Source organism: Triticum urartu, chromosome 6 (assembly GCF_003073215.2).
Source record: "Triticum urartu cultivar G1812 chromosome 6, Tu2.1, whole genome shotgun sequence".
Taxonomy (NCBI): Eukaryota; Viridiplantae; Streptophyta; class Magnoliopsida; order Poales; family Poaceae; genus Triticum; species Triticum urartu.
In genome coordinates, this window is record NC_053027.1 from 298,233,483 (window position 1) to 298,377,661 (window position 144,179).

Genomic DNA, 144,179 nt, shown 5'->3' on the forward strand with positions numbered 1-144,179 from the left:
GGCCCATTTCGAGAATGTTTTTCTCCCGCTCACAAAACCAGAACTGGAAGGTGCAACTGGTGCATATGAGAGTGTAGGATTCCAAAACGGACAACAGAGAAAGTGACCGGATGCAAGAGACGAACATGAATGCAATGAGATGCACATGATGACATGGCAACAAGGACGAATAACTGGAAGACACCTGGCGCATCAGACTCGGGGCGTCACAGGCTCACCCCTCTCGGCCCCACTGCCCATCTCCCTTCAGGAGCATGACATGTGGACCAGCCACCTGTCGAGTCCATTAAAGCTCACTCCCGCGGGCCCCGGGAGGGAAATGTAACTCCTGCGCCAGGCCTTGTGGTGCTACCGCTGCGTGGACTCATGCTAAACTCGAGATTGGTTTCTTACTAGCAAGATTCTCGTGCGTTGCATGGACCATCAAGATGCATTGTATGAGTAGTTTATCTTGTGGGAGAAAAGGATGAATGATGGAAGGATTTATTTGCAAATGTGGAGAGGGGTGTGGGTATCTTTTTACAAAATTGGCATAGTTTCCTTACATGGACATCTATACGTCTTATAACTCCCCGATGTCCAGCTGTGGCACCCTCGCCATGGCCAGGCCACCACCGGTCGGTTCAACTCGAATGAGTGAGTCACGAATGCCGCCGCGACAACGCCTAGCTAGGCATCTCAAACCACACCGATGCCGCTTCCCCGAAGCCGACCTATGCTGGAACATGGCCGCATGCCGTTGAGCCGCGCGTCAACGTACGACGGCAGGAACGCCTCCAGGCTCACTGGCTCGACTACGTCAAGTACATCACGTTTGCAAACCGGTATTAGGGGTCCTCGGGCGTCCAGGCTATTTGACATGGGCCGGACTAACGGGCCGTGTAGATACAAGATGGAAGGCTTTTTCCCGTGTCCGGATGGGACTCTCCTTGGCGTGGAAGGCAAGCTTAGCGTGCGGATATGTATATTCCTTTCTCTGTAAACCGACTCTGTACAACCCTAGCCCCCTCCGGTGTCTATATGAACCAGAGGGTTTAGTCCGTAGAGGCAATCATAATCATATAGGCTAGACATCTAGGGTTTAGCCGTTATGATCTCGTGGTAGATCAACTCTTGTAACCACTATACTCATCAAAGTCAATCAAGCAGGACGTAGGGTATTACCTCCGTCGAGAGGGCCCGAACCTGCGTAAACATCGTGTCCCCTATCTCCTATTACCATCGATCCTTAGACGCACAGTTCGGGACCCCCTACCCGATATCTACCGGTTTTGACACCGACATTGGTGTTTTCATTGAGAGTTCCTCTGTGGCGTCAACTGAAGGACCGATGGTTCGCCCTATCATCAATGGGAATATTACTTCTGAAGGAGCTCTAACTCCAGGGCAAACCCTCCGGCTCGGCGATTTCACTATGGGTGCCCGTCCGACCATTAAGCCAAAAGCAATCCCCCAAGTCGCCGAAAATCCCCTCTGTGTCAGCCCTGAATATTCCGACAAGATGTATCCAGCAGATCTATCGTATTTGAACAAACTGCTAGATCGCATCGCCGACCTGGGAGTCTCAACTGACTATGATCGGATCGGGCTTAAATCCGATCAGAGAGAAATTAAATCTCTGCCGATCACCCATCAGATAGCAGTTATGGAGGAACAAGCTGACAATAACTTCTCTCCTACGTTGAGAACCAACTATGTTCGGATTTCCGAATCGGGAGAACCGGATACCCACCCTCGAGAGGACACTCCCTATCCTCCGAACACACAATCAGACGTTAAGCCTAAGAATTCCCTCGACAGTCCGGAGCCTGGGCTGGTAACCTCGGAAATCCTTCAAACTCTGGATTCCACGGTAGGTCAAGGTGCGAATTTGAGCCCACCCACCCACCACAAGCAATATTATCCAAGCAACTCCAACTCCTCTGACATATGCGACCTAATGTATGTGCGGTAGCAGCCTCGGGAAACCGTCCATCACTTTTGGGCCATATTCCTCCTTGTTAAAAACAAGATAAAGGACTACTACGACCACGACGCAATTTCAGTATTTCGCAACAACTGTATGGATGAGGGAATCCTTCATGCCCACAATCGCCGTCGTGTCCTGCAATTCGCAGATTTGGCACGCATGGTACAGAAGTACTATGCAATGGAAAGCACCTGGAAAATTCAGACAGCCCACTAGGAACCGCAGGGCTTTAAGCCATCTCCCGGATGGGAAAAACGGTACGCCCTCACGGGGCACCTAATAATCATCCCATAGACAAGAAATTCAAGCCCTTTATGGGACATAGAACTGTCTTCGAAGAATGGCTCGACAGGCCCTGTCAAATAAACATGATGACGAATACCGTACCAATGCACTACCTACTGGCATGTTGCATACTCCGGCACCAATACTACACCAGCAAAGTACTCTTCGGAACACGATCCCGAAGTACTCACAGTCTTCAATACCTTCTCATCAAATAATCGGCGCAAACGGGCGCTTCGCGACCTTGTCGAAGCTGCCATGTAGCAGCAATAAACCCTTGGAATGATACGGCAATTACTTTCAATGCCGATGACGAACCAAGATCACGCTTAGTCTGGCACGAGCAGCTCTGGTCCTCAACCCAATTGTGGACGGTTTTCAGCTCACTAAAGTGCTAATGGACGATGGAAGCAGACTGAGCCTCATCTACAAGGACACGCTCAATAAAATCCAAATGGACAGAAGTCACGTTGAACAGAGCAATACATCCTTTAGGGGAATCATTCCTAGCAGGGAAGCAAGATGCTCGGGAAAAATTAAGCTGGATGTGGTATTCGGCACAATAGAAAACTATAGGTCCGAAGAGATAATCTTCGAGGTGGCTCCTTTTAATAGTGGATATCATGCCCTGTTAGGGCGAGATGCATTCACACGCTTTCTAGCTATACCTACTTACGGGTATATGATGCTCAAAATGACCGGGCCCAATGCTGTTATCACTATCTCCAGTGATCCGGACATAGCACTCCGCACCGAAAATAAAACTGCATCCCTGGCCCTTGAGGCATTGTCTGAAGCCCTAGCGGCCGAGGAACTCACAGCACTACGTTCCAAAGTGGATAGGGATGATGTAATTCTTGACAAAAGGCCCAAATCCACATCTTTCAAGCCAGCGGACGAGATAGTAAAATTTCAAGTACACCAGATGGATCCCAAGAAAACAGCTTCCATTGGGGCGCAGCTAGACCCGACGGTCGACGCCGCATTACGCGCATTCCTGCATGAGAATTGGGACATCTTCTCCTGGCACCCCTCGGATATGCCAGGAATCCCACATGCCCTGGCCGAACATAGTCTCAATATAGTGAAGGGGTACAAGCCGGTCAAGCAAACGCTCCGGCAATTTTCCGAACCCAAACGACAGGCTATGGGGAGGAGCTCGCCAAGCTACTCGAAGCCAGGTTTATCAAAGAGATCAAACATCTGGACTGGCTAGCAAACCTGGCCATGGTACCAAAGAAGGATAAATCATGGCGCATGTGTGTCGTTTTCAAAGACCTTAACAAGGCATGCCCTAAGGACCCCTTCCCACCACCTCACATCGACCAGATTATCGATGCAACCGCGAGACACGATTCACTGTGTTTCTTTGACGCATACTCCAGATACCATCAAATTAAGATGTAAGAATCCGACCAAGCCGCAACTGCCGGCGTTCTGGGAACGGGGGTCCCCAGACTTGCCTGCCTGCGGCCCATGGCGTGGTTCTGCTGGCAGGTCTGTATGGCCCATCATCATCAACAAGGCATTCAAGACCCTCGCGAGGGGCCAAGCCTCGCGAGGCAGACGATGCAAGACCTCCTCAAGAGCGGCCTCACCAGGCTGCCTCGCAAGGAGCGGAGATATCAAGGCGGTGTGAACCTCGCGAGGCTCTCGTGACGTGAGCCATGACGATCAACACTAGGCGGGCGCTAGCGCGCGCAGCGTCCTTGTTTCCTCTTTGGTGCTAAGGAGGCAAGTGCAGGCGCGGAGTACCAAGGCATCAGGCAAAGGTTTCCATATTGGTGCAACAAGAACAAGACCAGAAGGACGGCGGGACGAAGGTCACCATGGATCCCAGGACGGCGTCACCACCAGAACCTTTGGCAGGCGAAGACCACCTTTTGTCAGGATAGCATGTACTAGCTGTCCCCTTTCAAATTGGCTGCCGTTGTAGGCTCCCTTAACGCTCAATATTTGGGGAGAGGACCAGGGGCTATATAAGTAGGACTAGCCACTACCGAAAGGGGGGGTCCGATCTGATCTAAGGCCAACCCTTAGCACACCAAGCACAAGAACACCTCAACCTCAGGAGGTTGTTCTTCCCCTTGTATTGTTCATCATCAGCCTAAGAGGCAATCCACCACCATCACACTGGAGTAGGGTATTACACCACATCGGTGGCCGAACCAGTATAAACCTTGTGTCTTTGTGTTGCGAGTCCGTCGAGTTCATCCGCGAGACCTTAGCGAGCTAGGGCATAGATCGGAAGGAGGGAAAGAACTTCGCGCGCACCCCAGAGTTCGAACCTCAAGGGTTTGCCGGAACCCGTGATCCGATAGCAACGGCATTCATCACCCCGTATGGGCCTTTTTGCTTCAATACTACGCCTTTCTTGCACAAAAACGCCGGCGCCACTTACGAAGGCATGATTCAAACATGCCTGAAAAAACAAATCGGCAAGACCATGGAGGCATATGTAGATGACGTAGTCATCAAAACCAAGCATGTTGAATCATTGGTGGATGACTTACGCCTCACATTCGACAACCTCCGAACATATGACCTAAGGCTCAATTCGGAAAAGTGCATTTTCGGCGTTCCCGCCGGCAAATTACTCGGGTTTATTGTCTCCAATAGGGGAATCGAAGCAAACCCAACCGAAATTCGAGCCTTGTCACAATTGGCAACACCAACCGACCTCAAGCAAGTCCAAAAACTAGCCGGGTGCGTGGCAGCCTTGAGCCACTTTATCTCCAGATTAGGAGAAAAGGCGTTGCCAGTGTATCGCCTGCTCCGACGCACCAACAACTTTGTGTGGACGGATGCTGCAACAGCCGGGCTGGAGGAAATAAAAACTTTTCTAGCAAGCAACCCCATCCTGGCCGCACAAAACATCGGTGACCCAATGTTGCTTTACATATCGGCAAGTCACCAGGTGGTGAGTGCGGTGCTCGTCGTTGAACCAGAAGAGGAAGGACATAAATTCCCACTCCAGAAACCAGTATATTATGTATCGACGGTCCTTACACCATGCAAATCCCGATACCCACATTATCAGAAGATAGCATATGCGGTCTTTATGGCATCCCGCAAGCTAGGGCACTACTTCCAAGAGTGCTCAATCACAGTGGCTTCCGAAGTACCACTCAATGATATTATAAACAACCGAGAGGCCACCGACATGATTGCCAAATGGTCCATTGAGCTCCTACCATTTGAAATAACGTACAAACCACGACGAGCAGTAAATCTCAAGTGTTGGCTGACTTCGTCGCCGAATGAACAGAGGCCAAACTCCCTAAAGAGTATGACACGTAGTCCAACTAGGTGATGCACTTTGAGGGATCTAAAATGTTAGCCGGACAGGGGGATGGTGTCGTCTTGACATCCCCCTTAGGAGACACAGTTCGTTACTTGCTCCAAATACTGTATACATACTCTAACAATGGAGCCAAATACGAGGCCCTATTGCATGGTCTCTGGATGGCTGTCTCCATGGGCATACAACGCCTTGAGGTGCGTGGGGATTCCAACCTCGCAATATCCTAAATAAACGGAGACTTCGACGCAAAAGATCCTAAGATGGTGGCTTACCGCAACGCCGTACTCCAAATATCAGCTCGGTTCAATGGTCTCGAGTTTCATCATATAGCTCGAGAGAGTAATCAGGCCACAGACATCCTTGCTCGCATGGACGCTAATTGTGACCCCATCCCGCCTAACACCTTTGTGGAAAGGCTCTTCAAGCCATCCGTATTGTGGCAGGACGAGAACGGGAGCACCGACTTGGGGCTGATCATACCCCCCGATTACAGTCCCGATATCATCGGGGCTCAGGCACCGAAATAACACCATTGGCCCACGAAATAATGGTTGTAATTGCCCCAAGGACCGAGCATTTCCTTGCCTATCTCACTAGGAATGAGCTCCTTGAGGATCAGACTGAGGCCCGTCGCATCATTTGATGTTTGAAAGCCTACAAAGTTCATGATGGAGAACTGTACAAGAAAAGTACCACCGGGGTCCTTCAATGATGTATTTCCGAAGATGAGGGATGGCATCTCTTGGCCGAAATACACGCTGGTCTTGGCGGCCATCATGCCGCAACCCAAGCCCTTGTAAGCAAAGCCTTCCGCACAGGTTTCTTTTGGCCCACAGCCCGGGCAGATGCACAGGACCTCATGCAGCGCTGCATTGGATGCCAGCTTTTTCGCTAACCAAAGCCATATTCCGCCCACTGCCCTACGAACAATCCCCATTACTTGGCCCTTTGCGGTCTGGGGGCTCGATATGGTCGGACCTCTTAAAGGGGTAAGCCATAAGAAGAGATACTTGTTGGTAATGGTCGCCAAGTTCACTATAACACCCTCGATGCGACTATAGCTCCCACGTGTCGAGGCACGACTTAGAGACATAATCGCATTGAAGGCATATGTCGCAAGTTAGGCAATCTTCACAACATCCCATGTAATATGAATAATAAAGGGGAGAACATAGTTGGCTTACACTCGCCACGTCAATCAAGAACATAAATAACATTATATCACCCAAACACTCATGGCCCGACTACGGCGCCAAAATAAAAGAGAACCCAACATGCGACACGGTCCCAATCACCCCCAACTGGGCACCACGACTGATCATCGGGAAAGGAAACGTAGTTACGTTGAGAGTCTTCGTCGAACTCCCACTTGAGCTCGTACGCGTCTCCTGGAGCGGCATCATCGAGCCCTGCATCTGGTGATATAGTAATCTGTGAGCCACAGGGGCTCAGCAATCTCACACCCTCGCGATCAAAACTATTTGAGCTTAAGGGTAAGGCAAGGTAAAATATGAGTGGAGCTGCAGCAAGCGACTAGCAAGTATGGTGGCTAACTTATTCGCAAAGGAGAGCGAGAAGAGGAAGCAAAGCACGAGCGAGAAACTAGAGTGCAACCTGCGCAAACATTACTCCAATACCGTGTCCACTTCCCGGACTCCGCCGAGAAGAGGCCATCACGGCAACACACTCAGTTGATTCATTTTAATTTAATTAAGGTTCAAGTTATCTACAACCGGACATTAAAAAATTCCCATCTGCCCATAACCGTGGGCACGGCTTTCGAAAGTTCAATCCCTGCAGGGGAGTCCCAACTTAGCCCATGACAAGCTCTCACGGTCAACGAAGGAATAGACCTCCTCCCAAGACGTTCCGATCAGACTCGGTATCTCGGTAACTCAAGACACTTCGACAGGTTAAAACAAGACCAGCAACACCGCCCGAATGTGCTGACAAATCCCGATAGGAGCTGCACATATCTCTTTCTCAGGGCACACTCAGATGAGCCAGACGTCGGGTAGGCCAGCCCAGAGTTGCCCCTGGTAGCCCCGGACATCGCTCAGTTGGACCAACACTCAGAGGAGCACTGGCCCGGGGGATTAAAATAAGATGACCCTTGAGTCTGCAGAACCCAAGGGAAAGAAAAGGCTAGGTGGCAAATGGTAAAACCAAGGTTGGGCATTGCTGGAAAAGCTTTAATCAAGGCGAACTATCAAGGGGTTCCCATTATAACCCAACCGCGTAAGGAACGCAAAATCTGGGAACATAATACCGATATGACGGAAACTAGGCGGCAAGAGTGGGACAAAACACTAGGCGAGAGGCCAAGCCTTCCACCCTTTACCAGGTATATAGATGCATTAAGATAACATGGCAATATAATGATATCCCAAGAAGTAAATAAAAGACGTTCCAACAAGGAACGGCCTCCAATCTTCACCTGCAACTAGCAACGCTATAAGAGGGGCTGAGCAAAGCGGTAACATAGCCAATCAACGGTTTGCTAGGACAATGGTGGGTTAGAGGTTTGACATGGCAATTTGGGAGGCTTGCAAGCAAGTGGTAGGCATCGTAGCAATGGCATAGCAAAAGAGCGAGCAAACTAGCATAGCAAAGATAGTAGTGATTTCGAGGGTATGATCATCTTGCCTGCACAGTTGTCAGAGTTGACTGGAACCTGAAAAGCAAACTCAACGGGCTCCTCGGTAGCGAACTCGTCTCCCGGCTCTACCCAAACAAGACAAACAAGCAATAAGGATACAATCAACCACGTGCAAGACCAAGCAATATAATGAAATGATGATATGCTATGCGGGATGCGATGCAGGATGCAAAATGCAAGATATGACAGGAAATGCATGAACCTGGCCTCAACTTGGAATTCCAATGGTTTCACTGGAAATATGAGATGAAATCGCTTGAAAACGATATAAAGAACGCCGGAATCGGAGTTACGGTTTGGAAATGGCAAGCGATTCAAAAATGACACCGGTCTGCGATTTAGAGCAAGTAGGCATCTAAATGCAATGAAATGAACATGATACAGAACCCAAACATGACAAAAAAATACATGTCATGGATGCACACAAGATGCTTAACAAAAGTCTAGCACTGAGCTACGGCCAATTCATCCATTAGGAGGTTCAAACAAGCATGGCAAAAACGCAAATGGTAAAACAGATCTCAGACTTAGTGAAATTAACACTTGTCTGGAATTTCAGATCATATAGCCCTCTTTGGAGCAACAAAACAACATGCTACAGGACCTGAACATGACAAAGAAAGACATGGCATGGAGCTTCTCAACAAGCTTAACAAAAGTCCCTTAGTGACCTTGAGCCAAAAGGGATCAGAAAATATACTAACAAGCACACGAACATAGCAAAAACATAATCAGTTTTCAGACTTAGTGAAAACTGGGACATGCTGAAACATAACTCACGAAGGCATGTTTACGAGCTCGATGCACTCACTACGGTGCAAGTCATGGCAAGACAAGCATACATCCATAAATAAGGCACAAAATACAAGCTATACATGGCAAGAAAAATGGCATAGCATGCACGGATCAACTACAATAACATCGGCAAAATCGCAAACAAGTTGACCATCTGCCCAGATTCACAACGAAGCAAAAGTAGAGCTCGATTGACTCAAGCTAGGGTGCTCCATAATTGCAAACAAAGACATGGATGGATAAAGCACTTCATGGTTGACAAAACTCCCTTACTGATCATCCTCAAAAGAGGCACGGATCACTAGGAAACAACAAGAATATATGGCATCATGAACTAAATAATCCCAGACTCAGTGAAAACTACCAAGTCCCTGAAAACAGATTTACCGGTGCCTCACTTTGCAAGCTTGCACAAGTCACCACAAACATCACAAAAATGCATGGGTTGCACCTCTGGAAAGATAACAAAATCCTTAACAAAACATATGAAGGACTCATAGGCATATCATGCACACAACAATCATGGCAAAAATGACAAAAGTCCAAGATGAACTAGCAGATCTGACAATTACCTCACGAAGCCTCCTTCTAACAGCATTTTGGGCATCGAGACGAGCTCAAATGAAAATGATGCAATGGAATGAAATGATGTACTCTCTGAGATAAACATTTTGCTATGCTATATGCCCAAATCGGAGCTACGGATGCAAAGTTACGGAGACGCGAACATGTGCATATGAGCTAAAATCCTGAGGACTTAGACGAAAAATGACATAGGGTTAGGATTTCAGATCTGAGATCTGCGCGGATTACGAGGCCGCCGGAGTTACTGTTCACCGCCGGAATGTCGAGGGCGGCGGCGGCCGGGGTTGGGGACGCCGGATCCGGCGAGGTCGCGATGGCCGGGCCGGAGCTGGGGCCGGCCGGGGCGAGGGGCGGCGCGGCACGGCGTCCCGGCCGCGGCAGAGCGGGCGGAGGCGGCGGCGGCTGCGGGCGGCGGCGGCGGCGGCTGCGGGCGGCGGCTCGGGGCGCGGCCCGAGAGGCGGCGGGGGAGGGCCGGCCTCGGGCCTCTGCGGGGCGGCTGGGGCGGCGAGTGGCGCGGCACCACGTGGCAGCGGCGGGGCTGGCCGGACGTGTCCGGCGCCGTCCGGACGTGTCCGGCGGCGGCGGATCTGAGATTTTAGGGTTTCGCGGGAGGAGACCCGGGATTTGGAATGGGGGGGTCTATTTATAGGCATAGAGGGAGCTAGGAGAGTCCAAATGAGGTGCGGTTTTTGGCCACGCGATCGTGATCAAACGCTCTAGATGATGGAGCAGAGTTTGGTGGGTTTTGGGCCAAATTGGAGGGGTGTTGGGCTGCAACACACACGAGGCCTTTTCGGTCCCTCGGTTAACCGTTGGAGTATCAAACGAAGTCTAAATGATACGAAACTTGACAGGCGGTCTACCGATAGTAAACCAAGGCCGCTTGGCAAGTCTCGGTCCAATCCGGAAATGTTTAATCCCCACACACGAAAGAAAGCTAGAAATGACCACCGGAGGAGAACGAAGCGCCGGAATGCAAAACGGACAACGGGGAAAATGCTCGAATGCATGAGATGAACACGTATGCAAATGCAATGCACATGATGACATGATATGAGATGCATGACAACGACAACAACACACGGAGACAAAAAAAAACCCGAACACGAGGAAATAAATATAACTTAACGCCGGAAACGACAAGAGTTGGAGTACAAATAGGGAAAGTTACATCCGGGGTGTTACATTCAGTAAGTGGATAGAAGCCAAAGCAGTTAAAACGGCTGAAGCCGTACCGGTGATAGACTTCATATCCAGCATCGTACACCGTTTCGGTGTCCCGCATAGTATTATTACTAACAACGTCTCTAACTTTATAGCCGACGAGGTGATAACTTGGTGTGCCAACTTGGGAATCAAGCTTGATTACGCCTCCGTATACCACCCTCAGACAAACGGTCAGGTCGAATGGGCTAACGACATGATAATGAGCGGCATCAAACCTAGACTAGTGTGATCCCTACAAGAATCAGACAACCACTGGGTCAAGGAACTCGATTCCGTACTCTAGGGACTGCAGACCACGTCCAATCGCACGACCGGGTATACACCCTTTTTCATGGTATACGGTGCAGAGGCAGTCTTGCCTTGCGACATTATTCATGACTCACCTCCAGTGCGCATGTATGAAGAGAGAGAAGCCGAGATCGATCGGCAGAATGACCTGGACGGCCTGGAGGAGGAGCGCGATGTTGCGAAGGCCCGTTCCGCATTCTATCAACAGCAGCCTCGGTGATACCAAAGCAGAGAAGTATGGGCAAAGACCAACAATCTCGGTGAACTAGTTTTATGCCTACCAGAAAAGAAAAAGGACAAGCACAAGCCCAAATGGGAGGGTCCCTTCATTATAGATGAAGTTCTCACTGGAGGAGCCTATCGTCTTTGCAATGCTTCGGACAATCGCTTGGACCCAAACCCATGGAATGCAGCAAGGCTCCGAAGATTCCACGCCTAAGTCCGCACATATACTTTTTTTCTCGTTATGTCTTTTCTCCTTTTTACAGTTTTCTCTTTTTTGCCTCGTTTCTATATGACTTCTAGTTCGTGTTCGGATAAACCATACACCTAAAGGGTATACATCCTCAAATGTACTTACCCACAATGCCTGGGGGCTTCTTTTCACAAGAAGCTTATTCTGGTTCTTATTTTTCGAGCATCAAGATCACCATATATATGTGTCATCTAACCATATATGTCTTTTCTTCATCATCATATGCACCTTTATGACTTAAGTCTTTGCCAAGCTGGGTTGCCTGGCTCCTGTGCTTATGCCCTACGTTCCCGCTTGTTCGGCTAGGGCATAAAGAGAGCACCTCTATGATTGTTACTGGCGGGTCATCTAGACATGTACCTCAGACGGGTGAAGTCGAAAGCTAGCGTTCTTAAGGGAATGATTGGTCTGTGAGTAAAAGACGAATTGCCCTCGCGGCACTACAAAACCCTAGAGTATAAATGCATACTCTGACTTTTCAGTATCAAAGCTTCGGTATGCAGAAAGAACCGCATACTAGCCCAGGGAAAGGAACCTTTAACGGAACTATTCTCTCTGGAAGATGTTTCATACAGTCAAATGTAATATAACATAACTCCCTAAATACAACTTGTCTGTTCAAGCAATGATGACCGGACTACGTGGTTTTCGAACATACTTTGGTGTTTACCTATGGTATAGTATTTAGAAACACTCCTAACCTTGGGTTTTCGGAGGTCAAAGCAGAAAGTCTACCATGACAATCGTTTTACAAATTCGGCTGGAGAAAAGTTTGTTGACAAAACTACATTGCTACTTAGACTCAAAAACTTCTTCCTCTAGACCCTCTAACAGGCTGGGAGAACTTGGCAGCCACTTTCACTTGGTTGTACACTAGGCTAACCGGAATTTCCTGTCCGTCGGATCCTCAAGGTCTGACGTGAGCCATATGATTGGGATCAAGTCCAGTGTACCATGTTTTTACCATGGCCCAGGCTTCCCGAGCACCTTCTCGGCATGTTGATATCTTCCATAGCCCAAAATGGTGCCGAGCTACCTTGAATAAATTCACAAGGTCCTCCATACTTCCTGGAGGAGAATCGGCTGGCCATAAAGCCTTAGCAATGATTCTCATCGCCTTCCATGCTCGCTCATGCACCTTGGATAGCTCTTGTAGTAGGTCGCCTTGGAATCCAGACACCTCTTCTTCAGGCCTCCCAATCAACACACCTACAGACATAAAACTAGTTAGGATTCGCATCAGCGAACTATACGACAATAAGTTAAAAGGCATACTGAATATGCCGCCTCTCAGCTTTTTGTTCTCCTTTAAGGCGTCTGCTAGTTGGGCTCGCACATCTTTTAGCTCTTCGCTAAGCTGGGTGTGGGCGTCCTACAGCTTGTTCTTCTCGTCCCTGGTCTGTGTCAATACACGTTGACCGGTGGCCTCTTGCCTTTGAGCATGTTCTTTGTCCGCATGCATGGCCTTCAGTTCATCTTCTAGCTGTGCCGCCGATCCTGCCATTGTAAAACGAAACTGTGCTCATTTGAAACACATGACCGGACAGAAGGGAACATTAGCAATCGGTGCCACCTTGGACTTCTCCAGTTCGACAGTAGCAGCAGTTAGCTGGGTTCAACACTGCTCCAGCTCCCGAGATAGCATGCTATTCTTCTCCGTGAGTACCTTATTACACATCGATCCTTAAAATCAGTTGCTTCAATTGTTTTCAAGTCTCGGGGGCTACTTGTATATGGCTATTAAATCTACATGAAATGATCTTACCCGCATATCCTTTGAAAGCTGGCAAGTGGCCCCAGCAAGGCCATCCATAGCAGTTCGGATGTATGCGTCCGCCGAACTAAAGGCATTAAATGCCTCTTCAGTAAAGGTAGGGGCGCACATAGAGGCCCTTCGGCGCCGATGGTTCGTGGCACTCTCCACCTCGGAGTTGGTGACAGATACGTTACCTGAATCATCGGAGAGAGGACAGTCCGGCATGGCGCTCATTCTCGGTGTCTTGGGAACGGGGGTCCCCAGACTTGCCTGCCTGTGGCCCACGGCGTGGCTCCTCTAGCGGCCTGGTACGGCCCATCTTCACCAGGAAACAATCAAGACCCTCGCAAGGGGCCAAGCCTCGCGAGGCACATGACACAGGACCTCCTTAGGGGCAGCCTCGCTAGGCTGGCTCTCGAGGAGCGGAGAGATCAAGGTGAGGGGCACCTCGTGAGGTTTCCATGACGTGAGACATGACGACCAAGGCCAGGCAGGTGCCAGCAGGCACAGAGCACCGGTTGCCTCTTTCGTGCTAAAGGAGCAGCCGCATGCGAGGAGTCCCGAGGCATCAGGCAAAGGTTACCACATCGGTGCAACAAGACCAAGACCAACAGGACGCAGGACGGAGGTCATCACGGAGCCCACGATGGTGTCACCACCAGAGCCTTTGGCAGGCGAAGACCACCTTTTGTTAGGATAGCTTGTACTAGTTGTCCCCCTGAAAAGTTGTAACACCCACAATGCGGCTATATCTCCCACGTGTCGGGGCACGACTTAGAGGAATAGCCGCATGGTAGGCATGTCGCAAGGGGGGTAATCCTTACACATCCCATGTACTAAATAAGAAAGGGATAAAGAGTCGGCTTACAATCGCCACTTCACACAATACATAAATAGTCATACATCATGCAGAATACAATCAAGGTCCGACAATGGAACCAAAATAAAGAAAGACCACCCCAAATGCTAGATCCCCAATCGTCCCAACTGCGCTCCTCTACTGAAAATCCAGAAAAGAAACATAGTAACGGCCCGAATCCTCGTCGAACTCCCACTTGAGTTCAGTAGCGTCCCCTGCACTAGCATTATCGACACTTGCATCTGTTTGGAAGTAACCGTGAGTCACGAGGACTCAGCAATCTCACACCAGCGAGATCAAGACTATTTAAGCTTAAGGGTAGGAAAGGGTAGTGAGGTGGAGCTGCAGCAAGCACTAAGCATATATGGTGGCTCACTTATGCAAAAAAAACGACAAGAGAAGCAATGCACGGTCGAGAATATAAAAGTGATCAAGAAGTGATCCTGAAGCTACTTACTCTCAAGCATAACACAAGGCTGTGTTCACTTCCCGGACTTTGCCGAAAAGAGACCATCACGGCTACACATGCAGTTGATTCATTTTAATTAAATTAAGTGTCAAGTTCTCTACAACCGGATATTAACAAGTTCCCATCTGCCCATAACCATGGGAAAGGCTTTTGAAAGTTCAAACCCTGCAGGGGTGTCCCAACTTAGACCATCACAAGCTCTTACGGTCAACGAAGGATATTCCTTCTCCCAGGAAGACCCGATCAGACTCGGAATCCCGGTTACAAGACATTTCAACATTGGTAAAACAAGACCAGCAAAGCCACCCGATATGCCAACAAATCCCGATAGGAGTCGCACGTATCTCATTCTCAGGGCACACTGGATAGCTCAAGCTACGAGCAAAACCAACCCTCAAGTTGCTCCGAGGTGGCCCCGCAGGTTGCCCGTTTGGGACCAACACTCAGAGGAGCACTGGCCCGGGGGGGGGGGTTAAAATAAAGATGACCCTTGAGTATGGAGAACCCAAGGGAAGGTATATGGTGGTAGGTAGGCAAATGGTAAAACCAAGGTTGGGCCTTGCTGGAGGAGTTTTATTCAAAGAGAACTGTCAAGGGGTTCCCATAACACCGAACCGCGTAAGGAACGCCAAATCAAAGAACATAACACTGGTATGACGGAAACTAGGGCGGCAAGAGTGGAACAAAACACCAGGCATAAGGCCGAGCCTTCCTCCCTTTACCAAGTATATAGATGCATTAAAGTAAATAAGAGATAATAATGATATCCCAACAAAATCTATGTTCCAACATGGAACAAACATCTTCTTCACCTGCAACTAGCAACGCTATAAGAGGGGCTGAGCAAAAGCGGTAACATAGCCAAACAACGGTTTGCTAGGAAAGGTGGGTTAGACGCTTGACATGGCAATATGGGAGGCATGATATAGCACGTGGTAGGTAGCGTGGCATAGCAATAGAGCGAACAACTAGCAAAGCAAAGATAGAGGTGATTTCGAGGGTATGGTCATCTTGCCTGCAAAGTTCTCAGAGTTGATGAAAACTTGATCCTCGTTAGCGTACTCAACAGGTTCCTCGATCATGTACTCATCTCCCGGCTCTACCCAAAGCAAGAACACAATCAAAGGACCAACAATCATGCATATGCGTGCTTCGGAAGGGAAAGCAAGAACAAGGCATCAACTTCGAAAACCAAGTGTGCCACTGGAGAGATGAGATGATTTTGGTCGAAATTGATATAAAGATCACCGGAAACGGACACACGGTTTGCAAATGGCAAGCAAAACAAGAATGGCACAATTCTGCGATTAACAGCACGATGCCATCTAGAATGCGACAAGAAACTAAGCTACTGCACTCCAACATAGCAACAAATCACATGGCAGTGACGTACAAAATATGCTTGACAAAACATGAACATTGAGCTACGGCTAAAACACACAAGATCAGGTTCAAACAAGCATGGAAAAAGTGCAAAAGATATTAGCTTCACAGACTTGGAGAAATTACTAACATACCAGAAATAACATCAGGAAGCCATGTTTAGAGCAAGCAAACAACATGCTACGGGAACATATCATAGTAACCAAAGGCATGACATGATTCTACTAAATGCATAGAACAAAAGCCTCGTATTGATCATGAGCCAAAAAGGCACAGAAGATATGATGGCACCCATGTAAACATAGCAAGTTTTATTAGCAGTTTCAGACTTAGCAGAAATCGGAGCATGGCATAAACAGAATTATGAAGGCATATTTGCGATCTCAAATCACTCACCATAAAGCCTTCCATGACAAAACAAGCATAGCATCAGGAAGATGACATGTTCATGAAGCTAACAATGGCAAGATCAAGTTCGTATCATGCGTGGATCACTAGCAACAACCATGGCAAAATTGATTAACATGTAAACAATCCGCCAGGAACATTTTATAGCAAAAGTAGAGCAGGAATAAGACATACTAGCGCACTCCATAATTGCAAACAGGGGCATGGATGGATAGATCATAACCATATGTTCAAAACACCCTTAGTGAAGATACTCAAAACAAGCATGGATCTAACTGTAGCATCATTTTTACATGGCATCAAAATAACAGCAGGCACAATCTGCCAAGAACATCCTAAGTCTTTGAGAACAACAATATCACGAAGGCTAGTTTGCATGCTTGTGGTATTAACCACATAGATCACAAAAATGCATGGCAAGCACCCCTATAAAGAAGGCATGGCATAGTTCAAAACACATGTAGAGCTCATGCCCATATGAAGCACACATCAAATGAGACAAAAATGACAAATCATCATAATCTGATAAGTAACGGCAGGAAACATTTTATAGCACTCTTGCATCAATGATTAGGGCATCAATATGAACTCAAACAAGCATCCCGCAATGGAATGAAATCAAGAGCATATCACAATGAACACTTTGATATATCATATGCATGAAATGGAGCTACGGTCACCGAGATATGGCATGATGAACAGGGGCATAAAACCATCACAGAAAAGGACTTAGAGAAAGACAACCTCCCAGAAACTGGACGTAGTGGTACGGGATGGAGAGATCCGGGGGAGGAGCTGCGCCGTTTGGTTCAGGGAACGGGTGGATCTCATCCACCTTCCCCGGATCCAGCGACGAGGAGCTCCGGTGAGCTCCGGCGGCGGCGCTTCATGGCGAGGTGGCGCGAGGCGACCAAAGGAGCGGTGGAGGCGGCGGGATCCGGCGATGAAGTGGGCGCGGTCGCCGGTGGGGAGGAGCGGCGCGGTTGTGGGCGAGGAGCTCCGATCAGCGGTGGTGCTCAGCGCCCTTGGGCGCGGAAGGCGGCGGCCGGTGATGGAGGTGGCGGGGCGCGGGACGGGCAGCGGCGCACACGGGCCGGGATGGCCCGTCGCAGGCTCTGCGGACCGCGGCTACTGGCGGCTGGCGGGGAGCCACGTGGCACGCGTGGATTGGGCGAGGAGGAGGCGGTGGACGTGTCCGGCACCGACGGACGCGTCCGGTGGCGGTGGGATAGGCTAGGCTACGGTTTGGACATAGATTTGGACGGGGAGAGCACATATTTAATGGGCCACACGATCGTGATGTGTAGTTTTCGCCCACACGGTCGTGATCCAACGACGGAGGACATGAAAGTGGTTTGGATGTGTTATTGGGACGTTTTGGAGGGGTGATGGGCTGCAACACGCAAGAGGCCTTTGCGGTTCCCCGGTTAACCGTTGGAGCATCAAACGGACTCCAAATGGAACGAAATTGGACAGGCGGTCTACTGGTGGTGTACCAAAGCCGCTTTGCAAATCTCGGTCCATTCCGAGAATGTTTAACACCCACTCACAAAAAGAGACGAAAGGGGTACGCCGGCGCACGTAGGAGTGTCGGATTGCAAAATGGACAACGGGGAAAATGCTCGGATGTATGATATGAACACGATGCAAATGCGATGCACATGATGACATGATATGAAATGCATGACATGAACAAAATGCAAACCGAAGAAAAAACCGAACCACGAAGGGAATCTCATAACTTAAAGCCGAAAATGGCAAGAGTTGAGTTACAAATATGGCAAGTTACATCCGGGGTGTTGCAACACTCCACCACTACGAGAGGATCTCGTCCCGAGATCTAGGACTGAAAGAACTCTAGATATTCGGAACAGAGGTGGTCCTCGTGTTCCCAGGTGGCTTCTCAGTCGGAATGGTGTGACCACTTCACTTTCAGGAATTTGATAGACTTGTTGCGAGTCTTGCATTCGGTTTCTTCAAGAATAGCAACGGGATGCTCATGATAAGACAGGCCTTCTCAGAGATCAATCTCTTCGAAGTTGATGGTGCTCTCAGGAGTCTTGAAGCACTTGCGAAGCTGTGACACGTGAAACACATCATGCACATTTGCGAAGTTGGACGGAAGCTCAAGTTGATAGGCGAGATCGCCCCTTTTGCCAATGATCTTGAAAGGACCAACGTATCTAGGGGCAAGCTTCCCTTTGATATCGAAGTGACGAGTGCCTTTCATTGGAGAGACGTGGAGGTAGACATGGTCTCCGATCTGGAAAGCCAAGTCACGGTGCTTTCTATCATAGTAACTCTTCTAGCGTGATTGCGCGGCTTTGAGATTTTCATGGACGACTTTGCGCATTTCGTCAGCTTCTGTGATTAAGTCATTGCCAAGAAGTTGGCGTTCACCAGTCTCTGACCAATTGAGAGGAGTACGACACTTTCTTCCATAGAGAATTTTGAATGGGGCCTTGCCTGAACTCGCTTGGAAACTGTTGTTGTAGGAGAACTCGGCATATGGAAGACAATCTTCCCAGTTCATACCGAAGGAAATGACACAAGCCCTGAGCATATCTTCAAGGATTTGATTGACTCGCTCGACTTGGCCACTAGTTTGAGGATGGAAGGTTGTGCTGAAGCGAATGTTGGTGCCCATGTCCTTTTGAAAGGAGTCCCAGAACTTAGAAGTGAAGATGCTTCCACGATCTGAAGATATCAACTGCGGAATGCCGTGCAAGGAGACAATCCTGGAGGTATATAGCTCTGCCAGCTGAGCTGCTGTGATAGATTCTTTGATTGGAAGGAAATGACCCACTTTAGTAAGCTTGTCGATGACAACGAAGATAGCATCATTTCCACGCTTGGACTTGGGAAATCCAGTGACGAAGTCCATCTCAATATGGTCAAACTTCCATTCTGGAATAGCAAGAGGTTGGAGCAGACCAGCTGGTCGTTGGTGTTCTACTTTTACTCTTCTGCAGACATCACATTCATTCACGAATTGAGCAATTTCTCGCTTCATTCGAGTCCACCAATACGACTGCTTGGGGTCATGGTACATCTTCGTACTTCTAGGATGAATGGATAGAAGGGAATTGTGCGCCTCATTCATAATGACTTTCCTTAGATCACCTTTAGGAACCACAATTCGATCCTCAAAGAATAGAGTGTCTTTGTCATCAATCCGATAGCACTTGTACTTGGGTTAGCTCTTGGCAATCCCATTTTTCACCTTCTTCACCATGGAATCCAGGAGTTGTGCCTCACGAATTTGATCTTCCAAAGTAGGAGAGACTTGGAGGTTGGCAAGAAAGCCTTGAGGAACAACTTGGAGATTCAGTTTGCAAAAAGCTTCACAAAGGTCCGGTTGGAAGGGCTTGAGAATTAGGTTGTTGCAGTAAGCCTTTCTGCTCAAAGCATCTGCAATGACATTGGCCTCTCCTGGAGTATATTCAATACTCGGATTGTATTCTTGAATCATTTCTACACAACGAGTCTGCCTGAGGTTGAGGTTGGGTTGAGTGAAGATGTACTTGAGGCTCTTATGATTAGTGAAGATGTCCACTTTCCTTCCGAACAAGAGATGTCTCCACGTTAATAATGCATGGAAAACTGCCGCCTGCTCAAGATCATGAGTGGGGTAGTTCCTTTCGTTGGTCTTCAACGGATGAGAGGTATAAGACACAACTTTCTTCTCTTGCATTAACACAGCACCGAGACCTTGCGGGGAGGCATCACAGAATACTTCGAATGGTTTGGATTCATCAGGAGGAGTCAAGACAGGAGCTATGACCAGCTTCTCTTTGAGGGTGTTGAAAGCGAAGTCACATTCAGGCGTCCAGACATACTTGACATGCTTCTGGAGGAGGTTGGAAAGAGGCTTTGCAATCTTAGAGAAATTCTCAACGAATCTTCGACAATAGCTTGCAAGCCCAAGAAAACTGTGGAGCTGCTTGACATTCTAAGGAGGTTCCCAAATCACAATTGCAGACACCTTCTCGAGATTAACAGTGATGCCCTTGGTGGAGATGATATGACCAAGGTAAAGAGCTTCGTCAAGCCAGAACTCACAGTTGGAAAACTTCGCGTAGAATTGATGCTCTCTGAGTTTGTCGAGTACCAATCTCCAATGCTTGGCATGATCCTCCTTATTCTTGGAAAAGACCAAAATATCATCGAGATACACCAGGACGAAATCATTTGTGTAAGGGTTGAAGATGAAGTTCATCATGCGAGAGAATGTTGGACGAGCATTGACAAGGCTGAAAGACATGATAGTATATTCATAAGAACCATAGCTTGTTCTGAATGTTGTCTTGGGGATATCTTGTTCACGAATGCGAATCTGATGATAACCCATACAGAGGTCAAGCTTGGAGAATACTTGGACACCTTTACGTTGCTCAAAAAGCTCATTGATGTTGGTAAGTGGGTACTTGTTCTTTATTTTTTTTCTTGTTCAATGGACGGTAGTCGACGCAGAGTCGTTCCGTTCCATCGTTCTTCTTGACAAAAAGAACACCACAACCCCGTGAAGACGAACTTGGTCTGATCAGACCCATATGCTCTTGTTCATCGAGTTGTTTCTTCAACTCCTCTGGTCCAAGGTTGTAAGGACATTTGCAAACAGGTTTCATGCCAGGCTTAAGATCGATAACGAATTCAACTGGCCGCTGAGGAGGCATTCTCGAAAGCTCTTCTGGAAAGACATCTTGATATTCACAAACGACTGGAATCTGAGAGATGGCATTCAACTCACACTTCTCATTGAGAGAAAACAGTCGAATGGTATCATCACGAGCGGCATAGATGATCACATCCTCAGAACAAGAGATGGGATTATGCTTGACCACTACATTGCTGGCAGATCTCACAGGAGGAAAAGGTGGAAGGCGCCTTTGGTTGAAGCATTTGTTTGCATAGTGCCCTTTCTGCTGACACTTGTTGCAAGTAACCTCTGAGAGCGGGCGGTGATAAGGAGCACTTGACCTTGGAGTATGAGACTGAGCTTTGTTCTGATAGACTGGGTTGGACATGTGGGAAGATCCATTGCCACCTTTGCTCTTTTGCTGGTAAGGCTGACGAAACGGAGGAGGAGGAGGGAACCAGAACTTCTGTTGCTTAGCTGCCACTTGCGAGGAAGAAGAAGATTGAACTACATCCCCGACTCTCTTCTTAGATGCCTCACGCTTGAGCTGAGCAGCTTCTTGCTTTAGTGCCATGTTGTAGAATTGATCAAACTCAGTCGGTTCAAGAAGCACGAGAGCTAATTGCAGATCTTCTCTGAGACCACCTCTGAATTGATAAATCATGCTCTTTTCATCAGGGACATCTTGTTTAGCGAAGCGAGCGAGTTTTCGAAACTGGATATTGTATTGATACACAAACATGCTGCCTTGCTTGAGATTGCGGAACTCCTCACGCTTGCTCTCAGCAACACTTTGTGGAATGTGATGAGCTTTGAAGTCTTGGCGGAAATCATTCCAGGTAATCACATGGCCTCCTCTGGAATCTCTGTATTGTTGATACCACTCAGCAGCTTGGTCTTTGAGTTGAAATGAAGCAAACTTGACAAAGTCCTCATGCCTGACATTGCTACACTCAAAATGTTCGCAGATATCCACGAGCCAATCGTCGGCATTTGTGGCCTCGACACAGTTGCTGAAGGACTTCGGCTGGTTTGCGAGGAACTGGTTGAGGGTAGCAAACTGAGGCTGATTGTTGCCTTGGCCTTGATTTCCTTGGTTTCCTTGCCATTGGTTGCGCTCTTGCAAGAGTTGCAAAAGCATCTGAGTGTTGGCATTGGTGGCTGCCATAACAGCTTGCCATGCCTCCGGAGGTGGAGGTGGTGGTGGATGGTCCGGATTCTGATGCGTTGGAGGAGCCATCCTGAAGAGGTTGACATCCGTTAACATCTTGAAAGACATATATTCAAGTTGAATCAATGGATCAAAATTGCAACATAAATTCTTCACAATAAACACTCGAACAAGGATGAACGAATGAATTCCAAAGTAAGTCATCACACTTCCCTAAAGTTGAGAAGCCACTTACATAAAGGTAGATGAAATAAAGCAACAAGGCACGGATATGAACAAATAAGTGGTAAGGATTACCCAATCACAAACCAAATATATGCGGGAAGAAATACTAAAGCTACATGAATTCCCACCTATAAAACTCTCGAAACTTTCTGGTTATGCAATCAGGTGTTGGGGATACAGGGAAAGCATAATATCTCACCCAAAACTAGCAATTCCTACATCTAGCTGTATCCATCCTTCAACACATAACCAAGAAACCTTCAGAAATCATTTACCTCAACCTTCCAAAGGCATTCGTTATACGAGTTATGGCAATAATCCCGAACTCCTGCCCCAGTACTGGGTGGCGTCGAGGTTATCTCACGAACAACTGCATAAAAGAGATTTTCGATGTCGGCGAACTCAGGTATTCCAGAACTGTAACGATGAAATTGTGACGACAACACCTTGGAGCTCAACTCCCTGGGACACTGCCACAACCCCTAAATGTCAGGAGGCACTAAGAACAATGTTCTCATCACAAAACCATCGGAACGATTCCAAGATACCCGCGTGATCCTAATTTTTTTTTGAAATTTGAGGAGAGAAGAGTCAAAACTCTACGTCAGGAGGCCTCACCCGAGCGACGAAGGGACTGAGGAGTAAAAAGAATCCTACTCTCCGATATGTATAATCCTAAGACTCAAAACATTTTGTTCTAGACTCAACAATGTCAGCGATTCGATCAAGCAGGAGGCTCCTAAGTCGAGGAAGGCTCTCATTAGCAACTTGTAACACCCACAATGCGGCTATATCTCCCACGTGTCGAGGAAACAACTTAGAGGCATAGCCGCATGGTAGGCATGTCGCAAGGGGGGTAATCTTTACACATCCCATGTACTGAATAAGAAAGGGATATAGAGTCGGCTTATAATCGCCACTTCACACAATACATAAATAGTCATACATCATCCAGAATACAATCAAGGTTCGACTATGGAACCAAAATAAAGAAACACCACCCCAAATGCTAGATCCCTGATCATCCCAACTGGGCTCCTCTACTGATCATCCGGAAAAGAAACATAGTAACGGCCCGAATCTTTATCGAACTCCCACTTAAGTTCGGTAGCATCCCCTACACTGGCATCATCGGCACCTGCTTCTATTTGGAAGTAACCGTGAGTCCCGAGGACTCAGCAATCTCACACCCGCGAGATCAAGACTATTTAAGCTTAAGGGTAGGAAAGGGTAGTGAGGTGGAGCTGCAGCCAGCACTAAGCATATATGGTGGCCAACTTACGTGAAAGAGAGTGAGAAGAGAAGCAACGCACGGTCGAGAAGCTAAAAGTGATCAAGAAGTGATCCTGAAGGTACTTACGCTCAAGCATGACACAAGGCCGTGTTGACTTCCCGGACTCCGCCGAAAAGAGACCATCACGGCTAGACACGCGGTTGATTCATTTTAATTAAATTAAGTGTCAAGTTCTCTACAACCAGATATTAACAAATTCCCATCTGCCCATAACCGCGGGCACGGCTTTCGAAAGTTCAAACCCTACAGGGGTGTCCCAACTTAGCCCATCAAAAGCTCTCACGGTCAACCAAGGATATTCCTTCTCCCAGGAAGACCCGATCAGACTCGGAATCCCGGTTACAAGACATTTCGACAATGGTAAAACAAGAACAGCAAAGCCGCCCGATGTGCCGACAAATCCCGATAGGAGTCGCACCTATCTCGTTCTCAGGGCACACCGGATAGGTCAAGCTACGGGTAAAACCAACCCTCAAGTTTCCCCGAGGTGGCCCCGCATGTTGCCCGTTTCGGACCAACACTCAGAGGAGCACTGGCCGGGGGGGTTTAACATAAAGATGACCCTTGAGTCTGCATAACCCAAGGGAAGGTATATGGTGGTAGGTAGGCAAATGGTAAAACCAAGGTTCGGCCTTCCTGGATGAGTGTCGGTGTCAAAACCGGCGGATCTCGGGTAGGTGGTCCCGAACTGTGTGTCTAGGTGGATGGTAACAGGAGACAAGGGACACGATGTTTTTACCAAGGTTCGAGTCCTCTCGATGGAGGTAAAACCCTACTCCTGCTTGATTAATATTGATGATATGGGTAGTACAAGAGTAGATCTACCACGAGATCAAGGAGGCTAAACCCTAGAAGCTAGCCTATGGTATGATTGTTGTTCGTCCTACGGACTAAGACCCTCCGGTTTATATAGACACCGGAGAGGGCTAGGGTTACACAGAGTTGGTTACAATGGTAGGAGATCTACATATCCGTATCGCCAAGCTTGCCTTCCACGCCAAGGAAAGTCCCTTCCGGACATGGGACGAAGTCTTCAATCTTGTATCTTCATAGTCCAAGAGTTCGGTCGAAGGTATAGTTCGGCCATCTGGACACTCCCTAATCCAGGACTCCCTCAGTAGCCCCTAAACTAGGCTTCAATGACGACGAGTCCGGCGCGCAGATTGTCTTCGGCATTGCAAGGTGGGTTCCTCCTCCAAGTACTTCATAGAAGATTTTGAACACAAAGGTAGTGTCCAGCTCTGCAAAATAAGCTTGCTAATATCGCCATAGAGAGAATAATATTTACACAAATCTAATCTGCTGACGTATTCTGTAGCGTGACATCACACCATGGCCAAGTCTTTATTCGAATCGCTTTACTGTCCCACCTCAACGCGTTTAGCGAGGCGGTTCCCTTGGCACGTCTTGTCAAAGCAGAGATCGTGTACACTTATTCCGGGATTCTCATCAATACGGGCGTGGGTAACCCAACCGCACCATTGATTACAACGCTTGAGAGATAAGCGAGTTTTACCAGGCTAGTGGGGACGCATAGTCGCGTCCACCCATATAAGGGGATAAGGATCCACCTTTTCATCCATGCCTTCTTCCTCCTTTGCCTATCCATTTCCGCGCACTCGAGCTCCAGCGCCCGAGTGCGCACACCCCACCTCTACCTTCCCCAGCCATGTCTAGAGCGGGAGGCAAGTGGATGGTCTCCTCCATCACGGAGGGACACATCAAAAAACTGAGGAAGGCCGGATACTTGTCTAACGACATTGCGCACCGGCTTCCCGAAGAGGGGCAGCTCATCCCCACCCTAGGCCCCACGAGAGGGTGGTGTTCCTCCCCCATTTCCTCCGCGGACTGGGCTTCCCTCTCCACCCATTTGTCCGGGGGCTCATGTTCTACTATGGCCTCAACTTCTCGGTGTTTATTGTCGTGTGCAAGGCTTTCTTCTGCATCAACCCCCATTTCGGCCTATGGCTCAAGACTTTCAATGTCAAGCCGAAGGTGGTGCGCGGCACCCAGGCGGAGTGCGGCGGCGCCATGGTGGGCAAGATGCCCAAGGTCCTATGGCTCGAGGGCTCCTTCGTGGAGACCCTAAAGGGGTGGCAATTGGGGTGGTTTTACATCACCGAGCCGCGCGACCCTGAATGGGTCGCAGCCACCGAGTTCTGATCCGGACCCCCTACGCGGCTCACCTCCTGGAAAGAGACGGGCCTGTCGTGGGGTAAAAAAGGAGAGCTAACCAGACTCCAAACATGCGTCCAAACCCTGGTGGACAAGAAGCTCAAACTTGTCAACGTAGTCCAGGTTATGCTCATCTGCCAGATCCTCCCGTGTCAACAACGGGCTTTCAACCTGTGGGAGTTCGACCTGGCGCAGCACCGAACTCTGAGCAGGCTCTTCGACACGATGTACGAAGATGCCTAGAAGGTGCTTTTCAAGGGTGCCGAGGCCCCCGCATCCGCTACCGAGGATCGCGGATTCAGCATGCAGCGTCACGCTAGTGCGGTAAGATATTTTTACCTTTTACAGGGTATTAGTTTTTCGTAGTTTGACTCCATGCGGGATCTAAGCTCCCTTACCTTTGACAGGATTGGCAGGAGACGTCCGGACAGATCAACTGTCTGGATCCTTTGCCCGAAGGCCCAGCGGACGCTCGCTTGGCGAAGCTGTTGGTTCCGGCACCCTATGTGGTGCCCGAGAAGAAGGCCAAGAAGAAGGCCACGGGGACTTGAAAGAGTGCCTGGCGCCTGGAGGCGTCGGATTCATCATCCGACGACTCCAAGACGCACTCCTCCCGTGAAGACAACGAGGAGGAAGAAGAGATCTCTCCCCCTCCAGCAGGGGGAGGGAAGAAAAGGAAGGCCGCCCCAACTGGGGAGGCCGAAGTGTCCAAGAAGGGGAAGACCCTTCCTCCGGACTACTCCACCAACGCCGATGACGGCGAAGAGGAGTGGCCGCACAGGGCCAAGCCCCTGGCGAGATCGTAAGTATTCGGACACCAGAGAAATTCATAGTGTTCCTTTCTTGCATAGCTCCTCCTTACGCCAAATATTACTATGCAGTCCGCCCAAGGCCGGGCTCGACGAGTCATCGAGCGGCTCCCTGAATTCATCGGACATGAATTCACTTCTGCCCGCTACCTCCCCCACCCTACAGACGACGCCGAGGTGCTGTCCCAACAAGTTCCAAGCCAGGAGGAGGTGGTCCCGGAGGCGCCGCAAGGCGACCTCCCGGACTCCAGGCGCAAAGGGGATAAAACACCCAAGGGCTCCGAGTCCGGCCTTGAGCCGGACACCGTGCCGGAACCTTCGACGGTTCCGGACTCCAGTAGGCAGCCTCTTTCCAAGAGGAGCAAGCCTACCGAGCCGGTGACCTCTATCCAACTGGAGGCACCGGACAATTTTCTGGAGGTGCTTAACGGCGCCTCCATCGACAAGGAGCACCGCACTATTATGAGTGTGGTGATCCAGAAGGTTCAGTCCGCCAAGAGCGGACTGACTGAAGCCTGTGCCAGCCTTCTAACAGGCTTTGAGGTAAGTAAAGAATATGTAAAAAATATTACCGCATAGACAGTAGCCCGTGATGCTCTGTTCGGTGTTCGGAAAGAAAAGCCAAATAGAGGATCTAATAACATTCGTAGGAGTTTAACATAATCAAGTCAATATGCGTATGCAGGCTTCGCTGCTGGCCTCCGCTGAACTGACTCAGAGGTGGATACGCTGAAGCAAAACCTCGCGCGGTCCGAGAACGAGCTTGGCCATGCCAAGAGGCAACTCGAGGAGAAGGAAGGTAAGTAATACCTTGCACAGGTATATAGAGAAGATGTGGTTGCAAAAAATGACAGGATCAACGTGCTATTATAGGGGCCACGACCGAGGTGGCAACCCTTAAGAAAGCGTTGTCCGAGGCCGAAAATGGAGCGGCCGCGGAGCGCACAGAGAGAGGAAAGCAGGAGGTGCGGGTGGAGGAGTTGCAGAAAGAGCTCCAGGCTCTCGTGAAAAAACATGAGAGTTTGGAGCTTAACTCAAAGACGCAAGCGTCCGAGCTTGCGGCTGCCCTCCAAAGCGCGAAGTCTGCCAAGGCCGAAGCCCAGAAAGCCCTCCAAGAAATTGAAGCGGTGAAGAAGATAGCGGCGGGTAAGGCATTCATTATGCAAAGCAAGCACGTGAAAGTGAATTACTTGTTACTTAACCGAGTCCGGAGCTCTCCAGGAGCATTCGCAGATTTGCCCCGTAGTGCGTCTGATTCCGCCGCCTACTACCGATCCGAGGAGGGGAGCTCGACGGAGAAGGTGTTCTGGTCTCAGTATGCTGAGCCGGACACCTGGTGCCTTTGAGCGACCAGCTGAAGAAAATGGTCGAGCTCCACAAGGTGGCCGAACAGGCCATAAAGGGCCTCATAGTTCGGCTTTGGCCTGGAGAGGCTCTGCCTAGGAGCTACTTCAGGCTGGTGAGGCGGCTGGTGGATGCCTGTCCACGACTTGAAGTAATCAAGCGCTCCGTCTGCATCGAAGGTGCCCGTAGGGCGCTTGCCCGTGCTAAAGTGCACTGGGGCAAGATGGATGTGGAGAAGCTGGTGAAGGACAGGCCGCCGCCGGGTAAGGAGCATCGCGTCCCGGAAGCGTATTATGAGGGCGCCCTAAAGGGTGCCCGCCTTATAGCAGATGAATGCTCCAAAGATGTAATTTTTGAGTAAACTCGCATTTGTGATCCTCTACGCTGAAAACTTGTTCATATGCGCTAAGCAACACTTTTGAATTTAAAATATTACCTTCTGTGTGGTCGTTTATCAAATTTGAGAGATGGCAAGTCGTCGGCTTCTGCCCCCATGCCACGAGTGCTGGGGTGTTCGGGATAAACATGAGCACTCTTTTCCCATTCTTGGGTCCTTCGAGGGAGGCGCGCAACACAACGAACAAGGCAATCGGACTATAATGCTTGAACACTCTCACTTAGCCATAGAATTCTATAATTTTAAATTTTGGCAAAGCCCCTAGTGTTCGGAAGACCGAGTTCGGGGCGCTATCCACGCCTAGGCCGGACAAAGCCGACTCCTCACTCTAAGCGGCATAAGTCTTTAGGGACTCGAAAACCTCTCGAACAGTGACCAGCTCTCGCCTCATCATGACGGTCATTTTTAGCTTTCTCTACTGAGCTGCTTAGCCCAGCTCAACTGGGGCACAATCGCAGTAGTTCTCCTAGTGCTACCTTAGCCGATATAACGGAACGTAAGGTACCAAAACATAGGAGCCGGGCAAACCCAACTATTGACCCAAGACATGATTCGGAGCTGATGCATATAATGCTATAAGTTCGGGGTGCCGCACTTGCGGAAGTGTTCGGACTTATCACACCATATTGTGGGGTACTTAAGCCCCTGGCGTATTGGCCGTACCAAAGTGTACGGGTCCAACATGTCATTAATGAACATATATTCATAAGAAAGAGTAATGCAATAATAGACGGAAGCTATGCATTGTTTATTTTAGAAAAGCTGCGATCAAAGCAGAACAATACAAATAGTGCAATAAGCAAAAGATGGGACTATTTAACATGTCCTTTCCAGGGGCGAGCTGCGGAATGGTATGTGAAACAGGTATACTGCTTGTTATAGAGACCACCTTAGAGTTCCATAGTGCGGAGTAGCTTTCTGCTTCCCTGGTTGTATCGTTTGTGTGGCAATTGTACTGCCGGACAAGCCTTCCGAAGAATGGAGTCCTGAAAATAAGAGAAAATTAAGAAATCGGTAGCCCCTAGTGCGGTTTAAGCCGCATTCGGGCGTGCCGTGATGGTGCCCCTCCCCCTGTGCCCATGGTATTTCCAGAGTGTAGTTATGTACGCGCAACACTGGTTTCGCAAGTTCGCGAGGGCTGGGGTTGGGGCCGCATTGCTACGCTTGCTCGGAAGGTGCCACGCGGTCTTGTTGTAGGTTACTCCGGGCGTGCTTAACAGTGTCCAGACGTTTAATGGCCGGACTGGAGAATTTCCTTGAGAGGTTGTTTTGTACTTCCGCTGCGATAGCCGCCATATGCTCCTCCGTTGGGAGAGAGCGTCTGGTGTTTACATTGACCGTGATAACTCCTCGAGGGCCTGGCATTTTGATCTTGAGGTATGCGTACTGCGGCACCGCATTGAACTTGGCAAATGCGGTTCGCCCGAGCAGTGCATGATAGCCACTGCGGAATGGGGCTATGTCGAAGATTAACTCCTCGCTTCAGAAATTATCCGGAGATCCGAAGACCACTTCAAGTGTAACTGAGCCTGTACAGTTGGCCTCTACACCTGGTATGGCGCCTTTAAAGGTCGTTTTAGTGTGTTTAATCCTTGAGGGATCGATGCCCATTTTCCGCACTGTATCCTGGTAAAGCTGGTTCAGGCTGCTGCCGCCGTCCATAAGGACTGTAGTGAGGTGAAATCCATCTAGAACCAATGCGGCGAATCCACCATGATGGATGCTAGTGGGGTGGTCCCTTCGATCAAAAGTGATCGGGCAGGAAGACCATGGGTTGAACTTTGGGGCGACTGGCTCCATCGCGTATACGTCCCTTAGCGCACACTTCCGCTCCCTCTTGGGGACGTGGGTTGCGTATATCATGTTCAGCGTCCGCACTTGTGGGGGAAAACCTTTCTATCCACTGTTGTTCGGCGGCCGGGGCTCCTCCTCGTCATCGCTATGTAGCCCCTTGTCTCTGCTTTCGGCATTTAACTTGCCTGCCTGCTTGAACATCCAACAATCCCTGTTGGTGTGATTGGCTGGTTTTTCGGGGGTGCCATGTATCTGGCATGAGCGGTTGAGTAGTCGGTCCAAACTGGACGGGCCCGGAGTATTTCTTTTGAATGGCTTTTTCCGCTGACCGGGTTTAGAGCCTCTGAATCCGGCATTAACTGCCGTATCCTCGGCATTGTCGCCGTTAATGCGGCACTTTTGCTTGTTGCGACGTGACCTGCCACCACTGTCCTTGGTATCCGAATTACCAGGGTTCTTGGTCATGTTATTGCTGTGAGCTAGCCAGCTGTCTTCTCCCGCACAAAAGCGGGTCATAAGTGTCATGAGGGCTGCAATAGATTTCGGTTTTTCCTGTCCTAGGTGCCGTGCAAGCCACTCGTCGCGGATGTTATGCTTGAAGGCTGCTAGGGCCTCTGCGTCCGGACTCGTCTGGTGGTCGCACATAAGTGCCCTGGAAATTGTCGAGGGATGCGGTTTCCAGGTCCTCCCAACAACCAATTGATTCTGCTGGCAAGCTGTTAAGCCAATGCCGAGCTGGTCCTTTAAGCTTGAGTGGGAGGTATTTGATGGCGTGTAGGTCATCACCGCGGCCCATGTGGATACAAAGGAGATAGTCCTCGATCCATATCGCAGGATCAGTTGTGCCATCGTATGATTCGATGTTCACGGGTTTGAAACCCTTGGGGATTTGATGATCCATTACTTCATCTGTGAAGCATAGTGGGTGTGCGGCGCCTCTGTATTGAGCTATATCACGACACAACTCAAACGAGCTTTGTCTACTGTGTTCGGCCCGGCCGAATTGACTGTATCCGGAGTGACGATTACCATCTCGTGCCGTGGGGTGCCCACGCGATCCGTAGATCGATCTTGTTTGCCTTGCATTATCCTCCAATATATCTCGCAGGTCTGGCGCATTTTCTCGTGCCTTGTTATTTTTTGAGCGGCGCCGGGGTGCGGCTTGAGTGGAGGGCCGAGAGGCCTCTTTGTTGCGGCCACGGGGTGGCCGGTCGGCCGCATCATGCGCTGGTGATGTAGGTTTAGGTGCTTCCTCCTCTAATCGGGGTAGCAACCTGCGCTTTGGGTAGCTCTTGGAGGGGCGTTCGAGTTCATACTCTTTGGCCGCAAGGACTTCAGTCCATCTGTCGGCTAGCAAATCTTGATCAGCTCTAAGTTGTTGCTGTTTGTTCTTGAGGCTGCTCGCCGTGGCCATAAGCCTGCATTTGAAACGCTCTTGTTCGACGGGATCCTCCGGCACGACAAATTCGTCGTCGTCGAGGCTTGCCTCGTCTTCGGAGGGAGGCATATAATTATCGTCCTCGACCTCTCTGTCTGCCGCTCTCTCATGAGGGCTGGCTTCTCCATCCTCCTGTGCTGAATCTTGCTAGAGGTGGTTGTCTTCGGCACTGTCCGGGGTGTTATTATCTCCCGTGCCGGAATCACCGTTTTTGCTTTGGCGGGATTTAGAGCGGCGCCGCTGACGCCAGCGCTTAGGCTGTTTCTTGGAGGGGTCATCCTCCACTGTTCCATCGCCATTGCCTTCTTTTGGGGTGTCCACCATGTATATATCATATGACGAGGTGGCTTTCCAATGCCCTATAGGCGCTGGTTCTTGATCGTCTCCTACATCGGCGTCCATACCGTCGATGTTTTCGGAGTCGAAGTCGTGCATGTCGGTCAAATCATCGAAACTGGCTACGAAGTGGGTGGTGGGTGGGCTTTGAATTTCTTCATCATTCGCATCCCAACCTTGCTGACCATAGTCCGGCCAGGGCTCTCCTAATAAAGAGAGAGACTTTAGTGAATTCAGAATATCGCCGAAGGGCGAGTGCTGAAAGATGTCCGCGGTAGTGAACTCCATGACTGGTGCCCAATCGGGTTCGATCGGTAGGGGCGCGGAGGGCTCGGAGTCTGGAGTGGAGTCCGGCTCCTTGGAGTCACGGGCTTCGCAGATAATAGGGCTGGTGTTCGGCTCGATCGCCGTAGAGATTGCAGCCCCTGAGGTGGTGTCCAACCACCCATCCTCGATTGGCGCAGTTGGCTCCGAATTAAGGGTCGGAGCTGATGCGGGTGCGGCCTCCAGGGCACTGTTCGGCGGTAGAGCTAGATCATGCCCATCGTGACAGTGCGGCGTGCTCGGCTGCGGCTCGAATCCGTCGAAGATCAAGTCTCCGCGGAGGTCGGCCGTGTAGCTCAAACTTCCAAATCTAACCTGATGGCCAGGGGCGTAGCTTTCGATCTGCTCCAGATGGCCAAGCGAATTGGCCCGTAGTGCAAAGCCGCCAAATACGAAGATCTGTCTGGGGAGAAAAGTCTCACCCTGGATCGCATCGTCATTGATGATCGGAGGAGCCATCGGGCCTAAAAGTGACGATACAGAGGAACTCTCAATGAAAGCACCAATGTCGGTGTCAAAACCGGCGGATCTCGGGTAGGGCGTCCCGAACTGTGCGTCTAGGCGGATGGTAACAGGAGACAAGGGACACGATGTTTTTACCCAGGTTCGGGCCCTCTCGATGGAGGTAAAACCCTACTCCTACTTGATTAATATTGATGATATGGGTAGTACAAGAGTAGATCTACCACGAGATCAAGGAGGCTAAACCCTAGAAGCTAGCCTATGGTATGATTGTTGTTCGTCCTACGGACTAAAACCCTCCGGTTTATATAGACACCGGAGAGGGCTAGGGTTACACATAGTCAGTTACAATGGTACGAGATCTACATATCCGTATCGCCAAGCTTGCCTTCCATGCCAAGGAAAGTCCCTTTCGGACATGGGACGAAGTCTTCAATCTTGTATCTTCATAGTCCAGGAGTCCGGCCGAAGGTATAGTCCGGCTATCCCGACACCCCCTAATCCCAGACTCCCTCAAGGAGTTTTATTCAAAGCGAATTTTCAAGGGGTTCCCATAACACCCAACCGCGTAAGGAACGCCAAATCAAGGAACATAACACCGGTATGACGGAAACTAGGGCGGCAAGAGTGGAACAAAACACCAGGCATAAGGCCGAACCTTCCACCCTTTACCAAGTATATAGATGCATTAAAGTAAATAAGAGATAATAATGATATCCTAACAAAATCCATGTTCCAACCTAGAACAAACTTCATCTTCACCTCCAACTAGCAACGCTATAAGAGGGGCTGGGCAAAAGCGGTAACATAGCCAAACAACTGTTTGCTAGGAATGGTGGGGTAGAGGCTTGACATGGAAATATGGGAGGCATGATATAGCACGTGGTAGGTAGCGAGCATAGTAACAGAGCGAACGACTAGCAAATTAAAGATAGAAGTGATTTCGAGGGTATGGTCATCTTGCCTGCAAAGTTCTCAGAGTTGATGAAAGCTTGATCCTCGTTAGCATACTCAACAGGTTCCTAGATCACGTACGTGTCTCCCGGCTCTACCCAAAGCAAGAACACAAGCAAAGGACCAACAATCAATCAGGGTGCAATGCACAAGCAACATGATGCAAAACATGGCATGATATGCAAGACATGATATGCAATGCATATGCGTGCTTCAGAAGGGAAATAAAGAACAAGGCATGAACTTGGAAAACCAAGTGTGCCTCTGGAAAGATGAGATGTTTTCAGTCGAAATCGTTATAAAGATCACCGGAAACGGACGAACGGTTTGCAAATGGCAAGCAAAACAAGAATGGCACAATTTTGCGATTAATAGTACGATGCCATTTAGAATGCAACAAGAAACTAAGCTACTGCACTCCAACATAGAAACAAATCACATGGCAGCAATGTACACATGATTCTCGACAAAACATGAACACTGAGCTACGGCTAAAACACACAAGAGCAGGTTCAAACAAGCATGGCAAAAGTGCAAAAGATATCAGCTTCACAGACTTAGAGAAATTACTAACATGCCAGAAATAACATCAGGAAGCCATGTTTAGAGAAAGCAAACAACATGCTACATGAACATATCATAGTAAGCAAAGGCATGGAATGATTCTACTAAATGCATAGAACAAAAGTCTCTTACTGATAATAAGCCAAAAAGGCAAAGAAGATATGATGGCACCCATGTAAACATAGCAAGTTTTATTAACAGTTTCAGACTTAGCAGAAATCATAGCATGGCATAAACAGAATTATGAAGGTATCTTTGCGAGCTCAAATCACTAACGACAAAGCCTTGCATGACAAAACAAGCATAGCATCATCAAGATGACATGTTCATGAAGCTAACCATGGCAAGATTGAGTTCATATCATGCATAGATCACTAGCAACAACCATGGCAAAATTGATTAACATGTAAACAATCTTCCAAGAACATTTTATAGCAAAAGTAGAGCAAGAATAAGACATGCTAGGGCACACCATAATTGCAAACAGGGGCATGGATGGATATAGCATAACCATATGTTCAAAACACCCTTACTGAAGATACTCAAAACAAGCATGGATCTCACTGTAGCATCATGTTTACATGGCATCAAAATAACAGCAGGCACAATCTGCCAGGAACATCCTATGTCTCTGAGAACATCAATATCACAAAGGCTAGTTTGCATGCTTGTGCTAGTCAACACATAGATCACAAAAACACATGGCAGCACCCCTGTAAAGAAGGCATGGCATATTTCAGAACACATGAAGAGCTCATGCCCATATGAAACACACATCAAATGAGACAAAAATGACAAATCATCATAATCTGATAAGTAACATCAGGAAACATTTTATAGCACTCTTGCATCAATGATTAGGGCATCAAGACGAACTCAAACAAGCATGCCACAATGGAATGAAATGAAGAGCATCTCACATTGAACATTTTGATATATCATATGCATGAAACGGAGCTATGGTCACCGAGATATGGCATGATGAGCAGGGGCATACAATCATCACAGAAAAGGACTTGGAGAAAAAAACCTCCCAGAAACTGAACGTAGTAGTACTCCGCTTGGATCGGGGAACAGGTGGATCTCATCCACCTTCCCCGGATCCGGCGACGAGGAACTCCGGTGAGCTCCAGCGGCGGCGCTCCGTGGCGAGGTGGCGCGAGGCGACCGGAGGAGCGGTGGAGGCGGCGGGATCCGGCGACGAAGTGGGCGCGGTCACCGGCGGGGAGGAGCGGCGCGGTTGCCGGTGATGAGCTCTGGTCGACGGCGGTGCTCGGCGCACTCGGGCGCGGGAAGTGGTGGCCGGTGACCGAGGCGACGGGGCGCGGGACGGGCAGTGGCGGCTGGCGGGGAGCCATGTGGCACACGTGGATTGGGCGAGGCGGAGGCGGCGAACGCGTCGGGCGCCGACGGACGCGTCCGGTGGCGGCGGGATAGGCTAGGCTAGGGGTTGGACCCGGATTTGGATGGGGAGAGCACATATTTATAGCTAGGAGGAGGTGGGAGTGTCCAAATGAGGTGTAGTTTTCACCCACACGATCGTGATTCGACGACGGAGGACATGGAAGTGGTTTGGATGGGTTATTGGGTCATTTTGGAGGGGTGTTGGGCTGCAACACTCAAGAGGCCTTTGCAGTTCCCCGGTTAACCTTTGGAGCATCAAACGGACTCCAAATGGAACGAAATTTGACAGGCGGTCTACCGGTGGTGTGCCAAGGCCGCTTGGAAAAGCTTGGTCCATTCCGAGAATGTTTAATACCCGCTCACGAAAAGATACGATAGGGGTACGCCGGTGCACATAGGAGTATCGGATTGCAAAACGGACAACGGGGAAAATGCTTAGATGCATGAGACGAACACGTATGCAAATGTGATGCACATGTTGACATGATATGAAATGCATGACATGAACAAAATGCAAAGCAAAGACAAAACCCAACCACGAACGGAATCTCATAACTTAAAGCCGAAAATGGCAAGAGTCGGTGTTACGAATATGGCAAGTTACATCCGGGGTGTTTCAAAAGTAGCCGTTGTGGGATCCCTTCCCACCTGATATTTGGGAAGGGGGCCAGGGCCTCTATAAATAGGACTAGCCACCACCATAGGCAGGGACAGTGAGGGAGTCCTGGATTAGGGGGGTCTCCGGACAGCCAGACTATATCCTTTGGCTGGACTGTTGGACTATGAAGGTACAAGATTGAAGACTTCGTCCCATGTCCGGATGGGACTCTCTTTGGCATGGAACGCAAGCTAGGCAATACGGATATGTAGATCTCCTCCCTTGTAACTGACTTTGTGTAACCCTAGCCCCCTCCGGTGTCTATATGAACCGGAGGGGTTAGTCCATAGGAGAACATACAATCATAGCATAGGCTAGTTTCTAGGGTTAGCCTCTACGATCTTGTGGTTGATAAACTCTTGTAATACTCATATCATCAAGAACAATCAAGCAGGAAGTAGGGCATTACCTCCATCTAGAGGGCCCGAACCTGGGTAAACATCTTGTCCCCGCCTCATGTTACCATCCGCCTTAGACGCACAGTTCGGGACCCCCTACCCGACATCCGCCGGTTTTGACACAGACATTGGTGCTTTCATTGAGAGTTCCATTGTGCCGTCACCGTAAGGCTCGATGGCTCCTTCGATCATCGGTAATGATGCGGTCCAGGGTGAGGTTTTCCTCCCCGGACAGATCTTTGTATTCGGCGGCTTCAAACTGCGGGCCAATTTGCTTGGCCATCTAGAGCAGATCGAGAGCTACGCCCCTGGCCATCGGGTTAGGTTCGGAAACTTAAACTACGCCGCCGACATCCGCGGAGACTTGATCTTCGATGGATTCGAGCCCATGTCAGGTGCGCCGCACAGTCATGACGACCATGACGTAACTCTGCCGTCGGACAATATTCGGGAAATCGCATCTGCAACTCCTCCAGCCGTCAATCTGGAGCAAATCGCGCCATCAGAGAGCGGAGGGATAGACCCCGCCATGGAGGCTGCACTCTCAGTGGTGACAGAGCCGGATACTGACTTCACCCCCTACGAGAGGCATGTCGCCGAACCACTAGATTCACCTCCGGCCACAGACTCCGAGCCGCTTACATCCATGCCCGTCGAATCCGACTGGGCGCCGATCATGGAGTTCACCTCCGCGGATACCTTTCAGCACTCACCCTTCGGTGATGTGCTAAATTCATTAAGGTCTCTCTCCCTGTCAGGAGAGCCTTGGCCGAACTATGTCCGGCTAGAATGGGATGCGGGCGACGAAGAAATTCACTGCCCACCCACCACCCACTTAGTAGCCACTGTCGACGATTTAACCGACATGCTCTACTTCGACTCCAAAGATATCGACGGTATGGACGAAGATGCAGGAGACGAGTAGGAACCATCGCCCATAGGGTGCTGGACCGCTACCTCATCATACGACATATACATGGTGGACACCCCTAAAGAAGGTAAAGGCGACGAGACAGCGGAGGATGACCCCTCCAAGAAGCAACCCAAGCACCGACGTCAGCGGCGCCGCTCTAAGTTCTGCCCAGCAAAAGTAGTGATACCGGCACAGGAGATAATAACACTCCACATAGTGCCGAAGACAACTACAATCCCCTCCAGTATGATGTAGAGCCGGAGGATGAACAAGCTAGCCCTCCAGAGTAGGCAGCAGATGGAGAACAGGAGGAGGACAATTACATGCCTCCCTCCGAAGACGAGGCGAGCCTCGGCGACGACGAATTCATCGTGCCTGAGGATCCCATCGAGCAGGAGCGCTTCAAGCGCCGGCTTATGGCCACAGCAAATAGCCTAAAGAAAAAGGAACAACAGCTTCAAGCTGATCAAGACTTGCTAGCAGACAGATGGACCGAAGTCCTTGCGGCCGAAGAGTACGAACTCGAGCGCCCCTCCAAGAGTTACCCAAAACGCAGGTTGCTACCTCAGCTCGACGAGGAAGCATTAAAGCCTCATTCACCAGTGTACGATGCGGCTGACCGGCCACTGCGTGGCCGAGCCATAGAGGCTTTTCAGCCTAAAGTTCAGCCTGCACCCCGCCGCCACTCAATCAAAAATACCAAGGCCTGGGGAAACACACGGGACCTGTGAGACATATTGGATAGTAAGGCAAAACTTGCAAGGTCAATCTATGGGTCACGGGCACGCGCGCCAACACGGGACGATGATCATCGCGCCGGATACACCAAAAGCAAATCCGGCCGGGCCGAATACAGCAGACAAGACTCATATGAACTGCGTCGTGATATAGCCCGTCACAGAGGCGCCGCACACCCCCTATGCTTCACTGATGAGGTTATGGATCACGAATTCCCGGAGGGTTTCAAACCCGTAAATATCGAATCATATATGGTACAACAGATCCCGCTGCATGGATTGAGGATTTCCTCCTTCACATCCACATGGCTCGCAGTGATGATCTACATGCCATCAAGTACCTCCCACTAAAACTCAAAGGACTGGCTCGGCATTGGCTGAATAGCTTGCCAGCAGACTCCGTCGGCAGTTGGGAGGATCTGGAAGATGCATTCCTCGACAACTTCCAGGGCACTTATGTGCAACCACCGGATGCTGATGACTTGAGCCATATAACTCAGCAGCTAGGGGAATCGGCCAGACAATTCTGGACTCGGTTCCTTACTAAGAAAACCAAATTGTTGACTGTCCGGATGCAGAGGCCCTCGCGGCATTCAAGCACAACATCCGTGATGAGTGGCTTGCCCGCCACCTTGGCCAGGAGAAGCCGAATTCTATGGCAGCCCTCACGACACTCGTGACCCGCTTTTGCGCGGGCGAGGATAGCTGGCTGGCTCGCAGAAATAACACATCGAGGAATTCGGGCACTTCGGATACCAAAGATGCCAACGGCAGACAACGTCGTAATAGACCAAAGCGCCGCAATAACGGTGATAATACTGAGGATACGACAGTTAATGCCGGATTCAGAGGCTCTAGATCCAGTCAGCGGAAAACTCCATTTAAAAGAAGTACTCCGGCTCCGTCCAGCTTGGATCGCATACTGGATCGCTCGTGTCAAATCCACGGCACCCTCGACAAGCCAGCCAATCACACCAATAGAGAATGCTGGGTGTTCAAGCAGGCCGGCAAGTTAAATGCTAAAAACAAGGAGAAGGGGATGCATAGTGATGACGAGGAGGAGCCCGGCCGCCGAACACGGGAGGACAGAAGGGGTTCCTCCCACAAGTGAAGTCGGTGAACATGATATACGCAACCCACATTCCAAAGAGGGAGCAGAAGCATGCACTAAGGAACGTCTATGCAATGGAGCCCATCTCCCTAAAGTTCAACCCATGGTCTACTTTCCCGATCACCTTTGATCGCAGGGACCACCCAACTAGTATCCGTCATGGCGGATCCGCCGCACTGGTCCTAGACCCCATCATCGACGGATTTCACCTCACTCGAGTCCTTATGGACGGCGGCAGCAGCTTGAACCTGCTCTATCAGGATACAATGTGAAAAATGGGCATCGATCCCTTGAGGATCAAATCCACCAAAACCACCTTTAAGGGCGTCATCCCAGGTGTAGAGGCCCATTGCACGGGCTCAATCACACTGGAAGTGGTCTTCGGATCACCGAACAACTTCTGAAGTGAGGAGTTAATCTTCGACATCGTCCCGTTCCGCAGTGGCTATCATGCACTGCTCGGACGGACTGCATTTGCAAAATTCAATGCAGTACCGCATTACGCATACCTCAAGCTCAAGATGCAAGGACCTCGGGGGGTCATAACAGTGAATGGAAACACAGAACACTCGCTCCGCACGGAAGAGCACACTGTGGCCCTCGCAGTAGAAGCAGAAAGCAGCCTTTCAAGGAAAACCACTAATTCGGCGATACAGCCCCCGAACACCTTCAAGCGTGTCCGGAGTAAACTGCAACAGGATCGCCTAGCACGTTCAGAGCTCGCCTAGCAATTCGGCGTCCGTCCTAGTCCCAGTCAAGCGATGAAATCCGTGCCACGCATACATAATTACGCACTGAAAATACCATGGACATAGGCGGGGGCACGATCAGGGCACGTCCCGCAATGCGGCTTAACCGCCCTAGGGGCTGTATATCTTTATCATTTCTTTTCTCTTTCAAGGCCTAACTCTCTGGAAGCCCTTTCCGGCAGTATGATTGTCGGACACATTACGGGAAGGAACAACCAAGGCGGCAAGAAGCTAAGATGTAGATGGGAACCCCCAGGTGGTCTCTAATAATAATACCCACTTTCTACTATCCATACATAGCTTGCCCTTGGATAGGACATTTCGAATAGTCCTACTTTCTGCTTATTGCACTACCTGTACCAGTACGCTTCGACGTATTATTCAAATAACAATGCATAACATTAGTCTATTATTGCCTAATTCATTCTTTTTTTCCTTTATGTCCATTTATGACAATCCGCACCCATAAATTTGGGTACGGTTAGTACGCCAGGGGCTTTCGTTTACCCCATAATATGGCGCGAGAAGTCCGAACACTTTTGATAGTGCGGCACCTCGAACTTATAGCATTATATCCATCAGCTCCGAATCATGTCTTGGGTCTATAGTTGGGTTTGCCCGGCTCCCATGCTTTGGTACCTTACGTTCCGCTATATCGGCTAAGGTAGCGGTGGGAGAACTACTGCGATTGTGTCCCGGTTCTTCCGGACGAGCACCTCAGTAGAGAAAGCCGAAAACTGACTGTCATGATAAGGCGAGAGACTGGTCGCTGTTCGAGAGGTCTCAAGTCCTTAAAGACTTTTTCCGCTTCGGGCGAGGAGTCGGCTTGTCCGGCTTAGGCGTGTATAGCGCCCCAAATTCGGCCTTCCGAATACCAGGGGCTTCGCCAAAATTTAAAATTGTAGACTTCTATGGCTAAGTAAGAGTGATAAAGCATTATAGTCCGATTGCCTGGTTCGTTGCGCTGAACACCTCCCTTGAAGGACCCAAAATTGGGGTAAAGAGTGCTCAAGTTTATCCCAAACACCCCAGTACTAGTTACATGGGGGCAGAAGCTGATGACTGGCCAACTCTCAGATTTTGTAAACGGTCGCACAGAAGGTAATATTTTAAATTCAAAAAGCGTTGCATAGTGCAGATGAACTTGTTTCACAGTACAAGATCACACGAGCATGTTCATTCCAAAATTACATCCCTGGCACATTCATCTGCCGCAAGGCGGGAATCCTTCAGGACACTCTGAAAGTGCAAACTATCCCTAGGTGGTTTTGGTAATTATAACAACATATAGCTCATTGAGCTAATGCTATTCCAAGATGATTATTTCAGGAAAGCTCAATGATTGGCATGGCATGGATGTGAAAGTGGAACCCTCAAAATGCTAAGGACAAAGGATTGGCTCAAGCTCAAAAGCTCAAGACTCTTCATTTTATATTTTAGTGATCCAAGATCACATTGAGTCTTTAGGAAAAGCCAATACTATCAAGGAGGGATGAGGTGTTGCTTAATGAGCCTCTTGCTTCATGTGCTTAGTGATATGCTCCAAAACCCTCAACTACTTTCCCATATCCACATATGACCTAAACCCTAAGCCAAACTCGGTCCTACCGATTCTTTCTATCCGGCGCCACCGAGTTTCACTTGTCATAAGCCACTGCCAAACCCTAGCAATTCGGTTCTACCGATAGGGATCTCGGTCTCACCGAGATGGGATTGCAAACTCTCTGTTTCCCTTTCGTAACTTTTCGGTCTCACCGAAAGAGCGAATCGGTCCCACCGAGATTGCAATGTAAACTCTCTGTTTCCTTTTGTAACTTTTCGGTCTCACCGAAAGAGCAAATCGGTCCCACCGAGTTTACCTGACCAACTCTCTGGTTAGCTTATTACCAAACTCGGTCTCACCGAGTTTGTGTAATCGGTCTCACCGAGATTACGTTATGCCCAAACCCTAACCATATCGGTCCTACCAAGTTGCATGTCAGTCGCATGTCAGTCCCACCGAAAATATCTAACGGTCACTAGGTTTACCTTTTCGGTCCGACCAAGTTTGTTGATTCGGTCCCACCGAGATTGGAAAACTGTGTGTAACGGTTGGATTTTGTGTGGAGGCTATATATACCCCTCCACCTCCTCTTCATTTGTGGAGAGAGCCATCAGAACACATACACAATTCCAACTCATATGTTCTGAGAGAGAACCACCTACTCATGTGTTGAGACCAAGATATTCCATTCCTACCATATGAATCTTGATCTCTATCCTTCCCCAAGTTGCTTTCCACTCAAATCTTCTTTCCACAAAATCCAAATCCTATGAGAGAGAGTTGAGTGTTGGGGAGACTATCATTTGAAGCACAAGAGCAAGGAGTTCATCATCAACACACCATTTGTTGCTTCTTGGAGAGTGGTGTCTCCTAGATTGGCTAGGCGTCACTTGGGAGCCTCCGACAAGATTGTGGAGTTGAACCAAGGAGTTTGTAAGGGCAAGGAGATCGCCTACTTCGTGAAGATCTACCGCTAGTGAGGCAAGTCCTTCGTGGGCGATGGCCATGGTGGGATAGACAAGGTTGCTACTTCGTGGACCCTTCGTGGGTGGAGCCCACCGTGGACTCGCGCGACCGTTACCCTTCGTGGGTTGAAGTCTCCATCAACGTGGATGTAGGATAGCACCACCTATCCGAACCATGGGAAAAACATCCGTGTCTCCAATTGCATTTGAATTCTCCAAACCCTTCCCTTTACATTCTTGCAAGTTGCATGCTTTACTTTCCGCTGCCAATATACTCTTTGCATGCTTGCTTGAATTGTGTGATGATTGCTTGACTTGTCCTACAATAGCTAAAATCTGCCAAGAACTAAAATTGGGAAAAGGTTAAGTTTTTATTTGGTCAAGTAGTCTAATCACCCCCCCTCTAGACATAATTTCGATCCTACAAGTGGTATCAGAGCTGTGGTCTCCATTTGCTTTGATCTCCATAGCTTTTGGTGGTCATAGCCTTGGTTTCACAACCTAGGAGAGTATGGCGTCTAGCGAGGGAAATTATCACCGTAGAGGTCCTTACTTTGATGGTACTAATTTTGCTAGTTGGAAGCATAAAATGAAAATGCATATTCTTGGACATAACCCCGCCGTTTGGGCTATTGTGTGTGTTGGTTTGCAAGGTGACTTCTTTGATGGGAAAGAACCAAACCGTGAAGCTACCGCGGATGAGTTGAAGATGTTGCAATACAATGCTCAAGCTTGTGATATTCTCTTCAACGGATTGTGCCCCGAAGAATTCAACAAAATCAGCCGTCTTGAGAATGCAAAGGAAATTTGGGACACTTTGATTGATATGCGCGAAGGTACCAACTCCGTCAAGGAATCCAAGTTGGATGTGCTTCAAAGTCAACTTGACAAGTTCAAAATGAAGGATGGTGAAGGTGTCGCTGAAATGTACTCTAGGCTTGCTCTCATCACAAATGAGATTGCCGGCTTAGGAAGTGAAGAGATGACCGATAGATTCATCATCAAGAAGATTCTAAGAGCCTTGGATGGAAAATATGATACCGTGTGCACATTGATCCAAATGATGCCCAATTACAAAGATCTCAAGCCAACAGAGGTGATTGGAAGAATTGTTGCTCATGAGATGTCACTTAAGGATAAAGAGGAACTTCACAACAAATCAAGTGGTGCCTACAAAGCCTCATGTGAAGCCCCTACATCATCAAGTGAGAAACAAAACTTCAATGAAGAATTGAGCTTAATGGTGAAGAACTTCAACAAGTTCTACAAGAGTAGAAGCAAAGATAGAAGCTTCAAGTCAAGGTCCTACAATGACAAAAGATCTTCTAGTCGAGAGCGAAACTGCTACAGTTGTGGAAGACCCGGACACTATTCCAATGAGTGTACGGCTCCCTACAAGAGAAGAGAAGATTCTCCAAAAAGAATAAGCAAAGAATCACCACCAAGAGATAGAAGGAGTATAGATGATCATTATGAACGAAGATACTCACGGAGAAGCAAGGATTCGGAAAGGAAGGAAAAATCATCAAGGAGCTACACAAAACGAAGACATCAAGCTCATGTTGGTGAATGGGTATCCGGCTCCGACTCCGACAGCCACTCCGAGAGAAGTTATCATTCCGACTCCAAAGATACTCAAGATGAAGGTGTTGCCGGTCTAGCACTTGTGTCAACCAACTCCTACGACATATTTGACTCACCAAATGAAGGAATTGGAAGATGCTTCATGGCCAAAGGTCCTAAGGTAACACACCCCGAGTATGTTGATTTCAATAGTGATGAAGATGACTTGTTAGGTGATGATTTGCTTGTTGACAACTCTAGTGATGAATACTATGATGAAACGTCAATTAATCATGCTAATCAAGATAAAACGAATGACAATGATAATGAGAAGATTGAGGCTCTAACTAAAGAACTAAACACTCTTAAGTTAGCTCATGAAACTATCTTCGAAGATCATCGAGAACTTTTAAGAGCTCATGAGAAATTACGCTTTGAAAAGCTCAATCTTGAGCAAGAGCATGAGTTCTTAAAAGCAATCAATGATGATCTCCGCAAGAAAAGTTCTTCTTACATTGCCAAGCATTTACTCTTATCCACTTACATGCCTCAAGTGAAGTCTAGTAACAAGAACAAGAAAGATTCTTCCTCTAGCAGTAACAATGATCATGCTAAATCCAATATTGTTGCTTCTAGTAGTTCTCTTGATTCCACTAATGATTCTATTAGCCAAGTTACACTTGAGCAAGAAAATAGCTTATTGAAGGGAATTATAGAGAAAGGAGTGTACAAAAGCCTTGCCGGGAGTAAGCAATTCAAGGAAATTGTGCGCAAGCAAGGAATGCAATGGAAGAATCAAGGTGTTGGTTTTGAACGAAAGTTCAATGCAAATGGAGTTGAGTGGGAAGAAGATCAATACCCCAAGACAAAGTTTGTTCCTCAACAAGAGAAGTATGATACTTCTTTCAAGGGGACACAAGCTCAAGATGATCTTCCACCACAAGACTACAAGCAAAAAGGCAAGGACAAGCTTCAAGAGGAAATTGATGCATTTGAAGAAGCTCCTAAGACCTTAGTCAAGTGGATTCCCAAGACTACTTCAAGTTCCACTTGATCAAGTACGACTACAACTCCAAGGATTCCCATCAAGATGGTGTGGATCCAAAAGAAGAACTAGAGAGTTCTTGAGGGTGACTCCGCCAACATACTTCACTCTTATCATTTTGGCAAGAACAAGTGCAATCAACTTCCACATCTTGCACTAGTTTAAGGAGTCACAAACCCTCTTGTTGGTAAGACAAGGGACAAGGTAACCTAAAAGTTTTCATGGACATCATCTTGTGTGTGCATCACTCTATGTCTATGGATATCCTTGTTTGTTCCTTGTGGGACTAACCCATGTAGGTATTGAAAGTGCAATTCACTCAAATGGATAGCTCCAAGTGATCTACATCAACATTGAGCATCCACATCTTCAACATCTACATGAAGTCATCATCGACAAAACCCGAGGTTAGTTCATCCCTCTAAGGGGGGATATCACATCTAGGGGGAGCTTTACTCTAAGACTTGAGCTAAAGCAACTCTAAAGATGTGAACACAACAATGCTTTATGTAAAAGTGGTAACCCCACTTGAGCTTAAACGATGAGTATGACCTATGATCAAGTGTTCTCACTTGACTCCTAAGTCAATATACTCATATATAGATGACCTTGTCATCGCAAATTGCTTGATAGATGCTAGAATTGGTTGTGCATGCCTTGTCACATATTTCATTTGCCATCTTATTGTGTGAGTATGCTGGTTGCATATGTTACTCATTCGAGGACATCCACTTGTTGTTTTGATTGTTTGGTTTTATTTCCTTTTGCCAAGTGGATGGACAAGAATGCCTAAGAACCTCCTCTAGCTATCTATGTTTTTCTCGTCTCAAACTCTATTCATGCTACATCACAAAATTTGATCAAGTCAGATTCGAACCACTCTGTGTGAGGAGCGCTCGGAGTCCCCGATTCGTCATAGACTTAAACTTCCAAAACCTCTTTATGATTCTTGTTCTGACTGATACCCCACTTTCAGTCCTACCGAGATCATTAAGTTGATCTAGGTTTTCAATCTCGGTGCAACCGATTTGAACCATTCGGTCACACCGAGTTGCAACAACTGTATACAGTTTTGCATCTCGGTGCCACCGAGTTGCTCCACTCGGTCACACCGACAAGGTCGGGCTATATATAGTCACGGGCAAAAATTTGGAAATTTCTCCGAACCCCTTTGCCCGCGCGATAGCCTGCTCTACCAACTTGGTCTCCGGATCGTCTCCTCGCCGCCAGCCGCCTCCAGTCGCTGGTCTCCGTCGCCGTCAACGGAAATTCAACCCCGCCGTTGCCGCCGTAGCGAGTCTCCGTCGAACTAGGGTATGGACTCGATCTTTGTGCTATTCCCCAATCCGATTCTTAGCACATTGTGATCATCATGATTCTTGCCACGTTTGTTAAACTTCTATCCAGTCAATGAACTCGTAGATTAGGTTTAATTCGAAAATTTTAGGGTTAGGTTTCCGCCGAAACCATCTAGGACCCACCGAGTTGAAAAACTCGGTCCCACCGATTTGGCTTATGCCATTGCACAAGTGAGACTCGGTCTGACCGACAATTACTTATCGGTGTGACCGATTTTGGAACTCTGTGAAACCCTAGCAGTCTCGGTGCCACCGAACTGTGACTCGGTCTGACCGAGTTCACTAGTTTAGGTGCCAAAACTGCTTCGGTACCACCGAGTTTAGAAATCGGTAGATCCGAGATGCTTTCAGTGGGAAACTAAATCTAAGTTTTTGAATTATTCTTTTGCAAAAATCTCTGCATTTTGTGATGCTTATCCACTCTATCTCATCTATAACCTATTCACAGGGTCAGCAGTCAGAGTTTGCATCATGTCAGACCAAAGTGATAGCCAGAACTTGTCAGAGCAGCAAGTGCAGATGAGTGAGGGCCCTAGTCCCTCAAGTTCCTCAAATGATGGCAGCAGGAGCACCCCTAGCAATCTGCCTAAAGCTGCCACAAGACAGAGAAAGAAGAGAACCTCAGACTCAGAAGATGAGGATTATGTGGCAGAAGAGGAAGCAACTTCCAAGAGAGTTGAGCCAGCACAGGGCATAAAACCAGGGATGAAGATCAAAAGGCCAGCTGGCAGGCAGCCTATGTCAAAGGCCAGAGCTTCAACTGAGAAGCCCACTCCCATTGAGCTAGTTGCTGCTGAAGGTAAGAAGAGGAAAGAAAGGGTGAAGAAAATTGTAGCCAGAGTGCTTGGCAAGGCTTCCATCATGGAAGATGAGGAGGAAGAAGAAGAGGTAGCTGCACCAGCACCTAAGGCACCCAAGCTGATGGGTGATGCCATAACAACAGGGGCAGCTGCTTCCAAGGCCAAGCCAGCTCCAAAGCCAAAGACAAAGAGGAACACAAGAAGCATCCCAGCTACTGAGAAGAACAAGGCCCCAGTGCCTGAAGCTGCAGAAGAAGAAGAAGAGAATGTTCTTAGATACCTCAAGCCCAAGATCCCAGACCACAATGATGCTCATCCTGTGGCTGAGGATATGAAACTCGGGAGAGATTCAGGGCTCCGGAAGTGGAGAGAAGCAGACCCGTATGCTTCAAGGAGAAGGACTGCAGTTGACTACAGGTTTCACACCAAGGAGCAGCAAGACTTTTATGAGACAGTGCTGCTAGACAAGAAGCCAATTGTCTGTGATATGAGATGGGTTGATTGGCAATACATCAAGGACAACAAAGAGTACTACCCTAGAGTGCAGGACAACTTCAAGGCATCTGGAGTAGAGGACTTTGTTGGGCAGAAGCTCACAAAGTGGAACAAGGAACTCATCATGCAGTTCTACTCCACAGCCCATTTCTATCTAGATGGCAGGATTGTATGGATGTCAGAGGGTACGAGGTACCAGTCTATAGTTGCTGAATGGGCTCAGCTGATTAATGCCCCAGAAGAGCATGACGATGACTTGGACATTTATGCCAAGAAGAAGATGGACCACAACTCAATGTCAAACATGTACAAGGAGATTCCAAATGAAGCACTTGATACGTTCAAGTTTGGCTCAGTACACTATCTTCTATCAGGGCTGCCAACCATCAACTGGATTTTTAGGCACACCCTATTGCCCAAGTCTGGAGATCACAAGATGATTAGGGGCCACGCGATCAACTTGCTTCATATCTTTGACGTGCCACAGAAATTCAAAGTCATGAGCCTTATGATTGAAACAATCAAGAGGACAGCAGCAGACCAGAAGAGGAGCTGTGGATATGCCCCACAGATTCAGGAGCTCATCAACTCTAAGATGGGCACGGGCATATACTTATTGGACAAGGAACACCTGCCCATCCATCCAGACTTTGAAGATAATCAAGTGGTCATGACTGAGAATGAGCCATCATCTGTCCAAGCACAAGCCTAGAAGGAGAAGGCGAGGAAGGAGAAAGCTGCCAAGATGCCTACTCAAGAGGAGGCATCTGAATATTTCCTGAAAACCAAACAAGAGCAGCTTGGTTACTTGATTGCATCCACCCTGCGGATTGAGTAAGGACTAGACACCCTAACTCAGAACCAGGCAAGCTTAGAGAGGATCTTGGAACAAAAGTTCTATGACTTGGATGTCAAAGTGACAGAGATTCAGACTGCAGTGGAGCAGCTCCAGGATGACATGCAGGAGAGGAGAGGCAAGACTACAACTGATGCCTTTGCTAGAGTGCCACGAGGTCCGAGGTCATCTGCAGTGCCAGTTGCTGACCTCAGATCCACCACGTCTGCACCAGCTACAACCTCAGTTCCACTAGCTCCAGCGTCCACTTCAGCCTCGACTCCGACCACGTCTACAGAAGGCTTCGTCCTTGGAGTGCTCCAGACTCCACCACCACCTAAAGATCAAGCCTGAGTGTCGACTTAGCACTATGCATTTTCTAGGAACTTTTTGGTAACTTGTTGCCAAAGGGGGAGAAAATGTATAGATCATAGGCTTCGAGAGAGAGTGTTGCTTTTATTCTCTCTTGTTTTATTTGGTGGTTTTTCGAACTTTGTTTGCTTTTGTGTGAGATACTATGTCATTGCTCGTGAGACATTGATGATCATGTGTTTGATCATAAGCTACATTTAATGTTTGGTTAATATTATCATCTTATCTATCTTATGTGATCATTCACTATTCGTGGTGATGAGTGCATGTATTTCATTCTTATCATTTTAAGCGCTCCACCAAGATGTATGTGACATGGAAGAGTAACCCATGACTCTAACTCTTTGTGCATTTGCAGTCCAAAGCAAATTTTAAATATGCACAAATTTAGGGGGAGCTCTTACTTGTCACATACTTCTCAAAGCGACGATATATTTCATGCTTATTATCATTTGTCGAAGCTTTGATCTATATGTTGTCATCAATTACCAAAAAGGGGGAGATTGAAAGTGAAACTATCCCTAGGTGGTTTTGGTAATTCATAACAACATATAGCTCATTGAGCTAATGCTATTCCAAGATGACTATTTCAGGAAAGCTCAATGATTGGCATGGCATGGATGTGATATGCTCCAAAACCCTCAACTACTTTCCCATATCCACATATGACCTAAACCCTAAGCCAAACTCGGTCCTACCGATTCTTTCTATCCCGCGCCACCGAGTTTCACTTGTCATAAGCCACTGCCAAACCCTAGCAATTCGGTTCTACCGATAGGGATCTCGGTCTCACCGAGATGGGATTGCAAACTCTCTGTTTCCCTTTCGTAACTTTTCGGTCTCACCGAAAGAGCGAATCGGTCCCACCGAGATTGAAGTGTAAACTCTCTGTTTCCTTTTTGTAACTTTTTGGTCTCACCGAAAGAGCAAATCGGTCCCATCGAGTTTACCTGACCAACTCTCTGGTTAGCTTATTACCAAACTCGGTCTCACCGAGTTTGTGTACTCGGTCTCACCGAGATTACGTTATGCCCAAACCCTAACCATATCGGTCCTACCAAGTTGCATGTCAGTCCCACCGAAAATATCTAACGGTCACTAGGTTTACCTTTTCGGTCCGACCAAGTTTGTTGATTCGGTCCCACCGAGATTGGAAAACTGTGTGTAACGGTTGGATTTTGTGTGGAGGCTATATATACCCCTCCACCTCCTCTTCATTTGTGGAGAGAGCCATCAGAACACATACACAATTCCAACTCATATGTTCTGAGAGAGAACCACCTACTCATGTGTTGAGACCAAGATATTCCATTCCTACCATATGAATCTTGATCTCTAGCCTTCCCCAAGTTGCTTTCCACTCAAATCTTCTTTCCACAAAATCCAAATCCTATGAGAGAGAGTTGAGTGTTGGGGAGACTATCATTTGAAGCACAAGAGCAAGGAGTTCATCATCAACACACCATTTGTTACTTCTTGGAGAGTGGTGTCTCCTAGATTGGCTAGGTGTCACTTGGGAGCCTCCGACAAGATTGTGGAGTTGAACCAAGGAGTTTGTAAGGGAAAGGAGATCGCCTACTTCGTGAAGATCTACCGCTAGTGAGGCAAGTCCTTCGTGGGCGATGGCCCTGCTGGGATAGACAAGGTTGCTACTTCGTGGACCCTTTGTGGGTGGAGCCCTCTGTGGACTCGCGCGACCGTTACCCTTCGTGGGTTGAAGTCTCCATCAACGTGGATGTAGGATAGCACCACCTATCCAAACCACGGGAAAAACATCCGTGTCTCCAATTGCGTTTGAATTCTTCAAACCCTTCCCTTTACATTCTTGCAAGTTGCATGCTTTACTTTCCGCTGCCAATATACTCTTTGCATGCTTGCTTGAATTGTGTGATGATTGCTTGACTTGTCCTACAATAGCTAAAATCTGCCAAGAACTAAAATTGGGAAAAGGTTAAGTTTTTATTTGGTCAAGTAGTCTAATCACCCCCCCCTCTAGAGATACTTTCGATCCTACACACTGCCATTATACATCTCGGGGCAGCGATGCTCCTTGCCCTCCGGCGGCCCCTCCCTCACCAGCTTCACGGCGTCCAGCTTTGCCCAGTGCACCTTCGCCCGGGCAAAAGCCCTGCGCGCTCCGTCGATGCAGGTGGACCGCTTTATGACTTCAAGCCGTGGGCAGGCGTCGACGAGCCGCCTCACCAGACCGAAGTAGCTGCCGGACAGGGGCTCGCCAGGCCACATCCGGACTATATGGCCCCTCATGGCTTGTTTGGCCGGCTTGTGAAGCTCGACCAACTGCTTCAGCTGGTCACTCAAGGGCACGTGGTGTTCGGTCCCAGTATACTGAGACCAGAACAACTTCTCCGTCGAGCTCCCCTCCTCATCTCGGTAAAACTCTGCGACATCCAGTACACTGCGGGAAAGATCTGCAAACGCTCCTGGAGAGCTCCGAACTTGGCAAAGAAAAAGGAAAGTTTCCTTCACATGCTTGCTTTGCATAATGAATGCCTTACCCGCGGCTATCTTCTTCACCGCATCAATCTCCTGGAGGGCCTTGCGGGCTTCAGCCTTGGTGCTCCGGGCGCTTTCGAGCGCCTTCTCAAGCTCGGACTCTCGCGTCTTAGAGTCAAGCTCCAAGGACTCATGTTTCTTGGCGAGAGCCTCGAGCTCTTGCTGCACCTCGCCCACTCGGGCTTCTTGTTTCTCCCACTCAATGCGCTCCTTGGCCGCTTTGTCTTCGGCCTAGGAGAGAGCCTTCTTCAGCGTCGCCACTTCGGTCGTGGACCCTGGAAAATTCTTGATGATCCTATTACTTTACACCAGAACTACTTTTATTTTATACAGACAAGGTATTTCTTACCTTTGCTCTCCTCGAGCCGCCTCTTGGTAAGGCCAACCTCATTCTCGGACCGCTCCAGGTCCTGCTTCAGCGCAGAGACCTCCGCAGTACGTGCGGCAGCGGCCAGCAGTGAAGCCTGCACATACACATAGATATATTTTGATTAGACTCCCGAGTCATCATTTGATCCTCTATTCTGCCTTTCTACTCGAACGCCGAACAGAGCATCAGGGGCTACTATCTATGTGGCAATATTTTCATATATTTTGATTGCTTACCTCAAAGCCTGTTAGGAGGCTGGCGCAAGCTTCAGTCAGTCCATTTTTGGCGGACTGAACTTTCTCGATCACCACACTCATGATAGTGCGGTGCTCTTCGTCGACGGAAGTGCCGCGAAGCGCTTCCAGCAAGTTGTCTGGTGCCTCTAGATAGACAGAGGACACCGGCATGGGCGGCTTGCCCCCCTTAACGGGGGGTCACCCGCCAGAGTCCGGAACCACCGAAGATTCTGGTGCAGTGTTCGGCTGGGGGCCGAACCTGGAGCCCATGGGAGTCCGATTCCCTTTGCGCCCAGGGTCCGGAAGGTCGCCTCGAGGCGCCCCCAGGACTGCCTCCCCTTGGCCCGGTGCCTGTTGAGACAACACCTCGACATTGCCCGCAAGGAAAGGGGTGGAGGCAGTCGAAAGAGAACCGTTGTTCATATCCGACGAGTCCAACGAACCACTCGACGAAGATACGTCGAGATGAGCTCGGGACGGAATGCATAATCATGTTTGGCATGAGGAGAAGCAGTGCAGTAAACATACCATGAATTACTATGGTGTCCGGATACTTACGACTTCGCCAGGGCTTGACCCTGGGTAGGCACTCGTCGCCATTGTAGGCGGCCGTCGTGGAGCGGTCCGGAGGGAGGGTCCTGCCCTTCTTGGACCCTTCGGCCTCCCCGGTTGGGTCAGCCTTCCTTTTCTTGTCTCCCCTAGCTGGGGGGAGAACTTTCCTCTTCCTCCTCCTAATTTTCGTGGGAGGAGGGCGCGTCGGACTTATCGGACGATGAGTCCGATACTACCTTGCGCCGGAGACCCTTTCAGGTTCCCGCGGCTTTCTTTTTTGCCTTCTTCATCGGCACCTCGTAAGGTGCCGGAACCAGCATCTCCGTCAGGAGAGCATTTGCAAGATCTTCCGGCAGGGGGGCGGGGTAATCGATCTGCTCCGCTGTCTTCACCCAGTCCTGTTAAAGGCATGGAAGGCTTAGATCCCACACATGATTAAACTGGGGCAAATGGATAGCCTATGAAATATAAAAACTTACCGGATTGGCGCGGCGCTTTGCGCTGAGTCCGCGGTCCTCGGTGTGGGAAGGAGGTACCTCGGCGCCCTTGAACAGCACCCTCTAGACGTCCTCGTGCATCGTGTCATAGAGCTCTCGCGGCGTCTGGTGCTTCGCCGGGTCAAACTCCCACAAGTTGAAACCCCGTTGTTGACACGGGAGAATCCGGCGGAAGAGCCTGACCTGGAGCACATTGGCGAGTTTGATTTTCTTGCTCATCATGTTCTTGATGCAGGTCTGGAGTCCGATCAGCTCTACCGAGGAACCCCAGGACAGGCCCTTCTCTTTCTAGGAGGTGAGCCGTGTGGGGATTCCAGATCGGAATTCGGGGCTGCCACCCAGTTGGTGTCACACGGCTCGCTGATGTAGAACCACCCCGATTGCCACCCCTTTATGGTCTCCACATAGGAGCCTTTAAGCCAGGTGACATTAGGCATTTTGCCCACCATGGCGCCTCCGTACTCCGCTTGCTAGCCGACCACCACCTTCGGTTTGACATTGAAGGTCTTCAGCCACAGGCCGAAATGGGGCTTGATGCGGAATAAGGCCTCGCACACGACGATAAACACTGAGATGTTGAGGATGAAATTGGGGGCCATATCATGAAAATCCAGCCCATAGTAGAACATGAGCCCGCGGACAAATGGGTGGAGAGGAAATCACAGTCCGCGAACGAAGTGGGTAAGAAAAACTACCCTCTCATGGGGTTCGGGCATAGGGATCATCTGCCCTGCATCTGGCAGCCGGTGCGGGATATCCGTGGCCAGATATCTGGCTTCCCATAACTTTGTGATGTTCTCCTCTGTGATGGAGGAGACCATCCACTTGCCTCCCGCTCCGGATATGCTTGGAGTGGTTTGAGAAGAAAGACGCGAACTTGGGCGCTGCAGCTCGAGTGTGCGAGAGTGGGTAAGCAAGGAGGAAGAAGGCGTCGGTGAAAATGAGTGAATCCTAATCCCTTTATAAGGGCGGAAGAGGCGATGCGCCTCCCCACTTTCCTGGCAAAATCGCTTATTCCCCAAGTGTCGTAATTGATGGCGCGGTTGGGTTATCCATGTCCGTATTGATGAGAATCCCGTAATAAGGGGAACACGATCTCTGCTTTGACAAGACGTGTCAAGAAAACTGCCTCGCGATATGTGCGGTGCTGGTTGAGAAAAACGGTTCGAATAATGACCGGGCCATGGCATGATGTCATGCTGTCAAAACGTGTCAGCAGATTAGATTTGTGGAAATATCAGTCTCTGTACAGTGGTATGTGGAACCTGTTTTGCAGAACCAGACACTATCCTTGGGTCCAAAATCTTCTATGGAGTATTCGGAGGAGGAACCCGCCTTGCAATACCGAAGACAATACTGCGTGCCGGACTCAACATCATTGAAGCCTGGTTCAGGGGCTACTTAGGGAGTCCTGGTTTAGGGGGGTCTCCAGACAGCCGGACTATATCCATTGGCCGGACTGTTGGACTATGAATATACAAGATTGAAGACTTCGTCCCGTGTCCAGATGGGACTCTCCTTGGCGTGGAAGGCAAGCTAGGCAATACGGATATGTAGATCTCCTCCCTTGTAACCGACTTTGTGTAACCCTACCCCCTCCGGTGTCTATATAAACCGGAGGGGTTAGTCCGTAGGACAACATACAATCATACCATAGGCTAGTTTCTAGGGTTAGCCTCTACGATCTCATGGTAGATCAACTATTGTAATACTCATATCATCAAGAACAATCAAGTAGTAAGTAGGGTATTACCTCCATCAAGAGGTCCCAAACCTGGGTAAACATCTTGTCCCCTGCCTCCTGTTACCATCTGCCTTAGACGCACAGTTCGGGACCCCCTACCCGCGATCCGCCGGTTTTGACACCGACAGACGGATCATCCAGATCATCCCCAACCACACAAGCTCACCGAGCTCAAGAACACCTCTCCTCAGGAGGCTATTCTTCCCTTGTACTAGTTCATCCTCAACATACAAGGCAATCCACCACACCACACTGGAGTAGGGTATCACACAAAATCGGTGGCCCGAACCACTATAAACCCTGTGTCCTTTGTTCTTCAAGTTCAACATGCTGAGCCTTGGGATCGTTGGGAGTGGGTGAGCTAGGGAAGGGAGAGATCTTCATGCGCACCCCAATGTTCGAACCTCGAGGGTTTTGCCGGAACACGAAATCCGACATGTGGTGCGCCAGGTAGGGGTGTGCTGAAGCTTTCCTTTCATCGACCCACACTCCACCATCTCTGCGCCTGTCCCCATGGCTAGCGTTGCTCCTCCTGCTGGGATGACGGACACCGACGATGGCGCCATGAGGCTTAGAGCCTTTGCCCCCGCCTTGCGACGGGTGCAATGGCCGCCCAAGTTCAAGCCGGAGATGCCGCCGCTTTACGACGGCACGGCGGACCCGACGACCTTCCTGGTCGCATATGAAGAGGTCGTCCTGAAGGCTAGGGGCGACGACAAGGTCATGGCCAACTGGCTTCCCATGGCCCTCGCTGGTGCAAAACGTGCCTGGCTGCTCACCCTCCTAGGATCCTTAGTGGCATCTTGGGAGGAGCTGCGCGGCCTCTTCGTCGCGCGCTTCGTGGCACCGGTGCCCCTAACTGTCGCAGCCCTCCTCGGCGGCTCGCAGGCAACGCCCTCAGACTGTCACACCAAGCAGTTCTTTCGCCAGATCGACGCCACTCCCGGGTAGCAAGGAGCTCCCGCGGGTTGGGCGGCGCCCAAAGCCGATCTCACCTTCGACTCGGGGGATCACCCCGTCACCACCGTCGGCTCGGGCATGCTCCCAATGCTTTGCATGCCCACCATCTGCAACGTAGCTATCACCAAAACCCTCATCGACGGCGGCGCCGACCTCAACTTGCTCTTTGTGGAGGTTTTTACCCTTCTTCACGAACCACTTGAACGGCTCCGCCCCAGCAAGCCCTTCTCCCGTGACCTTCGGCATTCGTGACAACTACAGCACCGAGCTGATCGACTTCGAAATCGCCCGCACTGGCCCCCCATACAAGACCATCCTCGGGTACCCGGCTCTGGCTCAGTTTATGGCGGCAACCCATCCAGCCTACAACCTCATGAAGATGCTCAGGAGCAAGGACGTCCTCACCGTAGTTGGAGACACCAAGGAGGCTCTGGCGGCCATCAAGCTTGCCCTCAAAACCGCCACGGTGGCGCGACTGGCCGACGAGGCTACCCCTGGAGCCAAGGAGGCCACACCGGCAAAGAAGAAGCAGCTCTTCACTCAAGATCGGGCCAAAACTAAGTAGGTGCCGGTCAAGGAAGATGTGTCCTCAAGAGCCACCTTCACCATAGGCGCCAACCTCGACCCAGACCAGGAGGAGGCGTTGGTGAGGTTCCTACGTGCGAACAAGGATGTATTCGCCTGGGAAGCCAAGAAGCTGGTAGGGGTCCCGAGGGGGATGATCGAGTATAATTTGAGGGTGTGCCCCAATGTGCGCCCTATGAAGCAGAAGGCGTGACGACAGTCCACGGAGGAGCAGTCCTTCATCATCCAGGAAACCCGCAAGCTGGAGGCAGCAGGTGTCATTCACGAGGTTCGGTACCCTGAGTGGCTGGTGAACCCCATCGTCGTACCGAAGAAAGGTGGTAAGGAGCGCATGTGTGTTGACTTCACCAACCTCAACAAGGCTTGTCCCCAAGACCTGTTCCTGCTTCCACGCATCGACCAGATTGTTGATTTCACCACTGAGTGCGACCTGTCGTGCTTCCTAGACGCGTTCTCAGGCTATCACCAGATCAAGATGGCCGTAGAGGATGTGGAGAAGATGGCCATCCTGCCCCGTGTGGGGTGTACTGCTACACTTGCGTGTCATTCGGGCTGCGCAACGCAGGCGACCATCCAACGGCTGATGCACATCGCCCTGGGTCAACAGCTCGGGAGGAACGCTGAAGCCTACGTTGATGACATCATGGTAAAATCTCGGGAGGCGAGAACTTTGATTTAGGACCTATAGGGGACCTTCGTGAGCCTGCGCCAAGTGGACTTGCGGCTCAACCCAGAGAAGTGCATGTTCAGTGTCTCCTCCGGCAAGCTGCTAGGCTTCCTTGTGTCCCAAAGGGGGATTGAGGCTAACCCGTAGAAGGTCAAGGTGATAGAAGACATGAGCCCACCACAAACTCTCAAGGAGATGCAGAAGCTTGCGGGCTGCGTGACCTTGCTGGGGCGCTTCATCTCCAAGCTAGGAGAGCGCGCCCAACCATTCTTCAAGCTGATGAAGAAGAAGAGCCCATTCGAGTGGACCCCTGAGGACGACCAAGTGTTTCAAAACCTCAAGAGATACCTGACCAGCCCTCCGACGATGGTGGCGCCTCTCCCTCTTGAGCCCCTGGTGCTTTACCTTGCCGCCACTCCCTACTCCGCTAGCGCAGCTCTAGTGGCAGTTCCGGAAGAGCGTGAGGCCAAGGGTCCACCGCGCTGTTCCGCACCTCCTGCTGGGGCGACACGGGACCTAGAGGGCACCGCAAAGGCTGCAGCAACACCAACGAGTGATCAGACCCAGCAAGGCGGCGTTTGCAGGCCTGCAGAGGCCCCAGTGGGCGACCAGGCTCCTTGGGTCCCGTCACCTCAAGAGACGCCCCAACCTCCGGTAGACGCAGGCTCGGTTGATGCTCCCACCCTCATCGAGCACCCAGTGTACATCGTCAGCACGGTGCTGCATCACTACTTCCAAGGTCACCCAATCAAGGTCGTCTCGGCCTACCCGCTGGAGAGGGTACTCAGGAGCCCCAACGCTGCTGGAAGAGTCACTGAATGGAACATCAAGCTGCAAGAATTCTAGCTAGAGTTCAGCACAACCAGGGTCATAAAGGGAGCCGTGCTTGCCGACTTCATGGTAGAATGGACCGACACCCCAGGGCTTGAAGCAGGTGAGGACCGATCCCTCTCGCCAGGAAGTGAAGCACCGGATGGCCGGGTCATGTATTTTGATGTTGCGTTCTCACGCCACGGCGCGGGATCTGGAGCAGTGCTCAGCTCACCCACTCAGGACAACCTCTACTACCATGTGTAGCTCTGCTTCCAGCAAGGCGAGAAGGTCTCCAATAACATCGCGGAGTACGAAGGCCTCATCGCTGGCCTTAAGGCTGCGGTGGCCCTGGGGTTGTAAAGCCTCAACATCAGGGGTGACTCACATGTCCTCTTCAACTTCTCCAACAAGGTATACTGTAACGCCCTCGATGCGGCTATATCTCCTATGTGTCGAAGCACGACTTAGAGGCATAACCGCATTGAAAGCAATGTCGCAAGTAAGGTAATCTTCACAACAACCCATGTAAATAGATAATAGGGGAAAAGGTACATAGTTAGCTTACACTTGCCACGTCACACAAATACATGAATAAGATTACAATCATCCAATACACTCATGGTCCGACTATGGTACGAAAATAAAGATCAACCCCCACATGCGACAAAGTCCCCGATTGCCCCAACTGGGCACCACTACTGATCATCTGGGAAAGATACATAGAAACGACGAGAGTCTTCATGGAACTCCCACTTGAGCTCAAGCACATCGTCTGGAGCGGTATCATCGGTCCCTGCATCTGGCTTGGAAGTAATCTGTGAGTCACGGGGACTCAGCAATCTCACACCCTCGCGATCAAAACTATTTAAGCTTATAAGTAAGGAAAAGGTATGATGTGGAGCTGCAGCAAGCGACTAGCATATATGGTGGCTAACCTGTTCGCAAAAGAGAGCGAGAAGAGAAGGCAAATGCATGGTCGAACAACTATGATCAAGAAGTGATCCTAGAACAACCTACGTCAAGCATTAACCCAACACCGTGTTCACTTCCCGGACTCCGCCGAGAAGAGACCATCACGGTAACACACACGGTTGATTCATTTTAATTAAGTTAAGTTTCAAGTTATCTACAACCGGACATTAAAAAATTCTCATCTGCCCATAACGGCGGGAACGGCTTTCGAAAGTTCAAATCCCTGCAGGGGAGTCCCAACTTAGCCCATCACAAGCTCTCACGGTCAAGAAAGGATATTCCTTCTCCTGAGACATTCCGATCAGACTCGGTATCCCAGTTACAAGACATCCTCGAAAATGGTAAAACAAGTCCAGCAACACTGCCCGAATGTGCCGACAAATCCCGATAGGAGCTGCACATATCTCGTTCTCATGGCACACTCAGATGAACACTACTTACAACTAAAACCAACCCTCAAGTTTCCCCGAGGTGGTGCTGCAAGTGGCTCTATTTGGACCAACACTCAGAGGAGCACTGGCCCGGGGGGTTTAAATAAAGATGACCCTCGGGCTCCGGAAACCCAAGGGAAAAAGAGGCTAGGTGGCAAATGGTAAAACCAAGGTAGGGCATTGCTGGAAGTGTTTTATTCAAGACGAACTGTCAGGGGGTTCCCATTATAACCCAACCGCGTAAGGGACGCAAAATCCGGGAACATAACACCGATATGACAGAAAATAGGGCGGCAAGAGTGGAACAAAACACTAGGAATAAGGCCGAGCCTTCCACCCTTTACCAAGTATATAGATGCATTAAGATAAACAAGATAATATAGTGATATCCCAACAATAAACAATGTTCCAACAAGGAACGATCTCCAATCTTCACCTGTAACTAGCAACGCTATAAGAGGGGTTGAGCAAAGCGGTAACATAGCCAATCAACAGTTTGCTAGGACATGGTGGTTAGAGGTTTGACATGGCAATTTGGGAGGCATGATAAGGAAGTGGTAGGTATCGTAGCATAGACATAGCAAAAGAGCGAGCATCTAGCAAGCAAAGATAGAAGTGATCTCGAGGGTATGGTCATCTTGCCTGCAAAGTTGTCAGAGTTGACTTGATCCTCGAAAGCGAACTCAACGGGCTCCTCGTTCGCAAACTCATCTCCCGGCTCTACCCAAACAAGAACAACAAGCAAACGGAACACAATCTACCACGTGCAATGCTCAAACAACATGATGCAAACATGGTATGCTATGCGGGATGCGGTATGTGATGCATATGCAAGATTTGACAAGGAACGATAGAACCTGGCCTCAACATGGAAATCCAAGAGTGCCACTGGAAATATTAGGTGATTTCGGTTGAAATCGATATAAATATCACCGGAATCGGATGCACGGTTTGGAAATGGCAAGCAAAACAAATATGGCACCAGTCTGCGATAATCAGCAAGTGACCTACTAAATGCATCAAGATAAATATGCTACAGCACTCAAACATGAGAACAAAATACATGGCAGGGATCCACTCATGATGCTTGACAAAAGATGAACATTGAGCTACGGCTAATTCATCCATTAACAGGTTCAAACAAGCATGGCAAAAGTGCAAATGATAACAGGTTTCAGACTTAGTGAAATTAACACAAGTCTAGAATTTAACATCAAGAAGCACACTTTAGAGCAAGAAAACTACATGCTACAGGAACTTAACATGGCAAAGCAAGGAATGGCATGAAGATACTCAAAGCACTTAACAAAAGTCCCTTAGTGACCTTGAGCCAAAAGGGAACAGAAAATACAATTCCAAGCATGTGAACATGAAAAACTGGAGCATGCAAATCAGTTAACGAGTAGGCATGTTTACGAGCTCGATGCACTCACTACAGAGCATGGAATGACAAACTAAGCATACACCCATGAAGAATACATGGTATAGGAGCTATACATGGCAATAACAACAACATAGCATGCACAGATCAATAGCAACATCCCCGGCAAAATCGCTAAACATGTCAACAATCTGCCAGGATTCACTTTATAGCAAAAATAGAGCTCGATTGACTCAAGCTAGGTTGATCCATAAATGCAAACAAAGACATCGATGGATAGAGCACCATAATGTTAACAAAACATCCTTACTGATCATCCTCAAAAGAGGCACGGATCACTAGGAAACAACATGAACATATGGCATAACGACAAAAACAGAACAAGGACTTAGTGAAATTCTAAGTCCCTCAAATCAGCATTACCGATTACGCTACTTTGCAAGCATGTGCTAGTCACAAAAAATATCACAAAAATACATGGCAAGCACCTCTGTAAAGATGGCATGGCATATAACAAAACTCATGTAGAGCTCATGATCATAGCATGCACACATTAATCATGGCAAAAATGACAAATAGCTATTTGCTGAAACAGATCTGCCAAATTCATCACATAGCTCTCTTCCAACAGCATTTTGGGCATCAACATGATCTCGAATAACAATTACACAGTGAGATGAAATGGTGTACTCGTCGAGACGAACATTTTGATATGCTACACGCACAAATCGGAGCTGCGGATGCAGAGTTATAGCATGCCAAAGTTTGCAAAAAAATAAGGTTCGAGGATGAAAAAGTCAACCGCTAGGGTTTTTGGATCTGGATCTGGACTCAACACTGTAGGAGCTCGGGGTCGCCGGAGTTCGTCATCGCTGGAGCTTGGGGTCACCGGCGGCCGGACTTGGCGGCGCTCACCGGCGCATGGGAGGCGGAGGCTGGACGAGGCGACAGGGAGGCGCAGGCGGCCTCTGGGTGCGGACGCCGAGGCGAGGCGGTGCCGGAGCGGTGCGGCCGCGGCGAGGGACGGCGAGGGGTGGTGCGCGATGACCGGCCGGAGGCGGGGAACAGCAGCGAGGGTTGCAGGTGGCGGCGCGCGGGCGGAGTCGGCGTCGGGCGTGGGGAAGATGAAGGCGGGCGGCGGCGGAGCGGATCTGGGCCGGGAGGGCCCCACACGGGCCTCGCGGGCCCGCGGGGTCGGCGGCGAACTGGGGACCGGCCCAGAAACACGTGGTGATGGCGGATTGGTCTGGCGGAGCGAGCAGACACGTCTGCTGATCGGATTTTTGTCCGGCGACAGCGGGTGGAGTTTTTAGGGTTAGGGGAGAAAGAGACCCGGGATTTTTGGAGGAGGGGCTATAAACAGAGGTAGGAGGAGCTAGGAGACTCCAAATGAGGTGCGGTTTTCGGCCACGCGATCATGATCGATCGCTCTAGATGATGGAGAGGGTTTTGGGCCAAATTGGAAGGGTGTTGGGCTACAACACAAACGAGGCCTTTTCGGTCCCTCGGTTAACCGTTGGAGTATCTAACGAAGTCCAAATGGTACGAAACTTGACAGGCGGTCTACCGGTAGTAAACCTAGGCTGCTTGGAAAGTCTCGGTCCAATCCAGAAATGCTTAACCCCCACACACGAAAAGAGGTACAAAGGGGCATCGGAGGAGATAGGAGCGCCGGAATGCAAAACGGACAACGGGGAAAATGCTCGGATGCATGAGACGAACACGTATGCAAATGCAATGCACATGATGACATGATATGAGATGCATGACAAAGGCAACAACACATGGAGACAAAAACCCGACACTGAGGAAAATAAAATAACTTAGGCCGAAAACGGCAAGAGTTGGAGTACAGATAAGGTAAATTACATACGGGGTGTTACATATACGAGCCAAGGGACGAGCACATGGAGGCAAACCTCGTGGAGGTAGGCAAAATGGAAAAGCAGTTCTTGGGCCTAGAGTTGCAGCATGTGCCCCGTGGCACCAACAAGGAGGCCGACGACACCGCCAAAAAGGCATCCAGGCACCAACCCGAAGAGCCTGGCGTCTTCGAGGAGCAGCTCTTCAAGCCTTTGGCAGCACCTCCGCTTTTAGGGCCGGCGTAGCCTCGGGAGGAACTCCCTCAACCACCTACCTCGGGAGCCCCGGCCTGCGGCCCGACCTCGGGAGCGTGCCTACTCCTGGCGCTCCAGCCTCATGAGGGGTGCTGGACCAAGGAGTTCAAGGAATACATGACGCAAGGGATGTCGCCGGGGAAAGATGAGGACGCGGAGCGCGTGGTTTGACAGGCTACGGCATACTACATCCAGGACGGTGAGCTATAAAGGAAGCGGCGAAATAACATTTCCTTGTGATGCATCTCTAGGGAACAGGGGAACGAGTTGCTAGCTGACATACACTGCAGAGACTGCGGGTGCCACTCGTCATCACGAACCCTCGTCGACAAGGCGTTACGTAGCGGGTTCTACTGGCCTACGGCACTCAACGACGCGACCGAGCTGGTGAAGTCCTGCGAGGCCTGCCAATTCCACGCCAAGAAGATCCATCAGCCAGCTCAGGGCCTCCAAACCATCCCGCTCTCATGGCCATTCGCAGTCTTGGGGCTGGATATCCTAGGTCTGTTCCCTCGAGCCGGTTCACCAAATTGGTGGAGTTAGAAGCTATCTGCACCATCCCAGCCGGATTGGTGGTCGAGTTCATCAAGGGTCTTGTGAGCCGGTTCGGGGTCCCTAGCCGCATCATCACTGACAATGATTCGCAGTTCACTAGCAATCTCTTCAAGACATATTGTGCTAACCTTGGAACACAGATCTGATACGCTTCGGTGGCACACCCCAGGAGCAATGGCCAAGCCGAACACGCCAACATGGAAGTCCAGAGAGGCCTCAATACTAGGACCTTCAAGAAGAAGCTTGAGGCCTGCGGCAGGGGATGGCACAACGAGGTCCAGTCTGTGCTGTGGTCCATCCGCACCACCGCCACCAAGCCAACAGGCGAGACCCTGTTCTTCCTTGTCTACAGAGCAGAAGTGGTTCTCCCTCACGAGGTCAAGCATCGCTCCATGCGGGTCCTGGCGTTTGATGAGACGCAGAAGGATGCCATGCAGGGGATGGACCTTGTGCTGGGGGAGGAACACCTCCACGAAGATACGCTTCGAGCGGCAAGATACCAGTAGGCGCTGCGGCGGTATCACTGCCACAGCGTCCGCTCCAGGATGCTCGAGGTGGGCGACCTCATCCTAAGGCGGGTGCCCTCCAGGGAAGGGCTGCATAAGCTCTCGCCCATGTGGGAGGGCCCATTTAGGCTCGCCCACGTCTCCAGGCCTGGCGTCGTGTGCCTGGAGATGCAGGACGGGGTCCCCAGCCAGAATGCCTGGAACATCCAGCACCTTCGGAAGCTCTACCCATGAAGCAAGGCCCAGCGCCTGTGAAGCAAGGCCCCGTGCCTGTGAAGGTCTTCACTCGTGACACTCTCATGTAATAATGAGTGGGGCTGTAGACGCCCCGGAGTCTCAGGAGTGCTGCCCTCGGGCCTCGGGGGCTCCCTCCCACCTCCTAGTGGCAGCACTTAGCTCCGCGCTGGTGAGAAGACTAGACTAGGTGCCGGACGCGGCTTTTCAATTGCTTTCCGTAGTTGGTTTGCCCCTCTTTAATGGAAATTCGCTTTATGGTGTTCCTTGTCATCTTGGTTCAATCGCATTTTTCCTCTATTTCTTCCCTCGGTTCTTTGTTTTGGCCCATACTCTCCCTCACATGCCTCACGAGGGGGCTGGACGGGTGCACTCGTGAGTATTTTCCCTGGTCTTCGCGAAGCACCCTCGCTCGAGCTCGCAAGCTGGCGCACCTCCCTCTCTTAAGTCTGTGCCCCTCGGGTATCGCGATGCAGAGCATTGGGTCATGGCCGCCCACTCCTCGGGCCCTGGGCTTGGAAGAATAAGAGTTTCTTAACAACTTTTTGCAGTTCCTCGACTCATCCCAAGCCTACGGCAAGGAGGTCTCACCAGGTGCTGGGAGATGCGCGCCTCACGAGGAGGATACTACTTCAGACACGTCGAGCTAAGTTATCTCTACTCGCCTACATAAAACACTGATGCTGCAACACGACACAGGAACAATAAACATAACATAGTGACTTGGAAATCACGGTTTTTTGCACGCCCTTGCAGGGCCCCATACTTGTTTCTTTTTTGAATGCAGGAAGAAAGGAAAGAAAAAAGCAAAAGCGTCACAGTTCCCCGCAGCGGTTCGTGAGGGAAGGTCCTTGGCGTCCTCCTGGACTCAACCAGACCCCTCTCGTGCTTCACTGGGGTGCGGTGACGAGACGACCCGCTACTGCCTTTGAAGCGGGCATGGCGACGTGGCGGCTGGTCATAGCCGCCGCTACTGGAGCTGTCGCCGGAGGAAGAGTCGTCGTAGCTGGACGAGCCACGGCCAGCGCCGAGGGCAAGTCCACCTTCACCATTGTCACGACTGTCGCCAAGGCTGAGCACTCGCCGCCGTCGTTGTCCTCGGGGCAACACCGGACGCGGCGACCATCTTCCCCGAATACCCGCACGTAGAGGGTCGCGTTGCCGTCGTCCTTGAAGTGGAGGGTACACTGCCTGCCCAGGCCGCGCGCGCGGGCAAACGTCTGCCAGCCGCGGGCTAGGACTACATTGCCCATGGTGGAGACCTTCACCGTGACCCACAAAGCCTTGTTGCAGCAGCCGTCCCCCTGCAGCTAGAGACCGCTTGGACCTGTGGCCGGCAATTCGCCGGCGAAGAAGCCCGGGAGCTGAAGCCAGGTGTGGGTCGGGTTCTCCGACCACACGACAAACTCCGGCAGCACCTCTGCCGAATGGAAGTGTGGCCGGGGAGGCCGCGCAACCATGGCGCGCCTCACTTCATCGACGGGGCTGCCTCGACCCGGGCGGCTCCCACCACACGAGGAGGCGCTGCCACGGCCACAAGGGGCCACGGCGGGGGTCGCGACGTGCTTACGTGGGCGACCGCGGTCCCTCTTGGGCGGCGGTGAGCCGGGCCCCTCCTGGCGGGCCTTCCCCTTCTCTGTGACCGAGAAGCTCTTCACCAGCGCCATTGGTGTCGCTGCTACCAATGAAGCAAGGAAGAAGAAGCGAACGGAATAGGAAGAGATGGGAAAAGGGGGCTCTGCCCCCTCCTCATTTATAGAAGGAGATGGCCTACCGGCGACCTCCACGATCATAGGTAATGATGGTTTTCTTTGCATGCATCAGGGACTCGTCAAATCGGGCAGTTGCCGAGGCGGCATGGGGAAGCAGAGACGCCCACGTCCCATCAGTCGCCATGCGTCAACCGAGGCCGCAGGCTGTTGGGGCCCATGGCGCTCTGCACTTGCCCCTTGGCTTTGCCTCGAAGCCAAGTCCGAGAGCGCCTCGGGCCCGGTGGCTACTGTCAGCGTCCTGGGAATGGGGGTCCCCAGACTTGCCTGCCTGCGGCCCACGGCGCGGCTCCTCTAGCAGCCTGGTACGACCCATCTTCACCAGCAAACAATCAAGACCCTCACAAGGCGGACAACACAAGACCTCCTCAGGGGAAGCCTCCCTAGGCTGGCTCGCGAGGAGCAGAGAGATCAAGGTGAGGGGCACCTCGTGAGGTTTTCGTGACGTGAACCAAGACGACCAAGACCAGGCGGGTGCCAGGCAGGCGCAGAGCACCAGTTGCCTCTTTGGTGCTAAAGGAGTAGGCGCAGGCGGGGAGTCCCGAGGCATCAGGCAAAGGTTTCCACATTGGTGCAACAAGACCAAGACCAGCAGGACGGCAGGATGGAGGTCATCGCGGAGCCCATGACGGCATCACCACCAGAGCCTTTGGCGGGCGAAGACCACCTTTCGTCAAATTGGCCGTTGTGGGATCCCTTGCTGCCTGATATTTGGGAAGAGGACCAAGGCCTCTATAAATAGGACTAGACACCACCATAGGCAGGGTCGGATCATCCAGATCATCCTCAACCACACAAGCTCACCGAGCTCAACAACACCTCTCCTCAGGAGGCTGTTCTTCCCTTGTACTTGTTCATCCTCGTCCTACAAGGCAATCCACCACACCACACTGGAGTAGGGTATTACACCACATCGGTGGCCCGAACCAGTATAAACCCGGTGTCCTTTGTTCTTTGAGTTCGATGTGCTAAGCGTTGGGATCATGGGGAGTGGGTGAGCTAGGGAAGGGAGAGATCTTCGTGCGCACCCAAGTGTTAGAACCTCGAGGGTTTTGCCACAACTCGAAATCCGACACCCGTATCGAATCTAGCCCTAGAGGCAGGGTCCTGGGTCGGATTGATGGACATGTGTCCGGCGAGGTCTCTGGATATAGTCCGGTGAGTGCTCTTCCTGAAATATGGGGGAGGAGAAAAATGTCACAGCTCACTTGGGAGGGCGTGCGACAACCAGGTCTAAGGGACCTGGCAGGGTGGCGTACGCTCGGGCATGACCCGAGCGCAGCCCCCATGCCCAGCCCCCTCGCGCGACTCTTCTGATGGAAGGTGTTGCGATGAGGCCAGACACTGAGCTCGGAGGCTCCTTGAGGTTGATACGACCATGAGGCCGCCCTCAGTTTTTTATCACCAGTGCGGAGCATAGCGCTTCCACACTTTCACAGGCATGGCCGCTCCTCGGCAGTGTCGACTGCCAGCGCGAAGCATGGTGCTTCCACTGGTGCGTGGGTGAGGGCTTCCTCTGAGTGGAGCCCCCGGGGCGTGTACAGCCCCGCCCTGACACGTGGCTTGCACGGTAGGGCTAGACGAGGTGTGTCTGTGCACTCGTGAGCCAGCACGAGACTCACGAGGCCCTACCTCAAGGCAGGTTGCGCTTGTTCTTGGCTCTTGATGGCTATGGTGGTCCTGCGAGATGGTTAGGCAACCTGAGTCGAGCATATCTCCCGAGGCTATCGCATGAGAAGACCAAGCACCAACGACCCCAGGTGGTGACATGAACGGGGCCGGCCTGCCAGACAAAGCTCAGCCGTTGGGTTTATCGACGCTGCAGGGACGGACCCGAGCATAGGCGTCGTGCCTAGTCCTCTCATGCGAAGGATCCTAAAGAAAAACGATCGACGCGTGGCTCCCATGGTGGGAGGCAATCAAGCAGGTGATGACTATAAATAACTCATGCATGGGAACCGGATATCTTAAATAGATGCGAGAACGATACATGCCGCTAGGACGGACCCGAGCGGCCCGAGGATGATGCGGACCGAGGGGTGCCCCTAGTAAAGTAAGCTAAAGACGTAAAAAGGATACATGCCGCAGGGACAGGCCCACACGACCTGGGAATAATGCAGCCCGGGGGGCGCTCCTAGTTGACTGAACTTGGAAAATATCATCTGGTTTTGTTGTCGAAGGAGCGTTGGGGTAGCTGAAAGCGCGCACTGAAGAAGTTGCTCCTCACGAGCCGCCGAGACCCTGAGCCTGGGGAGGCTCTGGGAGCTCAGGTGGCTCCCTAAGGACCGTCTCCATCTTCGGTAAGACCACGTGATGCTTGGCCTCCTGGGTTGCCAGGATGCTCCGTAGGCTACGCTGGAAGGCGGCTGCCATGCTCGGCAGGCCAAATGGCACGCAAACATAGCTGTGAGGTGGGCCCTTGCACCGGCCAGCGCACGAAGGCCATAAGCGCTCCTGAGATGCAGCCCTGTTGAGCCCTGGGATGTCGATGCAAACGCACAACTCGCCACCCTCCCCTGGATGGGGAGCTGCACCAGGTGGGCGGCGGTCGCCGTGTATTGCCCTTGCTTCCTGAAGCTCCTGGGTGGTCTTGACGATGAACTCCTGAGCGTTGGCCGCTCCTCACCTGGTGCCCTCCTGAGGGAAACGTGTCGCGAAGCACGCCTCCACGTGGTTCCCGAACACCTCCCTCGTGACGTTGGCTAGGTCTGAGGCCCTCTAGAAGAGAGCCCCCGAGCCCTACCCCAGGAGGGCGCCAGTCGCGCCTTCCTATGCAAGGGAGGGAGGCTCCCGCGATCCTAAGGTGGCACCGCTAGAGGCGCCGCTCCCCTGAGGCCCTGTGCGGTGTAGTTGCTTCTTCTTCTTGGGGGTGGCCTCAGGAGGGTACGCGCCCTTGCTGTCAGGGTCTTTGATTGCCGCGGCTTGGAAGGAGCGCTCTAGGGAGCACACCGCGTCTCTTTCTTCGTAGGGGACTGTGACGATTCCTCCACTTCCTGGCATCTTGAGGACGTTGTAACCATGGTGGGTCACTGCCATGAACTTGGCCAAGGCCGGATACCCAGGGATGGCATTGTACAACAGACGGATGTGAGCAACGTCGAAGTCGACGAGGTTGGTGTGGTAGTTGTCGCGCTGACCGAAGGTGACAAGGAGACGAACTTGCCCTATCGGGGTGGTGGAGCCGTCGGTCACTCCTGAGAAAGGCTTGGTGGGCTGAAGTTGATCGTATGGCACTTGGAGGCTGTCGAACGTCTCAACGGACAGGACACTGAGCCCCACGCCACCGTCGATGAGAATCTTGGTGACTTGGACATTGCTAATGGCAGGTAAACAGAGCATCGGGAGGACACCGGCTGGTTCGCCGAGCTGAAGGTGATGGCGTACTTGGACCACCTGAGCGGGCGCGTGACCTCGAACCTGGGGAGGGCTGCATTCACCTCGCGAGAGAACTGCTTGAAGATGCGCTGGGAAGCTGGGGCCTGAGCACCACCCAAGATGCAAGCGATGGAGCGCGGTTCCTGGAAGCCCCCAGCCCCCTCATCCTGATGGAGGTCATCGTTCCTTCTTGGTGGTGGTGGCGGCGGAGGGAGGCAAGTATTGCCCTGAGGACGGTCCTCATGAGGTTGGCTGCGCCAGGCGCCCTCACGAGGCTGCTCTTGCCAGTGGACCTCAAGAGGCTGGTCGCGCCACTCCTGGCGGGGGCCGCGGTGATCCTAGCGTTATCCACCTCGTCCTCCTAATCGGCCATAGCCCCGGTCGTTGTGCTTGGGCATCGAACGAAGCGTTCATCTCGGATGGCCCTGAGCTCTTGACAATTGTTAGTGTTGTGGCTGTGTACGTTGTGGAAGGCGCAGAACGGACGGTTGCCCTTGGACGACTCGGGGTGGTCCTGGCTGCGCTTCATGTCTGGCTCTGTCGCGAGTACGGCCACTCCCTTGCGCTTCACGTCCTTGACCTTGTCCTTCTTCTCCTCCGGGTCAGCAGCAGGGAGCTCGAGGAGGGAGAGACGCTCTTCCTTAGCTCTTGCGCACTAGGTCTCTATGTTGAACAGCTCCAGGGTCGTGCATAGCTCCTCGTAGATGGCGAGCTCCTCCTTCATCTTGAGGTCGCAGACGTCATCGATAAACGCTGAGATGATGGCTTCGTCCGTCACCTTGGGGATCTTGAGGCGGACGCTATTGAAGCGCTAGATGTACTTCTGCAGGGTCTCTCCCGGCTATTGCTTGATGCGGCACAGGTCACCCACGGCCAAAGGATGGTCGCGAGTACCCTAGAAGTTGGCGATGAAGCGGTTGCGCATGTCACCCCAGGACAAGATCGATCCCGCGGGCAGGTTCATGAGCCATGAGCGGGCGCCATCCTTGATAGCCATGGGAAACCAGTTCGCCATGACCTTTTCGTCGCCGTTGGCCGCCTTGATGCTCAACTTGTAGAGCTACAGGAACTCCGCGGGGTCGGGGGTGCCGTCGTAGCACGGAGGCAGATCCGTCTTGAACTTGCCTGGCCAAACGACGGTGTGAAGCTCGGGAGCAAAGGCGCGGCAGCCTGCGGTGGCCACCGGGGCCCTTGGCAGGAGCGGAGCGTGCCCTTGATGTCTGCGCACCGCTACCGCAGGCAGCACGCGGTCTTGTTGTGGCGCCAGGAGCACTGGAGCGTTTTCTTGCGGACGGGGAACCTCTTGGCAGCTTCCTTCTTTGTGCGCGGGCACACGGCATGGTGGATCACGCCGCGGGACCGCGCGTCTTGGGGCGAGGACACCGTCTTGACGCGGAGGGGGCGGTGGTGCTCCATGAGCTGCGCGTCTTGACGCAAGGGCGTCATCTTCATGCGGAAGCGGCGGAGGCGCTCCGTGAGCTACATCGCCCACGGCTGGAGGTGGGTGAGGTAGTGAGAGGGATGGTGCAGGAGAGCCCCCAGTGGCGCTGAGGAGCTCGGCGATGCGGTCTAACCGGAGTCAGCAACAGGGTGGCGGTGCGGCCGTCCCGCCGCACTGAGGGGTGCAATGAGGACGCTTGCTGCTCATTTGCTGTCGGGCCGGTAGCGGCGTTGGCAACAGGAGATGGAGAACGACAGGGAGGCCCACCGGCAGGGGTTGTCTGAGCGACACGGGCGGCGAGGGCGGCCCGGCGCTCGGCGCGGGCTCGACGCGCGTCTAACATGGATGCAGTGGAGCGGTGGGACACGGATCAGTGGAAGGAAAGCTTCAACGCACCCCTACCTAGTGCGCCAAATGTCGGATTTCATGTTCCGACAAAACCCTTAAGGTTCAAACACTGGGTGCGCACGAAGATCTCTCCTCCCTCTAGCTCACGCCCTCACCGCAATCTCAAGGCTTAGCACGTCGAACTTGCAGAACAAAGGGACACAAGATTTATACTAGTTCGGGCCACCAATGTGGTGTAATACCCTACTCCAGTGTGGTGTGGTGGCTTGCCTCTTGGGCTGAGGATGAACAGTTACGAGGGAAGAACAGCCTTCTGAGGAGAGGTGCTCTTGTGCTTGGTGAGTGTGGTGGCCTTAGTGGAATGGATCCGGTCCAAGATACGATCCCCTCTAGGAAGGCGGCTAGTCCTATATATAGAGGCCCCGGTCCTCTTCCCAAATATTAGGCGAGAAGGGATACCACAACGGTCAATTTGAAGGGGGACAGCTAGTACAAGCTATCCTGACAAAAGATGGTCTTCGCCAGCCAAAGGCTCTGGTGGTGACGCCGTCCTGGGCTCCACGGTGAACTCCGTCCTACCGTCCTGCTGGTCTTGGTCTCGTTGCACCGATATGGAAACCTTTGCCTGCTGCCTCGGGACTCCTCGCCTGCACTTGCCTCTTTAGCACCAAATAGGGAATGAGGACACTGCACACTGGTACCCTCCTGGGCTTGGTCGTCATGGCTTGCGTCACAGGAACCTCGCGAGGTGCCCCTTGCCTCGATCTCTCTGCCCCTCATGAACCATCCTGGTGAGGCAGCAAGAGGAGGTCTTCCATCGTCTGCCTCGCGAGGCTCGGCCCCTCGGGAGGGTCTTGAGTGTTTGCTGGTGAAGATGGGCCATATGGGGCCGATGACGGAGCCACGTCGTGGGCCGCAGGCAGGAAAGTCTAGGGACCCCCGTTCCCAGGACGCCGACAAACTTGACGAATATGACTTTGGCTCCTAGCTAATCAGCATGGTATGTGTCAAATTCATCACTGAGGTTTTTTCTTTCAAATTGAATAGCCACAAGGTCATCAGTTGTCATCTTGACAATGTTTTTCTTCAGATAGAGCTCCTTCTTGTACTGCACTTTCTTCAACTTCCTGGCGGTTAGCATGTGACTTTGGCCAGGAGTGAGGTTGAAGTCAGGCATAGGAGTGTTCGGATCCTTGTGCCGAAGGACAATGAAATCGAGGATCAACTTTGGATTCAGCATCAATGGCACATTAGTGCCTTTGGCTCTAGCAGCCCTTTGTTGTCCGTCTCTGATGATTTCGGCAAGTTCTTCATCATCGGCTTCGTCATCACTGGACGGTACATGAAAGGCAACCTGCTTCTTATGAGGACTTGGTCTAGTGCCTCGTCCAGCAGTGGCCTTTGTCTTCAGAAGAGTGGGCCCAATTGAGGATTGTGGAGGAGCCGAAGAACTTGCAGAGGCTCTTGAAGCAATTGAGATGCCTTTGGTCCTTTGACACGAGGCAAGATGCGCAGGTGCTGAGGACTTTGCCGGAGGAGCTAACGTTTTTGTAACTTGAGGAACTGGGGCAGCTTGAGCAATTGGCCGTGAGGGCATTGAAGAGCTTGGCTGTGAGGGCATTGCTGATGATCTTGATGGTTTGTGGGCAGGCTTCTTTTGCATCGATTTTCTAGGCTGGCTTGCACAGGCCTCGGCAGTGGCAGTGGCAGCAGAGTCTTCATTGAATTTCCTCAGTGCTTCTTTAGCCATTTTGGCTAGCTTCGCTTGCCGTCTTGCCCGTTCATCAGGATAGTCCTCACCGCGCTTGAGGCTGGTGGGATCAGCTTCTTGGCCAGGTGCCAGTGGAGGTCTTGGTCAAGGAGGGTGAAGAGCGAATTTCTTCATGTACTTTGGAATGACATACATGTACTCCCTCCATTCCTGTGCCCATCTCCTCTCAATTTTCTGAATGTGTAGTTTGCACTCATTCTTTGTTTCCTTAGGGGGTGTGCAGTATCCTGCCTAGATGTCTTCAGGGATTTCAAAAGTAGTGTTGACTTCCAGTCTCTTGTATCCCTTATGAGGTTTCTTGCCATCTGCCATATTCTTCAACTGAGGATTTTGAACAATTGAGTTCTCTGAAGAAGTATGCAATTTTTCTTTGAGGAACGCTGCAAAGGAGTTAAGTTGATGAGAACCTAGTGATTAAGCAGTGGACATGCGTACCTGTGAACAGAGTATAGGTGCGAAGAATTTGGAGAGGACATATGTGTTCTCAGAAGTTTTTGCCAAAAGAACAAGTTTGAGGAATTTGACCAGATGTGTCTTGAGGATTTTCACTAAGCATTCTTTGTCTTATGCTCTAGAGTTGTATAGACTGAAAATCCAGACAATTGAGGAATCTTGAAGAAAAACATGGCGTAGGGAAACAGATCAAGAACAGATGTTTGTGTGAGGTGTTTAGAGTGTGTAGGTTGAAGAATAAACACCTTTAGAAGATTTTGAAGAAATCACTGGAATCAATAAGTAAAAGTAGCTTTTAATTACCCTTGATGAAGAACATGACGAACTGAGAATAGTAGATTTGAAGAACATTGATTCAGATCTTCCACGCCCTAACTTCGCTGAGGAAGACATATACGGTGGCGGCGGAGTGAAGTAATCCATAGCCGGCACGAGTATGACAATGATGAGGTCGAGGCAGCGAAGCTCTTCTCACTGGCGATGATGGAAGTAGCGGCAACGCTAGGTTTTGAGAGCTTGAGCGAAGGAGTGAGGCCTAGCAGAGTAAAAAATTGACTGAGGAAGGGAGGGGGTATTTATAGCGATGATGAAAAACTGCTCGCCCAAGGAAAATGGACGAATGTGCCCCTGGCCTTTCTCATCCTTGTGACATGTGTCACCCACGTACAGAGAGGTGGAGATCGTGGGTGAATAGATAAGTATTATCGTGGGATGTGGAACGGTTTAGGCGGTAACACCCGAAAATTCAGATTAGAATATTTTAAAGTTTCGTTCACAGATTCTTCAGCTAACAAGGATGCAGTGAAGATTTTGAATGGGTTTCAAATATAACGCACATGAAGAATTTGTGAACAGACTAGGTTGAGTATAGCATAGAGGGGGAAGGGTCAAATCACATTCACTTAGCAAGAAAATGCAACTTGAGGAAATAGCTATAAGTGAATGTTGTAGAGGACATAAACTCATATATAATACATATTCAATGAAGAAAAACAACGAAGAGAGTGAAGACATTGCAAGGTTGAAAAATCAACTGAGGAATTTCAAGACTGAAGAAAAACTTAAATTGAAGATTTTCAACTTTTGTTGGTGGCGTAACCCACCGTATAAGAATGCTGATTTTAGACGCCACATACAATTGTCATAGGGTTCTGAGAATCAAATTCTTTGTTAATTTCTTCACACTTAGAGGGTTAGTCTTCATTGATTGAAGAAAAATGTTACTTCGTGTGTTGCACATCTAAGTCATCAATCTAGCATAAGTGTTAGGATGTGTTTCCTTTTCAAAGGACATTCGAAGATTCTAAGATATTTAGCTCACACCGCAACTTGCTAAATATCTTCTCATCCAAGGGCTTTGTGAAGATATCGGCTAGCTGTTCTTCAGTCTTCACATGCTTGATGGAGATATCGCCCTTCAACACATGATCACGAAGAAAATGATGACGAATCTGAATGTGCTTTGTCTTCGAGTGCTAAACTGGGTTTTGAGCAATCTTGATAGGACTCTCAATGTCACAATAGAGTGGCACATTCTTCACATTGATGTTGTAGTCCTTGAGAGATTGCTTCATCCATAGCAATTGAGCACAGCACGATCCAGCAGCAATGTACTCAGCTTCAGTAGTAGAAAGTGATACACAGTTCAGTTTCTTTGAAGACCAACAGACCAAGGATCGTCCAAGGAAATGGCATGTGCCTGATGTTGACTTGCGGTCCACACGATAACCAGCATAGTCAGAATCTGAATATCCAATGAGATCAAAAGCCGAGCCCTACCATAATCTAAGTGTTGGAGTGTGAGCTAGATATAGAAGAATATGCTTCACAGCCTTATGGTGTGATTCCTTTGGTGTCGCTTGAAAACGGGTACACATGCAAACACTAAGCATAATATCTGGCCAAGATGCACATAAGTACAATAAAGAGCCAATCATGGAGCGGTATACCTTTTGATCGAAGTCAATGGCATTTTCATCAGTCGATAGATGGCCATTTGTGGGCATAGGGATTTTGACGCCTTCGCAATCTTGCATGCCGAATTTCCTCAATACATCCTTGAGGTATTTCTCCTAAGATATGAAGATGCCGTTTCATTCTTGATGAATCTGAAGACCTAAGAAGAATTTCAGTTCTCCCATCATAGACATTTGATATTATTCACTCATCATATTGGCAAATTCATCACTGTAATGTTGGTCAGTCCAGCCAAAGATGATATCATCAACATATATTTGTCACACGGATAATTCGTCATCATAAGCTTTGGTGAAGAGAGTTGGGTCAAGTGAACCGGGTTTGAAACCTTTCTTCAAGAGAAATTCCTTCAAGGTATCATACCATGCTCGAGGGACCTGCTTGAGGCCATAGAGGGCCTTATTGAGTTGGAATAGCATATGGTGAACCGTTATGTGATGAAGTCGGAGCATGATTTATTTTTTGATTGTCTTCCTTATGAGTGGCGGTCGGGGACGAGCGATGGTCTTTTCCTACCAATCTATCCCCCTAAAAGCATGCGCGTAATACTTCATTTCGATAACTAATAGATTTTTGCAATAAGTATGTGAGTTCTTTATGACTAATGTTGGGTCCATGGATTATACGCACTCTCACCCTTCCACCATTGCTAGCCTCTCTAGTACCGCGCAACTTCCGCCGGTACCATAAACCCACCATTTACCTTCCTCAAAACAGCCACCATACCTACCTATTATGGCATTTCCATAGCCATTCCGAGATATATTTCCATGCAACTTTCCACCGTTTCGTTTATTATGACACGCTCCATCATTGTCATATTGCTTTGCATGATCATGTAGTTGACATCATATTTGTGGCAAAGCCACCATTCATAATTTTTCATACAAATCACTCTTGATTCATTGCTCATCCCGGTACACTGCCGGAGGCATTCAGATAGAGTCATATTTTTGTTCTAAGTATCGAGTTGTAATTCTTGAGTTGTAAGTAAATAAAAGTGTGATGATCGTCATTATTAGAGGATTGTCCCAGTGAGGAAAGGATGATGGAGACTATGATTCCCCCACAAGTCAAGATGAGACTCCGGACAAAAAATAAAGAAATAAAAAATAGGCCATAAAAAGGCCCAAATAAAAAAATGAGAGAAAAAGAGAGAAGGGGCAATGCTACTATCCTTTTTCCACACTTGTGCTTCAAAGTAGCACCATCATCTTCATGATAGAGAGTATCTTATGTTGTCACTTTCATATACTAGTGGGAATTTTTCATTATAGAATTTGGCTTGTATATTGCAATGATGGGCTTCCTCAAAATGCCCTAGGTCTACGTGAGCAAGCAAGTTGGATGCACACCCACTTAGTTTCTTTTATTGAGCTTTCATATACTTATAGCTCTAGTGCATCCGTTGCATGGCAATCCCTTCTCACTCACATTAATATCTATTGATGGGCATCTCCATAGCACGTTGATATGCCTAGTTGATGTGAGACAATCTTCTCCCTTTTGTCTTCTCCACAACCACCATTCTATTCCACCTATAGTGTTATATCCATGGATCATGCTCATGTATTGCGTGAAGATTGAAAAAGTTTGAGAACATCAAAAGTATGAAACAATTGCTTGTCTTGTCATCGGGGTTGTGCATGATTTAAATATTTTGTTTGATGAAGATAGAGCATAGCCAGACTCTATGATTTTGTAGGGATAGCTTTCTTTGGCCATGTTATTTTGAGAAGACATAATTGCTTGGTTAGTATGCTTGAAGTATTATTGTTTTTATGTCAATATTTCGTCTTGAATCTTTCGGATCTAAATATTCATGCCACAATAAAAAAAATTACATTGAAAATTATGTTAGCTAGCATTCCACATGAAAAATTCTGTTTTTATCATTTACCTACTCGAGGACGAGCAGGAATTAAGCTTGGGGATGCTTGATACGTCTCCAATGTATCTATAATTTTTGATTGTTCCATGCTATTATATTATCTATTTTGGATGTTTAATGGGATTTAATATGCACTTTTATATTATTTTTGGGACTAACCTATTAACCGAAGGCTTAGTGCAAATTGTTGTTTTTTTGCCTATTTTAGTGTGTCATAGAAAAGGAATATCAAACGGAATGCAAACGGAATGAAACCTAAGCGGGGATCTTTTTTGGAACAAACGCAATCCATGAGACTTGGAGTGGAGGTCAAGGAAGCAACGAGGTGGCCACGAGGTAGGGCGGCGCGCCCCCCACCCTCGTCGGCCCCTCGTAGCTCCATCGACCTACTTCTTTCACCTATATATACTCCTATACCCGGAAAACATCCAGGGGAGCCACGAAACCACTTTTCCACCGCCGCAACCTTCTATACTCGTGAGATCCCATATGGGGACCTTTTTTGGTGATCTGCCGGAGGGGGATTCGATAACGAAGGGATTCTACATCAACACCATAGCCTCTCCGATGATGTGTGAGTAGTTTTATGATCAAGGTTATCTATGAACAATATTTGATTCTTCTCTGAATTATTATATGCATGATTTGATATCTTTGCAAGTCTCTTCAAATTATCAGTTTGGTTTTCCCTACTAGATTGATCTTTCTTGCAATTGGAGAAGTGCTTAGCTTTGGGTTCAATCTTGCGGTGTCCTTTCCCAGTGACAGTAGGGGCAGCAAGGCACGTATTGTATTGTTGCCATCGAGGATAAAAACATGGGTGTTATATCATATTGCTTGAGTTTATCCCTCTACATCATGTCATCTTGCCTAACGCGTTACTCTGTTCTTTTTTTTACACCTGAAACAGTAGGAGAGCCTCCTACTGCAAATTTAATAAAATAAAGCAAGTATGTTACATGAGATCATTTACAAATCATCCCCTTTGGGAATGAGGGTAGGGGGTTGACTTTTTACAGGGAGTTAAGGAAGGATGAAAGAAAGGGTTTATGTTTATCTCCTACTCTATAAGTCAGGAGAAAAAGATCTTCCTTTAGTGTAGCAAGCCAGGAGGCTTGAGATGGGAGCACTCCTCTGAAGTGCTTATTATTGCGTTCCTTCCAGATGCTCCAGGCAGCAAGCACAAAGATTTCCATGAACAGTGGTTTATTCCAAGAGATTTTAGCTTGTTCCACCCAATCTAGACGTGTAGGTGCTGTATGGCCCATGATCTGAAGTTTGTCCCAGCATTCAAGGCTAAAGGTGCATTCCAAGAAGAGATGCTCCACTGTCTCATTGTTGCAATTTGTGCATAGGAGGCATCCAAAGTCATTGCCAATGTTGTAGTGTCTCCTTTTGAGCATGTCTCGGGTGTTGAGTCTATCCGAGAGTAGAAACCAGCCAAATACTTTGATCTTCATTGTTGCTTTAGATTTCCAGATCCATCTGTATGCTCGGTGTGCATGGATATCCTTGAAGTAGAAGGTGTAGAACCTGTTGGCTGAATAGTAGTTGGTCCCCCAAACACATGTCCATTCATCATTAGTCAGGGGGTTTAGGAGTTCAACATGCATGGTTTTCTGCTGTAAGTCTCGTGTCTCCTCAAGGGCTTGAGTGGAGAGTGGCAGATGGAACGTTTCACTAAGGGACGTGCTGCACAAGAAATCACGCACAGATATATCCTCCTGTTGTGTGAAGGAGAAGGCTCTGGGGTGGGTCTCAGCCAAAACCTCTCCAATCCAGACATCCTTCCAGAATAAAGCCGAAGATCCATTGCGAACAGTCACATTGGTGATTCCTCTATATGCTGGCATGAGTTTTGAGACGTCTCGCCACCACAAAGAACCGCACAGATCAGTTGCATGTGGGATTTTATTGGTGTAATATGTGTTCCAAATCAACTCTACCCAAGGTAGGTCCCAGTGGTTATAGAATTTGTGGAGGAATTTGAGGAGTAATGCATCACTTTGCACCTGAAGATTAAGGATGCCAAGCCCTGCACACTCTTTAGATTTGAAAATCATGTCCCATGAAGCCAAAGAGTTACACTTGTCACCTTGGTCTGTTTTCTTTGTCCATAAGCATTTTCTTATGATTTTGTCTATAGGCTCAATAATGCCAGCCGGGAGTTTGAGAGTGCAAAGGGCAAAAATTATTAAAGATGTTATGACTGACTTCAGAAGTGTGAGTTTCCCTCTGTAGGAAATCATATTAAGGGTGGCAGACAGTCTTCTCTCCACACGACAAACAAGGGGCATGAGATCCAGAATGGTTGGTTTAGTAGTGCCCATTGGGAGCCCGAGATAGGTGAATGGTAGCTTGCCAACGACACAACCAAAGATATTTGCCAATGTAGTCGTAGTGTCTGGGTCACAGTTCAGTGGTATGAGGGTAGACTTGTGGAAATTTATCTTCAAGCCAATTGAAGTAGCATAGCCAGAGAGTATGTTCTTGATGGTTGTGGCATGGGCAGAGCAAGCAGGCATAGCAAGAATAGTATCATCCGCGTATTGTATCACTGGATAGTCTTTCTGGCTATTGCAAGGAAAAGGTAAGCTGATCTCACCTCGTGAGAATACATCATTGATCGCCACTTGCAAAAGGTCAGCCGCAAGTACGAAAATTAGTGGAGACAGGGGGTCACCTTGGCGTACTCCACATTTGCAATGGAATTGCCTTCCACGTACACCGTTGAGCAGGACTGCAGATTTTCCTGATGAGAAGATGCATTGTATCCAGCCGAGCCATTTGTCATTAAATTCCATATTCTTCATGATGACCAGCATTGCCTCATGGTCTATTGTATCAAATGCCTTAGCAAAATCAAGTTTGAGAAGAACAATTTCTTTCTTGGAGCTTTGACATTGATAGATGTATTCAAAAGCCCATGCAAGGCAGTCTTGTATGGTACGACCTTTGAGAAATCCATACTGGTTGCGGTGAATAATTTTGAGAATGATTTTCTGCAATCGATTGGCCAATATTCTTGTGATCACTTTTGACAGTAGTTTAGAAGAGTAATCGGCCTGAAATCGTTCACAGTGCTGGGAGCATTGTTTTTAGAGATCAGAGTGATAAACCCATCATTAATGCTTTCAAGATTAAGATTGCCGTCAAAGAATTGGTTGCAAAGTTTATAGAAATCCTCTTTTATTATTGGCCAGCAAGCTTTAAGAAATGCTCCATTGAATCCATCCGGGCCAGGTGCGTGATCAGTAGGCATTGTTTTAATAACATGATCGATCTCAGCTTGGGAGAATGGGACTGTTACCTCATCGAGACCTTCAATCCTTTTGATAATTCTTTGAAGGTCAAATTTCATATCATGATGAGAGGAAGTGCCAAGTCTCTGTTTAAAGGAGTGGAACAGTAAAGCTTCTTTCCCCGTGTGATTATCCACGCAAATACCATCATCTGTGGACAGTGTTGCAATATTATTTCGGCGATACCACTCGGATGCCATGGCCTGAAAAAACTTGGAGTTTTCGTCTCCGAATTGCACCCATCGAATGGTGCACCGTTTCTTCCAATATAATTTTTGGTAGTTAAGCAGTCTGATGAGGTGGGCCTTGAGAATTTTTCTGAAATTTACTTCAGGTGTGGACAATTGTCTTTTGTTTTCCAGCCCATCAATTTCCAATAAGGCCCAGTTCGAATTTTCTATGGCAATGGAGAGTTTTGAAATGCTTTTGCTCCAGTATTTGAGGTCATGTCTTATAGTTTTGAACTTTCTGTAGAGCACTTTTGCCATATTTTGGGAAGACATAGTTTTTGACCAAGCATTTTGAACTATTTGCATGAAGCTTGGATATTGTAACTAGAAAGATTCAAACCTGAATAGTTTGAAGCGAGGGATGGAAGTTTCAATGTTGACGACGCAAGGGATGTGGTCAGATACTGGTCGTCCGAGGGGTTTAACCATTGTATGAGGGTAAGTGCTCGTCCAATTAATGCTTGTAAAGAACCAATCAATCTGCTCGACTAATGGATCAAGTTGCATGTTACTCCAGGTATACTCGCGGCCTTTAATGGGTAGTTCAATTAAGGCTTGTGACCGAATAAAGTCATTGAAAGTAATCATGTCACTATAACTCTCACCAGGCTTGTTTCTATTATCAGGGCTTCTAATGAAGTTAAAATCGCCGACCAAGAGCCAATCTTCATTAGAGGGTGTATCTAATGCCATGAGCGAATTAATGAAGTTAACTCGGTTGACCCCTTGACATGGTCCATATACATTGACCAGGGTCCAAAAATGAGCCGATTGGGTTGACTGAAAACGTGTAACCAGGGCAAAGTCTTCGTGCGCTATGGTGGTGGCTGTGAAAATGGCACTGTTCCAGATCGTGGCCAGTCCTCCCGAAGCCCCCCGGGAGGGCACAAAATCAAACTGATCAAAACGTTTAGGGCAACAAGACTTAATGAAAGTGTGATCAAAAGATGGTTTTTGGTCTCTTGCAAGCAGATAACAGCACAACCACACGAGTTGATTGCATTTGAAAGTGCTAATTGTTTTGCCTCAAAATTCAAACCCCGGACGTTCCAACAAAGTACATTCCAATTAACATGAAGGACCATGATAAATATAGGATAATATGAAAGTACGAGAAGATAAACGCCAAAAGGATGAGCCACGGACAGAGGGCTTAAGCCTGGGCCAAGGGTGGGCCATCTTCAGGAGATGCCTGGAGCTGCTCATCAGTGAGATCTTCAGCAGAAATTCCACACATGACAGTACCAATGTGCTGAATAACTAGTATCGTCGTGGGTGGTGGTATCTCTGAGGTTGCAGATGGCTCAGAAACAGCAGTGGTGGAAGCCACTGAGGGAATCACCCTAGGTTTTACCTTGGAGACCTTGGTCTTGGTGTCCGAGAGAGGTGGAACTTTGAATCCATCATATTTATTGGATCTACTGCTGCGACGAAGAGGAATGACAGATTCAGGGGCAGGTGCTTTGCCACGTCGACTTGCAGAGGCAGTGACAACAGGTGCAGGTGGGTCAGGTGTTGGCATAGTGATTTGCATAGCTATATCGAGAGCAGAGTCCTCCATATGAGAATCATCCATATGCTGAACAGCAGCCACATCCACTCCAAGATCAGTACTAGGGCTATCAAGTGCAACAATGGCAGCGTTACTCTGTTCTTATGAACATAACACACTAGATGCATGCTGGATAGCGGTCGATGTCTGGAGTAAAACTAGTAGATGTAGAATTGTTTTGGTCTACTTGTCGCGGACGTGATGCCTATGTTTATGATCATGCCTAGATATTCTCATAACTATGTGCTTTTCTATCAATTGCTCGGCAGTAATTTGTTCGCCCACCGTAATTTATGCTATCTTGAGAGAAGCCACTAGTGAAACCTATGGCCCCCGGGTCTACTTTACATCATATAAGTTTCCGATCTACAATACTAGTTTACTATTTATTTTGCAATCTTTACTTTCCAATCTATACAAAAATACTAAAAATATTTATCTTGTTATCTTTATCAGATCTCACTTTTGCAAGTGGCCGTACAGGGATTGACAACCCCTTTATCGCGTTGGTTGCGAGGTTCTTATTTGTTTGTGCAAGTACTAGGCGATTTGCGTGTAGTCTCCTACTGGATTCATACGTTGGTTCTCAAAGACTGAGGGAAATACTTACGCTTCTTTGCTGCATCACCCTTTCCTCTTCAAGGGAAAACCAACGCATGCTCAAGAGGTAGCAATGCATTATGTTTAAAGTAAATAACCAATGGCAATAATTATCTATTTACACGAGAAATACATAGGCTGAGTGTTTGATCCATTTATTTGTGAAAGCGCCTCTTCACCCATAAGATTGGTCGTGCCCGTGTGAACGGCCAAGTTAGCGCTGCATCATCCCGAGTTATTGTCTTTTTTCTAGGGTGGACTTCACACCAGTTATTAACTATTGACATGTGCCCCGTGTACACAGACTCGCATGACCTTCCCGCTAGCACTATCCAAAATTAGTTGAAACTAGATATGAACGATCCCACGGGCGGCAAAATCAACCGCTTCCTTCTAAAATTTCCGCCACCTAATCTTTAGCATGTGAAATTCCCCTTTTGTCCTTGGTGCACGGAGAACAACAGTTACAATATGGCGCTCATTTACATAATAATCGGGGCTGCATTGGTAACTTCCAGTTCCCCCCACCACACGGCACCCCCATTTCCTCTCCCCACCCACAAAAACGACTGACTCCACAGCACTAGAGCATCTTACATGATGTCGTCCATACTTCATCGTCCTTTTTACCCCTCCCCTCTCGAAACCCTAGACTACTCATCCACCGACGTACCAGAGCCCATTCACTGCCTGCGGCATCCACCTCGCTAGATCTGCTTCTGCGGCCGCATCTACCCCTCCCACCTCCCCTAGAAACAAGTAGACTGCTCATCCACCACTGTACCACGGCCCATTCAGTGACGACCTTGTCCACGGCGACGGATCTGCTTTGCCGGTACTCTCATCAACCGCACCGCATCTGCAGTGGTTCCTTCGTACTCCCCACCGAAGACACTTTGTCCACACACCCCCGGAGCCGCCCCACCAACGCCACAGTCGACGACCACTGATCCTCTTCGCCGACACCTTCCTCAACCCTACCGGAGCCGCTTTGCCGACACCATCAGCAACCCTATCAGAGTAGCTTTGCCTATACCATTCTCAACCCTACCGGGGTTGCTTTGCCAACTCACAAGTCCACAGCCTTAGATCCGCTTCATCGCACCCTCGTCCAACCTACTGGAGTAGCTTCTGACGCCCCATCCACGGCCGCAGATCCGCATCACCGACACCATCCTGGACCCAACCACCGGAGCAGCTTCACCAACGCCCTCGTCCATGGCATCAGATCCGCTTCGCCCGCACCGTAGTCCACCCTACCGGAGCCACTCCACAAACACCCTACTTGATGGTTCTAGATCTCCTTACCGGAGCCTAACAGCCAGCGCAACGTCATCACCCTTGATGTTTCTAACCTGATTCCCACTGTTTGGCAAGATGCCAAGCACCCGCCACGGCCTAGGTACTTGTCACTTTTAAACCCGTCCAGCATCACCTGCCCGATGTACTTCAAATATACTAATAGGTCGTTGTTACATGTTATGTAGCTGGCAAAAACTACAAGGATGATGTTTCTTATGGCTCTAACAGTTTGGCCAACCAAGATCCTGGACTGAGGCATTTCTATGGTCTTGTAAGTGTGTGTCTCTCTCTTGTATGGTTGTGTGCCTGCCAGCGTGCTTTGCCAGGATTTTCGACCAGTAATCCCTTTGTGCAGACAATGATTTCTACTACTGGCTGCTAAATTATATATGTAGATGTCATACATGATACTCCCTCCATTCCTAAATGTAAGTCTTTCTAGAGATTCCACTATAGGCTACATACAGAGCAAAATGAGTGAATCTACACTCAAAAACTCATCTATATACATCTGTATGTGGCCATACTAGAATCTCTACAAAGACATATATATAGGAACAAAGGTAGTACATTACACAAAATCATAGGTGGCATGTAGGAATTCCAGTGCACTACATTAGGCTCCCTTAGAGTGCCTGCTAGTCGAGCACACATAGTCATGGCTAGTTTATCCTACGCACACAATCGTTAATTGGTGGTTTAAATATGCGCAAGGGATATGCAATGTATTATCATGTACAGTCTCTAAAATTAGCCATTTCAACTTGCAGATAGGGTTACGCAATGAAAAAGTACAAGATGTATGTGGCAATTTCATGGAACATCGCAAAAAAGGAGAGGCAGCGGTGAGCATATATAGTGTGCTATGGTAGGTCACTCCGGCCCAGTTCTTTTGAAGGATTCTCCCAGAATATGCCCCTCTCTAGTTTCTCCTAGAATCTTTGACCCCATTTTGTTTTACAATCCTACCTAACTAGACCCTAACTAGATAGGATTGTAAAACAAATGGGGCTCAAAGATTCTTGGAGAATCTAGGTAGGGGTCAGATTCTGGGAGAATCTGGCAAAAGAACTGGGCCTCCATTGCAACCATCGTGACATGTTATTTGTATGTCAGTTCTATTGGCCAAGTTTCTTAGGGACAGTCATTACGAGTTATCCTAAGAAAATAAGCACATGTGAATATAAGGTCCAGGTAATAAGCCAAAAAGTTCTTTTCATTGCCTGTCTTTTCAGCTTATCTTTGGTATGATCAGTGAAAAGTCTAGATTGCATTATATTTTGTCATTTTTCTACCCATATGAAAATTAATTTGACTTGCAAACATCACAAATTGAACCCAGTGCAGTAATTAATATGATAGGAAAATAGACCATCAATATTTGTTCAAAATGCAAATACAAAGATACCATCTACTTGGCGCAATCTACTTTGGTTAATGTCTTCCATAGAGATCCCATTGCCTAATTTAAATGAAGAACGCATGACCCAAATTTAAATGAAGAACAATTAGTTATCGAAATTCAGTGGTCCAAGTGGCTGGTTATTATCATATATCAGCACCACCTGAAAGCATCATATAGCAGCAGCAGTTCATAGTGACTCATCATACAGCAGCAGCAATGTGCAATTCGTCATATACCAGCAGCAAATCATAGCAATTCATCATATAGCAGCAGAAGGAGCAGCTCATAGCAATTCATCATATAGCAGCAGCAGGAGCAGCTCATAGCAATTCATCATATAGCACCAGCAGGAGCAGCTTATAGCAACTCATCATATAGCAGCAGCTCATAGCAACTCATCATATAGGAGCAGCAGCTCATAACAATTCATCATATAGCAACAGGAGGAGTAGTTCATAGCAATGCATCATATAGCAGCAGAAGCAGCTCATAGCAATTCATCGTGTAGCGGATCAGAATGAAAATTTGGCAAAAAATTAGAGGAGACCCTCACCTTGTTGGATGAGCTCATCCTTTAACAGCACCTCAAGGCCACGGACTAGGAGGAGGGGAGGGGTAACGAGGTGCCTTCTGCCATAGTGTGGCATTGGCCGTAGTTGTGCGGCGCCTGCCAGAGTACTGCGTTGGACGGATCATAGCGGAGCAGCTGCTGGAGACCATGAGAATGAGGGGCGGCGCCAGAGGGGGGAGCACCCGGGGAGATTTGGCCCTACCCACCGGCCATGTAGCCTAGCTGGACAGAGCATCATCGAGGACTAGGCCATGTGGCGAAGGCTCGCTGGAGGAACCCTAGCGCTGCAGGCAGGGGATCGAAGTAGAGGGAAAGGAGAGAGGATATGCAAGCGGGCAGGGCAATGAATGCTTGCAGTTTGTTTTTACTTGAGGGTCAGGTATGACGCGGGCTTGAGCGGTGGCATTTTTAGTGTAACATAGGTAGACAACAGAGTCATTTCACTATTCCCCTCCCCTTCAATTTTTAGTGAGCTTCTACCCGAAACACCCCCCTCCAAAGCAAAATAAGTTAAGCCCAAGCCCATAACTCAAAAATGACTTCTTTACATCTTCTATGGCTTATTTTGACAATAAGCTCTGAAAAGGCAGAATAGAACTGGCCCTTAACCTGCAATTCAATTGTGCATGCAATGATGAATCACTCATGCCTGCTATAGTGTCCATTTAGGCATCATCATACATGGCATAACCTAATACATGTGCATTTCATTATAGAATCTGAAATATGCAATGTTTATGTTAGTTCATATGTTGCACATGATGTTTAAATACCCCTTAAATCTGGTCAGTCAAGTGATGGTCTTTAAGCCTCTTCTTTGCTTCTTTTCTTGATATGTAAGATTTGCTCACACATCTGTTCAATTGCTTGTTTGTATGAGCCATCCATACTAGGACGGTTTCTTTGATTACTTCTTCTTCCTGACCTAACTCTCTAACAGAACTTGTCAATGATTTAAACACTAAGGGCTGCTATAGTGGGGGCTTGTCTAACTCATAGTTGACATAAAGCTTTGGTTGTACACTAAAGTAGGCTCTCCAAGAGTACCTAGAGATCCAGTTCGGAGGTATGCCTAGTTTTTACATAGTGCACACATAGTAAATGCTCATTTCATTGTGTGCAAGAGATGTGGCATGTTTCATTATGTGGTGTTGTTTTGTTATAATCTCATCCTTTTTGTGTTGTTCACAGACTGGAAAGTATGCATATTTATCTTCCAAGGACACGAGTAACTAGTTTGTGTCACCTTGCAGAGGGGGTGCAATGAAGATAAGATTGAGGATTTCCAAGTACAAGATGTTAGGAAGGATCCTTGCAAGAGAAGGAGGAGCAGCACTGAGCCTGTTCAAACAATTAAGGTAAGTCATTGTATTACAATTACCAGGACATCCTATTTGTCTGACATTGTGCTTGCATAGGGTTCTTCACCTATAACCCAGTCATTGGGCCATTGACTAAAACCCCCTCCACTCACTACTATATGTTGTTCTAACTTTTTTGTAAAGAAGATGTATGTAAACATATTTTAATGTGTCTGTTCACTCATTACGGATGTAGTTGACTTTTAAATATCTAAAAGATCTTATAATAGTGAACAGTATGAAACTACTTCCTGCCATGGTAGAGTTGTCGATGTCATAAATGTCATAACCAAATGCATATTCACATCATTAGCCTCCCTATCATTACTAGGATATTGATTACATACTAGTTGAGATACTTCATAGGGGGCAAACAATATTACATTACTTGTTCCTTTATATAGTAAATGTAGCTAGGCCATGGATGTTATTGAGGCGTGCATGTATGCATGCTGCCAACTCAACAGTTCAATTGCTTGTTTGTTTCAGGCATAGTTAAATTGCTCTTTTCAATTGGTTTATTTGTCCTCAGTCAATGAGATGCCCAAACAATGATGCCTGATGTTGGGTACTTGTATAACTATTAGTTGACATAATTAAAGGCCTTACCATTTAATTACTCTGGCGAAGTGTTCCTGAAGCTTTGAAGTCTATTAACCAACTATTACTGCATGAGGCTCATAATATGGTTTATACTAGGCTAATGATTCCATAGTTTTGATTGATGTAGTAGGTTTGTATGAATCCATCTATTGTTCATTATGCTCCCTAAGACTTTAATTGAGATATAGAATGGCCAACTGCTTGCTTACTTGTACGCAACGTGCTATCTAAATTTGTAACCTGTCTGTGTTTTGGATTTGGTCCCAACATCATGCTCCTCTGGTGAGCTAAGAGAGATTTTTGTATACGGGCTGCACAGACTACCATTTTTATAATTTTTAAAAAACACCTGCTTATGCTTCATGACGTGTCACATTATTATTAGTCCTATTTTGTCATGTACAAAATAGTTTGTCTTTGCTCGCTTCACTGTTGTAACTATATTTTTGCCCTAGTCATGTGTACTTATAGAAACATTTCAGGATGAAGTGGCATCAACACAAAGATCTGTGAGCTGTGCGGCATGGCCGTTACCAAAATGATTATGCATTGGAATTGGAATGTGATGATGTTCTCGAGAATCAACTAGAGGTCGCAAGACAACGTGTACATGATTCTCAACGTGCAATCAACAAGTTGAGACTGGACTTGCAGGCATTAGATGCAGGAGTCAAAAAATGAAACGAGACACTAAGGTAACCATGAAGGAAGTGGAGATTTTGCAGACTGAAATTTGTGCTATCTGAATCCGTCCAATCCTATTTTCCGAAGAGATTATAGTTCAAATGGTAAGTTCTGTTGATGCGTGTCCATGATGTATGAGCTTTATTTGCCCAGTGTATGTAATTTGTTGTTTGTGTACACTTTATTAACACTGGTGCCGAACTATAATGCACAGTGGGTATAATCGGTTGTAATTTCTTTATTGTATAGTGTAGGGCTATTCTATGTTTCTATGCCTTAGTCTTTTTATTGTATAGTGTATGTTTTTAGAGGCGATAGTATAGAGTAGGATAATTCTTTGAATGTGCTATATCGTTGAAACGGGAGCCAACACGCCCAAACATTTCCTGGATGCCATACAAATGAAAAAACATGTGTAGTCAAAGCGGGGCTTAATTGGGCTGGTCAAAATAATATTTAGTGGATCCCAAATGATGTGGCCCACCGTAACAACGGCTCTTAGCAGGTCGTTAATAGGCCGAAAGCTCGATAGGGCCGTATAGATGGAAATGGCCCGCAGGCCTCTAGCAGGCCAAAAAAATGTCGATTTTACTCATCCCTTTTACTTTATGGGCCAATAAGAGGCCAAAAGTGTTATGGGCCAGAGGAGGCCCAATTTGCAAGCTAGGCTTTAACAGGCCAAAAGTCACGTCGGGCTGAAATTTTTCCCTACGGAACATGGGCCCCTAATGGACCCAAAGTCAAAGGCCCAGCTGTTGTGCGGGTCGTGAATAGGCCGAAAAACAAAATGGGCTAGGAATTGGTCCATTTACCGAATGGGCCGCTAACAGGCCTAAAGTCACAACGGGCTAGAATTAGCCCAACTATAGAATGGGCCGACAAAAGGCCGAAAGATGTTCCAGGCTGTTAACGGGCTGGAATTGACGATGGGCTGCTAACAGGACGAAAGAAGCTCGGGCCATAATTAGGACCAAAGACGTAGGAGGCTGTTAACAGGCAGAAACTGACGATGGGCTGGAAATTGAAAAATCTATAATGGGCATTTGATGGGCCGATTCTGTGTAACTTGTATGGGCAGTGCTTGTGAATGGGCCTGACTCAAGTAGGCCGCTTATGGGCCGGCCCGCTTATTTTGATAGGCCCGACCTTTTAACTGAATGGGCCATTGTTGGGCCAAGACACGTGTCGATGTATCATAGGCGCATCATGTCCATTCGCTGGATGACAACTGTCCGAACACCAGGCCGACACGTGGATCTGCCAGTGAATGAGGAAAATCCCCATTGGTCCTGGCTATTAACGGGTTATTGGATCCAAACCGGAACCCGATAGCTTAACAGCGACCCGTTATGGTGGATGCCACGTGTCGGTTACCCTTGACGAAAGCACTTCTATGACGCGCAATTTATCGTCATGGAAGTGGACACTTCTATGATGATCATTTTGGTAATGTCATTGGACACTTATACAACAGCACAGGTATGACTATCTTGATTCTATCATAAAATCGTCATGGATGTACATGCATGACGGAAAACGTGACCTACTGTGACAAACACGTATCATCACGGAAGTGTATTTTTTTTGTTGCGGCACTTCACCATATTTGGGACTAATGGAATGCATTGTGGGGTAGTTATTAGATAATGGGTTGCTAGAGTGAAAGAAGCTTAAACCCTAGTTTATGTGCTACTTCGTAAGGGACCGATTTGGATCAAAAAGTTTAATGCTATGGTTAGATTTTATGTTAATACTTTTCACGTAGTTGCGGATGCTTGCGAGGGGGTTAATCATAAGTAGGAGGTTTGTTCAAGTAAGAACAACAACTAAGCACCGGTCCACCCACATATCAAATTATCAAAGTAGCGAACACGAATCGAACCAACATGGTGAAAGTGACTAGATGAAATCCCCGTGTACCCTCAAGAACGCTTTGCTTATTATAAGAGACCATTTTGGTCTGTTGATGTCTACTATGCAACCTTGTTCTTGTAGACTAATGTTGGGCCTCCAAGCGCAGACTTTTGAAGGATAGTAGCAATTTTCCCTCAAGTGGATGACCTAAGGTTTACCAATCCGTGGATGGCATAGGATGAAGATGGTCTCTCTCAAACAACGTTGCAACCCAATAACAAAGAGTATCTTGTATCCCCAACACACCCAATACAATGGTAAATTGTATAGGTGCACCAGTTCCGCAAAGAGATGGCGATACAAGTGTAATATGCACGGTAGATATCGGTTTTTGTAATATAAAAATATAAAAACAGCAAGGTAACTAGTAACAAAAGTGAGCGAAAACGGTATTGCAATGCTTGAAAACAAGGCCTAGGGTTCATACTTTCACTAGTGCAAGTTCTCTCAATAATGATAACATAATTAAATCATATGGTAATCCCTTAACGTGCAACAAAGAGTCACTCCAAAGCTCCTATCACGGAGAATATAAGATGAAATTGCTTGTAGGGTACGAAACCACCTCAAAGTTATTATTTCCGATCAATCCATTGAGCTATTCCTATAAGTGTCACAAACAGCCCTAGAGTTCATAATAAAATAACACCATATGACATAGATCAATCAACCCTCATGTAACCTAGATACTCCAATGTGTAGGATCGAAAGTATGTCTAGAGGGGGGTGATTAGACTACTTGACCAAATAAAAACCTAGCCTTTTCCCAATTTTAAGTCTTGGCAGATTTTTAGCAACTTAGCACAAGTCAAGCAATCAACCTACACATGCACGTATAAGAGTATAGCAGCGGAATGTAAATTATTGCACATGAAGGTAAATGGAGGAGTTTAGAGGGAGCACACGCAATGTAGACACGGAGATTTTTGGCGTGGTTCCGATAGGTGGTGCTATCGTACATGCACGTTGATGGAGATTTAAACCCACGAAGGGTCACTGTTGCGCGAGTCCACGGAGGGCTCCACCCATGAAGGGTCCACGAAGAAGCAACCTTGTCTATCCCACCATGGCCATCGCCCACGAAGGACTTGCCTCACTTGGGTAGATCTTCATGAAGTAGGCGATCTCCTTGCCCTTACAAACTCCTTGGTTCAACTCCACAAACTTGACGGAGGCTCCCAAGTGACACCTAACCAATCTAGGAGACACCACTCTCCAAAAGGTAATAGATGGTGTCTTGATGATGAACTCCGTGCTCTTGTGCTTCAAATGATAGTCTCCCCAACACTAAACTCTTTCTCACTGATTTGGATTTGGTGGAAAGATGATTTGAGTGGAAAGAAACTTGGGAAGGCTAGAGATCAAGATTCTTGTGGTTGGAATGGAATATCTTGGTCTCGACACATGAGTAGGTGGTTCTCTACCAGAAAATGAATGGTGGAAGTGTAGGCATGCTCTGATGGATCTCTCCATGAATGGAGGATGGATGGGTGGGTGTATATAGCCTCCACACAAAATCTAACTGTTACACACAATTCACCAAACTCTGTGGGACCGAATCACACGACTTAGTTAGACCGATTTAGTTCAAAATGTGAACATTAGGATTTCCGTTGGGACCGACATATCAACTCGGTGGGACCGATTTTATTAGGGTTAGGGCATAATGTAATCTCGGTGAGACCGATCAGATAAACTCGATGGGACCGATTTCTGTAATAGGCAAACAGAGAGTTGGTTAGGCAAAATCGGTGGGACCAATCGCTCATTTCGGTGAGACCGAAACATTATGAAAAGGAAACAGAGAGTTTGCATTGCGAACTTGGTGAGACTGATCGCTCATCTCGGTTAGACCGAAACGTTACGAAGGGAAACAGAGAATTTGCAATCCCATCTCGATGAGACCAAGATCCCTATCGGTGAGGCCGAACTGATTAGGGTTTCTAGCAATGGCTATGTCAAATGAACTCGGTGGCGTCGGATAGATCAAATCGATGTGGCCGAGTTTGACTTTTGGTTTGGGACATATGTGGATATGAGAAAGTGGTTGAGGTCTTCTGGAGCATATCACTAAGCATTTTGAGAAAGCAAGACCTCATCCCCTTCTAATAGTATTGGCTTTTCCTATGGACTCAATGTGATCTTGGATCACTAAAATGAAAATGTAGAGTCTTGAGCTTGAACCCAATATGTGTCCTTAGCATTTTGAGGGGTCCACATTCCTAGTCCATGCCATGCCAATCATTGAGCTTTTTGAAATGATCAATTTGAAAGAGCATTAGTTCAATGATCTATATGTTGTTAGGAATTACCAAAACCACCTAGGGATAATTGCACTTTCAATCTCCCCATTTTTGTAATAACATATAGATCAAAGCTTCGACAAATGATAATAAGATTGAAATACATCGTCGCTTTGAGAAGTATGTGATAAGCAAGAGCTCCCCCTAAATTTGTGCATTATTTAAATTTGCTTTTGAATGCAAATGCACAATCGATTAGGATCATGGGTTACTCTTCCATGTCACATACATCTTGGTGGAGTGCTCAAAATGATAGAATACGAAATATGCACTCATCACCAAGGCAAAGTGAATGATCCTATATGAGAGATAAATAATAACATCATTCAAGCACAAGCATTAATGTAGGATATGATCAAACACTTGATCATACAAGTATCTCACACACATAGACATAAAGTATCATCCAAGCAAGCACACAAATAAGTATCAACCAAATAGCAAAGAGGGCAAAAAGAAGCAAAGCTCTCTCGAAGCCTATGATCTATACACTTTCTCCCCCTTTGGCAATAAGTTAACAAAAAGCTAAAAAATGCATAGTGCTATGCGTCTCTCTAGGCTTGATCTTCGGGAGGAGGCATTAAGAGGACTCCATGGTTTCATCTGTTGAAGTTGTTGGAGCTGGTGGAGTGGAAACTGGAGGTGGCACTGATGTTGTGGCTGCAGGTGCTGATGTAGTTGCTCTTGTGTCAGTTATGGGCACTGCAGCAGATCTCTGCCCTCTTGGCACTCTCTGAGGGATCTGTGCTAGCCTTCCCTTTCATCTCCTCGGCTTATTCTTGGAGCTACTCAATTGCTGTATGCATCTCTGTCACCTTCAAATCAAGATCATAAAATTTTGTCTCAATGATCCTTTACAGGCTCTCTTGGTTCTGAGTCAGGGTGGCCAAGCCCTTCTCAATCCTCATGGTGGCTTGAATCAGATATCCAATTTGACCTTGCTTAGTTTTGAGAAACACTTGAGATGCTTCTTCAGCACTTGGCATCTTTGCAGCTTTCTCAGCCTTTTCTTTCTCTCTCTATTCTTGAGCCTCTATAGATGTGGGGTCTTCAGCATTCATGACAACTGTGTTGTCCTCAAAATCTGGCCTCAAAGGAATATGTTACTTGTCCAATAGATATGTGCTTGTGCCCATCTTGGAGTTGATGAGCACCCGGATGTGTGGAGCATACCCACATGACCTTTTCTGATCTGCAGCTGTCCTCTTGATTGTTTCAACAATCAAGCTCATTTTGGGGCACATCAAACAACTGCAGCAAGTTAATAGAATGGCCTCTGATCATTCTATGATCTCCAGACTTGGGCAATAGAGTATGCCTCAATATAGTGTTGATTGTGGTCAATCCAGACAGCAAATAGTAGACAGAGCCCATCTTGTGAGTTTCGAAGGCTTTGTCAGGAATTTCCTTATACATGTTTGCCATGGAGTTCTGATCCTTCTTCTTCTATGCATATACATCGATGTCATCCTCTTGCTCTTCTGGGGCATTGATCAGTTTGGCCCACTCAGCAACTTCTGATTGGTACCTAGTACCTTCGGACATCCATACAATCCTTCCATCAAGATAGAAATGAGCTATAGAGTAGAATTGCATTATAGCTCATCATTCCACTTGGTGAGTTTCTGACCCACAAAAGTGTCTACTCCACATGATCTGAAACTTTCATGCACTCCTGGGAAGTGATCTTCATTGCTGTCAATATATTTCCAATCCACCCACTTCATATGATAGACAATAGGCTTCTTATCAAGCAAGATGGTCTCATAGAAATCATGCTGCTCTTTCGTGTGGAACCTATAATCCACAGCAGTCCTTCTCCTCACAACATATGGATCATATTGTCTCCATAGTCTGAGACATGCATCCTTTCTGATGTTCATGTTTTCAGCCATTGGATGGGTGTCATCACGATCAGGGATCTTGGGCTGTAACTTTCTAAGCACATGGGCATCATCTTCTTCTTCTTCCTCCTCAATCTCAGGCACTGGGCCTTGTTCTTCTCAGCAGATGATATATTCCTTGTGCTACTCTGGGGTGCAGACTTGCGAGCTGGAGCAGAAGCTTTGGGGCTGTCTTGGGCTTAGAAGGGGTAGCACCAGACTTGATGGCATCCCCCATCAGCTTTTGTGACTTGGGTGTTGGTGCAGCATTCTCTTCCTCTTCTTCCTCACGTGGATCTGCCATCAGAGATGATCTCCCAATGACTTTGGCGACAATATTCTTGACCCTTTCTTTCCTCTTCTTGCCTTCACCAGCAGCCTCTTCAGTTGACATGGAAGTCTCAAGAGTGGAGGCACTGGCATTTGACATGGGAACTCGCTTAGCAGGTGCCTTCTTATTCAGTCTTGGCTTAGTTGGAGCAGCTATAGTAGCATATTCCTTTTTCAGCACCTTCTTCTTGGAGCTCACTTCCTCCTCAATAGCCAGATAGTACTCATCTTCAGAGTCAGAATTTCTCTTCTTCCTTGTCCTTGTAGATGCTTTAGCCAAGTTGCTTGGGGTGCTCTTGCTACCCTCAACATAACTGCCTGAGGGACTAGTCCCTCACTCAGGTTCATCTGCTATTCTAACTTGTTCTAGCTACCACTCTGATTTAACAAACTGGCTAAGCAAACTGATAGCTGGCCCTGTGAATAGTTATAGATGAGATAGAGTGGATGAGCATCACAAAGTGCAGAGATTTTGCAAAACAAATGAGTCAAAAACTTAGTTTTAGTTTTCCACAGAAAGCATTTCGCAGCTACCGATTTATTAAACTCGGTGACACCGAAGCAACTTTTGGAGTCTAAACTAGTGAAATCGATCAGACCGAGACACAGTTTGGTGACTCCGAGATTGCTAGGGTTTCACCGAGAGTTAAACTCGGTCACACTGATTTGCAAGTTTCGGTCAGACCAAAACAGGCAAGTGCAATAGCCTGAGCCAAATCGATGAGACCGATTTCCGCAAATCGGTCGGTCTGAGATCAGTTCGGCGGAAACCTAACCCTAAATTTTCGAATCTAATCTAAGGGAAGTTTTTGCTGGACAGGAAGATTTCATACGTGGTAAGAAGCATGGCATTTTCTTTGTGCTAAGAATCGGAGAAAAGATCAGCATAAAGGGGTTAAACTCATACCCTAACTAGGCGGCAACGGCGGTGTTGAAATCCGTTGACAGCGACGGAGACCAGCGGCAGGAGGTCACTGGCGACAAGAGGACGATCCGAAGACCCGAGGAGGAAAAGCAGGACACGCGCAGGCTGAGAGGTTTTGGAGGAATTCCAAAATTTGACCCGTCGGTATTTATATCCTTAACCTGTCGTTGTGACCGAGTGGAACAACTCAGTGGCACCAAGATGTAGAATCGCAAGAGGTTACTGCAGTTCAGTGAGACCGAAAAGTTCTAATCGGTTGCACTGAGATTGAAAACCTAGATCAACTCAGTGAACTCAGTCAGACCAAAAATGATGAATTGGTCAGAGCGATATGCACAGAGAGGTTTTGGAAGTTTAAGTCTATGACGAATCGGTGACTCCGAGTGCTCCTCACACAGAGGGTTCGAATCTGACTTGATCAAACTTTGTGATGTAGCATGAATAAAGTTTGAGACGAGTAAAGCATAGATAGCTAGAGGAAGTTCTTAGGCATTCTTGTCCATCCATTTTGTAAGAGAAGAAAAACCAAACAATCAAAGCAACAAATGGATTTCCTCGAACGAGTAAAATACGCAACCAACATGCCCACACAATAAAATGGCAAATGAAATATGTGGCAAAGCATGCACAAACACTCTAACATCTATCAAGCAATTGGCGATGACTAGGTCATCTATATATGAGTATATTGACTTAGGAGTCAAATGAGAACATTTGGTCATAGGTCATACTCATTGTTTAAGCACAAGTGGGGTTACCACTTTTACATAAAGCATTGTTGTGTTCACGCCATTAGAGTTGCTTTAGCTCAATTATTAGAGTAAATCTCCTCCTAGATGTGATATCCCCACTAAGAGGGATGAACTAACCTTGGGTTTTGTCTATGATAACTTCATGTAGATGTTGAAGATGTGGATGCTCAATGTTGATGTAGATCATTCGAAGCAATCCATTGGAGTGAGTTGCACTTTAAATACCTTGCCCCTTGTCTTTGCAACAAGAGGGTTTGTGACTCCTTGAACTAGTGCAAGATGTGGAAGTTGTTTGCACTTGTTCTCGCCAAAATGATGAGTGAAGTATGCTGGTGGAGTCACCCTCAAGAACTCTCTAGTTCTTCTTCTTCAGGATCCACATCAACTTGATGGGAATCCTTGGATTTGTAGTCATATTGATGAAGTAGAACTTGATGTAGTCTTGGGAACCCACTTGACCAAGGCCTTTGGAACTTCTTCAAATGCATCAATCTCCTCTTGAAGCTTATCCTTCCCTTTTTGCTTATGGTCTTGTGGTGGAAGATCATCTTGAGCTTGTGTCCCCTTGAAATAAGTAGGATCATACTTCTCTTGTTGAGGAACAAACTTCGTCTTGGGGTATTGATCTTCTTCCCACTCAACTCCATTGGCGTTGAACTTCCGTTCAAAATCAACACCTTGATTCTTCCGGTGCCTTCCTTGCTTGCTTACAATTTCCTCAAATTGCATACTTCCGGCAAGGCTCTTGTAAACACCTTTCTCAATAATTCCCTTCAATAAGCTATTTTCTTGCTCAAGTGTAACTTGGCTAAGAGAATCATTAGTGGAATCAAGAGAACTACTAGAAGCAACAATATTGGATTTAACATGATTATTGTTACTACTAGAAGAAGAATCTTTCTTGTCCTTGTTGCTATATTTTACTTGTGGCATGTAAGTGGACAAGAGTAAACGCTTGGCAATGTAATAAGAACTTTTCTTGCGAAAATCATCATTGATTGCTTTTAAGAACCCATGCTCTTGCTCAAGGTTGAGCTTTTCAAAGCGTAGATTCTCATGAGTCTTTAAGAGCTCTCGTTGATCTTCCAAGGTAGTTTCATGAGCTAACTTATGAGTGTTTACTTCTTTAGTTAGATGCTCAATCTCCTTCTTATCATCGTCATTCGTTTTATATTGATTAGCTTGATTAATAGAAAGTTCATCATAGTTTTTATCACTAGAGTTATCAACAAGTAAATCATCATCACCTATCAAATCATCTTCATCACTATTGAAATCATCTTGGGGCCTTTAGCCATGAAGCATCTTCTAGTTCCTTCATTTGGTGAGTCAAATATGTCGTCGGAGTTGGCTGACACAAGTGCTAGAACGGCAACACCTTCATCTTGAGTATATTCGGAGTCGGAGTGATAACTTCTCTCGTAGTGATGGTTGGAGCCGGAGCCGGATACCCATTCACCAACGTGATCTTGATGCATATGTTTAGTGTAGCTCCTTGATGACTTGTCCTTCCTTTCCGAATCCTTGCTTCTACGAGAGGTTCTTCGTTCACAACAATCATCTCTACTCCTCTCTCTTGGAGGTGACTCTTCTCTTCTACTGTCACACCCTAGCTAGTTCAAGCATTAGAATGTGCATCATGTTTAAATTCCTCTTAAATTTGAATTGGGGAAGACAGAACCCCCAACACCCCCCCTTGGAAACAACTAGGGTTTACTAAAAATATTTTCAATGAACCTGAAATGCCCTTCTAAAAAGTTCACCTTCTTTGTCTTAGGTTAGAACCTCTGGCAAAATTGGTGCACAATTTTCTAGGTCAACAAAAGGTCATTGAATTAAATCATAAGTATTTGAATTTGGGCATTTAAATGCTATAAAATAATCTAAATTCCCAAATAATTCTGGGAATAAATGTTTCCTGTTGGAAATAATGTAAACAGAGGCCACATTTATTTTCAGGATTTTTGGAAATGTTTTAGTATTTTATTTAAAGCTAAACAGTTGCAGTTAAATAGAAAACAGAAACTAAATAAAAAAAGAGGAGAAAGAAGCCCGCCTGGGCCTTACCTGTGCTGGCCCAGCCACCTGGCTCGGCCCAGCCACCTGGCTCGGCCCAGCCTGCTGGCGCTGCCAGTCGTCGTCCTCCTCGCGCCCAAAGGACGCGGAGCGCGTGGCCGGCGCCTACGGCCACACGCCGGCCACCTCCTGCTTCCGCCGACGCCCGGGAGACGCCCTGAAGTGCCACGCGACCCCCCACGTCTCCCTCTCGCAATCGCTCACTCTCCTCCTCGTCTCCCTCTCTCTCTCCCGCGACGGCCGAGCACGTAGCTCGCCGCCGATCGCCGTAGTTACCACCACAGACACCCCCTCGCCCCTCCGACGAGCCCATTAGCTCCGCCTCGACTCCCTCGTCCTCCCCACCGAGCCACGCATCCCCGGAGGCCCTGCATCGCCGCCTTCGCCCTCGTCTTCAACCTCGGGCACCCGAGCCATCTCCGGTCGAATTCGTTGCCGCCAGGACCTCCCCGAGCCCGCTGACCCCCTCTCCGACTCCGCTGTGAGCTCCTCTTCCTTTCCCCCTAGTTCCCGTGCTCGATTACGCCTCGTAGCCACCGCCCCCTCCGAGCCCGAGCGCTCCTCGCCGCGGCCATGCCGCCGTCGTGGCTACGGCCGTGCAAGCACGCGTCCGAGCGCCTCACCGTGCTCAGCGCAGCACCAGGGACACGTAGCCACCACCAGTTCTTCCTCCCATGCACCGTAGCCTCGAAACCGGCCTCGCCCGAACTCCGGCCGCCGCCACGAGCTCGATTCCGGCGAGCTCGCTCCACCCCAGCTCCTCCCACTTGCCCCACTAGATGCGCACGAGCCCCAGCTACGCGTAGCACGTCTCCGCCGTCGATTTGGTCACCGGAGGACCAAATCCGAAGCCCTCCGCCGTCTCGGGCCTCGCCGGCGTCGAGCCGATGGCGAGTTGACCCAGTTTGACCCCTGGGTGGGCCCAGGAAGACCCCACCTGAGTCTATGACAGGTGGAGCCGGTTGGCTAACTAAATTAGGATTAGTCTTAATTAATTTTAATTAAATCAGTCACTGACATGTGGGCCCAGGCCCCACTGACAACTAATTAGTGTTAATATAATTTTGCTAATTAGCTGAGAGGCGGACAGAAGGGGCCCACCAGTCAGGTTTGACCTGGGCTGGCGCCTTTGACCTGCTGACGTCACCCTGACGCAACGCTGACGCAGTAATTGATTTTCTGGATTTATTCTTATTCAGGAAATTCCAGAAAATAGTTCAAACTTCAAAAATTCATAGAAATTCAACCATAGCTCCAAATGAGATAAATTATATATGAAAAATTATCAGAAAAATTCAATCTATGCAACTGTAATGGTTTCATGCATGACAAAACAAGTTACCTTGCTGTTTAGGCAGAATAAGGAAAAGTACTATTAAGGCCATGTTTAATGAGCTAATATTTGAATCTTTGATTCAAATGAGTTCATTCCTTTCTAATATAACTTGCATTAGGCCAAGACACATTCATATTGCCATGTCATAGCATGCATCGTATTGTTGCATATCTTCATGTGTTGATTGTATTACGATGTGTTCTTCGTGGTAGGTTCTGCCTCCGAGGATATCCACGAGTATCCAACTGAAGGGCAGTATCCCACTACCACTCCATCAGGCAAGCAACCATTGATCATTCCGATACAAACCCATGTTCTCGCTTCTGCTCTTGTTTACTGCATTAAGACAACGCGATTCAAACTGCTGTGTGCTACGGTAGTTGAAACCTTATCCTCTGCATGACCTGTCATTGCCACAGTAACTAGATGAAACCCACTAGCATGTGCAGGAGTTGATTGAGCCATGTACGTCATTCTTACCTTGCTATGCCTGCTATGCTTAGAGTTGTGTCAGGTCTGGTTCATCTGGGAGATGGGCTAGAGTGAAATGCTTATGCCGGTAATGTGAGGGATGCGTTGAACATGTTTTGGTAAAGGTATCGATGAGAGGCCATGTAGGAGTACATGGTGGGTTGTTTCATTGAGGCCGTCCCTAAGCACTGAGATCTGTATGCGTGATTTAAGATTCAGCTACTACCACACATTGGTCCCTGAAATATGACCCCGCTCGACTTACTGACCCCTCTCGCCTCTGTCCAGGAGTTGCAACTAGTTTCTGGTGTTTGTAGGACACGTGTTGGCGGCCGTGCGTAGCGCTGACCCTAGGGGTGGGCTATGTTGCGGTAGATACACCGTGGAACGGTGTACCGAGTCACCCGTTTGGTGTCGCGGGAACCCTGTTCACATCGTTTGGGGCCGTTGAGGACACCCCGGCCGGATTTCCTTGCGGATGGAACCTGAATAGGCGATAAACCTGGACTAGAGACTTGTGAGGTTAGTCAGGTCGTGGTCTACACCCACGTCGGTTTTCGCTTGAAGTCTGCCGAGCACATGTCGTGTGCAGACACTAAGTGGTGGAAACATGTGTGACGAAGTACACCCCTGTAGGGTATAAAACTATTCGAATAGCCGTGTCCGCGGTAAAGGACTACTTGGTTGCATATACAGTTCATAGACAAGTTAATGGATACTACTAAAAGACTCAAGATAAAGTGTGAGTACCGAGGATGGCCCTCTCGTAGGATGACGAGGGAGGATCCCCGGTGGAGTATTGTGTTGGTGAGTAGTGGACTCGTGTGCGAAAACTATTTTACTGGCGAAGTTCCGTAGGATAGCTTAGCCAAGAGTCAAAGCTGGCTTGCTGCATCAACCCCACCGCCTTCTTGAGAATAAGCATGTATAGTAGGTTCTGATGTAAGACTTGCTGAGTACCTTTGTACTCATGTTTTGCTTATTTATTGTTTTTAGACAACAACACTGCCCCCTCCGATGGGTTCTATGTAGACCTTGACATCGACGAGTGACTAGCCACCCAGGTGGTGACCCTGGCCATGGAGGGCCTATGTAGATAGACAGGCTTCGAGATGCCTTCTTTCTTTCTAGAGTCTATACCCAGACTAGTTGCTTCCGCATGTGCTTGTATGTTTGTATGACTTGAGTGTCGGGTCATGTGACCCCTATCTGTATGAACATGTTATGTATGGCTCTCTGGAGCCTTTAAATAAAGTACTTGAGTTGTAGAGTTTTGTTGTGATGCCATGTTCTATGTACTCATATCAGGCATATTGTGTGTATGATTGAAATGCTTGGTATGAGTGGGATCCGACAATCTAGTTGTTTATCCTTGATAGCCTTTCTTATGGGGAAATGTAGTCTAGTGTTCCTCGAGCCATAGTAGTCCGCTACAGCCCGGTTCACCGGAGTCCTGGTAGCCCAGCACTACTGCTAAGGACACTTGACTGGACGGCATGTGTTTCACTTCGTCCCTATGTCTGTCCCTTCGGGGAAATGTCACACAGTGACTTCCGGAGTCCTGCCTAGCCTGCTACAGCCCGGGGTTCCCCGGAGTCCTGTTAGCCCAGTGCTACAGCCCGGAATCACTCGTTGATGACCGACATGTTCGATGTGATTCATGTATGCCTGTCTCCATAGGTCTGTGCCGCTTTGGGTTCACGACTAGCCATGTCGGCCCGGGTTCTCTGTCATATGGATGCTAGGGACACTGTCATATACGTGAGCCAAAAGGCGCAAACGGTCCCGGGCCATGGTAAGGCGTCACCCGTGGGATACCATGCGTGAGGCCGCAAAGTGATGTGAGGTGTTACCGGCTAGATCGATGTGACTTGGAATCGGGGTCCTGACAGCGTTGGTATCAGAGCCGGACTGCCTGTAGGTTCGTTGAGCCAAACTGGTCGATGTCGAGTCTAGAAATGCTCTAGTTATATGTAGGGGAATTGATTGTGGGAGGGAACGTAAGGTTCTTTTACTCCTTTACCTATGCCTCTGATCTGAGTCATTCTCTTCTCATTCAACGTGGGTTAAGGACTAGGCTCTCTTCTTCTATCAGGTTCACGTGTTACTAATCCGTAGTAGCTTATAGGATTATTGTTACAAGCCCCAGTTCAGTTCTACTACTTTAGTATGTTGCTAATTGGATCAGAATCTTGATATGATGTTGTTGAGTGGTATTGCGAACTGTTGTGGATGACTCAAATCTTTTTCTGAGCATTTACAACTGTTATGCTGTCCAATTTTCCCTAGAAATTCTGATGCCTTTGCATTGTGGTTGTGCTTTCAGATGGCTAACCATGTTCAAAATCAAGTGATTCGCCTGACCCGGTGCCTCGACGTGCCCGGTCATACTGCTATGTTAGTCCGGGTAATGATCGAGACGGGCTACCATTGGTATCCCGAATACACCGTCGAAGAGCAGTTCCGCGACTTTAATCAAAGCCAATATCTCTGCACCGTCAGGATATTTCCTTCTTATCCTGGATCTATCGAGCCCCTTCACTGTTCCTATGGACTCGGGGTTACTGTTGAGATGGCTGTGCAGGATGCTGCCTATTCCATGATGACCATCTTGCGAGTCCGGACTGGCCTGCTTCGGAACACCGACTTACGTTACATGCCAGCTTCACTTCCGAGAGCGCAAGGGTATCTTCAGGCTATCTATGCTGACTCCACTCAGGAGGACTCATTAACTCGTACCACTGCCGAGATGCTCGAAGATAAGGACTGAGAGAATCGGGCCTTGAGGTTGGAGCTTTTTAATACCCGTGCTGATCATTGGGCCACATTGACTCGGTTTGCACCTGCGGTGCAAGCTGGATGTATGGATACAAGGGATCTGTATCCTGTGAGATCAGCTCTGCCAGACATGGTGGATTGGCGTGATGTGGGAGGCATCACCCCACCCCGTGGTCCCCGCAGGCCACCGTTTGTTGGTCCAAGACTTCATCCTAGCCCCTTTGGTCCACAGGCTCCTCAGGACTGTCTCTTCCCGGATGGTCATGTTGAACTTCCAGGCTACGGAGGCGACTTCTATGAGAACTACTACGGAGCTGTCTGAGTTAGTAGTAGTACCACTAGTATTGTAGTAGTTGTATCTCCACTGTCCTGTGTGACTTGTGGAATATGACTTTGTGTGTAATCAATTCCGGAGGTGTAGACAAATAATGTATAGGAGCTTGGAATGCCTCTGATGAGATCTAATGTCTTTCATCATAGTTGTACTATAGCTTGGCCTTGTACTGAACTATGTATGATGTGTATCACCGTTGGTATATATATGGCAGTTTTATATTACCATGACATACGAATGAACATCTCGGCATTCTGTGTTATCCATTACATTCTGCACTTCCTTGCCAAGTTTGAGCCATCCTTGTCTAAACCGTTGTCTTGTTTCCTCTTAGGATGGTCAACACCCGCAGCAACCCTGCTGCCCCGGAGCAGGGGGAAGCCAGTGCAGCTAGAGGTGAGAATCTGCCTCACCCGCCTTCTCTGGCCGAAGTGATGCTAGAGGCGGAAAGAAACAAGCGTGAGACTAACCACCTGCTAGAGCGGATTGAGCAGAACACTGCATGCCACCCGCGAAATGACTTGGTGTCAATCAATGACTTTATCAAGCTATACCCGCCAAAGTTTAATCACTCCGTCGAGCCCCTCAACGCGGATGACTGGCTTCGCAGCATCACCCACAAGCTACGGACTGCCGAAGCCGACAAGGTTACCTATGCTGCCTATCACCTCGAAGGCCCTGCTAGCCTTTGGTGGGAAAACTTCGAAGCTATGCGCCCGCTCGGCCAAATCACTTCTTGGGCTGAATTCAGTGAGGCTTTCCGTGAGCATCACATTCCGGAAGGTCTCATGGATCGCAAGAGGGAGGAGTTCTGCAACTTCACCCAAGGAAGACTGACTGTGGATGCATATAGTCGTGAATTTGGGAACCTGGCATTCTATGCCCCTGAAGAGGTTTCTACTGACGCTAAGAAGCAGGCAAGGTTCCGCAAGGGACTTAGCCCTGAGCTTCGCCGCGATCTTCGTCTGCACGAGTGCACATCTTTTCAAAAGCTGGTCAATAAAGCCATCAGCGCTGAGACAGGCCAGACTGATTATGACGCTTCACGCAAGCACTCCCGTGATTTTGGCTCTTCATCCGGCTCGGGAGCTCAGAAGCGTCGGGTGTGGATCCCAAGCACGGCACTGCCACCCAGGTTCATCCCAAGGCCATCCTTTGAGGCGCCTCGTCCCAACCAGCAATTTGCACCACCCAAGCCCTATGGTGGCCCCGCTGCTAATGCTGCTCCACGCCCCGATGTGGTGACATGCTTTAAGTGTGGAGAGCCGGGTCACTATAGCCGAGAGTGTCCCTAGAACAACAACTCCAATCAAACTGGGAAGTCCGTTGGCCGTGGTAAGCCAGCGGGGAAAACATTTTACGCCAAGCCGGCCACCACTGCACGTGGCCATGTCAACTATGTTTCAGCCGAGGAGGCTCATGAGGATCCCAACGCCGTCCTTGGTACGCTCCTTGTTAACTGCCATCCGGCATCCGTTCTTTTCGATACTGGAGCATCTCATTCATTCATATCCGAGAGCTATGCTCGATTGCATAACACGACATTCTGTGACATGCCCACTTCCATGGTAATTCAAACCCCAGGTTCCAAATGGCAAACTTCTAGAGTAAGCCATGGGAACGAAATTCTTGTCGACAGACTTGTCTTCCTTGCATCCTTAATAGCTCTCAAGTCCTCCGACATAAATATCATCTTGGGTATGGACTGGATGTCAGCTCATTATGCTAAGATCGATTGTGCCACTAGAACCGTTCAACTTACTCACCCATCGGCCAAGACAGTCAATGTCTTAACTCGAGTGGCCAAGCGCCAGCTTTACTCTCTAAATGCTAACCCTCTTCCAGACCTTGAGGATGTTCCGGTAGTCCGAGACTTTCCGGATGTTTTTCCAGAAGAACTGCCAGGTGTTCCACCTGACAGGGATGTTGAGTTCGTGATAGACCTTGTCCCAGGAACCGTTCCAATCTCTAGAAGACCCTACAAGATGGCACCCTTAGAACTAGCCGAGATTAAGAACCAACTCGATGAGTCCTTGAAAAAGGGTTTCATCCATCCTAGTTCCTCTCTTTGGGCTTGCCCTGTCCTCTTCGTCAAGAAGAATGATGGAACGGATCGAATGGTTGTGGATTACCGACCTGTCAATTTGGTCACCACCAAGAACAAATATCCGCTTCCCAGGATGAATGATCTGTATGATCAGCTCGCTGGATCCTCAATCTTTTCCAAGATGGATTTGAGGTTGGGCTACCATCAAATCAAAATCAGAAACGGGGACATTCCCAAAACGGCCTTTGTTACTCGTTATGGCCAATACGAGTACACCGTGCTGTCCTTCGGTTTAACCAATGCCCCAGCCACCTTTTCCCGGTTAATGAACTCGGTTTTCATGGAGTACTTGGACAAATTTGTCGTAGTATACCTCGATGACATACTCATCTACTCCAAGAATGAAGAAGAACATGCCGAACATCTAAGGCTGGTATTGATGAAACTTCGAGAGCATCACCTTTATGCCAAATTCTCCAAGTGTGAATTTTGGTTGCCAGAAGTGACCTATCTAGGCCATGTAATTTCTGGTAAGTGTATTGCTGTCAATCCCGAGCGAGTTCAAGCCGTCCTTGATTGGACTCCACCTGAGACGGTTAAGCAAGTTCGGAGCTTCCTTGGCTTAGCGAGCTATTGCCGCCGCTTCGTCGAAAATTTCTCCAAGGTTGCTAAACCTCTAACTGAACTCCTCAAGAACGATAAAAAGTTCGAGTGGACTCCACAGTGCGAGTTCAATTTTCAGGAACTGAAAAGACGCCTGACATCTGCTCCCGTACTGGTACCACCAGATTTCTCCAAGGACTTTATTATCTATTGCGACGCCTCGCGACAAGGACTAGGTTGCATACTCATGCAAGATCGTCAGGTAATTGCCTATGCTTCACGGCAATTACACCCACATGAGGAAAATTATCCCACACATGATCTAGAGCTTGCAGCTGTAGTCCATGCACTTAAAACCTGGCGACATTACCTTCTCGGTAATCGTTGCGAGATCTTCACCGATCACCAAAGTTTGAAATATATCTTCACCCAACCAGATTTGAATCTCAGGCAAAGATGTTGGGTCGAGTTGATCTCGGATTACGACTTAGGAATAACTTACACCCCAGGCAAAGCCAATGTCATGGCTGATGCGCTAAGCCGTAAGTCCTATTGTAACAACCTGATGTTACAACAAAGTCAACCACTTCTCCATGAGGAATTTCGTAAGCTTAATCTTCACATTGTTCCTCGAGGATTCCTATCCACCCTGGTGGAGAAACCTACCCTTATGTATCAAATCATAGCTGCCCAGAAGCGTGATAAGGGCATATCCCGGACTAAGGAAAACATCGCTAGCGGAGTTGCTAATTGTTTCTCCATGGATGAGCGAGGTGCTGTATTTTTCAAGAACCGTTTGGTGGTTCCCAAGAAACAACATCTACGCCAGTTGATCCTTAAGGAAGCTCATGAATCCCCTCTCACCATTCATCCCGGTAGTACTAAAATGTATCAAGACCTACGCCAGAGGTTTTGGTGGACTAGGATGAAGAGAGAAATAGCTCAATACATTGCTAGCTGCGACGTCTGTCGTCATGTTAAAGCAGAGCATCAACGGCCTGCTGGCACCCTTCAACCTTTGGCTATTCCTGAATGGAAATGGGATAAAATTAGTATGGATTTCATCACTGGGTTTCCCAGGACCAGGAGAGGGAATAATGCCATCTTCGTTGTGATCGACCGACTTTCCAAAGTAGCCCACTTTCTACCTGTTCGTGAGAGTATCACTGCTAGCCAGCTAGCTGATCTATACATCTCCCGAATAGTATATCTTCATGGTGTTCCATTGGAAATTAACTCAGACCGTGGGAGTCTCTTCACCTCTCGATTTTGGGAAAGCTTCCAAAATACTATGGGAACTCGTCTCTCTTTTAGTACCGCCTTCCATCCTCAATCAAGTGGTCAAGTAGAGCGAGTCAATCAAATTCTGGAAGATATGCTCCGAGCTTCTGTTATCTCGTTCGGAATGAGTTGGGAGAAATGCCTTCCATTCACGGAGTTTGCCTATAACAATAGTTATCAAGCTAGTTTGGGGAAAGCTCCTTTCGAAGTTCTCTATGGACGAAAATGTCGAACGCCTCTTAACTGGTCAGAAACCGGGGAAAGACAGCTCTTTGGCCCGGATATGATTCAGGAAGCAGAAGAGCAGGTTCGCATTATTCGTGAGAAATTGAAAACAGCCCAATCTCGTCAAAAGAGTCAATATGATCGTAAACATAAACCAATGACTTATGAAGTCGACGAGAAGGACTACCTTCGGGTTACTCCGTTAAAGGGAACCCATCGTTTCGGTATCAAAGGCAAATTGGCTCCTCGTTACATTGGACCCTTTCGCATTCTTGCCAAACGAGGAGAAGTTGCCTACCAATTGGAATTACCTCCGCATCTTTCCAGAGTTCACGATGTCTTCCACGTTTCACAACTCAGGCGTTGCTTCGCGGATCCTATCCGTGGAGTGGATCACGAAACGCTTGATCTACAAGATAACCTTTCTTATCGGGAATATCCCGTTCGTATCCTTGATCAAGCCGAGCGTACCACTCGACGTCATAATATCAAGTTTCTCAAGGTTCAATGGTCACACCATTCCGAGGAAGAAGCCACTTGGGAAAGGGAGGATCGTCTTCGACTTGAGTACCCCACCTTCTTCCCGGAGGATCCTAAATCTTGGGACGAGATTCTTTTGAGTGGGGGTGAGTTGTCACACCCTAGCTAGTTCAAGCATTAGAATGTGCATCATGTTTAAATTCCTCTTAAATTTGAATTGGGGAAGACAGAACCCCCAACACACCCCCCTTGGAAACAACTAGGGTTTACTAAAAATATTTTCAATGAACCTGAAATGCCCTTCTAAAAAGTTCACCCTCTTTGTCTTAGGTTAGGACCTCTGGCAAAATTGGTGCACAATTTTCTAGGTCAACAGAAGGTCATTGAATTAAATCATAAGTATTTGAATTTGGGCATTTAAATGCTATAAAATAATCTAAATGCTCAAATAATTCTGGGAATAAATGTTTCCTGTTGGAAATAATCTAAACAGAGGCCACATTTATTTTCAGGATTTTTGGAAATGTTTTAGTATTTTATTTAAAGCTAAACAGTTGCAGTTAAATAGAAAACAGAAACTAAATAAAAAAAAGAGGAGAAAGAAGCCCACCTGGGCCTTACCTGTGCTGGCCCAGCCACCTGGCTCGGCCCAGCCTGCTGGCGCTGCCAGTCGTCTTCCTCCTCGCGCCAGAAGGACGCGGAGCGCAAGGCCGGTGCCCGCGGCCACACGCCGGCCACATCCTGCTTCCGCCGACGCCCGGGAGACGCCCTGAAGTGCCACGCGACCCCCCACGTCTCCATCTCGCACTCGCTCACTCTCCCCCTCGTCTTCCTCTCTCTCTCCCGCGACGGCCGAGCGCGTACCTCGCCGCCGATCGCCGTAGTTGCCACCAGAGACACCCCCTCGCCCCTCCGACGAGCCCATTAGCTCCGCCTCGACTCCCTCGTCCTCCCCACCGAGCCACGCATCGCCGGAGGCCCTGCATCGCCGCCTTCGCCCTCGTCTTCAACCTCGGGCACCCGAGCCATCTCCGGTCGAATTCGCCGCCGCCAGGACCTCCCCGAGCCCGCTGACCCCCTATTCGACTCCGTTGTGAGCTCCTCTTCCTTTCCCCCTAGTTCCCGTGCTCGATTACGCCTCGTAGCCACCGCCCCCTCCGAGCCCGAGCGCTCCTCGCCGCCGGCCATGCCGCCGTCGTGGCTACGGCCGTGCAAGCACGCGTCCGAGCGCATCACCATGCTCAGCGCAGCACCAGGGATCCGTAGCCACCACCAGTTCTTCCTCCCATGCACCGTAGCCTCGAAACCGACCTCGCCCGAACTTTGGCCGCCGCCACGAGCTCGATTTCGGCAAGCTCGCTCCACCCCAGCTCCTCCCACTTGCCCTACTAGAAGCGCACGAGCCCCAGCTACGCGTAGCACATCTCCGCCGTCAATTTGGTCACCGGAGGACCAAATTCGAAGCCCTCCGCCGTCTCGGGCCTCGCCGGCGTCGAGCCGCCGGCGAGTTGACCCAGTTTGACCCCTGGGTGGGCCCAGGAAGACCCCCCCCCCTGAGTCTATGATAGGTGGGGCCGGTCGGCTAACTAAACTAGGATTAGTCTTAATTAATTTTAATTAAATCAGTCATTGACATGTGGGCCCAGGCCCCACTGACAACTAATTAGTGTTAATCTAATTTTGCTAATTAGCTGAGAGGCTGACAGAAGGGGCCCACCAGTCAGGTTTGACCTGGGCTGGCGCCTTTGACCTGCTGACGTCACCCTGACGCAATGCTGACGCAGTAATTGATTTTCTGGATTTATTCTTATTCAGGAAATTCCAGAAAATAGTTCAAACTTCAAAAGTTCATAGAAATTCAACCATAGCTCCAAATGAGATAAATTATATATGAAAAATTATCAGAAAAATTCAATCTATCCAAATGTAATGGTTTCATCCATGACAAAACAAGTTACCTTGCTGTTTAGGCAGAATAAGGAAAAGCACTATTAAGACCATGTTTAATGAGCTAATATTTGAATCTTTGATTCAAATTAGTTCATTCCTTTCTAATATAACTTGCATTAGGCCAAGACACATTCATATTGCCATGTCATAGCATGCATCATATTGTTGCATATCGTCATGTGTTGATTGTATTACGATGTGTTCTTCATGGTAGGTTCTGCCTCCGAGGATATCCACGAGTATCCAACTGAAGGGCAGTATCCCACTACCACTCCATCAGGCAAGCAACCATTGATCATTCCGATACAAACCCATGTTCTCGCTTCTGCTCTTGTTTACTACATTAAGACAACGCGATTCAAACTGCTGTGTGCTACGGTAGTTGAAACCTTATCCTCCGCATGACCTGTCATTGCCACAGTAACTAGATGAAACCCACTAGCATGTGTAGGAGTTGATTGAGCCATGTATGTGATTCTTACCTTGCTATGCCTGCTATGCTTAGAGTTGTGTCAGGTCTGGTTCATCTGGGAGATGGGCTAGAGTGAAATGCTTATGCCGGTAATGTGAGGGATGCGTTGAACATGTTTTGGTAAAGGTATCGATGAGAGGCCATGTAGGAGTACATGGTGGGTTGTTTCATTGAGGCCGTCCCTAAGCACTGAGATATGTATGCGTGATTTAAGATTCAGCTACTACCACACATTGGGCCCTGAAATATGACCCCGCTCGACTTACTGACCCCTCTCGCCTCTGTCCAGGAGTTGCAACTAGTTTCTGGTGTTTGTAGGACACGTGTTGGCGGCCGTGCGTAGCGCTGACCCTAGGGGTGGGCTATGTTGCGGTAGATACACCGTGGCACGGTGTACCGAGTCACCCGTTTGGTGTCGCGGGAACCCTGTTCACATCATTTGGGACCGTTGAGGACACCCCGGCCGGATTTCCTTGCGGATAGAACCTGAGTAGGTGATAAACCTGGACTAGAGACTTGTGAGGTTAGTCAGGTCGTGGTCTACACCCACGTCGGTTTTCGCTTGAAGTCTGCCGAGCACATGTCGTGTGCAGACGCTAAGTGGTGGAAACATGTGTGACGAAGTACACCCCTGCAGGGTGTAAAACAATTCGAATAGCCGTGTCCGCGGTAAAGGACTACTTGGTTGCATATACAGTTCATAGACAAGTTAATGGATACTACTAAAAGACTCAAGATAAAGTGTGAGTACCGAGGATGGCCCTCTCGTAGGATGACGAGGGAGGATCCCTGGTGGAGTATTGTGTTGGTGAGTAGTGGACTCGTGTGCGAAAACTATTTTACTGGTGAAGTTCCGTAGGATAGCTTAGCCAAGAGTCAAAGATGGCTTGCTGCATCAACCCCACCGCCTTCTTGAGAATAAGCATGTATAGTAGGTTCTGATGTAACCCTTGCTGAGAACCTTTGTACTCATGTTTTGCTTATTTATTGTTTTCAGACGACAACATTGCCCCCTCCGATGGGTTCTATGTAGACCTTGACGTCGACGAGTGACTAGCCACCTAGGTGGTGACCCTGGCCATGGAGGGCCTATGTAGATAGACAGGCTTCGAGATGCATTCTTTCTTTCTAGAGTCTGTACCCAGACTAGTTGCTTCCGCATGTGCTTGTATGTTTGTATGACTTGAGTGTCGGGTCATGTGACCCCTGTCTGTATGAACATGTTATGTATGGCTCTTTGGAGCCTTTAAATAAAGTACTTGAGTTGTAGAGTTTTGTTGTGATGCCATGTTGTATGTACTCATATCAGGCATATTGTGTGTATGATTGAAATGCTTGGAATGAGTGGGATCCGACAATCTAGTTGTTTATCCTTGACAGCCTTTCTTATGGGGAAATGTAGTCTAGTGTTCCTCGAGCCATAGTAGTCCGCTACAGCCCGGTTCACCAGAGTCCTGGTAGCCCAGCACTACTGCTCAGGACACTTGACTGGCCGGCATGTGTTTCACTTCGTCCCTATGTCTGTCCCTTCGGAGAAATGTCACACGGTGACTTCCAGAGTCCTGCCTAGCCTGCTACAGCCCGGGGTTCCCCGGAGTCCTGTTAGCCCAGTGCTACAGCCCGGAATCACTCGTTGATGACCGACATGTTCGATGTGATTCATGTATGCCTGTCTCCATAGGTCTGTGCCGCTTTGGGTTCACGACTAGCCATGTCGGCCCGGGTTCTCTGTCATATGGATGCTAGCGACACTGTCATATACGTGAGCCAAAAGGCGCAAATGGTCCCGGGCCATGGTAAGGCGTCACCCGTGGGATACCGTGCGTGAGGCCGCAAAGTGATATGAGGTGTTACCGGCTAGATCGATGTGACTTGGAATCGGGGTCCTGACATCTACTTCTCCTTTTGGGTGAATCTTCTCTTCTTTTGTAGGGAGCCATACACTCATTTGAGTTATGTCCGGGTCTTCCACTATTGTAGCAATTACGCTCACGAGTAGAAGATCTTTTGTCAATATAGGACCTTGACTTGGAACTTCTTTCTTTGCTTCTACTCTTGTAGAACTTGTTGAAATTCTTCACCATTAGGCTCAATTCCTCATTGAAGGCTTATTTCTCACTTGATGATGTAGGAGCATCACATGACGCTTTGTAAGCACCACTTGACTTGTTGTGAGGCTCTTCCTTATCCTTGAGTGACATCTCATGAGTAACAATTCATCCAATTACTTCCGTTGGCTTAAGATCTTTGTAGTTGGGCATCATGTGGATCAATGTGCACACGGTTTTATATTTTCCGTCCAAGGCTCTTAGGATCTTCTTGATGATGAATCTGTCGGCAATCTCTTCACTTCCTAAGTCGGCACTCTCATTTGTGATGAGAGCAAGCCTAGAGTACATCTCAGTGACACCTTCACCATCCTTCATTTTGAACTTGTCAAGTTGAATTTGAAGCACATCCAATTTGGATTCCTTTATGGAGTCGATACCTTCGTGCACATCAATCAAAGTATCCCAAATCTCCTTTGCATTCTCAAGACGGCTGATTTTGTTGAATTCTTTGGGGCACAATCCGTTGAAGAGGATATCGCAAGCTTGAGCATTGTATTGCAGCATCTTCAACTCTTCCGCGGTAGCTTCACAGTTCGGTTATCTCCCATCAAAGAATTCACCTTGCAAGCCAATACACACAATAGCCCAAACGGCGAGGTTATGTCCGAGAATATGCATTTTCATCTTATGCTTCCAACTAGCAAAATTAGTACCATCAAAGTAAGGACCACTACGGTGGTAATTTCCTTCGCTAGACGCCATACTCTCCTAGGTTGTGAAACAAAGGCTATGATCAGCAAAGCTATGGAAATCAAGGCAAATGGAGACCAAAGTGTTGGGCAATGTAGTATTTCAAAAAATTGCCTATGATCACGCAATATCTATCTAGGAGAAGCATAGCAACAAGCGGGGAGAGTGTGTCCACGTACCCTCATAGACTGAAAGCGAGTGCGTTTAGTAACGCGGTTGATGTAGTCGAATGTCTTCACGATCCAACTGATCCAAGTACCAAACACACGACACCTCCACGATCAGCACACATTCAGCTCAGTGATGTCCCTCCAACTCTTGATCCAGTTGAGGCCGAGGGAGAGTTCCGTCAGCACGACGGCGTGGTGACGGTGATGATGAAGTTACTAGCGCACGGCTTCGCCTAAGCACTACGACGATATGACCGAGGTGTGTAACTGTGGAGCGGGGCACCACACACGGCTAAAAGATCAACTTGTGTGTATTTTGGGTGCCCCTGCCTCCGTATATAAGGGAGGGAGAGGGAGAGGCAGCCGGCCCTAGGTGGCGTGCCAAGATGTGGAGTCCTAGTAGGACTCCCTAGTCCTAGTAGGATCCCACCTCCCACGCGGTGTAGGAAAGGGGGAGGGAGAATGAGAGGAAAGGGGGGCAGGCCCCCTTCTCCTAGTCCTAATCGGCCTCCTGCCCAAGGGGGACGCACCAGCCCCTTGTGGGCTGGTGTTCTTCCCTCTTATGGCCCATAAGGCCCATAACTTCTCCCCGGGGGTTCCGGTAACCTCCCGGTACTCCGGGAAAATGCCCGAACCACTCGGAACCATTTCGATGTCCAAATGCAACCTTCCAATATATGAATCTTTACCTCTCGGCCATTTAGAGACTCCTCGTCATGTCCGTGATCTCATCCGGGACTCCAAACAAACTTCGGTTCATCAAATCACATAGCACATAATACAAATCGTCATCGAACGTTAAGCGTGCAGACCCTGTGGGTTCGAAAACTATGTAGACATGACCGAGAAACATCTCCGGTCAATAGCCAATAGCGGAACCTAGAAGCTCATATTGGCTCCTACATATTCTACGAAGATTTTTATCGGTCAAATTGCATAACAACATACCTTGTTCCCTTTGTCATCGGTATGTTACTTGCCCGAGATTCGATCATCGGTATCATCATACCTAGTTCAATCTCGTTACCGGCAAGTCTCTTTACTCGTTCTGTAATGCATCATCCTGTGACTAACTCATTAGTCACATTGCTTGTAAGGCTCATAGTGATGTGCATTACCGAGAGGGCCCAGAGATACCTCTCCGATACACGGAGTGACAAATCCTAATCTCGATCTATGCCAACTCAACAAACACCATCGGACACACCTATAGACATCTTTATAATGACCCAGTTAGATTGTGTCGATAGCACACAAGGTGTTCCTTCGGTATTCGGGGATTGCATAATCTCATATTCTGAGGAACATGTATAAGTCATGAAGAAAGCAAGAGCAATAAACTAAACGATCATAGTGCTAAGCTAACGGATGGGTCTTGTCCATCACATCATTCTCTAATGATGTGATCCCGTTCATCAAATGACAACACATGTCTATGGCTAGGAAACTTAACCATCTTTGATTAACGAGCTAGTCAAGTAGAGGCATACTAGGGACACTCTGTTTGTTTATGTACTCACACATGTACTAAGTTTTCTGTTAATACAATTCTAGCATGAATAATAAACATTTATCATGATATAAGGAAATATAAATAACAACTTTATTATTGCCTCTTGGGCATATTTCCTTCACAAAGCTCTGATACCACTTGTAGGATCGAAAGTATGTCTAGAGGGAGGTGATTAGACTACTTGACCAAATAAAAACCTAGCCTTTTCCCAATTTTAAGTCTTGGAAGATTTTTAGCAACTTATCACAAGTCAAGCAATCAACCTACACATGCAAGTATAAGAGTATAGCAGCGGAATGTAAATCATTGCACATGAAGGTAAAGGGAGGAGTTTAGAGGGAGCAAACGCAATGTAGACACAGAGATTTCTGGCGTGGTTCCGATAGGTGGTGCTATCGTACATCCACGTTGATGGAGACTTCAACCCACGAAGGGTAATGGTTGGGCGAGTCCACGAAGGGCTCCACCCATGAAGGGTCCACGAAGAAGCAACCTTGTCTATCCCACCATGGTCATCGCCCACGAAGGACTTGCCTCACTTGGGTAGATCTTCATGAAGTAGGCGATCTCTTTGCCCTTAAAAACTCCTTGGTTCAACACCACAATATTGATGGAGGCTCCCAAGTGACACCTAACCATTCTATGAGACACCACTCTCCAAAAGGTAATAGATGGTGTGTTGATGATGAACTCCTTGCTCTGGTGCTTCACATGATAGTCTCCCCAACACTCAACTCTCTCTCACTGATTTGGATTTGGTGGAAAGATTATTTGAGTGGAAAGCAACTTGGGAAGGCTAGAGATCAAGATTCTTGTGGTTGGAATGGAATATCTTGGTCTCAACACATGAGTAGGTGGTTCTCTCTCAGAAAATGAATGGTGGAAGTGTAGTCATGTTCTGATGGCTCTCTCCACGAATGGAGGATGGATGGAGGGGTATATATAGCCTCCACACAAAATCTAACCATTACACACAATTCAGCAAACTCGGTGGACCGAATCATACAACTCGGTCAGATCAATTTAGTTCAAAATGTAAACATTAGGATTTTTGGTGGGACCGACATGTCAACTCGGCAGGACCGAATTCATTAGGGTTAGGGCATAACGTAATCTTGATGAGACCAATCACATAAACTCGGTGGGACCGATTTCTGTAATAGGAAAACAAAGAGTTGTTCTGGCAAACTCGATGGGACTGATCGCTCATTTCGGTGAGACCGAAAAGTTACAAGAAGGAAACAGAGAGTTTGCATTGTGAACTCAGTGGGACCGATCACTCATCTCGGTTAGACCAAAACCTTACTGTTGGGGATATAGCTATCAGTTATGACCCGCCCAGGAGTCAGGGTACGGGTACCGGGTCCCCTTCGGCGGAATCCACGTCTTCATCGGCCGGATCAGCGAGTCAGGCCCTGAGCCGGACGTCCGCACCAACCTCGTTGAAACGGCTCGGCGCACGAGGACCACCCGTGTTCAATCTGTCATCAAGCATGTCTTCGTAGGCTGCGTTCACGGCGGTGAATACTCTGAAGGATCGGTGGAGGGCGGTGAGACGGCCATCTGTTCTGACACTGCATCATCAATGGGCGAGACAGACTCTTTGTACCAGCTCCAGGATGGCATGCTCGGGGGCTGTTCTTATGGCAGCAGTATTCGGGACCCCTTGAGCTGCCGAATTGGGCTGGAGTCTTCATGGCAAGGACACAACCCAGGCAGAACTCCACAGCAGCAGCGGCAATAGCTACCGGGTCGGCCGCAGCCGGGTCAGGAGACCCCGCGCGCCCCCGGCTCAAATTCTAATGGACCTCATGTATATACTGACAACTCTGTTAACTGTCGTGGTAGAGCCGGCGGATAAAGCCCAGCATGACGCAGAGGTGGCACGCGTACATGAAGAGATGGTGCAAGCTAAGGAAAATCTGGCCGCAGAGGAAGTCAGGATGGCAGCGGAATGGGCGGCTTTGGACGTTCATGCTCAACAGATTCAAGCGAAGACCTTCCGGCTCTGGGTGGATCTGAACGCGTCAAACGAGGTCATGAGGAGAAGGCATCAGAAAACTCAGTCACATCTACCTCTGGCGCTCGATCCTAGGAACCTTTTTCATACGCCCGGAGCTGGGGGAAGCAACCCGCCGGTGGCAAACCGGATCACGACACCCGACGCGCCGGTCCAACCATGTGCCATGGAACCACCTCGTGTAATTACCGCTCCACCTCATTATGTACCAACGCCGCCAAGTCACTTCTCCAATCCCTTGGAAAATCTCATTGCAGCGTCAGCTTGTTTGGCGGCTCTCCCAATGGAAGGTGACTCACCGGCGGCAGTCGAAACGCGAAGGGTGAGAGAACTTCTTGAAACAGCTCTGGCATAGCAGGATGCATACTCCAACAGTCGAGACAGGATCCATTCAACTACTCGCCCGAGCCGGTGCACAAGCTATAGTAGGCATATGGATTCGGCTGACATGTCAAGCGATGCTCAACGCCGCAACCGGCCGCATAGGTATGAGCCAGTGCAGGCTGGAGCCATTAACTTTGCGGATCAGGAGAGGATCCGACAAGAGGCAGAGCGAGCGGTTCAACTGGCAGCAGAGCAGGCGGCTCATCAGACCTTTCCGGCTTATCCAGCAACCTCAGTTGAGGGAGGGGTGGCCACAAGAATCGGAGGAGTCCCTTGCCTGGTGTCGGCCATACGTAATGAGCGTTTGCCAAAAGACTTCAAGGGGCCCCGTAAGGTGCCTAATTACACCGCCGACTTACAGCCTGGGCTTGGATTGAGAGTTATGAGATGGCTATGGAGTTGTTGGAGGTCAGCGATGCGGCAATGGCCAAGTATTTCACTATGATGTTGGATGGAACGGCTCGTACTTGGTTGAAGGGGTTGCCACCCAATTCTATCGGCTCATGGGCGGAGTTGAAGGCCCGGTTCATCCAGAACTTCAAAGACACATGTAAGCAGCCTATGTCGATTGTGGACCTGACTAATTGTAAGCAAGAGGACGGTGAGTCTACAACCCATTGGGTGCGCTGGGTCAAGGAGATAATACATTTGTCCGATAAGATGGATGCCGGCTCAGCAGTCTTGATGTTGGAGAAAAATTGCCGTTTTGAACCTCTGAAGCAGAAGCTGGGGCGGATCAAGCGTGACTACAATGACATGGGCCAGTTGATGGCGGCTCTCGTCAAGTATGCTGATTCTGATAATACCAAAGACCCGGTGTCTGACAAGGAAAAGATAGCGAAGGGAAAGAAGAATGGCAACGGCGAGGGTCACCAGCATAACCCGCCAAATCAAGGAGGTAATAAACGTAAGGCTGATGAGTTTGTCGCTAACACCAATGTGCAGGGCGGAAATCAACGGTGCAAAGGCAGTCAACCACCTTGGTCGGGCGGGTCAGGTCCCACCCTTGAGCAACTATTGAATGAGCCTTGTCCAAGGCACGACACCCGGGAGAAGCTAGCCACCTATCTGTGGAAAGATTGTACAATCATGAAGGCGTTTACAAATTCAAACGCGTTTGATGGAGGTCACGGCCCAGGTGGTGGTTCAGGTGGAGGCGGTTTCCATGGCCCGGGCGCCGGTTCAGGTGGAGGAGGATTTCACGATCAGGGCCATCTTGGTAACCAAGGAGGATATAATCCACCACCTGGCCAAGGTAATCAGCAGAAACAGTCCGGATATCAGAGCAACACAAAATAGCTGAATAGTGGGCAATACCATGTGTTCACCACTAATTTATGTAAGAGGGACCAGAAGCTTCACAAGAGGGCCATCAATGCTGTTGAGCTGGTGATTCCACGTTACTTACGTTGGTCAGAGCAGCCTATTGTGTGGATCAGAGAGGATTACCCACCCCGGGTTGATAATCCGGGTCACTTGGCCTTGGTAGTGGCGCCTCAGGTTGGTGGAGATAAATTCACTAAGGTACTCATGGATGGAGGCAGCAGCATCAACATCCTCTACTATGAGACGTTCCGCCGGATGGGGTTGACTGATAAGAGTCTTAAACAATCCAACACTGTTTTCACGGTGTGGTACCTGGCAAGTCGGCATACCCAGTTGGTAAGATTGAACTAGACGTAGCCTTTGGAGATGAGTATGACTCCAGAGCAGAAAAATTAACCTTTGAGGTGGTTAAGATCAAAATCCCGTATCATGCTCTGTTTGGACGGCCGGCTTATGCCAAGTTCATGGCTCGACCGTGTTATGTATATTTGCAGCTCAAGATGCCGGGTTATAAAGGCACCATTACAGTACATGGGAGCCAGAAAATAGCCTTGGAGTGTGAAGAAGGTGATGCTGCCTATGCTGAGTCTGTTTGTGCAACAGAGGAGTTAATGTTTTACAAGGATCACGTTGACCCGGCATATATGACGTCGTTAAAGAAACCAACAACAGAGCATGAGCCAGTGTTGAAGTTCAAATCAGCTGATGACACCAAGATGGTTGACTTTGTGCCTGGCGACTCATCCAAGCAGTTCATCATCAGTGCGAACTTGGATCCAAAATAGGAAAGCGCGCTCATCGAGTTCATGCGTGAGAACCGGGACATCTTTGCATGGAAACCTTCCAACATGCTGGGTGTCCCGAGGGAACTCGCTAAGCACACTCTCAATATTGATCCCAAATTTAAACCTGTTAGACAGTTTCTCCGATGGTTCAATGAAGAAAGGCGCAAGGCCATTGGAGAAGAGGTGGCCCGGCTCATGGCAGCCGGGTTCATTGTAGAAGTCTTTCACCCAGAGTGGTTAGACAACCCGGTGCTTGTACTAAAAAAGAACGGCACCTGGCGTATGTGTGTGGATTACACCGATTTAAATAAGGCTTGTCCGGCTGACCCTTTTGCCCTCCCCCGTATTGATCAGATCATCGATGCTACGGCGGGTTGCGCACGTTTGAGTTTCTTGGATGCTTATTCAGGTTATCATCAGATCAAGATGGCAATCAAAGATCAGGAGAAGATGGCTTTTATCACTCCTTTTGGAGCTTTCTGCTATGTGTCTATGCCTTTTGGGCTTAAGAGTGCCCAGGCGACTTACCAATGGTGTGTGCAGAATTGTCTTCATGATCAGATTGGGCGTAATGTTCATGCTTATGTGGATGATATAGTGGTAAAATCCAGGAAAGAGGAAACCTTGGTCGCAGATCTGAAAGAGACCTTCAATAATCTCCGGGTCTACAAAATGATGCTTAACCCGGCTAAGTGTGTTTTTGGAGATCCAGCCGGCAAGATCTTGGGTTTTTTGGTGTCCAACTGAGGTATTGAAGCTAACCTGGAGAAAATCAATGCAATTACATCCCTGGCCAAACCAACATGCATCAATGACGTTCAACGGCTGGCGGGTCGTATTGCTGCTTTGAGCCGGTTCATAAGACGGTTAGGATAGAAGGCGATGCCTTTGTATCAGATGATGAAGAAAGCAAATGATTTTGTTTGGAGCGATGCTGCAAACTCTGCTTTTCAAGATCTGAAGACACAGCTTGTTGAGCCGCCGGTCCTTGCTACTCCAGTTGAGAAAGACCCGCTGTTGTTATATGTAGCCGTGAACTCACGAGTTGTTAGTGTGGCGATTGTGGTGGAGCGCAAGGAGGTTGGCAAGGAGCATCCGGTTCAACGGCTGGTTTACTATGTTAGTGAGGTGTTAATTGAATCCAAACAACGATATCCACATTGGCAGAAGCTCGTATATGGGGTGTTCATGGCGAGACGGAAGCTTAAACATTATTTTCAGGGTCACCCAATCACTATGGTTAGCTCTGCTCCTTTGGGAGACATCATTCAAAATAGAGAAGCCACTGGACGAGTCGCCAAGTGGGCCATTGAGCTTGGGTCTCATGGGTTGAAGTATGTACCACATACTGCGATCAAATCTCAAGCACTGGTTGATTTTATTAATGACTGGACAGGGATGCAGATGCCGGAAGAGAAACCAGACAACACATATCGGACTATTCACTTTGATGGGTCCAGACAGCTGGAAGGCTCGGGGGCTGGAGTTGTTTTAACCTCCCCTCGAGGTGACAAGTTTTGTTATGTGTTGCGGCTAATGTTTCCGTGTACTAACAATGCAGCGGAATATGAAGCCTTGCTCCATGGTCTTCGAGTGGCCAAAGAGATGAGCCTAAGCTGGGTCCGGTGTCTTGGCGACTCAGATTTAGTGTCTCAACAAGTATCAGGCAAGTGGGATTCCAAAGATCCTCTCATGGCGGCTTATCGCCGTGAAGTTGATGCTATTGCAGGGCATTTTAAAGGTTATCAGGTGGAGCACATTGACCGGAGGAAGAACGAAGCGGTTGATGCTTTAAGCCGGTTGGGATCTCAGCGTAAGCTGGTGCCACCTAACACCTTTTTGGATGTTTTGCATAACCCGTTTGTTAAGTTACCCACAGAAGAAGATCTAGCCATTCCTGACCCGGAGGCACAGTTGGTGGTGGCTCTTCATGTCATGCCAGATTGGACAGTGCCGTTCTTGGCTTACATGACCCAGGGAGAGTTGCCAGCGGATGAGACCCTAGCTCGACAGATAACCCGGCGGTCTAAGTCAATGACAATTTTGGATGGAGAACTATACCATCGCAGTGTCTCTGGAGCGTTTCATCAGTGTGTTTCCCCTGAAGAAGGCCAAGAAATACTTCGTGAGATCCATGAAGGCGATTGTGGTCATCACGCCGGGTCAAAAACACTGGTGGCCAAGGCTTTTCGTCACGGTTTTTACTGGTTGACGGCTCACGACGATGCAGAGGATCTGGTCAGCAGATGTGATGGATGTCAAAAGTTTGCACGAAGAGCACATGTGCCGGCTCAAGAGCTCCGGATGATTCCAATCACTTGGCCGTTTGCGGTCTAGGGGCTTGACATGGTGGGACCTTTTAAAAGGTCTAAGGATAAAAAGACACATCTTTTAGTGGCAGTTGATAAATTCACAAAGTGGGTTGAGGCACAGCCGGTGAGTAAGTGTGATGCGGCCATGGCGGTTCAGTTCATGAAAAAGGTGATCTTCCGTTTTGGTTTTCCACATAGCATGATCACTGACAATGGCACTAATCTATCCCAAGGGGCTATGGAGGAGTTTTGTCAACGTCAGCATATTCGGCTTGATGTTTCTTCTGTAGCTCATTCTCAATCCAATGGTCAAGCGGAGAGAGCAAATCAGGAAATTTTAAAAGGTCTCAAACCCCGGCTTATGGTTCCTTTACAGCGATCGCCGGGTTGTTGGGTAGAGGAATTACCCTCGGTGCTGTGGAGTATCAACACCACACCTAACAGGTCTATAGGTCACACACCTTTCTTCATGGTGTATGGAGCAGAAGCAGTGTTGCCTAGTGACATCCGTCATGACTCGCCCCGTGTGGCGGCTTATGTTGAAGTTAATAATGAACAAGCTAGACAGGATGCACTTGACTTGTTAAATCAGGAAAGGGACTTAGCAGCGGCTCGATCAACAATTTATCAACAGGACCTGCGCCGTTATCACAGCCGCCGGGTTAAGTCCAGGACTTTTCAGGAAGGTGACCTTGTGCTCCAGCTCCTCCAGGATCTGTCAGATGCACACAAGTTATCCCCACATTGGGAAGGACCCTTTATGGTCAGCGAGAACTTAAACAACGGGTCATATTACCTCATTGACGTTCGAGAGCACAGAGACTCACGTAAGTCGGAAGAGGAGACCCGCCGGCCGTGGAACATTGCTCAACTTCAGCCATACTACACCTGAGCCATCGGCTCTCATCATGTACATACTTTGACATTGTATATACCATGATAAGTAATAAAGCAAGACCATCGGTCTCTTTTCTTTTCAAAGATTACGCATCTTTGTTGTTTCTTATTTTCAAATGACTATTAAGGAGCTGATCATATTTGAATCAAGTCTAACCTTTTTCAGTCCGGCTTATGATCGTATTCGAATCTAGCTGTAGCTATCATGGTCACTTGGGGGCTTCCTATTCAAACATAGGACGTATTCGAACCAAAGAGAACATAGTTGTCGTAACCCTCTTGATCGGCTCAAGGCCAAACTCACTAGGGGGCTTCTTGATCATATCCGAATCATAGCTTAACCCCTTTTGGGTCCGACTTGGATCGTATTCGAATCAAGGTCGTTAAAAACCTCTCAAGGTCATTTGGGGGCTTCCTGTTCAAACATAGGTCATATTCGAACCAAAGAGAACATAGCCGTCGGTACCCTCTTGATCGGCGCAACGCCAAAGCCACCGGGGCTATATGGTCGTATTCGAACCTTAGCTTAACCCCTTTGGTCCGGTTTACTGATCGTATTCGAATCGGAAACCCCCAACCTTCAAATACAAGGTTAAGTCATATTTATTACCTATTATTTGCCTTTTAGTTCTTTGTTGTCTTAATTTCACAAATAATTAGCATGGTCTTTTTCGCCGGCTGGACTATTTGATGACGAAGCCACCAAGGTATGATGATCATTAAGTATTCAGAAGTATTGACTTCTCAAAAAGATGGAGTTACCAACTTCATTACCCGGGTTATTTAAACCGGTGGTCTAAGGATCAAAGGTACAAGTATGGCTATTGTTTATACGCAATTGCCTGCTGCATTAACCAAAGGGTTAGTTTCAGCCTTGTTCTCTTTTTATATCTGTTTCTGTTTTCTATTATGGTAAACATATTGGCTATAAGCCGGGTGTTTTAACCCGTTCGGTACTAAGCCACGAAGCCAGTTTTTTCTCTTGTATTTACAGGAGCAGAGCTGAAGTATTACAGGGACAACCATAAATATGATGAATATATTGACATCAGGAAACATAGAATCACATACAAGTGTCTTATGCGCGATGGCATAAGCAAAGCATGCAATGTTTTCACAACTAAACTATTACAAGGCTTTTATAAGCCCATGAAGATGGTTATTGCTACTCCCTCGCTGGTTCACCGCCTTCTGTTGACTGGAAGCTGGGTTTTGACCAGTCAAAACCATTCACGGCGACAAATTCTGCTTCTTCGTCAATCAGGCCGGCCGGGTCAACTTCCAGGGCAAATGTATTTTCATGAACAGGCGGGATTAAATCTGTCACCTTGTACGAGGGACTTGCCATCTTCTTATTTTCAACATCAAAACCCGGCTGATACTTGTCGATGTTAGTTTCATCTCCAAGAATAGTCGCCTGAGGTCGCACCTCCCTCACGCAAGCAACGAAGTCGTCCTGGTCAAACAGTGACCCGTCTTCCTTTACCGTGGGGTACCCTCTGGCTACATCAGCCGGGTCTAGATCTGGCACCCAAGCCTTGGAGCGGCTCAGGGTAGTCAAAGCTCCGGCTCTGGCACAGGAGCGCTTAACCTCTTGGAACCTGGCGGGCAAAATTGATAGCTTCTTTAAAACATCGCTGAGCCGGTTGGGTCCTTGATTGGCAGGAGAGATGGCAGCAAGTGCCCGTTGTGCGCCAATATATAGTTGCTCCACTAAGGTATACACTACCTTCAGTTTAATCACATGATCTTGGCTCAGATTCTTGCTTCGTGGGCCTGCACATATTTTATAAACAAAGTCAGCTGGCGGCTTATATTCCGGATTGGCAAAAAGTACATAAGGTTAAAGACAGACGGCTTACAAAGATGGCGGCCACCATTTGTGACACCCAGCCCTTTAAACCGTTCAGCTCTATTGAAACCTCTTCAAGGGCTTCTTCAGCCTTCTCAGCGCGTTGTGTCAGAAGCGTTTTTTCCTCCGCCCAGGTTTTCTTCTTGGTAGTGAAGCTGGTCTTTAAATTTTCTGTCTTAGAGAGACTTATTTGCAATTTGGAGTTAGCAGACTTGATTTCTGCCTCCTGACCTGCTAGCCGGGCCTTCACATCAGTCAATTGCGAGCTCAGTCCAGATAAGGCATTCTACAAAAAAACGTACCCAGATGAGTCAAGATTTTGCTTAAAGTTCAAAAATCAAGATTCAAGTCTCAAGTACTTTACAAAAAACTACTTGACACTTGGGGGCTAATGTATGCCAAAACAATTTCTTATGAATCTAAAGAGATACTTTAAGTCCCAAGTACTTTACAAAGTAACATCACTTGGCACTTGGGGGCTAATGTATGCTATTCAGCAAGTTTCTCAAGGTTAAGCCGGATTATGAAGTCCTTTGAATACGGTAACAGACAATTTAAAGTACCGGCTCATTTATGATCAAAATGAACCGGCCCTTGGGGATTACAGGTGAAGCTTTGTTCTATTTTATTGAACTCAGGAAAGGTTTCAAAGGTAAAAGTATTGGCCTATATTATAAAGTCTACAGATCATTCCGGTTCTCTCATAATCTGAAAACTTGGAGGCTGGCGTAATATAGATAAGCTGGAAGAACATACCTCGTATCTCAGCTGCAACTGTTTGACCATTTCGATCTCTGAGTCGCGACTCGAGTGCACATGGCTGAGATAGCCGGATAAAATATCGTTGGCATTCAGATGATCATAATGTGCAACATCAAAGCGCACTTTCTGTCTCTCCAATGCCTCTTGTTTCGCCGTGTGGCGAGCCAACACGGTTGGATTCCCCGGCTCAACAAAGTGGCTCCCGGGTTGGATGAGCTTGATGGTCCGGTTGCGGAAGGGTTCACGGTGGTGTCATCAATCGACGGCTCGGGAGGATTTTCTTCTGCATTGACAGGCGGGTCTTCTGGAGTTTCAGTTGATGGAGGAGAAGGTGGCCTTGCCGGTTCAGGAGCAAGGACTGGCGGGTCTTCCGCCGGTTTAGTCACCTTGGACTTCTTGGACTTAGCTTAGCCACTAAGTGGAAGATTATAGGACTGTCTGTATAAAGAGACAATTTGAGAAACACGGAAGACAAAGGGTTTTTTCTTACCCAGGGGCAGTCTTGAAGGCCGGAAACTGGGTTTGAGACGAGTCGCTAGAAGAGCAAGATACCTCCTGCAAAGATAAGAAAAAGTAAGTAATACAAGGAAGGACATCCATTAACAGAGTCGAAGACAAAGAAATAAACCTCATTCTGGCGTTTTTGGGGAGTTTGGTGAAGAACAACATCCGGTTCGTCTTCAGTCCAGGCTTGACGGCGGCTCTCATGTTGTTGCTTTTTCAAAAGAAAGTGAGGGTCCAGATAATCCAAAGGGTGTGAAAACCTTACTTTCCGGGTTACGACTCGAAGTTTCTATCTTGGCAAATGTGTTGAGTCGGAGGAAATAGTTACCTCTTATTCCACGGCCTGACTGGCCCCAGTGTCGTCCTGGTAATGATCAGTGTTAATAAGATTATTAAAAAGTCGGCCAAGGGAGTCAAGGGCTACCGCCGACTCAGAAGTTTCATTGACTTTCATCATGTCTTCAACAGTGCTCCTCTTCTTCTCTTTGGACCTCCATGTCGTTTTCTTAGTGGTTATGGTAGTGACTCTTGCTTTCTTGGTAGCTTCGTGGTCATATTTCACCTTCCAGAAGTCAGATTGGGCCTGCAAACAGGTAAAAACAAAATGAAAGGTTAGGCAAGTGTTAAATAATACGGCTGAGAAAAATACAAATTTGAGAGATAAAATTCTCCTTACTTCTAGCGCCGGGTTAAGCTTGCAGAAAGGGTTTAACCCGACGATAATGCAGTCTCCGTACTTTTCGTTCACTAGAAGGGTTGACATTGAAACAATATCTGCTTCCGTTAATTGAACGGGGCTGTGACAAAGAGAGTCGTCTGGGCCTCCACCATACTCGTACATCAGTTTTGACCGACGGCTCAGAGGAATAACCCGCCATGAGATCCAGCAGCGGGTCAGGTCAACTCCAGTCAAGTCGTTCCCTAATAAGGCGTTAATCCTTTTTATGGATGGGATCAGCTTCCTACGTTTGGCAGCCGTAAGCTTGTCAGGGAGCGCAAATTTGGAGTCACTCGGTGCGATAACCCGGCAGTGGAGTCAAGACGCTCAGTGAAATATCTTGACAGTAGAACCAAGTCTGGTTCCAGTCTTTGGGATGACTCGGTAAGACTATGAGGGGGAAGACAGCGCCTTGCCGACGTTGAATTGAGATGCTTCCAAGCTCCAAGCTAAGGATTTTGGTGCACTCATTCTACCGGTTCAGATAAAAATATTCTCTAAACAGCTCCACGGTCGGCTCTTCCTGAAGGTACACCTCACAGAGCACTTGGAAATTGCAGATATTAGATATGGAGTTGGGCCTGATATCTTGAGGGTGGAGTTTGAAAAAGTGGAGGACCTCTCTGAAGAACTTTGAGCTGGGCGGTGAAAAGCCACAGTTCATATGGTCAGTGAAAACAATCACTTCGCCGTCTCTTGGATTGGGCCGTTCTTCCTCACGTTCAGGGGCACGGTAAGACATGACAGTTTTCTCTGGCAAAAACCCTATGGAAAAGAACTCCTTCAAACGTTCCTCGGTTACGGTTGAGGGAACCCAGTTGCAGATGGTTGGCGCTTTGGACGGCATGATGTTCAAAAACGAACTGAAAGAAAGGCAACATGCCGGTTCAATTCCATGGTGAAATTAATAGTTAAATGATGATAATACAGGGAAGTAATGGCGGCTTAGTTAAGGGCTAATGTCATATAAGAAAAAGTAAGCCGGCACAGTAAGCCGCCATGACTACAGATATTTGAGAAAAGCAAATTCAGTTAAGTGTTGAGACAAACAAGTTTCCTAAATGCTTGGTATTATTCTGGATCAAATGGCTATTCAAAATGGGAAAAATTCTAGACCTAAAAAGTTTAAGCGCAGATGAGTCTGTGAGTTCTAATGAGATCTTTGAACCAGAGAAAGGGATCTATGGGCATGAAGAGTAGGCACAAAAACACTACCGCACAAGCATATATATCTTTTTGGATCAAGAAGAGGCTTGCGGTGGAAGAACTACGAAGAATTGCAATGAACTATGAAGAACACGAAGAAGTCTGGAAACCCCAATGTGGATCTGAGAAGTGAAAAGGAGAACACTTACAACCACGGATCTTCTGTGGAGGTCGCCGCCGTTCTCTGGACTGATTTAGGTTGATGCAGCGGCCAAGGTCGACGGAGATGGAGGAGAAGCGCGACGGCGGTGAGGCTCGAGCAGCAGGAGGGTTGTGAGAGGAAGAAGACGGAGAGAGAGAGAAGAATGAGGAAGGCCGAGGCATGCCTATTTATAAGGAAAAATGTGAACAGACGGGCGCGAAAATCGAGGAAGGGCCGAATAATGGTTATCCAACTACACAGACGCCTCTATTCTCGGAAGACATTAAAGGTGAAGATCTGTTGGGAGATGACGTCATAAAAGTTTTTTGTGTTTTCAAGAGATGACGTCATGGCGGGTTACAAAAACTTCTGTGAGGATAAGAAGATGGATTTTGTCTAAGTGTTGAAGATTGACATAGAACGAAGTTCAAAGTCAACCTGGGGCCTAATGTTGGGGATATAGCTATCAGTTATGACCCGCCCAGGAGGGGCCGGGTTAGCCCCAATGGCGGGTTACACAAGAAGCCCAGTAAACATTAAGATGATAGTTTATCAAATCTTATGAAAGTCCCAAACGCCTAGAGGTGTCTTAAGGCCCAATATTGCAAACCGACGTATGTAAGGAAAGACTTGTAAAGAAAGGCATGTAAAAGAAGTCACCAAGCCGGACACGATCTATGAGCCAGCCGGGACTCTGTAGGCCACCGGGCGTCAACCCGTGTATATAAGGGGACGACCCGGTGGCGGCTTAGGACAAGAAACAAGAGATCGATAACCAAGCCGGTGAGTGAGCCTCTTGGTGATCGAAACCCCAGCAATACCAAACACAACTAGACGTAGGCTTTTACCTTCATCGCAAGGGGCCGAACTAGTATAAAACCTCTCGTGTCCTTTGTCCCGATTAAGCCCTTTAATCTTCCCAGTTGCGATGGCCCTACGACTAAGTCCTTCCATTAGGACATCTGCCGTGACAATTCCATGACACTTACGAAGGGAAACAGAGAGTTTGCAATCCCATCTCTGTGTGACCGAGACCCTATCGGTGAGACCGAACTAATTAGGGTTTCTGGCAAAGGCTATGTCAAATGAACTCGATGGCGCCGGATAGATCAAATCGGTGGGGCCGAGTTTGACTTTTGGTTTGGGACATGCCTGGATATGATAAACCGGTTGAGGACTCTTGGAGCATATCACTAAGCATTTTGAGCAAGCAAGCCATTAAGCAACACCTCATCCCCTTTTAATAGTATTGGCTCTTCCTATGGACTCAAAGTGATCTTGGATCACTAAAATGAAAATGTAGTCTTGAGCTTGAGCCAATATGTGTACATAGCATTTTGAGGGGTCCACATTCCTAGTCCATGCCATGCCAATCACTGGATTTTCTAAAATGATCATCTTGAAATAGCATTAGTTCAATGAGCTATATGTTGTTAGGAATTACCAACACCAGCCCGGGATAGTTGCACTTTCACAATGTCACCACAAGTATCCGTGGGTCAATTATACGATATGCATCACACAACTTTAGATTCATAATATTCAATCCAACACAAAGAACCTCAAAGAGTGCCCCGGATTCCTATAGGAGAAACAAGGACCAAAACGTGCATCAACCCCGATGCATATATTACCCCAATGTCACCTCGGGAATCCGCAAGTTGAGTGCCAAAACATATATCAAGTGAATTAATAGAACACCCCATTGTCACCATGGGTATCCCACGCAAGACATACATCAAGTGTTCTTAAATCCATAATAGTATTCAATCTGATAATAGTGAAACCTCAAAGGTAAAACTCAATTCATCACTAGAAGGTAGAGGGGGAGAAACACCATATGATTCAACTATAATAACAAAGCTCGCGGTACATCAAGATCGTGTCGAATCAAGAACGAGAGAGAGAGAGAGATCAAACTACTCCCTCCTCGTCGTCATGGAGAGCGCCGGGATGATGAAGATGGCCACCGATGATGGTTTCCCCCTCCGGCAGGGTGCCGGAACGGGCTTCCGATAGGTTTTTTGTGGCTATACAGGCTTGCGATGGCGGAACTCCCAATCTAGGTTTCTTTCAGGGGGTTTCTAGATTTATAGGAATTTTTGGCGTCGGTTTCACGTCAGGGGGGTCCACGAGTCAGCGACAAGGTAGGGGGCATGCCCTTGGGGGGTGGGCGCGCCCTCCACCCTTGTCGTTGACTCGGGACACCTCTGGCCCAACTCTTGTGCTTCGGGGGCTTCTTCTGGTCCATGAAAAATCGCCGTAAATTTACAGCTCATTTGGACTCTGTTTGATATTCCTTTTCTGCAAAACTCAAAAGCAAGGAAAAAACAAAAACTGGCACTGGGCTCTAGGTTAATAGTTTAGTCCAAAAATAATATAAAACACGTATAAATGCATATAAAACATCGAAGATGGATAATATAATAACATGGAACAATAAAAAATTATAGATACATTGCAGACGTATCAAGCATCCCCAAGCTTAATTCCATCTCGTCCTCGAGTAGGTAAATGATAAAAACAAAAAAATTGATGTGGAATGCTACCTAACACATTTATCAATGTAGTGTTCTCTATTGTGGCAAGAATATTCAGATCCATAGGATTCAAAACAAAAGTTTAATATTGACATAAAAACAATAATAATTCAAACATACTAACAAAGCAATCATGTCTTCTCAAAATAACATGGCCAAAGAAAGTTATCCCTACAAAATCATATAGTCTGTTTATGCTCCATCTTCATCACACAAAGTATTTAAATTGATGCGACTTGAACTACGTCGGTATTTCCCCAAAGAGGAAGGGATGATGCAGCACAACTACGGTAGGTATTTCCCTCACTGATGAGACCAAGATTACCGAACCAGTAGGAGAACCACGAAAAACCACGTATACAGCTCCTGCACACAAGGAACAAATACTTGCAACCCTACGTAAGAGAGGGGTTTTCAATCCCTCACGGGTAACAAAGATAGGTAAAATTGTAGTAGATTGGATAAATAGATCTCGTGGGAACGTGGGATAAAATAAATAATAATAAATTGCAGCAAGGTATTTTTGTATTTTTGGATTGATAGGTCTAAAAATAAAAGCAAATAAAAATAGTTCGCGAAGGCAAATATAATAAAGAAGAGACCCGAGGCCACAGATTTCACTAGTGGCTTCTCTCGAGAAAAAATAGCATACGGCTGGTAAACAAATTACTATTGGGCAATTGATAGAACTTCAAATAATCATGATGATATCCAGGCAATGATCATTATATAGGCATCACGTCCAAGATTAGTAGACATATTCCTGCCTGCATCTACTACTATTACTCCACACATCAACGGCTATCCAGCATGCATCTACTATATTAAGTTCATGGAGAAACGGAGTAATGCAATAAGAATGATGACATGATGTAGACAATTTCTATTTATGTAGAACTAGACCCCATCTTGTTATCCTTAATAGCAATGATACATACGTGTCGATTCCCCTTCTGTCACTGGGATCAAGCACCGTAAGATCGAACCCATCACAAAGCACCTCCTCCCATGGCAAGAAAAATCGATCTAGTTGGCCTAACTAAACCAAAGATTAGAAGAAGAAATACGAGGCTGTAAGTAATCATGCATATAGAGATCAAAAGACTCAAATAACTTTCATGGATAAAAACATAGATCTGATCATAAACTCAAAGTTCATCGGATCTCGACAAACACACCGCAAAAAGAGTTACATCAAATAGATCTCCAAGAGACCATTGTATTGAGAATCGAAATAAAGAGAGGAAGGCATCTAGCTACTAACTATGGACCCGTAGGTCTACAATGAACTACTCACGCACCATCGAAGAGGCAGCAATGACGATGATGAACTCCTCTGTGATGGTGTCGAGATTGGATCTGGTAGTTCTAGATCTTGCGGTGGCTGGAATCAATTTTCGTTTACTCCCCTAGGGTTTCTGGAATATTGGGGTATTTATAGAGCAAAGAGGTGGTGCGGGAGGCCACCGAGGTGGGCACAACCCACCTGGGCATGCCTGGGCCCCAGGCGCGCCCTGGTGGGTTGTTCTCCCCTCGGAGCTCCCCTCGGGTAATTGTTTGGCCCAACAGGTGTCTTCTAGTCCAGAAAAACTCACCAAAAAGTTTCGCTGCGTTTGGACTCCATTTGGTATTGATTTTCTGCGAAGTAAAATACAGCAACTGGCACTGGGCACTATGTCAATAGGTTAGTCCCAAAAAATGATATAAAGTTGCTATAAAATGATTGTAACATCCAAGATTGATAATATAACAGCATGGAACAATAAAAAATTATAGATACATTGGTGATGTATCAGCATCCCCAAGCTTAATTCCTGCTCGTCCTCGAGTAGGTAAATGATAAAAACAGAATTTTTGATGTGGAATGCTGCCTAACATGTTGATCACATATTCTATTCTTTGTAGCATGGACATTTGGACTTTTATATGATTCAAAGCAATAGTCTAGTTTTTCCATGAAGATTTAAATACTCAATCATATCCACAAGCAACCATGTCTTTCAAAATATCAACACTAATGCAAGTTATCTCTTGCCCATTATACTCAATCATTGATCCATTCATGAAACACACTCGCATATTAGCTATACCCAATTCTCAAGTACGATCATAGTGCCCCTTAGTTGGTTCTTTATAAGAGAAGATGGAGACTCAAATAAAAATTGCATAAAGTAAAATAGAAAGGCCCTTCACGGACGGGAGTAGGGATTTGTAGAGGTGCCAGAGCGAAAAGCTAAAAAGATAGAAATAAAACATTTTGGATGGCATGCTTTTGCTGTCAACGAAAACGATCAAGTAGTTCCCAATACTTTCCATGCTAGATATATCATAGGTTGTTCCCAGACAGAAAATAAAGTGTATTCATTTTTCCACCATACTTTCACTTTCCATGGCTAACCGTATCCATGGGTGCCTTCCATACCAACACTTTCCAAGGAATTTATTATTTGACAACATAAAGTAAATTCATTTTTCCTTTCAGGACTGGGAATCCCTAATACCTTTGTCGTACTCTCGTGCAATGACAAGTGAATAAACACTCATCTTGAGAATATGACATCTAGCATGGAAATATATCGACCACCCCCTACCGTTTCATGAGCGATATGAGCACACAAAGGACAAATTTATTTTGAAAATTAGAGATGGCACATACAAATTTTCTTAGAACGGAAAAAGAATACCACATATAGGTAGGTATAGTGGACTCATGTGGCAAAACTGGTTTAAAGTATTTTGGATGCACAAGTAGTGATCATACTTAGTGCAAATGAAGGCTAGCAAAAGATTGAGAAGCATCCAACCAAGAAACGAAAAAATCTCATAAGCGAGCATTAAGCATAACTAACACCGAGTAATGCGCCACAAGTAGGAGGTAATTTCATTGCATAACTATTGACTTTCGTGCTTGCATATGGAATCACAAACCTTAACACCAACATTCTTACTAAAGCACAGTTACTCGCCAACATGACTCACATATTATATCGACGTATCGCAAAACTATTATAAGGAATCAAGTTTATTTTGTCCAAAGATCATCATGAAAGTTTTTATTATACCCCTCTTGATTATCTATCACTTTGGGACAAATTTCATATGTTGCTTTTGATAGCTCAAACAAATCTCAGTGAAGAACATGAGCATAAAAAAATTCTTCTCTCAAAATAATTTAAGTGAAGCAAGAGAGAATTTCTTTAAAAAAATTACTAACTCTCAAATAAATCTAAGTGAAGCATGAGAGCATTTCTTCAAAAATACTAAAGCACACCATGCTCAATAAGATATAAGTGAAGCACTAGAGCAATTCCATAGCTCAAAAAGACTTAAGTGAAGCATAGAGAGCAATTCTAACAAGTTGTAGCATAATTTTGGCTCTCTAAAATAGGTTTGTCCAGCAAAGATTCAAAATTATAAATAAAAAGCAAAAAAAGTAAAGACTCATATCATACAAGAAGCTCCAAGCGAAACTCATGATATCTGACAAATAAAAAATATAGCTCCAACTAAAATACCGATGGTCGTTAGAAGAACGAGGGGATGCCACTCGGGCATCCCCAAGCTTAGTTGCTTGCTTCTCTTTAGATAATAGCTTGGGATGCCATGGGCATCCCCAAGCTTAGTCTCTTCTTAATCCTTATTCCTTCATCCATCGTAATATCACCCAAAACATGACAACTTCAATCACACAAATCTTAACAAAACCTTCATGAGATCCGTTACTATAAGAAAGCAAATTACTACTATTAGTAATGTTCCAAACACATTCATATTTTATTTTTGCATTATATATATATATATATATTTTATTCCAACTTTGCTATGGCTCAAACCCCTCGAAAAATCCATAGATCAATCAAAATAAGCACACAACGCAAAGAAAACAGAATCTGTCAAAACAGAACAATCTGTAGCAATCTGAATATTTCGAATACTTATCTAACTCCAAAAATTGTCACAAATTAGGACAAGGTGTGAAATTTTATTATTATCTTCTGCAAAAAGAATTAGTATTTTATCACGCTCCTAGTAAAAACAAGAATTATTTTAGTGAGCGCAAAAGTTTCTGTTTTCGGCAAGATCAAATCAACTATCACCCAACATGATCCCAAAGGCTTTGCTTGGCACAAACACTAACTTAAACACAATCATAATAGTAGCATAATTGTGCAAACACTCAAGAACTAAAAGAAAAAGACAAAAATAAATTTTATTCATTGGGTTGCCTCCCAACAAGCGTTATCGTTTTACGCCACTAGGTAGGCATAATGCAAAGATCTAAGTGTTGTCATCTTTATTTTCCAACTCTTCAATCAAATACTCAGAATTTTTTATGGATTTAGCATACAAATTTTCAATGAAAATACTCCTAGGAACGAGATTGAAAAATTCATTCTTGCAAGTAGGGTCTCTTATTACTTCAATAAAATTGGGATGGATACTAATCATCTTAAGATCTTCTTTATTGTTATTACTAGAAGTTGCACCCTTGTTCTTGGTAACTTGAGTAATCTTGCTAATTTTTACGGGAGTTTTTTCAATAGTTTTAGCAGAAGCAAAATACGTGCTTAGATTACTAAAGATCTCTTCCAACTAATCGATACGAGAAGGCCTTTCTTCAATTCTTTCGTGAATTACGATTCCCTTTTCTTTCAACAACTTAAAAACCTCTCCCGACTTTGATCCAATTTTAGTAGCAAAATTATGCATCTTTTTATCCAAGTTTTCAATATGGTCTACAGTGAGCATTTTCTTTTCAATAGCATCTAGCCTTTCCATAGCATGCTCGAGAGTTAAATTTGTTTCATTAACCATAAGAGGTGGAAAACCTACTTAATTTCCCATAGCATTAAAAGATCAAGAGAGGGACACATCAAGAAATTCCCACCGGTAATCGTATCAAGGACGAATCTATACCAAGTGGTGATGCCCACATAAAAACGGCAAAGCAAAACAATGGTGCATTGCTTACGGATAGATCTATTATGAGCATTGAAAATCCTATACCAAGCATCCTTTAAATTCTCCCCTCCCCTTTGATTAAGTTAAGAACTTCGTTCTTGGTGGTGCACGCAATAGAGGAAGAACTATCCATAATGAAAAAAGGTGGTCAACAAGATTGCACAAAAAAACAGATCTGGTGAGAAAAACTACGAATGAAAAGGAGGGTGAATAAAACAGAAATTTTTTCTGAAGTGGGGGAGAGGAAAATGAGAGGCAAATGGAAAATAATGTAAATTTAAAGAAGATGAGATTTGTGATTAGGAACCTAGTAGATGTTGATGATGTCTCCCCGGCAATGACGCCGGAAATTCCTTTTGACGCGGCTTGAATTATGTTGGTATTTACCCAAAGAGGAAGGGATGATGCAGCACAGCTATGGTAGGTATTTCCCTTAGTGATGAGACCAAGGTTATAGAACTAGTAGGAGAACCACACAACACCACGTAAACAACTCCTGCACACAAAGAACAAATACTTGCAACCCGACGTAAGAGAGAGGTTGTCAATCCCTCACGGGTAAAAAGATAGGTAAAATTGTTGTAGATTGGATAAATAGATCTAGTAGGTACAAAATAAATAATGATAAATTTCAGCAAGGTATTTTTGGATTGATAGATCTGAAAAATAAAAGCAAATAAAAATAGTTTGCGAAGGCGAATATAATAAAGAAGAGACCCGCGGCAGTAGGTTTCACTAGTGGCTTCTCTCAAGAAAAAATAGCATACGGTGGGTAAACAAATTACTGTTGGGCAATTAATAGAACTTCAAATAATCATGACGATATCCAGGCAATGATCATTATATAGGCATCACGTCCAAGATTAGTAGACCGACTCCTACCTACATCTACTACTATTACTCCACACATCGACCGCTATCCAGCATGCATCTGGAGTATTAAGTTCATGGAGAAACAGAGTAATGAAATAAGAACGATGACATGATGTAGACAAGATCTATTTATGTAGAAATAGACCCCATCTTGTTACCCTTAATAGCAACAATACATACGTTTCGGTTCCCCTTCTGTCACTGGGATCAAGCACCATAAGATCGAACCCATCACAAAGCACCTTTTCCCATGCCAAGAAAAATCGATCTAGTTACCCTAACTAAACCAAAGATTCGACGAAGAAATATGAGGCTATAAGTAATCATGCATCTAAGAGATCAAAAGACGCAAATAACTTTCATGGATAAAAACATAGATCTGATCATAAACTCAAAGTTCATCGAATCCCAATAAACACACCGCAAAAGGAGTTACATCAAATAGATCTCCAAGAGACCATTCTATTGAGAATCAAAATAAAGAGAGAAAGGCATCTAGCTACTAACTACGGACCCATAGTTCTACAATTAACTACTCGCGCATCATCGGAGAGGCACCAATGAGGGTGATGAACCACTCTGTGATGGTGTCTAGATTGGATCTGGTGGTTCTAGAACTTGCCGTGGCTGGAATTGATTTTCGTTGACTCCCCTAAGATTTCTGGAATATTGGGGTATTTAGAGAACAAAGAGGCAGTGCGAGAGGCCATCATTGGAATATACAAGTCAAGGTATATAACGAAAAATTCCCACTAGTATATGAAAGTGACAACATAGAAGACTCTCTATCATGAAGATCATGGTGCTACTTTGAAGCACAAGTGTGGTAAAAGGATAGTAACATTGCCCCTTCTCTCTTTATCTCTCATCATTTTTTTAATTTTTTTGTTAGGCTTCTTTGACCTCTCTTTTTTTTGTTGGCTTCTTTGGACTCTTTTATTTTTTTTCTCACATGGGGCAATGCTCTAATAATGAAGATCGTCACAATTTTATTTACTTACAACTCAAGAATTACAACTCGATACTTAGAACAAAATATGACTCTATATGAATGCCTCCGGCGGTGTGCTGGGATGTGCGGGGACTCAAGAGTGACATGTATGAATGCCTCCGGCGTTTTGTCCCGTAATGTTAGGCGATAAACTCAACTGCTGTACATCTTTCCACCTCCGGTGTGCCACTATGGCAGCCCCTTTGACTAGAAAAGGTGGCCCGCAGCGTACTGTGAGGGGATTCAGACTTTTTGGACCCTGCATGCTTTGTAGCTAGTCCAAGAACACCAGATAAACACAAACCAGCAGGAGTAGGGTATTACGCATCACTTGCGGCCCGAACCTGGATAAACTCTCCCCCCCCCCGCGCATTGATCTTCTAAACCTGCTCTTTCCAGAGCCTCGCGCCCGCCAACCGTAGAAGGGATTCCCTGTGATCCCATAGGTGTCCTTCTCACTGACATCTTTGGTGCGCCAGGTAGGGGGCGCAAGCTGTGAAAATCCGGTTTTTTAGTCAACTTATCGACTCCTTCATCGCGATGGCTCGAGAGGAGAAGGCGACGTCAATCAGCCGCACTCTGGTGCCGTCCGCATCCGCAACGACCGTCCGCGTGCTCCTAGAAAGCTAAGTCACGCACAACCTTGAGCATTTCTTCTTAATATAAGGTTATTCTCGTCGAAAGATCTTGCTCTTTGTACGGAAAACCTGCACGCAATGGGACTCTTCCACTATTGGCAACGCCCTTGTTCTGTTTCGAGTCCGCTCAACAGTTCGAGCGGCCGCGCTGAGAACGGCGAGGTGACCTGCCCGCTATTAGCAACGTCCTTGTCCTGTTTCGAGTCCGCTCAACAGTTCAAGCGGATGCACTGAGAGTGGCAAGGTGGATTGTCCGGTAGCAAGCGCGCCCCAGCAGGCTGCTAAGGATCCATCCTCAAAGCGCCATAGCATGGGCTTACGCGCCGGTGAACCTATCCTACTAGGCGTAGGGTGTATACGTACAAAGAAAGATCGATACAGGAAGATAGCATGTTCCATCTTAAAGTACTGCATAGTTATATTACATCAATAAGTGCTGCGGTTCTAACTTAAGATAAAAATTGCCTTGGTCATGAACTCGTAGCGGCAACGAGAAATGGGGTGGCTAGTCCCGGTGCTGGCCCTCCACTCTCTGGACTCCGTTGATGCACCTGATGATGGGCTTGATACGCTCTCTGACCGTCGCAAGGTCCGTCCCTTCCGGCAAGCACTCCAGCATGTCGGCGAAGTCGACACCGGGGTTCCAAAATGCCACCTCGGTGAGTACCTTGGTCAGGGCACCCCAGTAGAGCCACCGGGACTCATTGGCCAGATAGGTTGCTCGATTGGAGCGGGGTCGCTCCAAGCCTTCGAGGACTCCCTCGAAGAACAGGGTCAACCTGGCGTTGGGGCTCACGTTCGGCTCCTGGGAGTACCTGACATTCGGTATCACCATGGCAGCCTGCTTCGTGGTGATCCTGTCGGCGACGTCGACGAGGCGGCTGATCCAGAGGTTTACGCCCTCCGCGTAGTCCTTGTGCTTGGCGGCGTCATTCCTCAGTAGCTGCTTCTCGTCCTCCAGGGCCTTGTTCAGGGTCTCTTCACGAGCCGCGGCCTCCGAAACCTTCCCCTCCAAGCCTTCCAGCATCAAGTTCAGATCGTTGATGGAGTCGTTGGCCTCGGTGAGTAGCTTGTCCTTGTCGGAGATGCCGACCTACGCATCTGCAAGAGTGTGGTTGGACGTGTCCCTCTCCTTCGTCAGCTTTGAGGCCACCTTCTTCATCTCCTCCCGCTCCAGCTCCAGCTCCTTCACCTTGTCGGCATGGACCAGGGCCTGAGCATGGAGTGCCTCTTTTGTGCCTTAGCTCTAGCTCCAGGGTCCGCTGCACGATGAGCTTCTCGACCTCCTTGTCCTTGCCGCGGAGCGTGGCGGTGAGCGCCTTCTCACGAGCGGCAAGGTCCTCCTCCTGGGAGTTCAGCACGGTCTGCTGTTGTTGCTGAGCAGCTTCATCTGCGGTGGCATGATTCTTCGCCACCTCCTGGGCCTTCTCGATATCGGCCTGCTTCTGTATGATCTCCCGCTTGCGCTCCTCCAGCTCACCCTGTGCGGCCCTCGGTTCATACCTGGCCTCACCCAACCAGACTTGCGTCTCAGTGGCGCGCTCCTCAAAAGCTGCCTCTGCCTTGTCCACCGCCGCCATCCTAGATTTTACCTTGTCTTGGTGGGCCCGGTCGAGCGCCTGGAGCCTCTGGAAGTTGGCGCTCATGGCTCGGAGGAGCTTCTCCTCCTGGGAACCGCCGCCTCCCGCACTCGGTTCATCAACAACCTGTAGCTCGGCAGAGGCGAGCACTTCATCGTCACACACCTCCCCCTCAGTTGGTGCCCTGGTGCTCGCCGTCCCTGGGAGGTGGGCGAACAGGTCGTCGCCCACCTTCAAGTACTTGCCCGGGCCAGGGGCGGCAGAGGAGGAAGGTTGTTCATCAACCACCCCCTCCCCGACAGGCCCCTTGCCGGCCTCCCCGGCAGGCCCCTTGGCAGCCCCTCAGCGGTGGTCTTGGCGGCCTCCTCGGCGGCAACCTTGTTGGCCTCAGCCTCAGTGTCCTAGAGCCACCTCCTCGATGACGGTGTCAATATCCTCCCAGTACGCCGAGGAAGGGTCTAGATACCAAGAAAGGGAATGAGACGGAGCCAAGATCAAGGTTTGAAAAAAAGAAGAAAGAACAGGGATGGGAAGCAAACAACTTACTTGCACCGGGGTGGGAAGAAGTAGCGCCCTCCCCGCCAACATTCGTTGCCGGGGCAGAACCACCAGCACCCAAGCTTGCCTCCTCCTCCTCCATACGCGTGGGCTTGGGGGTGGATGCCCTTGCCGGGGACGCCCCTCTGGGCGGCGTAGTCGAGTGGGGCGACATATTGGGAGTGGCCCTCGGTGGCTCCTCCTGCTGAAGTTCTTCTCCTGCAAACCCAGCAAGGTCGGCATCAAGAATTCACACCCCAATGCTCATCAGTGAAGGAGTGAGTGATGAACTCATGCTGGGGGCTGAAGCGGGGGCTGCTGCCCGGGCTGCTCTGCACCAACACCGGCGTACACGAAGTACCCGCCGGGGGCTTGTCGCCCGTCGAGGCCTTGTCCCTCTTCGCCACCATCTGGGCCAACGTCTCCGTGCCCTATGAAGATAACATCAAGTCAAAAGAGGGTAACACGGACATAGGGTCAGGAGATGATGGGGGCGAAATACTTACTCTTCCTCCACCTCCTCCCCCACTGGCTTCCTCTTCCACTTCAGGCTAAAAGATCCAAGGTCGAATTCAGCCTCCAGGGTGCTGTCTGAGGGAGGGGGAGAAGGAGATGGGGTCCGGCGCCGCTTGGACAAGGAGGATGCAGTTGCCGTCTTCTTCGCCACCGTGCCCTTCACCATCTTCTTCGCTGCCGCGGCCTTCATCGCCCTTGTCTAGCGCACGAGTTGCTCCTAAGCCAATTGCCGTTGCGCAGTCCTGCCGGGCCAGACCGTCTCGCTGGAGCTGGACCGCCGCAGGACGCGGTTCTTCCCCGTGCACGGAGGGTCGCCCGCTTCGGCTTCCTCTTCGGGCGACTCGTCGCCCGCATCTTCAATAAGGGCGCCCGATGCGGATGTTGCTGGCCTCCCCGGCAGACTCCTCCCACTGGGCGAGCTCCTTCTCCTTCGCGGCTGCGTCGGCCTCAGCCTCCACGGCGCCGGCACTGCCGGCCTCCTTGGCAAGCGCCGCTTCCGCCGCCCTGGCGGCGATGTAGTCCAGCTCCTCCTTGGTGGTGTTGAGGATGAGCAGCGGCTCGTCACGGACATAGCTCTCCGACAATTTGTCAAAAAACTCCTGTACTTACTCTACTGGCGGCTCAGCCTAGGCCAGGTCGAGTCCGTGCGCGTTGAAGTCTGGCATCATGGTGATGATGGCGGACTGGCGAGGGTTGTTGCTCAGCGGGACCACTCCCGCCGGCAACCCAAACAGGGGCCCCTTGATGGCCTTGCCGGCCTTCGCGGCCCTGCCGATCCTCTCAGCCCCGCCGTCGTCGTCCACATTGAGCTGGAAGAGCCTCTGACAAAAATGGGCATGCCCCATCATAGTTAAGTTATGCTTCAGGCCAGGCAGGAGCTTCATGACATCGGCCGCATTCCTGAAGTTCCAGGCCGGCCTCCCCTTGTTGTGTAGCGAAGCAATTCGGCAACGAATGAAATCGGACCCAATCATCTCAAGGGTGAACCCGGCCATGGTGAGGCGATGGATCTTGGTGGTGGCGTCATGAGCTTCTTGTCGTTGACATCAAGGTCGCTCCAGTCCTTGCGACGGGTCGGTGGGCTCTGACGAACTTGGCAGAACTCCTGTAGATCCTACTCCCTGATCCAGAACCACTGGCCCGCCACTCGTCTCACCTCTCCTTTTGGGTACCCTCTGGGTACGGGCCCTTCTCCTAGGTCCTCAGGATCCTGGTGATGCCCCAAAAAATGGCATCCCCTGGCTCGATGCGAGGATAGAAGTAGTGGCGTAAGAGCGCCGTGCTGGGGAGCACTCCGGCAAAGCCCTCGTAGAGATGGGCGAAGAGGGCCATGCACGCCACGGCATTCAGCGCAAAGTCGAGGAGGTGAAAGCCGTAGGTGTGCATGATGTCGTTGAAGAAATCAGAGAATGGGGGTAAGGCCGCAAGAAAAGTAATCGATGAAGAAGGGGTACCGATCTGCGCTGGCCTTGGCGAAATTTGCGGGGATGATGTGCGTAGCAGGGTGCCCCATCATCTTCCTCCCCCACAGGGGCTTGAAGTAGTCCCTGAGGTGGACCGCATCGACCGTCTGGGGGAAATAGGCATGCTACGTCCGCAGCACCGCCAACTCTCTCTCCGGTGCCTTTTTCTCCCCGACGTCCTTGGCCACCCCTTTGCCTTTGCCTGTCTTGGGCGTCATGGCAATTGAGAGGTTATGGAGGATTAAGGGCAGTGAGGGCGCGGTGGCGGCGAGCAAAGGCAAAAGCTTGAGGAGGAGGAAGCGAGTGACGGTTCCGAGATTGGAGCAGACACAGGGGATAAATGACCAGCGCGCCTGTGGTTTCAACTTTTTTATGGGGCAGGTGGGGGCCGCCTCTTTACCATTTACCACGATGTGACACAGGTGTGCAGCAACCGCCCCACGCATGACCACCCCCACCCCCCGTCACGCATTCAACGCGGGTCATGGGGAAGCGCAACTTGCAAGGGGGTTACTACGGTAAAACTCCGCCACACACGCGCACGCGGACCATTCTGGGCCTGGCCCAATAACGCTCTGTGCTCATATGTGACCCAGGCCCGGGGGCTCCCGTCGGTGTACAAAAGTAGGGGTCCTTTTTGTACCCCTTTACTTGTGCGCGGGGAGTCGCAGCCACACGCCTGCGGCCGCGCTTGGCGCGACAGAAGTGGAAGCAAAGACACAAGACTACCAAAGCCGTGCTCGAGGTCAGCGGCGCGAGAAGCAGAGGGACAAGGTGGGCTTTCCCCGGCAAGAGCCTTGCCAGGGGAGCTTGAGTAGCCCCGACAAGAGTCTTGCCGGGGCAACTTGCCCAACACCAACAAGGCCGCCACCCTTGAGTCTAAGAGTGCCGATGCCATCAACCACATCGGAACCAAGGCTCCGGAGGCGCCTCCATGGTGGCACGCAGACCTTTGTGAAGACAAAGGGCCTGCGAGGCCTAGATAGGAAACAAGACAACAGCAAGGCTCCTTGCCGAGGTTGCCCACGAGGCCAAGACAAGGCTCCTGTGATGATGCCCACGAGGCCCCGGCAAGGCTCCTTCCAAAGACATCCACGAGCCCCCGACAAGACTCTTGCCGAGGGCGCCCACAAGGACCCGGCAAGACCCTTGCCGGGAAGATCAGCAAGACCGCGGCAAGGCCTTGCCGCCCCGTCACCACCCCAGCTCAGCGGCCGACCCACCAACTAAACTGGTACCGATGTGGCAGTACATGGCTCCTAAGCCAACTAGTAAAGCTCCTACGTGGTGGCATGCAGATATTCATGAAGACCGTACCACCATGACAGCTCAGCAGCTTGCCAGCCTACATGGTGCTGCATGCCTCATTGCCCTGGATGCGTGTCAGAGCTAGGCGAAGGGGCGACGGGCGGGACGGGCTTCGC